General features: G+C 43.7%; 2 protein-coding genes across 2 annotated transcripts in view; one reads left to right on the top strand and one right to left on the bottom strand.

Annotated features, from left to right (window-relative positions):
• Positions 1-6,019: 6,019 nt before the first annotated feature.
• On the bottom strand, positions 6,020-116,847 carry LOC134342969 (trafficking protein particle complex subunit 3-like). Its single transcript, XM_063041720.1, has 5 exons — positions 116,776-116,847; positions 69,262-69,359; positions 37,240-37,339; positions 24,982-25,164; positions 6,020-6,145 (listed from the first exon to the last, which is right to left on the bottom strand). Exons 1-5 carry the CDS (start codon positions 116,845-116,847, stop codon positions 6,020-6,022), a joined length of 579 nt encoding a protein of 192 aa, XP_062897790.1.
• A 3,184-nt stretch (positions 116,848-120,031) lies between these two features.
• The window catches only part of LOC134342911 (calcium homeostasis modulator protein 4-like), a 14,968-nt gene continuing 13,103 nt past the window's right edge, over positions 120,032-121,896 (top strand). Inside the window, exon 1 of the mRNA XM_063041594.1 lies at positions 120,032-120,580. Coding sequence (XP_062897664.1) covers positions 120,032-120,580 — 549 coding nt within the window. The remainder of the gene's footprint in view (positions 120,581-121,896) is intronic.

The raw sequence follows: 121,896 nt of genomic DNA, 5'->3' as shown, positions 1-121,896 counted from the left end.
GATTGGAGGCAATTTACTCTCGGCTGAACCGGCAGTTTATAGTCTCCGGCTTTCAACCGTTCGGCGCGAGGGCGTTTGCAAAGTCACTGAAGGTACTGCGAGCCAATGTCATCTGGCCAGAGCAAGCCTAGTCTCCCCCCGAAGCGAGTGCCAGTAAGTTGCCTTTCCTCACCGGAGCGAGCCTGCACAGTTTCCTCGTCGAGGCGGGTCCGTCAGTTAACCCACCGGAGGGGATCAAGAGCTGCTGTCTACTGTTCCCGGGCCGAGTCCAGAGCTCGCCACTACCCGGAGGCTCCAAGTACAAAGTCCTGGCTCCGGGGGGCTCCAAGTACCAAGTCCTGGCTCCGGGGGGCTCCAAGTACCATGTTCTGGCTCCGGGGGGCTCCAGGTACCAAGTCCTGGCTCCGGGGGGCTCCAAGTACCACGTCCTGGCCCTGGCGGCATCCAAGTACCACGTCCTGGCTCTGGCAGCATCCAAGTACTAAGTCACGTCCTGGCCCTGGCGGCATCCAAGTTTCAAGTCAAGTCCTGGCCCTGGCGGTCCGTGATTCCGGGTCCTAGCCCAGACCCTTAGTCCCAGCCTAGTCGAAGGCCTGAGTCCTTGTCCAGTTTGCTATTCCTGCTTCTGCTTTGCTGTCCTTGTATTGTGCAATTAACTCAATTAAGTTAGCCTCACAAGATGTGTCTTGCATTTGGGTCCACCCCTGCTCCCCACGCCCCCCATTGTGACAACCCGATAGTAACCAAAAGGGAGTGTTGAACAGCGTTGAAGGGCTTGTTCCTGAGCTGGTCTATGTTCTCTGTCAGAATTCCAGCATCTGTTATAACCTCTGCTTTTAATTCTGATGAAAAATCCCAAAGTTCAAAGTTAATTTATTATCAAAGTATATGTCACGATATACCACCCTAGGACCCATTTTCTTGTAGTCAGTCCCAGTAGAACGAAGAAATACAATAGATTCAATAAACACACTAGTCTATTGTACTCTCCACTTGCACTGAATAACTAACCTTGGCAATACCAAATGAGAGAATCTGCTGGAAGTCTAAGCAACACACACAATATGCTGGAACTCAGCGGGCCAGGTAGCATCCATGGAAAAAAGTACAGGCAACGTTCCAGGCTCAGCCCTGCTGAAGGCCCTTGTAACTATCTTCTGCTTTTAATTTCATATTGTCAGTGTCTCCTGTTTTTCACCCTCAAGCTCTTTCGCTTAAATTCTCTGTGATGAGCACACACAACTCAGCAAAAGCAGCTTATTCCTGGACAATGGTCCATTCAGAGCTGGTGTATCAAAGAAATAGTTAATTGGCCAGAATAGATCACTATCATAATAGAGAAAATGCTTCTCCAACATACAATGAGTCACTGCAGAAGATAACACACTACTTGTTCTGAATAATAGTGTCATGCTGACCTTAAGTACTTAACAAGCCATGTGCAGTAAGTAATTAAACCAAAGTATGAGTCTGTTTCTTCTGCCTTTGATTTAAACACATGGCCTTGAAATTCAGAGCAACATGCACAAAAAGCTGGACTTGCTGAGTTCCTCCAGCATTTAGTGTGTCTTGCTCAAGATTTACAGCTTCTGCAGAATCTCCTGTGCCTTGAAATCCAGAGAGTGGTTATTCAAGTACAAAATAGGACTCTTACTGACTTATTGCCTGTTGCATCACTGGTGTTTTGGGCAGCAAAAAAGGTCGTCCATCTCTGGCGGTGTTCAGGGTTTCCTTCATCATGTCAGTAGCTTCCTCTCGGTTTTCACTACTGTCAGTCATGCAAGTCCTGTGTGGAGACTCAGGAATACCGTCACACCCAGATGTAGAAGGATTCTTCATTACTGTTTCCAGAACAATTTTGTTTTTTCCAGTCAGAGTTAGTAGCCCTGAGCTGAACTCCTGAATCTGGGGGACCGGTGGACCACTCCTAGTCTGGCCTCTACCCTTTGACCTCTGGTGACCCTACATAGAACCAAGGCATAAAGCCCTGACTCCAGCCAACATAGGTCTCCGGGTCACTGAGGAACACAAACCAACAAACCACAAAAAGCTTGTGGTCCAACAGGACTTTAAAATGACCCAAACTCTAAAATATTCAGTCCTGATGAATAAGACCTGAATACTGCCAGAGATGAAAGGCCTTCTTTGCTGCCCGAAATGCCAGTGATGAAGGGTCTCAGCCCTGCTAAAGTGTGTCAACTGTTTATTCGTTTCCGTAGATGCAGCCTGACCTGCTGATTTCCTCCAGCATTTTGTGTGGGTTGCTGTAAAATATCCCATCTTTGAATTGACGTTATTGTGGATAACAAAGACAAATCATTTTGCATTGCTCCTGCACACAATGCAGGCCATAGGTCCTCGTCCAATAAAAATAAAGGGTCTAACTCCAATGGTGCTACTGAAGATGTGCGACAGCCTACTGGTAAATCATAACGCAAGGGAATCGACTGAAAACACTACTGATAACACCTTTCATGAAGCAAATTGTGGTGAACAATTGCTGCAGACAGTGAGGAGGCAGGTGGAGATGAGGCTGGTTTGGAGAATGAGCCGTACAGGGGCATTTCCAGGCGCCACATTTTTGGACCGCCGGGTTCACAATCGGAGTTGGTGGTATCGCTCCCTGAGGTGGAGACAGTGTTTTGGAGCGGAGTAGATGCAGAAGGGTTTTGATGCCCTTCCAAGTGCCCAGTCAATTTGATGAAATCGAGAACAGCTTCGGATGGGGCGGCCCAGGTGGATCAGGGCACATGGAGTGTTGTACTACCCAGTGCTTGGACAATTTAAATGTTGGCCCACGTAGACTGGAGGCCCGAGTGTCAGATACGGAGTCGAGGGTTGGGCTGATTTCACTCGCTGTCCCGTGAATGTTCATTCCTTTCTCTGCTGCGACTAGGCTGTGAACTGATCTGGATGGTGTGCATTTCTGCCCCACTGGTGTGAAAACTAGGGACCAAGGCTTGGGCCTACTCTAGCTACTCCTGGAGCGGACCTGGGACTCACTCTGGATCTGAATATTGTTTGCTTGCTTCTACTGTTTGCACGATATGTTTTTTTCTCTCTCTTTCTTTCTCTGCACAGTGATTTCTGGTGATTTGCTTTTTTAATTGGGTTATTCAAGTTTCTTGCTTTGTGGCTGCCTGTAAGCAGACAAATCTCAAGGTGTATAATTCTTTGGTAATAAATGTGCTTTGAATCTTTGCAAAGTTAGATTCCGCCATAACACTCATTGTTTAAGAAACAATGGGCTGGATCTAAACAGGCCAGGCAGCATCTATGGAGAGGAATGAACAATCAACATTTCAGACCAAGACCCTTCATCAGTGGGAAGAAGCCACAATAAGAAGGTGAGAGTTATGGAGGGGAAGGAGTACAAGCTGGCAGGTGATTGGTGAGACCAGGCAGAGGGATGAAGAAAGAAGCTGGGAGGTGATAGGTGGAAGAGGTAAGGGGCTGAAGAAGGATGGATCTGATAGGAGAGGATAGTGGATCATGGGAGAAAGAGAAGGAGGAGGGGTACCAGTGGGAAGTGATGGGCCGATGAAAAGGGAAGTGTAAGAAGGGAGCCAGAATGGGGAATGTAAAAAAGAAGGAGGAGGAGGTGGGAGAAATCGATGTTCAGCAGATGCTGTCTGACCTGTTGGGTTCCTCCAGCATTTTGTGTCTATTGCTCTGGATCTCCTGCATCTACAGAAGCTCTTGTGTTTAAGGGATGGATCATGCTCACTTCAGCGATCCTCCACTTCCTGATCAGCATCTCACTGATTTTCCAACATGATGAAGGTCAGACACCAGAGCACTGAGCCCACTGGTGGAGTTCAACTGAACATCTTGTCACTCTACCCCACCACAGCCATGCCTGATATAAGAAATGCAACCCCATTTATTGACCAATTTTGAAAACAATGGTAGGCTTTTATTTTATAAGATTTTATTTACTTTTAATATGGCTTATTAAATTCTAGTATGTTAAGGATTTTTGCTGTAGTTAATTTTAAATTTTTGCATTTTCTCAAATAACTTATTTCTGATAAGATGCCTTTAAACACATCAAAATGTTGTTTAAAATGGAAAGAACAAATGAAATGTTTCAGCGGTCGGGGAAAGGTCGAAGGCGCTCGGCAGAGGATGGCGCTCGGGAGGCTGTATCGGAGAGGCTGCTCGGAAGCTCGGAGTTTTCGGACGGATGGACTCAGTATCGGCTGTGGTCGGCTGCTTCCAAGGTATCGGCAAGTTGACGGTGCCTGGAGGTTTATGGCAGGGAGTTTCTCCCTTTTGCTGCCGCTATCGGGGACTCGGGGACTATGAGACTATTTTTTTACTGTGCCTATGGACTGTTCTTCATCAAATTATGGTATTGCTTGCACTGCTGTAACTATATGTTATAATTATGTGGTTCTATCAGTGTTAGTCTTTGGTCTGTCCTGTTTTCTGTGATATCACGCTGGAGAAACATTGTATCATTTCTTAATGCATGTATGCATTTCTAAATGACAATAAAAGAGGACTGAGTGTTCTCATAATCTAAATAAATATATCTGATAGAATCAAATGCATGAAAGCCCACACTATTGTTTATTATTGTTGTATATACCAAGATACAGTGAAAAGCTTGTCTTGCGTACCGTTCATACAGATCAGATCATTACACAGTGCACTGAGGTAGAACAAGGTAAAACAATAACAGAATGCAGAATAAAGTGTAACAGCCACAGAGAAAGTGCAGTGCAGGTAAACAATAAAGTGAAAAAGTTAGATTGTGAGGTCAGGAGCCCATCTTATCACACTAAGGAACCATTATAGTCTTATTACAATGGGGTAGAAGCTAGCTGGTACCTGTTACCAGTCCTGGTTACGAAACCACACAATCCCTGAAGTGTTTTGATAATGGCTGGTATCGCCCGTCTTGTAAAAACACTGCCCAGAAGAAGGCAATGGCAAACCACTTCTGTAGAAAAAGTTGCCAAGAACAATCGTGGTCACAGAAGACCATGACTGCCCGCGTCATGCGACACGGCACATAACGAATGACAAGAAGCTAGCTGATAGAAGCTAGTTGCTGCTCAAAGCCTGCATTGTTTTCTAGGAAGCGTGGCGGGTCAACCCTCTGTATGTGGGGTGCCTAAGACTTTAACATAATTCTGTGCATATGACAGTAAAACACCAAAATGTGTTTCAAACTAATAATAACTTGATGGTGTTGCTTTGTCAATCACCAACTATGCTTTATTCCTGCAGCATTGATGGATCAGAGTTTCAATGTCTTATGCATAGATTTGTATATGTTATTTAGTGTACATTGTTAACCTATAAATCAGGAATCACATTAAAAGATAATAATTATGATTCTTCATTCATTGCTGCCGTAACCTTGCCTTGTCTCGGGCATCTACACTCAATAGCCACCTTATCAAGTACATCTGTATACATGCTCATTAATGCAAATATCTGATCAGCCAATCATGTGGCAGCAACTCAGTGCATAAAAGCATGTAGACATGGTCAAGAGGCTCAACTGTTGTTCAGACCGAACATCAGAATGGAGAAGAAATGTCATCAAAGTGACTTTGAATGTTGAATGATAATTTTGGTGCCAGATGGGGTGGTTTGAGTATCTCGGAAACTGTTGATCTCCTGGTATTTTCACACACAGCAGTCTCTAGAGTTTATAGAGAATGGTGCAAAAAACAAAAAAAAAATCCAGTGAGCAGCAGTTCTGTGGGTGAAAATGCCTTGCTAATGAGAGAGGCCAGAGGACAATAGCCAGACTGGTTCAAACTGACAAGAAGGTGACAGTAACTCAGTCAGCCATGCATTACAACAGTAGTGTGTAGAAGAACATCTCTGAACAAAAAAAATATCCAACCTTGAAGTGGCTGGGCTAAAAGCAGCATAAGACTATGAACGTACACTCAGTGGCCACTCTATTAATTACGCGAAGTGGCCACTAGTGTATTTCAGTTTGCAAATATAATGCTAGAGCAGTTGACTGAACGAAGTCCGGCGGTTTTCGGAAGCACTATTCTCGCTGCTTATCAGCAGTAGGAGCCACTTTGCGTCTTCTCACCAGCCTCATTCTTATTTCTGTTATGTTGTTCTCTTTGACAGAATCCTGAAGAAGTTGAACATCCACTGGCAGACGGACCTGGGGATACAAAAAACAAAGAGCCGCTGTCAGACGTCTGAGAAACGTTGCGCCTTCGCTGTGCGTGTGAATTTCCTCAGGTATTGTCCCACTTCGCTGCGGGACGTTTGGCAGACCCCTGCTTTGATCATGTACAAACGATTTCAGGAGCTCTCAGGAATTTCAACTATAACTCACTAGATCTAAGAGCAAAATTAGGGGCAACAGTCTTCAAATTTCAAACTAAATTTATTATCAAATTATGTGTATGTCCATATTCAACCATGAGATTTGTTTTTTTCAGGCATTCACATTGAAACAAAGAAGTACAATAGAATCAATGAAAAACTACATACAAAGACTGTCAAACAACCAATGTGCAAATGAAGGCAACTTGTGCATATACAGGAACTTCACTATGGACAGTCACAAGCCCGGCTGCAACCCCAACCTGTAAAAACCCAGTGCTACAGAAATGCCAACAGAAACTTCAAAGACCTCATCCCTGGGGAAGGATGGGCTAAAAGTGGGGACAACTTGAAAGACTAGCCCCGGACAGAGGTCTATCCAAGGAAGAAGGTCTTGAAAAAAGAACAAGGAGTTAGGAAGGAAGCTGAGAAGCAGGACCTCAAGGGTAGTAATCTCGGGATTACTGACTGTGTCACGCGACAGTGAGAATAGAAAAAAAATGAGGTGGCAGATAAATGCGTGGCTGAAGAACTGGACCAGGGGGCAGGAATTCAGATTTCTGGAGAATTGGGACCTCCTCTAGGGCAGGTGGGACCTGTACAAAAGGGACGGGTTGCAGTTGAATCTGTGAAGGACCACTATTCTTGCAGGCAGCTTTACTAGAGCTGCTGGGAGTGGTTTAACTTAATATGGCAGGGGGATAGGAACCAATATGACAGAGTTGAGGATGAGGGAACAGTTTATAAGTAGATGATGAATGTAATATGAACGTAAGGAAGGACAAGCCGATGATTGGGTACAAATGCAGACAGAGCAAAGAGTTAGATTGTACCACCGAGGCAAAACTCAAAAGGGTAAAAAACGCAGGACTGAAGGTGCATAGCGTTCGAAGTAAGGTGGACGAACGTGTGGCGCAATTAGAGATTGGTCGGTATGACGTTGTGCACATCACTGAATCGTGGCTGAAAGAAGGCCATAGTTGGGAGCTTAATATCAAAGGATATACTTTGCATTGAAAGATCAGGCAGGAAAGTACAGCCAGTGGTGTGGCTCTGTTGGTAAGAGATGGAATTACAGCTTTAGAAAGAGGTGACATAGGGTCAGAGAATGTCGAATTTTTGTGGGTGCAGTTATGAACTTGCAAGGGTAAAAAAAAAACATTATGGGAATCATATATAGGCCTCCAAACAGTAGCCACGATGTAGGATAAAGATTGCAAAGGGAACTGTAAAAAGCATGTAATAAGGATAATGACACAATTGTTATGGGGGACTTCAATATGTAAGGGGATTGGGAAAATCAGGTTAGTGTTGGATCGCAAGAGAGGGAATTTGTTAAGCGCCTAAGTGATGGCTTTTTAGAGTAGCTTGTGCTTGAGCCCACCAGGGGAAAGGCTGTCTTGGATTAGGTGTTGTGTAATAGCCCAGATCCTATTATGAAGCTTAATGTAAAGGAACCCTTAGAAAGCAGTGATCAGAATATGTCTGAATTCATACTGCAATTCAAGAGGGAGAAGCATAACTCACATGTATCAGTATTAGAATGGAATAAAGGGAATTACAGAGGCATGAGAGAGGAGCTTGCCCAGGTGGATTGGAAGAGAATACAGTTGGGGATGACGGCAGAACAGAAGTTTCTGAGAATAGTTCACAATGCGCAGGATAAATATGTCCCACAGAAGAAGAAGTTCTCATACGGCAGGGGTAGGCAACCATGGCTGACAAGGGAAGTTAAGGACTGTATAAAAGCCCAGGAAAGGGCATATAAGATAGCAAAAGTAAGTTGGAAGTCGGATGATAGGGAAGATTTTAAAATCCAACAAACGGCAACTAAAAAGCTATAAGAAGGAACAAGAGGAAATATGAGAGCAACTAGCTAATAAAAGGATGGGTTACACTTGAATCCTAGGGGGACCAATATCCTGGCAGGGAGATTAGCGGGGGCTACTGAGGTGACTTTAAACTAGAATGGTTGGGGGGTGGGAATCAAATTAAAGAGGCTAGGCGAGAGGAGGTTATTTCACAACAGGGGGATGGGAACCAGTGCAGAGAGACAGAGGGGTGTAAAGTGAGGGTAGAAGCAAAAAGTACTAAGGAGAAAAGTAAAAGTGGCAGGCCGACAAATCCAGGGCAAGCATTAAAAAGCGCCACTTTTCAACATAATTGTATAAGGGCTAAGAGAGTTGTAAAAGAGCGCCTGAAGGCTTTGTGTGTCAATGCAAGGAGCATTCGTAATAAGGTGGATGAATTGAAAGTGCAGATTGTTATTAATGATTATGATATAGTTGGGATCACAGAGACATGGCTCTAGGGTGACCAAGGATGGGAGCTCAACGTTCAGGGATATTCAATATTCAGGAGGGATAGACATGAAGGAAGGGGAGGTGGGGTGGCGTTGCTGGTTAAAGAAGAGATTAACGCAATAGAAAGGAAGGACATAAGCCGGGAAGATGTGGAATTGATATGGGTAGAGCTGCGTAACACTAAGGGGCAGAAGACGCTGGTGGGAGTTGTGTACAGGCCACCTAACAGTAGTAGTGAGGTCGGAGATGGTATTAAACAGGAAATTAGAAATGTGTGCAATAAAGGAACAGCAGTTATAATGGGTGACTTCAATCTACATGTAGATTGGGTGAACCAAATTGGTAAAGGTGCTGAGGAAGAGGATTTCTTGGAATGTATGCGGGATGGTTTTTTGAACCAACATGTCGAGGAACCAACTAGAGAGCAGGCTATTCTGGACTGGGTTTTGAGCAATGAGGAAGGGTTAATTAGCAATCTTGTCATGAGAGGCCCCTTGGGTAAGAGTGACCATAATATGGTGGAATTCTTCATTAAGATGGAGAGTGACATAGTTAATTCAGAAACAAAGGTTCTGAACTTAAAGAGGGGTAACTTTGAAGGTATGAGACGTGAATTAGCTAAGATAGACCGGCAAATGACACTTAAAGGATTGACGGTGGATATGCAATGGCAAGCATTTAAAGGTTGCATGGATGAACTACAACAATTGTTCATCCCAGTTTGGCAAAAGAATAAATCAAGGAAGGTAGTGCACCCGTGGCTGACAAGAGAAATTAGGGATAGTATCAATTCCAAAGAAGAAGCATACAAATTAGCCAGAGAAAGTGGCTCACCTGAGGACTGGGAGAAATTCAGAGTTCAGCAGAGGAGGACAAAGGGCTTAATTAGGAAGGGGAAAAAAGATTATGAGAGAAAACTGGCAGGGAACATAAAAACTGACAGTAAAAGCTTTTATAGATATGTAAAAAGGAAAAGACTGGTAAAGACAAATGTAGGTCCCCTACAGACAGAAACAGGTGAATTGATTATGGGGAGCAAGGACATGGCAGACCAATTGAATAATTACTTTGGTTCTGTCTTCACTAAGGAGGACATAAATAATCTTCCAGAAATAGTAGGGGACAGAGGGTCCAGTGAGATGGAGGAACTGAGCGAAACACATGTTAGTAGGGAAGTGGTGTTGGGTAAATTGAAGGGATTAAAGGCAGATAAATCCCCAGGGCCAGATGGTCTGCATCCCAGAGTGCTTAAGGAAGTAGCCCAAGAAATAGTGGATGCATTAGTGATAATTTTTCAAAACTCTTTAGATTCTGGACTAGTTCCTGAGGATTGGAGGGTGGCTAATGTAACCCCACTTTTTAAAAAAGGAGGGAGAGAGAAACCGGGGAATTATAGACCAGTTAGCCTAACGTCGGTGGTGGGGAAACTGCTGGAGTCAGTTATCAAAGATGTGATAACAGCACATTTGGAAAGCAGTGAAATGATCGGACAAAGTCAGCATGGATTTGTGAAAGGAAAGTCATGTCTGACGAATCTCATAGAATTTTTTGAGGATGTAACTAGTAGAGTGGATAGGGGAGAACCAGTGGATGTGGTATATTTGGATTTTCAAAAGGCTTTTGACAAGGTCCCACACAGGAGATTAGTGTGCAAACTTAAAGCACACGGTATTGGGGGTAAGGTATTGATGTGGATGGAGAATTGGTTAGCAGACAGGAAGCAAAGAGTGGGAATAAACGGGACCTTTTCAGAATGGCAGGCGGTGACTAGTGGGGTACCGCAAGGCTCAGTGCTGGGACCCCAGTTGTTTACAATATATATTAATGACTTGGATGAGGAAATTAAATGCAGCATCTCCAAGTTTGCGGATGACACAAAGCTGGGTGGCAGTGTTAGCTGTGAGGAGGATGCTAAGAGGATGCAGAGTGACTTAGATAGGTTGGGTGAGTGGGAAAATTCATGGCAGATGCAATTTAATGTGGATAAATGTGAAGTTATCCACTTTGGTGGCAAGAACAGGAAAACAGATTATTATCTGAATGGTGGCCGATTAGGAAAAGGGGAGGTGCAACGAGACCTGGGTGTCATTATACACCAGTCATTGAAAGTGGGCATGCAGGTACAGCAGGCGGTGAAAAAGGCGAATGGTATGCTGGCATTTATAGCGAGAGGATTCGAGTACAGGAGCAGGGAGGTACTACTGCAGTTGTACAAGGCCTTGGTGAGACCAAGCCTGGAGTATTGTGTGCAGTTTTGGTCCCCTAATCTGAGGAAAGACATCCTTGCCATAGAGGGAGTACAAAGAAGGTTCACCAGATTGATTCCTGGGATGGCAGGACTTCCATATGAAGAAAGACTGGATGAACTGGGCTTGTACTCATTGGAATTTAGAAGATTGAGGGGGGATCTGATTGAAACGTATAAAATCCTAAAGGGATTGGACAGGCTAGATGCAGGAAGATTGTTCTCGATGTTGGGGAAGTCCAGAATGAGGGGTCACAGTTTGAGGATAAAGGGGAAGCCTTTTAGGACCGAGATGAGGAAAAACTTCTTCACACAGAGAGTGGTGAATCTGTGGAATTCTCTGCCACAGGAAACAGTTGAGGCCAGTTCATTGGCTATATTTAAGAGGGAGTTAGATATGGCCCTTGTGGCTACGGGGATCAGGGGGTATGGAGGGAAGGCTGGGGCGGGGTTCTGAGTTGGATGATCAGCCATGATCATAATAAATGGCAGTGCAGGCTCGAAGGGCCGAGTGGCCTACTCCTGCACCTATTTTCTATGTTTCTATGTTTCTATAACATAAAGCAGGATACAAAATGATTTTTTAGCTATATAAAGAGTAAAAGGAAGATGAGAGATGATATTGAACCACTGGAAAATGATGCCGGCGAGGTAGTAATGGGGGACAAAGGAATGGTAGATAAACTTAATGGATACGTCAAGGAAGTAAGGCTGCAAGTGGGAATAAAACAGGCCTTTTCTGGTTGACTGCTGGTGACTAGTGGTGTTCTTCAGGGGTCAGTATTGGGACCGCTACTTTTCACATTGTTTGTCAATGATTTTGATAATGGAACTGATGGTTCTCTGGCAAAGTTTGCAGATGATATGAAGATAGGTGGAGGGATAGGTAGTGCTGAGGAAGCAATGCGATTGCAGCAGGACTTAGACAAATTGGAAGAATGGGCAAAGAAGTGGCAGTTGGAATACATTGTCGAGAAATATATGATGATGCATTTTGGTAACAGGAACTATAGTGTGGATCATTATTTAAATGGGGAGAAGGTTCAAACATCAGAGGTGCAAAGGGACTTAGGAGTGCTCGTGCAAGACTCCCAGCAGGTTAATTTACGGGTTGAGTCTGTGGTAAAAAAGGCAAATGCAATATTGGCATTTGTTTCAAGGGGAATAGAATATAATAGCAAGGAGATAACGCTGAGCCCTTATAAGACACTAGTCAGGCCGTACTTGGAGTATTGTCAATAGTTATGGGCCCCATATCTTAGAAAGGATGTGTTGTCATTGGAGAGAGTCCAGAGGAGATTCACAAGGATGATTCCAGGAATGAAGGGGTTAACATATGAGGAACATTTGATAGCCTTGGGCCTGTACTCACTGGAATTTACAAGAATGGGTGGGGATCTCATTGAAACCTGCAGAATGTTGAAACTAGATAAAGTGGATGTGGAGAAGATATTTCCTCTGGTGGGAGTATCCAGAACTCGAGAGCACATCCTCAAAATTGAGAGGTGACCTTTTAGAACAGAGGTGAGGAGGATTTTTTAGCCAGAGAGTAGTGATGGGTCTATCTATCAACTGCAAAAAGACAGACTGTATGGTGATATCCAAAAAGAAGTGAAATCCTATCTGCAGGCTGAGAATAAATGGGGAAGACATAAAACAAGCACAGAACTTTTGCTACTTAGGAAGCTGGGTGACATCAGATGGCAGGTGCGACGTGGACATCAAAAGAAGAATAGGGATGGCAAAAGACACCTTTACGAGAATGAAGAGTATACTGACCAATACTAAACTAGGCGTGACAACCCTCCTCAGAGTCCTGAAATGTTATGTTTATCCAGTTATGTTATATGGCTCAGAATGTTGGACAATATCTAGTAACATGAGGAAACGAATTGAAGCAGCAGAGATGTGGTTTTTGAGGAGGATGCAAAGAATATCATGGACGAAACGAATATCTAACGAGGATGTCATGAACAGAGCAAACACAAAAAGAGAAATAATGTATGAGATCATGAAAAGGCAACGTAACATCATTGGACATGTGATTAGGAAAGAGGAGTTAGAATGCACGGTAATTATGGGAAAGATTGAAGGGACGAAAGCAAGAGGAAGACAAAGACAAATGATGATGGAGACAACACACATCAAAGTTGTTGGCGAACACAGCAGGCCAGGCAGCATCTCTAGGAAGAGGTACAGTCGACGTTTCAGGCCGAGACCGCAGCCAGAGAACTGGAAATGAATACCAATGAATTGATCCACTTGACCCGAAACAGGAGTGTGTGGGCCATGGCAGTCAAAGCTCAAACTGGGCACGGCACCTGATGATGATGATGAAGTTCAGTGCAAGGTTGTTGCTGCGACACCACTTAACAATAAGTATACCGTTTTGGATACTGTTGGTGGGTAACCTACCAGGAACAAGTTGCAGTGGTCCTGTCTCTGGCACTGAGGTTGGACCCTCGACTCAGATGGGGAGGAGGGAGGAGAGGACAACGATAGTGATAGGGGATTCTATAGTCAGGGGGGCAGATAGGAGATTTTGTGGGGGAGATCAGGAATCTCGGATGGTATGTTGCCTCCCTGGTGCCGGGGTCCGGGACATCTCAGATCGGGTGCAGGTTATTCTCGAGAGGGAGGGCAAGAATCCAGATGTTGTGGTCCATGTAGGGACCAATGACGTGGGTAGGAAGAGTGAGGGGGTCCTGCATAGTGAGTTCAGGGAGTTAGGTGCGAAGCTGAAGGGCAGGACCTCCAGGGTAACAATCTCAGGATTGCTACCTGTGCCATGTGAGAGTGAGGCGAGGAACAGAAGGATTATACAGATCAATACGTGGCTGAGAGGATGGTGCAGGAGGGAGGGCTTCAGGTTTTTAGATAATTGGGCTTTGTTCCAGGGAAGGTGGGATCTGTTCCGATGGGATGGTTTACACCTGAACTGGAGGGGTACAAACATTCTTGAAGGAAAGTTTGCTAGTGCTGCTTGGGGGGGTTTAAACTAAATTTGCAGGGGGCAGGGATCCAGAATGTGAGAGAGGATAGCGGGATGAAGTATAAAGGACAGGTGGGGATTACACGGTTCCGGAATATTAAGTGTGAAGTAGAGAAAGGTGAGACGGAACGAGTGATAAGGAGGATACATGTGCAGAGGGATGGTCTGACGGAGCATGGAGTTAAGTGTGCAGAAAGAGTAAGTAAATTTAAGAAGGACGACAAAATTCAAGGGGCGTATAGCCCGGTGAGAGTTCGGGGAGCTGGGTTATGCACAATAGGCAGCAATTTAAACTGAGAGAGGAGAAATGGGTTAAAAATTCTATATCTGAATGCACGAAGTGTCAGAAATAAGGTGGATGAGCTTGAAGCTCAGCTGCGAATGGGTAACTATGATGTTGTTGGGATAACGGAGACATGGCTGCAGGGGGATCAGACCTGGGAATTGAATGTACAAGGGTATACGTGCTATCGAAGGGACAGAAAGGTGGGCAGAGGGGGTGGGGTGGCCCTGTTGGTGAGAAATGAGATTCAGTCCCTTGCAAGCGGGGACATAGAATCAGGAGAAGTAGAGTCAGTGTGGAGAGAACTGAGGAACAGTAAGGGCAAAAAGACCCTAATAGGTGTTATCTACAGGCCCCCAAACAGTAGCATGGATATTGGGTGCAAGTTGAATAGGGAGTTAACAATGGCATGTGGCAAAGGAAATGTCGCAGTAGTTATGGGGGATTTCAACATGCAGGTGAACTGGGAAAATTAGGTTGGTACTGGACCCCAGGATAGGGAGTTTGTAGAGTGCCTACGGGATGCATTTTTGGAGCAGCTTGTATGAGAGCCGACCAGGGATAAGGCTATTCTGGATTTAGTGTTGTGCAATGAACAGGATTTGATAAGTGATCTTGAAGTAAAGGAGCCATTAGGAGGTAGTGACCATAATATGATAAGTTTTTATCTGCAAGTTGAGAGGGATAAGGGCAGATCAGAAGTGTCAGTATTGCAGTTGAACAAAGGAGACTATGGAGCCATGAGGGAGGAGCTGGCCAAAGTTGACTGGTCGGATATCCTAGCAGAAAAGACAGTGGAACAGCAATGGCAGGTATTCTTGGGAATAATGCACAAGGTGCAAAATCAGTTCATCCCCCGGAGAAGGAAGGATTCAAAGGGGGGAAAATGGCCACAGTGGTTGACAAAGGAAGTCAGAGATAGCATAGCATTAAAAACGAAGAAGTATAACAGAGCTCAGGTGAGTGGGAAGACGGATGATTGGGAAATTTTTAAGGAGCAACAGAACTTAACTAAAACGGCAATACGGGGAGAAAAAATGAGGTATGAACACAAGCTAGCTAGGAATATAAAGGAGGATAGCAAAAGTTTTTTTAGGTATGTGAAGAGAAGGAAGATAGTTAAGAACAATGTTGGGCCCTTGAAGAATGAATTGGGAGAAATTGTTATGGGAAACGGAGAAATGGCAGACGAATTTAATAACTACCTTGGATCTGTCTTCAGTAGGGAAGACACAAGCAATCTCCCAGATGTATGGATGGGCCAAGGACATAGAGTAACAGAGGAACTGAAACAGATTGACATTAGGAAGGAAACAGTGATGAGTAGACTGATGAGACTGAAGGCTAACAAATCCCCAGGTCCAGATGGTCTGCATCCTAGGGTTCTAAAGGAGGTGGCTCTGGAAATTGCAGATGCATTGGTGATCATTTTCCAATGTTCCTTAGATTCAGGATCAGTTCCTGAGGATTGGCGAATGGCTAATGTTATCCCACTATTTAAGAAAGGAGGGAGGGAGAAAACAGAGAACTATCGCCCTGTTAGCCTAACATCAGTAGTGGGGAAGATGCTAGAGTCCATTATTAAAGATGAAATAGCGGCATATCTTGATAGCAGTGATAGGATTGGGCTGAGCCAGCATGGATTTACCAAGGGCAAATCATGCTTGACTAATCTTTTGGAGTTTTTCGAGGATGTAACCAGGAAGATAGACGCGGGAGATCCAGTGGATGTGGTGTACCTTGACTTTCAGAAGGCATTTGATAAGGTACCACATAGGAGATTGGTGGGTAAAATCAGAGCTCATGGCATTGGGGGGAGGATATTGACATGGATAGAAAACTGGTTGGCAGATAGAAAGTAAAGGGTAGCAGTGAATGGGTGTTTCTCGGAATGGCAGGTGGTGACTAGTGGGGTGCCACAGGGCTCGGTATTGGGACCACAGCTGTTTACGATTTACGTCAATGATTTAGAGGAAGGCATTGTGAATAACATCAGCAAGTTTGCTGATGATACTAAGCTGGGTGGCAGTGTGACATGTGATGAGGATGTTAGGAGAATTCAAAGTGACTTGGATAGGCTGGGTGAGTGGGCAGAAACTTGGCAGATGGCGCTTAATGTGAATAAGTGTGAGGTTATTCACTTTGGGAGCAAGAACAGGAAGGCAGATTATTATTTGAACGGTGTGGAGTTTGGTGAGGGAGAAATACAGAGAGATCTAGGAGTACTTGTTCATCAGTCTCTGAAGGTGAATGAGCAAGTGCAGCAGGCAGTGAAGAAGGCAAATGGAATGTTGGCCTTTATTACAAAGGGAATTGAGTACAAGAGCAAGGAAATCCTTTTGCATTTGTACAGGGCCCTGGTGAGACCACACCTGGAGTATTGTGTCCAGTTTTGGTCTCCAGGGTTAAGGAAGGACATCCTGGCTGTGGAGGAGGTGCTGCGTAGGTTCACTAGGTTAATTCCTGGGATGTCCAGACTGTCTTACGCAGAAAAGTTAGAGAGACTGGGCTTGTACACGCTGGAATTAAGAAGATTGAGGGGGGATCTGATTGAGACATATAAGATTATTAAGGGATTGGACAAGATAGAGGCAGGAAATATGTTCCAGATGCTGGGAGAGTCCAGTACCAGAGGGCATGGTTTAAGAATAAGGGGTAGGTCATTTAGGACAGAGTTGAGGAGGAACTTCTCCCAGAGAGTTGTGGAGGTGTGGAACGCGCTGCCTCAGAAGGCAGTGGAGGCCAATTCTCTGGATGCTTTCAAGAAGGAGCTAGATAGGTATCTTATGGATAGGGGAATCAAGGGTTATGGGGACAAGGCAGGAACTGGGTACTGATAGTAGATGATCAGCCATGATCTCAGAATGGCGGTGCAGGCTCGAAGGGCCGAATGGTCTACTTCTGCACCTATTGTCTATTGTCTATTGTCTGTTAACTAACTGATATATCTCGCACTTGCATGCCCCTTTGTCACCATCTAAAATTTGGCCAACTATGGTTGTATCATCAGCAAATTTATGGATGGAATGTGGGCTGTGCTTAGCCACACAGTCATGTGTATACAGAGAGTAGAGCAGTCCGCTAAGCACACACCCCTAAGGTGCGCCAGTGTTGATTGTCAGCAAGGTGGAGATGTTATTTCTGATCCGCACAGATTATGGTCTTCTGGTTAGGAAGTCGAGAATCCAGTTGCAGAGGGAGGTACAGAGGCTGGGTTCTGGAGCCTTTTGATCAGAACTCTAGGAATTATGGTATTAAACATTGAGCTCTAGTCCATAAACAACATCCTGACATAGGTATTTGGATTGTTCAGACGATGCAAGGCTGCATGAAAAGTCAATGAGATGATGTCCACCGTAGACCTACTGTGGTGGTAGGCAAATTGCAGTGGGTCCAGGACCTTACTGAGACAGGTTAATTCTAGCCATAACTAACCTCTCAAAGCACTTCATCACAGTAGACTCAATGCATAAGAGCACGCTGACGTGGTCAAAAGCTTCAGTTGTTGTTCAGACTAACCATCAGAATGGGGAAGAAATGTGATCTAGGTGACTTTGACTGTGGAATGATTGTTGGTGCCAGACGGGGAGCTTTGAGTATTTCAGGAACTGCGGTCCTCCTGTGATTTTCACACACAACAGTCACTGGAGTTTACAGAGAATGGTGTGAAAAACACAAAAACATTCAATGAGTAGCTGTTCTGTGGGAGAAAATGCCTTGTTAAGGTGAAAGGCCAGTGGAGAATAGCCAGACTGGTTCAAGCTGACAGGAAGGCAAAAGTAACTCAAGTAAACACACATTTCAACAGTGGTGTGTAAAAGAGCATCTCTGAATATACAATACATTGAAACTTGAAGTGGATGGGCTACAGCAACATAAGACCATGAACATAAACTCAGTGACCCCTTTATTAGATACAGGAGGCAACTCATAAAGTGGCCACTAAGTGTATATTGCTTGCGGTTTCTGCCTGAAGCTAGTGTAATGTTGATACATCTCTATTTTTGTTGAAACGCACTCGATAAACTAGGGAATTGATTCAACCAACATACATCAAAGTTGCTGGTGAACGCAGCAGGCCAAGCAGCAACTATAGGAAGAGGTGCAGTCGACGTTTCAGGCCGAGACCCTTCGTCAGGACTAACTGAAGGAAGAGTGAGTAAGGGATTTGAAAGTTGGAGGGTGAGGGGGAGATCCAAAATGATAGGAGAAGACAGGAGGGGGAGGGATAGAGCCGAGAGCTGGACAGGTGATAGACAAAAGGGGATACGAGAGGATCATGGGACAGGAGGTCCGGGAAGAAAGACAAGGAGGGGCGGGGTGACCCAGAGGATGGGCAAGAGGTATATTCAGAGGGACAGAGGGAGAAAAAGGAGAGTGAGAGAAAGAATGTGTGCATAAAAATGAGTAACAGATGGGGTATGAGGGGGAGGTGGGGCCTTAGCGGAAGTTAGAGAAGTTGATGTTCATGCCATCAGGTTGGAGGCTACCCAGACAGAATATAAGGTGTTGTTCCTCCAACCTGAGTGTGGCTTCATCTCCACAATAGAGGAGGCCGTGGACAGACATGTCAGAATGGGAATGGGATGTGGAATTAAAATGTGTGGCCACTGGGAGATCCTTCTTTCTCTGGTGGACAGAGCGTAGATGTTCAGCAAAGCGGTCTCCCAGTCTGCGTCGGGTCTCACCAATATGTAAAAGGCCACATTGGGAGCACCGGACGCAGTATATCACCCCAGTCGACTCACAGGTGAAGTGATGCCTCACCTGGAAGGACTGTTTGGGGCCCTGAATGGTGGTAAGGGAGGAAGTGTAAGGGCATGTGTAGCACTTGTTCCGCTTACACGGATAAGTGCCAGGAGGGAGATCAGTGGGGAGGGATGGGGGGGACGAATGGACAAGGGATTTGTGTAGGGAGCGATCCCTGCGGAATGCAGAGAGAGGGGGGAGGGAAAGATGTGCTTAGTGGTGGGATCCCGTTGGAGGTGGCGGAAGTTACGGAGAATAATATGTTGGACCCGGAGGCTGGTGGGGTGGTAGGTGAGGACCAGGGGAACCCTATTCCTAGTGGGGTGGTGGGAGGATTGAGTGAGAGCAGATGTACGTGAAATGGGGAAGATACGTTTAAGAGCAGAGTTTATAGTGGAGGAAGGGAAGCCCCTTTCTTTAAAAAAGGAAGACATCTCCCTCGTCCTAGAATGAAAAGCCTCATCCTGAGAGCAGATGCGGCGGAGACGGAGGAATTGCGCGAAGGGGATGGCATTTTTGCAAGAGACAGGGTGAGAAGAGGAATAGTTCAGATAGCTGTGAGAGTCAGTAGGCTTATAGTAGACATCAGTGGATAAGCTGTCTCCAGAGACAGAGACAGAAAGATCTAGAAAGGGGAGGGAGGTGTCGGAAATGGACCAGGTAAACTTGAGGGCAGGGTGAAAGTTGGAGGCAAAGTTAATAAAGTCAACGAGTTCTGCATGCATGCAGGAAGCAGCGCCAATGCAGTCGTCGATGTAGCGAAGGAAAAGTGGGGGACAGATACCAGAATAGGCACGGAACATAGATTGTTCCACAAAGCCAACAAAAAGGCAGGCACAGCTGGGACCCATACGGGTGCCCATAGCTACACCTTTAGTTTGGAGGAAATGGGAGGAGCCAAAGGAGAAATTATTGAGAGTAAGGACTAATTCCGCTAGACGGAGCAGAGTGGTGGTAGAGGGGACCTGATTAGGTCTGGAATCTATGAAGAAGCGGAGAGCTTTGAGATCTTCCCGATGGGGGATGGAAGTATATAAGGACTGGACATCCATGGTGAAAATAAAGCGGTGGGGGCCAGGGAATTGATTGTAGGCTTCAGGAAGGGAAAGTTGTGTGAACACGCACCAGTCCTGAGGGGGCAGCAGTGGAAAGGGTGAGAATTCTCAAGTTCCTGGGCGTCAACATCTCCGATGATGAACCAATGAACCCATGAACTTTTTTCCTTTCTTTTTATGGCTTTTGTGGCTTTTTCCCTTTCTTTTTGTACTATTTAGTTAACTTATTTTTTTCTATATAGTTCTTGTAATTTCTAGTTTTTAATACCATGTAACAGCGAAACAGCGGATTTCACAACGTACAGCATTATCAACTTGTCGGTGATACTAAACCGGGTTCTAACTCTGAAATGAATCCCGTCCTTTAGATTAAGGGCTGATTGTGTTCCGGGGCAAACGCAGCTCCCAAGTTCAAAGTTCAAAGTAAACTTATTATCAAAGTACATATTTGTCACCATATGCTGCCCTGAGATTTGTTTTCTTGCGGGCATTCACAGTAAATAAAAAGAAACACAACAGAACTAATGAAAAATGGCTCATGATAGGGACAAAGAACCAACGTGCAAAAGACAATGAACTGTAAATTCAAAAAGGAACAAAAAAGTAAGCAATAAATATTGAGAACGCGAGTTGTAGAGCCCTTAAACGTGAGGTTACAAGTAGTGGGATCAGTTCAGTGTTGAAGTCACTGTTAACAACTCTAGAACTCAAGCTGACAGTAACTCAAATAACCACACAATATAACAGAGGTGTGCAGAAGAACATCTCTGAATGCACAGCATATTGAACCTTGAAATGGATGGGCTACAGCAGCAGAAGACCATGAACATACACCCAGTGACCACTTTATTAGATTCAGGAGGTACCTAATAAACTGGCCACTGAAAGTACATCTGAAGGTCAATCCATTGGATTCAATACTGCATTCTACTTCCTTGAGTAAAAGGTGAGGAACTTCCCTACATCCTTTGTCCGCATTTCCCAGAAACTAAGTGCAATATGTTGCAGCAAATTGAGTGAGTCACAGCAGAAAGAAAATCTATCGAATTGATCTTATTTTAAAAACATGGCAGTTGAAAATAAATGGCTTGCTTTGTGAGATTTTTCCATCATTCTTCTGTCTAAGTGATTGAACACAGTCGAACACAAACGCAGAACAATCTCTGCTGTTGGTTGTATCCTGGGGGAGAATATTTATGCGGATTGTTAAGATTGATAGATAGTGTTTGAAGCTCAAATCCAAAAAGATTCTGTGAGCAGTGCAAGGGGCAGGAGGTCACATCTGGAAACGCTTACATTCACTTACACGCCACTCCTAACAAAGGTTGTATTGTCTGCTTTGCTGAACTGCACAAAGATCTGAAGAAAGAAGGAATAATAAAGCCCATTTTCTACAGACCCTTGGTAGGTCCATCAGCATCCAGGCCATGCTCCCTTCTTACTGCTGCCATTAAGAAGGAGGTACAGGAGTCTCAAGTCCCACACCACAAGTTTAGGAACATTATTGCCCCTCAATCATCAGGCTCTTATACCTGAGTGGAGAACTTCACTCAACAACAAACTGTGCAATACAAAAAAAAATGCAATAAACTTTTTAGTAGATGTTACTCAATAGAGGCAATAACGGACTGCTTACTGATCTCTATTTTCCTTATTAAAAGAAATATAACTCGCATTAGCTAACTTGGCACACAATCAAACAATGCTGACAACCAAGATGGGACCAGTTGGGTCTTCGAGTTTAATACTGGCAACTTGCAAGTATAACAGAACAACTTCCAGTCTCACTCATGTTTTCTTCTTTCAAGTTCTGGTTGCCTTTTTGAAATCATTATTCGGTTTATTTTCATCATGCCTAACAGTTGAAACATTTTAGATCCAAAATCCCACTGCATTAAATTAGTTTTTCCCTCATGTCATCTCTAGTTCCTCTGCCAGTTATGTTAAACTTACATCTTTTCTTCCAGGAATGGTAGCAATAAACCTTTTCTACGGTACATCACTTTCAAGGACTCTTCATCTCATGTTCTCGGTGTTTATTTCTTATTTATTTATTATTATTATTATTATTTATTGTTTTCTTTCTTTTGTATTTGCATAGTTTACTGTCTTTTGCTCACTAGTTGCTTGTCCATCCTGATGGCTGTGGTTTTTCATTGATCCCTTTATATTTCTTGGATCTACTGTGTGGGCCCACAAGAAAATGAAACTCAGGGTTGTATATAGTGATGTATATGTACTTTGATAATAAATTTACTTTGAGCTTTGATCCTCATCTTTCTTAGAGCATGGAAACCCACACTGGATGCAGTTTCACAGCTGTGGCCCAACCAGTCATAAGCCATAAGACCATAAGATATAGGAGTCTGCTCCGCCATTCAATCATGGGCTGATCTAGTTCTTCCAGTCATCCCCACACCCCTGCCTTCTTCCCATACCATTTGATGCCCTGGCTGATCAAGAACCTATCTATCTCTGCCTTAAATACACATAATGACTTGGCACCCGCAGTCGCCTGTGACAACAGATTCCAAAGATTTACCACCTCTGACTAAAGTAATTTCCCCGCATCTCAGTTCTAAATGGACGTCCTTCAATCCTGAAGTTGTGCCCTCTTGTCCTAGTCTTCCCTACCATGGGAAATAACTTTGCCATATCTAGTCAGTTCCAGCCTTTTAAAATTCAGACTGTTTCTATGAGATCCCCCCTCATTCTTCTGAACTCCAGAGAATTCAGCCCAAGAGCTGCCAGACGTTCCTCTCTGGAAACACATTTGTTATCCCTCTCAACCCTATTCTCAGGCATTCCCCCTGTAACCCTTGATGCCCTTACTAATCAAGGACCTATCAACCTCCGCTTTAGATATACCCAATGACTTGGCCTCTGCAGCCATTCATGGCAACGAGTTCCCCAGATTCACCACCCACTAGCTCAAAACATTGTTCCTTGCTTCTGTTCTTTAAGGACGTCCTTCTATTCTGACGCTGAGCTCTCTGGTCCTGGACTCTCCCACTATAGGGAACATAGACTCTATCCAGGCCTTCCAAGATTCGTTAGGTTTCGATGAGATCCCCCCCATTCTTCTAAACTCTAATGAGTCCAGGCCCAGATCCATCAAATGCTCCTCTGCCTTCTGTTACGGGCTCATCATAACTTCCTTAGCTTTCGCTGTCTTTCTTTATGAAGTCCTGGATCTCTTTTTCTCAACCTACCCTGCCACGTTTGATGATTACACGTGGATACGGCCAGGTCTCTCTGCTCCAGCAGCCTCAGCATCAGAATCAGGTTTACCATCACTGACATTTTTGTGGAACTTGCTGTTTTGTGTCAGCAATATATAAAATATAATCTTAATTACAGTAAGAAATACAGAAATATATACTATGAAATTGCAATAAGTAGTGAAAAAAGGGGGTAAAAATAGTGTTTATGTGTTCATTGTCTGTTTAGAGATCTGATGGTGGAGGGGAAGAATCTGCTCCAGAAAGTGTCTTCAGAAGCTTCCTAAAGCTTCTTCAAAACTGTACGTCCTATTTATTTATTAATTGAGACACAGTGTGGAACAGGTTCTTTTGGCTCTTTGAGCTGCACTGCCCAGCTATCCCCAGTTTAACCCCAGCCTTGTCACAGGACTATTTACAATGACCAATGAATCTACCGACCGGTATGTCTTTGGAATGTCGGCGGAAACTGGAGCACGCGGGAAGTAACCCGCACGGTCACGGGGAGAACGGACAAACTCCTTACAGACTCGGCAAGAATTGAACCCCGATCTCTGGCATTGTAAAGTGTTGTATTAACCACGTCACTACCGTGCCGCTATTATACGACGAAAGTAAATAAATAGGCAAAAAGCAAGCAAAAATAGAGAGAGTTTAGGTGTTGATTGTATTTAATATTTCAATAATTTTGAGTAATCTTGTATGTATATTGTTTGATTAAGCATTCTAATTTGTAAAAACAATTAATTATGGGATATATGTAAAAATACATTAATTGCATACGTCATCACGCTACCGTGTGATACTTACACGCCTCGTTTAAAGTTACACACGTCTTCCTTTGAATTAGTTTAATGCTTTGGAGTTACAAAACATAACAATTGTCCGTTCAAAAATCTGGTGGTGGAGGGGAAGAAGCTGTTCCTAAAACATCTTTAAAAGCTTCTTAAAGCCTCTTCAGAACTGTATCCTTTACTTTGCCTCTGCTAAGTCTTCCTACCAAAATGTATCACATTATAAGTTACTGTGTTAAGTTTCATTTGCCACATGAAGCCATCCTTCTTTAAGAACCCCCACCACTCTCTTCCCATTACTACCATCAGGGAGGAGGTACAGGAGTCTGAAGGCACACACAGAACATATCATTGGCTTTTCCTCTTCTGAACAACCGAAAAACTTGTAAAGTTGCCTCTAATTAGTCTTAACAAATTGAGGCCTGTCATTTCCCTTCCCCTTGTCCTGAGCCCACATAATCTTTTTGCTTCAGAGCAGAATTTAAACCATCTTCAAAAGGCAGTACCTCACGATGGAGGCATCCTGCATAGAGGACCCTCAATACCCAGGACATTCCCCCTTCCCTTTACTACCATCAGGAAGGAGATACAGGAGCCTGAAGACACACACTCAGTGTTTTAGGAACAGTTTCTGCCCCCTCAGCCATCAGATTTATGAATGCACAATGAACCCATGAACACGACCTCACTATTTTTGCCCTCTCTTTCCACTACTTATCTAATTTTCTTTTATATATATTTATTACAATGTGTTTTATGTATTGCGTTGTACTGCTGCCACTAAACAACAAATTTCACAACATATGTCAGTGATAAACCTGATTCTGAATTCATTTATAACTCACTGCAGCCACATAACCTACTGTTCTTCAGGTGACTCTTTGGTACAGCAATCCAAACTAATCCCTTGTTACCTCTTCCTGCTTCAAACATTTCTCCAACCCGTGTAAAAATTGGACCATGTTTCAAACGCTCCATTTTGCCAAGTAGCAATAACATACACCAATAATCTTTTTGATTCTTGTACCATTTTCAGTGCCCCTCTCAGGATGCCACAGATCATATTGGAGTAGAGCAGACAGGAATGCTTGTTGGGGATTTCCACGTAGTCCGTCAGTGGGTTTTTCTCCAAGAATAGTGAGCAGTCATCTCCAGCCAGAGTCCAAAATGTCACTCTGGCAGCCACACCAAGATACATCTTGAATGCAACCTGACATGTAAAAATACATAAAGGTTAGTCTGTTTCATATGACATTTGCTGAAATGCCTCGGCAGCAGGGGGGTTCTGAACATTTTTTATGCTGTGGAGTCCATGAAACCCAGGTTGGAAACCCTTGCTGGGGAACAACTATCAGTATCATCCTTAGCAAAACCCTTCTAGAAACATAGAAATGCAGCAAACCTACAGCACAATACAGGCCCTTAAAGTTGTGCCAAACATGTCCTTACCATAGAAATTACCTAGGGTTACCCTTAGCCCTCTATTTTTCTGAGCTCCACATACCTGTCTAGGAGTCTTTTAAAAGACCCTATCGTATCCACCTCCACCACCGTCGCCGGCAGCCCATTCCACGTAATCACCACTCTCTGCGTAAAAAACTTACCCCTGACATCCTCTCTGTAGCCACTTCCAAGCACCTTAAAATTATGCCGTCTCGTGCTAGCCACTTCCACCCTGGGAAAAAGCCTCTGACTATCCACACGATCAATGCCTCTCATCATCTTATACACCTCTGTCAGGTCACCTCTCATCCTCCGTCGCTCCAAGGAGAAAAGGCCGAGTTTACTCAACCTATTCTCATAAGGGCATGCTCCCCAAACCAGGCAACCTCCTTGTAGATCTCCTGTGCACCATTTCTATGGTTTCCACATCCTTCTTGTAGTGAGGTGACCAGAAATGAGCACAGTACTCCAAGTGGGGTCTGACCAGGGTTCTCAGATGTGGTTTCGTGGAAGCAGATTCGGCAAGTGAGATAGAACAGTTCTGTAAGTGCTCTAAGTTACAAAACTATGACACTCAACATTCAATAGCAATTCTAACTCAGACAGGTACTTCGATAAGTCCCCTCCAAGTTACAAAACTACAACACTAAACTTTCAACAAACAAGTGTGTGTGTGGGTTCTCCTTTGTGCAGCACACATTCCCAATGGTCCTTCAGCCCTAGTTGTGACCCTCTCTGAAGGCGAGCCCCTAGCAAAGAGATTGAAGATCTTACATGCACTATTCTGATACCACTGGGGTGCCTGGAACCACAAGCTGGTGCCTTGGTGTGAAAGCCAGCCAATGGGTCATCCTTTAAACAGGCCAATTGTTCCCTCAATAAATATATTTACTGTACAGTACTGTAAATATATATTTAAGACAAGGTTGGATAGATTTTGCATATTAGGGGAATTAAGAGTTATGGCAGGAAGGTAGGTGGAGATGAGTCCATGGCCAGATCAGCCATGATCTTATTGAATGGCTGGGCAGGCTCGATGGGCCAGATGCGTTAAGAATCCAGCCTGAACACTGGGTCAAAGGCCTCTGCTGGTAGCTCTGGATCACGACAGTCTTTAATTTCTGTTTTCTTTCACCTGGCCATGTGGGTTCTGGCCCAGCCCCTTTCTTTTTTTGGACTTCCTCCAATTACCTGCTTGTCTCTTCATTTGCACCCACTTGTTTCTAATTTTCACACATTACCCTGTCCATTTAAACCCTGCCTTATCTAGCATCCTCTGCTGGTTTGTCCCAGTTCTAACCTGTGTTGTTCCAGTCTGTCATTGTGACTCCTGCCAACTGATTTTGCCTGCTTCTGTGTTTTGGACTTTTTGCCTGCTCTTGGACCCAGTTTTTGCCTGTGTGCTCTGGATTGTCTGCCCTTGCTTTACTGCCTTTCCTGGTAAGACCTCTGCCTGCCATTTTGGATTTCTGCCTGCCTCCTGTTTTTGAAAGACTGTTGCCTTTGTGCTCCCTAATAATCCTGGTGAAATAGTATTCATTGGTCAGCGCTTGAGTCCTGCCCAAAGCTGACACAGATACCCTACTCCTGCTCCTATTTCTTATGTTCTTGTATTCAATAACTGCAGGCTGTCCAGGCCCTGGGGCAGCCAAACAGCCCCAAATCATGATGCTTCTTCCACAATGCTTCACAACTGGGATGAGGTTTTGATGTTGATGTACAGTGCCCATTTTACTCCAAACATTGCAATCTGCTTTTCTACCAAAAAGTTAAACTTTTGTCTTATTTGTCCACAGAACATTGTCCCAGAAGTGTTGTAGAACATCCAGGTGGCCTTTTGCAAACTTGAGATGTGCAGCAATGTTCTTTTGGAGAGCAATGGTTTTCTCTGTGGTGTCCTTCCATGAACACCATTCTTGTTCTGTGTTTTTCTTATAGTGGACACATAAACTGAGACTTTAGCAAGTTCTAGAGATTTCTACAGGTCTTTTGCTATTACTGTTGGGTTCATTTCAACTTCCTTCAGCATTGCATGTTATGCTCTAGGTGTGATCTTTACAGGACATCCACTCTTAGGGAGAGTATCAACAGTATGGAGTTTCCTCTATTTGTAGACAATTTCTCTTCCTGTGGACAGATGAACACTCAGATGTTTAGAAATACTTTTGTAGCCTTTTCCACCTTCATGCAGCTCCACAATTCTTCTTCTAAGGTCCTCTGGAAGTACTTTTGACTGAGGCATATTGCACATAAATAGATCTTTCTTGAGAAGATCAGGCTCCATCAGAACAGGAAAACATTATCTGAATGGTGGCTGATTAGGAAAAGGGGAGGTGCAATGAGACCTGGGTGTCATTATTCACCAGTCATTGAAAGTGGGCATGCAGGTACAGCAGGCGGTGAAAAAGGCGAATGGTATGCTGGCATTTATAGCGAGAGGATTCGAGTACAGGAGCAGGGAGGTACTACTGCAGTTGTAAAAGGCCTTGGTGAGACCACACCTGGAGTATTGTGTGCAGTTTTGGTCCCCTAATCTGAGGAAGGACATTCTTGCCATAGAGGGAGTACAAAGAAGGTTCACCAGATTGATTCCTGGGATGGCAGGACTTTCATATGATGAAAGACTGGATTGACTAGGCTTATACTCGTTGGAATTTAGAAGATTGAGGGGAGATCTTATTGAAATGTATAAAATCGTAAAGGGATTGGATAGGCTAGATGCAGGAAGATTGTTCCCGATGTTGGGGAAGTCCAGAACGAGGGGTCACAGTTTGAGGATAAAGGGGAAGCCTTTTAGGACCGAGATGAGGAAAAACTTCACACAGTGAGTGGTGAATCTGAAATTCTCTGCCATAGGAAACAGTTGAGGCCAGTTCATTGGCTATATTTAAGAGGGAGTTAGATATGGCCCTTGTGGCTACGGGGATCAGGGGGTATGGAGAGAAGGCAGGTACAGGGTTCTGAGTTGGATGATCAGCTATGATCATACTGAATGGCGGTGCAGGCTCGAAGGGCCGAATGGCCTACTCCTGCACCTATTTTTTATGTTTCTATGGAAAGGAATACAATTGAAAAGTCATTAGACCATAAGATATAGGAGCAGAAGCAGCCCATTTGGCCCATTGGGACTGCTCCACCATTCAATCATGGGCTGATCCAATTCTTCCAGCCATCTGCACTCGCCTGCCTTCAGCCCATACCCTTTGATGCCCTGGCTTATCAAGAATCTATCTATCTCTGCCTTAAATATACCCAATGTCTTGGCCTCCACAGCCACTTGTGGCAACAAATTCCACATATTTACCACTGTCTCACTAAAGTAATTTCTCCACACCTCAGTTCTAAATGGATATCCTTCAAACCTGAAGTCGTGCCGCCTTGTCCTAGACTCCCCTACCATGGGAACTAACTTTGCCATATCTAATCTGTTCAGGCCTTTTAACATTTGGAATATTTCTATGAGATCCCCTCTCATTCTCTTAACTCCAGGGAATACAGCCCAAGAGCTGCCAGACATTCCTCATACAGTAACCCTTTCACTCCTGGAATCATTCTCATCAATCTTCTCTGAACCCTCTCCACTCTCAGTATATCCTTTCTAAAATAAGGAGCCCAAAACTGCACACAATACTCAGTGTGGTCTCACAAGTGCCTTATAGAGCCTCAACATCACATCCCTGCTCTTATATTCTACACGTCTAGAAATGAATGCCAACATTGCATTCAACTTGAGGTTAACCTTTAGGGTATCTTGCACAAGGACTCCCAAGTCCCTTTGCACCTCTGCATTTTGAATTCTCCCCCCATCTAAATAATAGTCTGCTGTTTATTTCTTCCACCAAAGTGCATGACCATACACTTTCCAACATTGTATTTCATTTGCCAATTCTTTGCCCATTCTCCTAAACTATCTGTCTCTCTGCAGGTTCTCTGTTTCCACAACACGACCCACTCCTGCACTTATCTCCTCCATAGACGTACTTAAGTCAACTCTATTCTCCTCCATATATGTATTTAAGGCGGAGGTTGATAGATTCTTGATTCGCCAAGGCGTGGAAGATTATGGGGAGAAGGCAAGAGAAGGGGGTAGAGAGGGAAAATGCATCAGCCATGATTTATTGGCAGAGCAGACTTGGTGGACCAAATGGCTTAATTCTGCTCCTGTGTCTTATGGTCAGACAGTGTCGGGAATTGAGCCCTGATCACTGAGCATAGCACTGTGAAGTGTTATGCTACTGTGCTGCCAGAGGTAAACCCCAAGGGTGGAAACGTGCCTGATAGGAAGGCAAGTATCTGACTAGGGCTGGGAATGGGATGGAGAATAACATGTCTGCTAGTTGGAAGCTCACCAGAGTGAATGAATCAAGTGAATCAAAGGGTGGAAAAGATTTACCTGAGTAGACTGAATGGAAACATTTTCAAAATTCGTCACTGAACCCTCTTTTGATTTCTGTGGTGAGGAGAAATACTGGATACAATACACTGAATTTGGAAAAGGTGCTTGGGAGTTACTGCTTTCAAGTCAAGTCAAGTCACTTTTTATTGTCATTTCAACCATAACTGCAGGTACAGAACATAGTAAAAATGAGACACTGTTTTTCCAGGACCATGGTGCTACATGAAACAATACAAAAACTACACTGAACTATGTAAAACAGCACAAAAACTACACTAGACTACAGACCTACCCAGGACTGCATAAAGTGCACAAAACAGTGCAGGCATTACAATAAATAATAAACAAGACAATAGGCACAGTAGAGGGCAGTAGGTTGGTGTCAGTCCAGGCTGTGGGTATTGAGGAGTTTGATGGCTTGGGGGAAGAAACTGTTACACAGTCTGGTCGTGAGAGCCCAAATGCTTCGGTGCCTTTTGCCAGATGGCAGGAGGGAGAAGAGTTTGTATGAGGGGTGTGTGGGGTCCTTCATAATTCTGTTAGCTTTGCGGATGCAGCGTGTGGAGTAAATGTCTGTAGTGGCGGGAAGGAGGACCCCGATGATCTCAGCTGACCTCACTATCCCGCTGCAGGGTCTTGCAATCCGAGATGGTGCAGTTTCTGAACCAGGCAGTGATGCAGCTGCTCAGGATGCTCTCAATACAACCTCTGTAGAATGTGGTGAGGATGGGGGGTGGGAGATGGACTTTTCTCAGCCTTCGCAGAAAGTAGAGACGCTGCTGGGCTGTCTTTGCTATGGAGCTGGTGTTGAGGGACCAGGTGAGATTCTCTGCCAGGTGAACACCAAGAAATTTGGTGCTCTTAACAATCTCTACAGATGAGTTGTCGATGTTTAGCAGAGAGTGGTCGTTCCATGTCCTCCTGAAGTCAACAACCATCTCTTTTGTTTTGCTCACATTCAGGGACAGGTTGTTGGCTCTGCACCAGTCTGTTAGCCGCTGCACCTCCTCTCTGTATGCTGACTCATCGTTCTTGCTGATGAGACCCACCACGGTCGTGTCATCGGCGAACTTGATGATGTGATTCGAGCTGTGTGTTGCAGCACAGTCGTGGGTCAGCTGAGTGAACAGCAGTGGACTGAGCACACAGCCCTGGGGGGCCCCGTGCTCAGTGTGACGGTGTTGGAGATGCTGCTCCCGATCCGGACTGACTGAGGTCTCCCAGTCAGGAAGTCTAGGATCCAGTTGCAGAGGGAGGTGTTCAGGCCCAGTAGGCTCAGCTTTCCAATCAATTTCTGAGGAATGATTGTGTGGAATGCAGAACTGAAGTCTATGAACAGCATTCAAACGTGTGTCTTTTTGTCCAGGTGGATTAGGGCCAGGTGGAGGGTGATGGCAATGGTGTGGTCTGTTGAACAGGTGGGACGGTACGCGAACTGCAGGGGGGGGGCAGCAGGGTCTGGATGTGCCTCATGATGAGCCTCTCGAAACACTTCATGATGATGGATGTGAGTGCAATGGGACGGTAGTCATTGATGCAGGACATTGAAGACTTCTTCGGCACAGGGACGATGGTGGTGGCCTTGAAGCAAGTAGGAATGACGGCGCTGCTCAGGGAGATGTTGAAGATGTCAGTGAGAATCTCTTCTAGCTGGTCTGCACATTCTTTAAGCACTCTGCCAGGAATATTATTTGGTCCCTGCACAGGGTTCTCCTTACATCGGCCACGGTAAGACACAGCACCTGGTCATTGGGAGGAGAGGTGGTCTTCCTTGCCGCCACATCATTTTCCACCTCAAAATGAGCGTAGAAGTTGTTCAGCGCATCAGGGAGGGAGGCATCACCAGCACAGTCAGGTGATGTTGTCCTGAATGCCCTTCCACATGCGCTGTGTGTTGCCATTGTCCTGGAAGTGGCTGTGATTCGCTGGGCGTGTGCACGCTTTGCCTCTCTGATGGCCCGGGACAGTTTGGCCCTCGCTGTTGTTAGGGTTGCCTTGTCGCCTGCTCTGAAGGCGGAGTCACGGGTCCTCAGCAGCGCACGCACCTCCGCGGTCATCAATGGCTTCTGGTTAGCCCGTATAGTGATGGTCATGGTCACAGTGATGTCATCAATGCACTTGCTGATGTAGCCAGTCACTGATGCCATGTACTCCTCTAAGGTGGTGGAGTCGCCATCGGTTGCAGCCTCCCTGAACATGTGCCAGTCAGTGTGCTCAAAGCAGTCTTGAAGAGCAGAGATGGCTCCTGCTGGCCAGATTTTCACCTACTTCAGAACTGGTCTGGAGCGCCTGACGTGCAGTCTGTATGCTGCGATTAGCATAACAGAGATGAGGTCTGAGTAACCAGGGGGTGGGGGGGCGCTCCACCGGTATGCGTCGTTTGTGTAAACAAGGTCCAATGTGTTCTCCCCCCTCGTTGCAAAGTCCACCTGATGGAATCTGGGGAGCACTGACTTCAGGTTCGCGTGGTTAAAATCTCCAGCGACAATAAACAGTCCACCAGGGTGTACATTCTGCAGATCGCTAATAGCCCCATACAGTTCACAGAGCACCTCCTTCGCATCAGCACTGGCATTATCCCAGAGGTTCACGTACTTCTTTTGAACCTAGACTATGATTATTTAAATGATGTACTCAGTATTGATGAGAAGTACAATTGTTTGTGTAATTAGTTTAGGCAGATTGTGTTTGTCTATTGTGACTTAGATGAAGATCAGACCACATTTTGAGTAACTAATGCAGAAAACCAGGTAACTGCAAAGGGTTCATAAATTTTTCTTGCAACTTGTATATGGATTTCCAGAAGGCATTTCATAATGTGTAATACAAATGGTCATCCTCGTGAACCTCCTCTGGACCCTCTCCAATGCCAGCACACCTTTTAGATACCATCATCATTGTCATTGTGTGCTGTGTCATATGACATGGATGATCACAATCTATGACCATGATTGTTCTTGGCAAATTTTTCTACAGAAGTGGCTTGCCATTGCCCTCTGGACAGTGCCTTTACAAGATGGGTGACCCCAGCCATTATCAATACTCTTCAGATATTGTCTGCCTGGTGTTGGTGGTTACATAACCAGGACTTGTGATCTGCACAAGTTGCTCTTACAACCACCCACCACCTGCTCCCATGGCTTCACATGACCCTGATCGGGGGGGTGGGGGTGAAGTCGCTGCTACACTTTGACCAAGGGTGGCCTGCATGCTAGCAGAGGGAAGGAGTGCCTTATACCTCCTTTGGTATCTATACCCCGCCTTCCAATTTCTCAGATAAGGGGCCCAAAACTGCTCTCGATACTCCAAATGCAGTCTGGCCAATGCCTTGTGAAGCCTTAGCACTTCATCCTTGCTGTTATCTAGAACACTCAAAATGAATTGCCTTCCTTACACCAACTCAACATGCAAGTTACCCTGTAGGAAACCTTACACTAGTGCAGATTATTGCCATGTAGGATGTTAAGCTTTTTCTCTTATAGCATAGAAGTCAATGACCATTGACTGAAAGAAGAGAATTGGGATTCCTAATTTGCAAGTCCATATTGGGTTGAGTCGTTCCCTGATCTTGGCAATTTACTTACGAACATTTTGTCACCATACTAGCAGACGTCATCGGTGCACTGTTAATTGCGATGTGTCCTCTGAATGCTTGGCCTTCATATGCTTATCAATCAGCTGACTGGTTGTCATTACTGAAATTGATTTGATTTTGGGAGGAAATCTCGTTGCAGATTGGGTGTATGGCAAACTTCATGCATCATGATCTGGAATTTTGCCTGCATTGGCTCAAATAAGATCGAGGTCTACATGTCTGTTCACGGGAAACCAGACTTCTAGGGATTCTCTTGCATTCCACGTGTTTAGTTGCGTGATGGTTTTCTCCGATGCCCAGTGGAACTTGTGTCTCTTTGATCTTCATGGGCAGACACTTGGGAGAGTTGGTCATGCCACGAAACAACCAGTTGATGTTCATGGAAGTAAATTGCCAAGATCAGAGGACAACTCAACCACTCGATCTACACATCTTCCGAATTACTTCCAAGTTCATATTGCTAGTCCTGTTGCTGGCTTCACTGCTCTCTGAATGAGATGAGCACAGACCACACCTCTCATAAAACACTCACAGAAGATCCCAGGAAAGATAGAGATCAGATACAACCTCCATCAGAATTCCAAAGAAAATGGTGGCCCAGGGGTGTAAGTCTGGAATTAACAAGATATTATGAGATCATTATTGATCTCAGGAAAGGAATGAATGACATTTGCATTTCTGATTTTCCACTTGGCATGTTGTGGAATAGTTAATGCATCAGAACTGTCATATTGTTAATGCAAATGCACTTTATTGACTGTAATCATTTTAATGCTACTCAAAATTCATCAATATTTAAACTGATCTCTGCATCACATCGGGATTTATAACCATCTTGCAATTTTGGGATGTGCTTGTGTATATAAATAACAAGCTAATGCTAAAGGGGGCCAGGACTGTAAGGAGGGAGGACAGGACAGTTTTGTATGAGGGAACTTCATGGACCTCTCTGATGCAGTCAACCAAACCAAAAAGATGGTGGAACAGCAGATGCATTGTGAATGGGCTGCTAATACTGAAGAAGGTGAGGAGAGGGTCAAAAATCAAGATGACCATAAGATGTAGGAGCAGAATTAGGCCATTTGGCCTATCGAGTCTGCTCCACCATTTCATGGCTGATTTATTACCCCCCTTTCATCCACAACTCAGTGATGTCCACAACATCATCTGCTGGAATCCATGGGCAAAGAACAGTGAGGGTAAGACCATGAGACCTTAAGACATAGGAGCAGAATTGGCCTTTTCAGACCATTGAGTCTGCTTTGCATTCCATCATGTCTGATTCATTATCCATCTCAACCCCCAATCTCCTGCAACACACACAAGTTGCTGGTGAATGCAGCAGGCCAGGCAGCATCTCTAGGAAGAGGTACAGTCGACGTTTTGGGCCGAGACCCTTCGTCAGGACTAACTGAAGGAAGAGCTAGTAAGAGAATTGAGAGGGGGAGGGGGAGATCTGAAATGATAGGAGAAGACAGGAGGGGGAGGGATGGAGCCAAGATTGTTGATTGGCAAAAGGGATATGAGAGGATCATGGGACAGGAGCCCTAGGGAGAAAGAAGAGGGGAGGGGAAGCCCAGAGGATGGACAATCTCCTGCCTTCTCCCAGTAATCTTTGTCATCCTTACTGTCAAAAACTTGTCAACTTCCACTTTAAATATACCCAGATGATATACTACAGCTGTCTGTGGAAATTAATTCCACAGATTCACCACCCTCTAGCTGAAGAAATTCCTCCTCATCTGTTCTAAAGGGATATTCCTCTACTGAGTCTGTGTTCTCTGGTCCTAGACTCCCTTACGACAGGAAACATCCTCTCCACGTCCACCCAATCTAAGCCTTTCAATATTCAATAGTTTTCAATGAGAAAATCTCATTGAATTCTCCCTCATTTCTCTAAATTCCAGTGACTACAGGCCCAGAGCCATTAAGCACTCCTCATATTAACCTTTTAATTCCCAGAATATTGAGAACTGCAACTGGACCTTCTCCAATGCCAACATGTCCTTTCTTAGATGGGGGGCCCTAGATTGGAATAACGATTGGATTGAAGGCCAAAGAGTATGGATGACAGAGTTAGGAGTTGATGAGGTGTTGGGTGGCAAGGAGGTTTTGGGGTTTGCAGTTTGCACAATTTTCTTTTTGCACATGGCGAGTGTGGGTGTGGTTGATGTTCTTGTTGCTGCTTGCACTATTTTTTTGTGTGTGGAGGGGTTGATGTTTTTCTTTGAACTGACTTCCACGGTTTTCTTTGCTTTGTGGCAATGCAGAAGACAAATCTCAGAGCTGAATACTGCATACATACTTTGTTAATGCATGTACCTTGAACCTAGATAACGGTACTAATGAAGGAGTCAGAGCAGAAGGTCGATTGGGTTGGGAAAGTCATTGGTGCTTTTTGGAGATGTTGGAGCAGCCACCTGTTTAGCGAAGTTGAGAGATGTCAGTGTGAGTCTGGAAGGGCCCTGGCAGAGGAAAGGCATCAGGGATGAGAAGGAGGATGGAAGATACAAGGAAGAAGATCAGAAAGCTTGCGGGGGACTGTTAGGAGTGCTAAGGAGGGAAGAATCAAAAAGATGAGGTACAGGGCAGAACATTGAAATCAGAAGATGCGATGCCATGGTTGAGAGGGAGATCAGTTTAGTGTCCCAGGGAAATGGATGGGAGCTGGGTAAGTGTACAGAAGCTCATGGCAGCCCACAAGCAGTGCTGGACGATGGGACTTACTGCCTATACACAGCACGGACCTTCCCATTAGCTGTTCAGCCCGTAGGAAGCCCGGGCAGATGTATGAAACATATCCAGAGAGTATCTGTGTCATGCAGCTTCACCACTGCTGCCAAATATTAGTCTATAGATGGGTCAGGATGCCAATGGTGGGCTAAAAGGTCTATTTCTGTGTGTATTTCCACAAGCAACTCAATCTTTGAGAGCATGGTCATTACAGCATCTATGAAAAATGGATGGGTACATCACAATAGGATTAGCACGGACTCAATGGCCACCATATTAGGTACACCTGTACACTGGTTTGTTAATGCAAATATCTGATCAACTAATCACATGACTAACTCAATGCATAAAGGCATGTGGACATGGTGAAGAGGTTCAGCTGTTGCTCAGACTAAACATCAGAATGGGGAAGAAATGTGATCTAAGTGACCGACTGTGGAATGATTGTCAGTGCCAGAGAGGGTGGTTTGAGTATCCCAGAATGTGCTGATTTACTGAGATTTTCATGGACAACAGTCTCTAGAGTTTAGAGAATGGTGCAAAAAACCAAAAAAAAAAACATCCAGTGAGGGGCAGTTCTGTGGGTGAAAACACCTGGTTAATGAGAGAGGTCAGAGGAGAATAGCCAGACTGATTCAAACTGATAGAAAGTGACAGTAACTCAGACAACCACACGTTACAACAGTGGTGTACAGAAGAGCATCTCTGAACCATGCAACATGTCGAACCTTGAAGTGGATACACAACAAGCTTTATTTGGCACAGGAGGTACCTAATAAAGTGGCCACAACATGTAGTTACACACATCAAAGCTGCTGGTGAACGCAGCAGGACAGGCAGCATCTCTAGGAAGAGGTACAGTCGATGTTTTGGGCTGAGACCCTTTGTGTAGTCCTGACGAAGGGTCTTGGCCTGAAACGTTGACTGTACCTCTTCCTAGAGATGCTGCCTGGCCTGCTGCGTTCACCAACTTTGTGTTGCTTGAATATCAGCATCTGCAGAATTCCATGTGTTTGCGTTTTTTAAAAACATGTAGTTAACTTTGTAACATTTCGTAATGCCCAAATCCACCCATTTTGCAGGTTAAATCTCCTTTGATACATGCAATCAAATGTTACCTTAGCAATGACTTCTGCTGTTTCATGGAAATTACGGCATTGCGTAATGCTTGTTCGAGCTAGAAAATCTTCAACCAGTCTTGAACCTATATTGTACCCCCTTTAAAGGAAAGAAAGAGGAAAGGTGTAAGAAATTTCCCTGCAGGAGGAGTTGGTAAACCTGTAGGACTCACTACCACGGGAAGTGGTTGAGGTGAAGGGTTGAGATACAGAGAGAAACTAGGTAAGTGTGTGGGTGAAATGGAATAACAACAAAAACTGAGCAAAGGCAGATAGTGGCCACACATTTTACTTCCACTACCTATTCCCATTCCAGCATGGTCGTCTCTACTGTCATGATGAGTCCACACTCAGGTTGGAGGAGCAACACTTTCTACTGTCTGGGTAGCCTCCAACCTGATGACATGAACGTTGATTTCTCAAACTTCTGGTACTGACCCCCCACTCTTTCACCATTCCCCATCCCCATTTCCCTGTCACCTTATCTCCTTTCCAGCCCATCACCTCCCTCTGGTGCTCCTTCCTCTTTCTTTACAAATCTTTTTATTGTTATATTATACAGAAAAAATAACGGGTACATTGAAGTAACAACACTTACAATGTCTCAAAGACATTATCTTAAAGATTGAAAAAAAATTTGTGATAGCAAAAAAAACCTAAGCAGAAAAGTGAGGGGGTAAAAAAAACCCATTAGGTATACAACCCCGGAGTCATGCGTCATACAAAAAGCTTCTAAAAATAAACATCAAACTGCCAGCAAGAAAAGAAAATATATCCCCTTTTCTTTCTTCCATGGCTTCTGTCCTCTCCTATCAGATTCCCCCTTCTCCAGCCCCTGTATCTCTTTTACCAATCAACTTCCCAGCTACATATTTACTACACCCTCCACCCCCTCCCAGTTTCACCTATCCCTTTGTCATTCTTCCTCCCCTTTCCCCACCTTCATCTTTGATTCTCCAGTCCTGATGAAGGGTCTCGGCCAGAAACATTGACTGCATTCTTTTCCATAGATGCAGCCTGGCCTGCTGAGTTCCTCCAGCATTTTGTGTGTTGAATGTCATTCAGCAAAGCTTTGAAAGGTGGATAGATTTAGATTCAGGTTCAGAAGTATTTATCACGTACATCGAAACATGCACCGAAGGGTGTGCAGGTGTCACCACACATTCTGGTGCCAACAGAGCCCGTCCAAGATGCTGAGCAGAACAGCACAGAACACAGCAAAACGGAGCACAACAAGCAACAAAATGACAACAGCAGAGCAAGATCTGTTCCTCCTCCCACCCGCACACATACACGGACAGTCCCCCCCAGCTCCAGGGCAAGTCTCCATTCTCTGGTCCTCAACTTCCAGACTTGCGATTGACCTTTGGGTTTCGATTCTTGGTATTGACCCTGGTCTTGCTGATGAAGGGACCCCGAATTCCAGGCACAAAATCTGGGCTCACTGGCTCCCTGTGCCCCCTGCTCACATGGACATCCAATAGAATGGATAGGGCAAGTGTGTGTACCAATGGCGCCTCTTATTGCTGTAATTGTTAGTGAATTACAACACCTCTAGAACTATGAGGCTAAAGCAACTACTTACAAAGGTTTAGTTTGAGGAGAGGCCACTTCTGATCCTACCCCTCTCATATCACATCTCAAAATCCTTTCCAATCCTATCTTCCTCTGTACCTACCTCAGAAAAAAGAAATTCTCTTGGAAATCTTCTTAATCAGTTATTGTAATATTCCTGGAAATTCCATGAATGCCTTTCTCCAGGATTTCTGCCATCCTTTGCCAAAATACTGGCATTCTATTTCCGGCAAAACTCTTCAGGCAGCTTTTCAATTGCATCTGCTGCTTCAGGCATTTCCCTGTATCTGTTCCAGCAGTCCTTCTCGAGTATCTTCACCCCTCCCCAGAAATGAATAGTACTTTCCTTTTTCTTCACACTCTTTTTCTTAGAGTTCAACATCTGAAGTCCTTCAGAAAATTTTGAACTCTCCCACAGTGTTCAAGATGTGCTAAGTAAAGGGTTTTCTGTGACTGTAATGCAACATTATTCTCTTCGTTCTTCAGCCTTTGACATGGCTGATCATACCATCTGCCTTCTCCCTGACTGGATTCTTACCTGTGTGGTCACAGTCTGCTAATTTCCACCAATGCTTTGTTATTTATTTCATTCATTTAGAGTTACAGCACAGAATGTCCTTCTGAGCTGTGAGGCCCAGCAATCCACCAGTCTAACCCCAGCCTAATCACGGAACAACTTTCAGTGACTAATCAATTTACTGACTGGTACACCTTTGGACTGTGAGAGGAAACTGGAGCACCAGGAGGAAACACACGTGCACACCAGAAGGATGTACAAACTTTCTTGCAGAGGACACTGCAGTTGAACTCTGAACTCTGACAGTCCGAGCTGTAATAGCAACATGCTATCAGCTACGCTACAAGTGGTGTCTGATCCTGTCCCCAGCTTACCCACATGGACTGATGTTGCAGAGACTCACCCCTAGCTCTTTTCTCACTACACGTTGTCTCCATGGGTTACACGGTGTCTGTCTGTCACCTAATTTTGGATAATCTACAAATACTGTCAATTATTAGGTTGGGGAAACCAAGGCTTGTCCATAATGACCAATGCAAACCATGGATCTGTATCCTCCAATACCATCCTCAGCTGTCAGTGGCTGAAATTGACCATTTTCAACCTTAGCCTCCAATACAATATCAAACTCAACTATATTCTCACCATAGATATGAGACATTTTGCAGATGCTGGAAATCAAGAGCAACCCACACAAAATGCTGGAGGAACTCAGCAGGTCAGGCAGCATCTCTGGAAATGAATAAATATTTGACATTTTGGACCATGATTCTTCTTGAGGACTGTGAAGGAAGGGGGAAGACACCTGAATAAAAAGGTGGGGGTAGGAGTAGGAGGATAACTAGAAGGTGATAGGTGAAGCCAGGTGGTTGGGGAAGGTCAAGGGCTGGAGAAGAAGGAAGCTGATAAGAGGAGAGTGGACGATGGGAGAAAAGGAAGGAGGGGGGACCTGGGGGAAGTGATAGGCAGGTGAGAAGAGGTGAAAGGTCAGTATGGGTAATAGAGGAAGAAAGGAGGATGGTAGAGATTTTTTTTACTGGAAATTGATATTCATGTCATCAGGTTGGATGCTGCCCAAAATGTAACTACAACTGCAGCACATCCCCTACTGAATCAAACTTGCCATTAAATCTTCCTTTATATTTGGCAAAATTGACTTTGTTGAAAGATCTGAGGCCCAGATCCTAATCCCTGCCAAATTCTCTTCATCTATTTTTGCCTGTGTTGAGTACCAAAATTGGTTTTCAATTCTCCAGAACTTTAATATTAAAATTCCCCTCATCTTATTTCAATCTTCTCATGGGCTCTTTTCTGTTCTGTAACAATATCTGGTCTTTTTCACTGCATACCCACACACTCTGCAAACTCCCAGCCCTGAACACTGTTAATGATCATGTCATAGACCATAAAATCCTGCCCTCTGAAATTCACTTCCAAATCCCTCTGATTTTCCTGTTCCATTCCCCCATCATAGCCCTGCCTAAATTCACATCTTGGTTTAGCTCACTCTTATCTCAAGATTCCACAACTTAAGAACACACTTTCAAGACTACAATTCATCGTCTTGATATCTATCTATCTATCTATCTGTCTGTTTCTTTTATATTTGCACAGTCTGTCTATATTACACATTAGATCTTTGAGTGAAGCTTTTCATTAATTCTATTGTGTTCCTATGTATCTACTGTGTATGCCTGCAAGAAAATGAATATCAGGGTGGTATATGGTGACATGTATGTACTTTGATAATAAATTTACTTTGAATTTTGAATTTTCTGATCATCTCACAGTTCTGAAGTACTTTGGGATAATTTCCTACATTCTCTTGAGCAACACACACTCCAAATACTGGAGGAACTCAGCAAACCAGGCAGCATCTATGGAGGGGAATAAATAGTTGTCAATCTGCCTTTCTATTCCAGTCCTGATGAAGGATCTCAACCTGAAACATCGATAGTTCATTCATTTCCAAGAAAGTTGCCTGACTTGATGGGTTCTTCCAGCATTCTATGTACGTTGGTAGACATCTCCAATATCTGCAGTATCTCTTGTGTTTATGGTTCCCTGTGTACTCTTGTATTTTCCCTCTCTCAGTAAGGTTGTTACAGCTGAGGGTGGTAATGGGGATAAGCTCCCACTACCTATTAAATGCTGCCAGTGGTGTTCACCTCAAATAGCTTCTGACCACCTCATCCGGCTCCTGGCCTTTAGATGTGGTTTAGCTACTAAGGCCCACGGAGCCATTTCTACTGACAGGAGAAGGGGCAAAGGCAGGTAACCGGTGCCTTAAACCAGTTGCTTCAGGCAGATGGGGCTCATCAGCTGGGACACAACATCCATGGTCGATTCTGACCAATGGAGGCCTCAGTTAGAAAGACATGCATTGTGCATATCAGTCTCATGTTATCTCAAAACAATTCAATAAAGGACTGTTGAACTGTCAGGGTTGGAAGGTGAGAAACACATCAACCATTTTAAGACTATGCCATGAACAGTAATGTAATGAGCAATTTTATTAATGACCAGGACATTGGAAATAGCTCCCGATGCTATCACTGCTGTATCTGGTACTGAAGTGAGGCCTCCATTGGTCAGGGTCGATCATGGATATTGCGTCCTAGCTGTCTAGATAAGCAAACCAGGGCAGTACAATATGGAGAGCAACTTGTTGCCCAAGTAGCAATCCCCACCCCTCCATGCATCTGATGAACTCAAAGGAATGGCAGAGATGATACAGTTTGGCACCAGCCACATCACAGGAGTTGCCAGTCTGCATTGAACTCAACATAGTAACTCCAGCTCTGGAAATTTCTTTGAGGTTTACTCCGGAAGTCTTCCCAATGAGTGGGCACAGCTGGAAGGCAGCGGAGGTTTGAGATCGGAGTTTTCCTTCTCCTAGATGAACTGTCAACCATGGCTGATGATCCCCAACTGCCTAGACTCACTGGGTTTAAGGTGCCAGTAACTCACCTTTGCCCCTTCTCCTGTCAGTAGAAATGGTTCCACTGGGCTTAGTAGCTAAGCCACATGTGAAGGCCAGGCACTGGACTTGGTTGTCAGAGGCTATTTGAGTCACACACTATTGGGAGCATTTAAGAGGTAGTGGGAGTTTATCCCCATTAACACTCCCAAATATAACACTCCCAAATATATCATCCTTAAGGAACCATTTAGTATTGAAATGTCATTTAAAATAAACATTATTGATGGTGATACTGGAGTAGAAATATCAGCAATGTTAATGGATAAACATTTACCATAATTGAGTGATAAGACTGAATTAATAGCCCTACACATCCCTGAGGTACTATTTCCCTCACTGACCCCATGAGAAACAGAGGACTAGAAGTTGAACATTTGTCCTTTAAAATGCAGTCTATTTGCTATTTTAGTGGAGTTATTTCACAATTTAATGAGTAAACCATAAGACAAAGGAGCAGAAGTCGGCCATTCAGCCCATTGAGTCTGCTCTGCCATTTTATCTTGAGCTGATCCATTCTCCCATTTAGTCCCACTCCCCTGCCTTCTCACCATAACCTTTGATGCCCTGGCTACTCAGATGCCTATCAATCTCTGCCTTAAATACACCCAATGACTCGGCCTCCACTGCTGCCTGTGGCAACAAATTCCATAGATTCACCACCCTCTGGCTAAAAAATTTCTTCATCTGTTCTGAATGGGTGCCCTTCAATCCTTAAGTCATGCCCTCTTGTACTAGACTCCCCCATCATGGGAAACAACTTTGCCATATCCACTCTGTCCATGCTTTTGAACATTCCAAATGTTTCTGAGGTCTCCGCTCATTCTTCTAAACTCCAAGGAATACAGTCCAAGAGTGGACAAACATTCCTCATATGTTAACCCTCTCATTCCAGGAATCATTCTAGTTGTCATTAAAATGGCAGGAGGTAACTAGGCTGGTTCTAGGGTTGTGGAGTTGCAGTTCAAGTCTGCAAAGCCCCTAAAACATCCCACAGAGTCTCAAAAACACAGGAGAGTCTGTCTGTCTCTCTTGTCACAGGTAGATTGGGTCATTAAGAAAACATTTTTGGCACATTGGCCTTCATAGATCAAAGTTTTGAGTACAGGAGTTGGGATGTTAAGTTGAAGTTGAACAAGACACTGGTGAGGCCTAATTTAGAGTATTGTGTGCAGTTTTGGTCACCTACCTACAGGAATTGTCCTGGGTATGATTCTAAACTCCAACCGGTGATGAGGCTCTGATCGGGGACTTTCAGAGCTTTGGGGAAAGTGCAGTTACCCCTTAGTCATTCATTGCTCCCAGGGCCGCTCTGACCCGGAACGGTAGCACCAGCAAGAGTTCCTGTTCAGGATACGAGCGAAGGCCAATGGCAGATCCGGCAGGTTCAGTAACTGAACTTATGATGGAGAAGGCGGATGAGCTAGGGCCTCAAATGTCAACAGCTATAGCACAGGCGGATGAACATTTGGGAAGAGAAGTGGCGATTTCTTTAGTTCACTCAACAGTAGGTAATAGCAAACCACCGTTGCTATATACTAGGTTTCCTAGAATCTATTTGCTAAGAAAACCATGGTCAAACTCAGAAAATGTATCACACAATAGCGTCAAGAGGATCTTCAAGACAATTCTGAAGATGCTTCGCTCAGTAGGGTTGATTCTGGGCAGCAGGGGATCCCTGACCGTCATCAAGCTACTGCTCACAAAATTCAAGTAACACAAAAGAAAATTATTGCCACTTGGAACGTAAGAACCCTATACGAAGCAGGAAGATTGGACAATGTGATAAATGAAATGGAAAGACTGAAGATTAACATGGGAATAAATGAAGTTTGTTGGATAGGTGCTGGAACATGTCAGATTAGAAATAAAACACTAATTTATTCTTGTGGAACATCCCATACTAATGGAATAGGAATTCTTATGGATGAAAACATGGCAAAAAGTGTTTTAGGACATTGGGTAATATCAGAAAGAGTGCTCCTCGTTAGATTCAGAGGACAACCATTTGATTTGGCAATTATACAGGTATATGCACCAACAACAGATGGAACAAATGAGGATATAGATAAATTCTATGAAGAGCTTGAACAAGCAAAAAAGGGATGCAAACCTCAAGATATTGTTATTGTCATGGGAGATCTAAATGCCAAAGTAGGACAAGGTGCTGGTGGAAATACCATAGGAAAATTTGGACTAGGAGAAAGAAATGAGAGGTGAGAAATGGGTAGAATGGTGCAAGATGAATAATCTGGTCATTATGAATACCTACTTTAAAAACCATCCAAAACGCTTGTGGACCTGGAAAAGTCCAGGTGATAACACAAGAAATCAAATTGATGTTATTACTATAAACCAAAGATTTAGAAACTCAGTGACTCAATGCAAAACATATCCAGGTGCAGACTGTAATGAAAGCAAAACTTAAAAAAACTAAAACAAAAACCTGAACAATCCCTTGGTTACTTGCAATTAATTTAAAAAAAACTTAAGACAAAAATTTACAATTGAAGTAAGGAATAGATTTCAATGTCTAGAAATAGAATCTTTTGAAGATGATAGCAATCATGTAGAAATGAAATTTAACTCTCAAGGATGCCTTGGTAGAATCAGCAAAATCAGTGATTTCTTAAAAAAAAAAGAAAAAAGCACAAAGAATAAAATGGATGACAGATGAAATCAAAAATCTAATGGAAGAAAGGAGATGGAAGAAAGCAAATCCTATAGAATACAAGTCCTTAGATAAAAAAGTTAAAAGCTTATGTCAAAAAGCCAAAGAAGAATGGTTAAACCAGGAATGTGGGCAAATTGAAAGAATCCCTATTACTGATCCAAAAAGGTTACATCAACAGATCAAGAATATCACTGGTAAAAAGCTCTTCTGTTCTTCAGGTGGATGTTTGAAAGCAAAGGAAGGTACCATTATCATGGAAAAAGATGAGATTATGAACAGATGGACTGAGTATATCCAGGAATTGTTTGAAGATGACAGAGGTGAAAAACCAGAAATTTAAGAAAAACATTGAAGATCCAAGTATTTAAAAATCTGAAGTTTGTAATGCAATAAATAAGATGAAGAAAGGAAAAGCAGCAGGTCCTGATGAATTAGTAATAGAACAAATTATAGCCCTTGACGATTATGGGATTGATTAAATCAGTAAGTTTTTCAATGACATTTGAGGCTGGAATAATACCAGAAGAGATGAAAAAATCAGTATTTACCACTCTTCCTAAGAAACCTGGAGCAATAGAATGTGAATTACATAGGACCATAAGTTTAATGAGTCATATCACCAAGATACTTCTAAGAATTTTGATGACAAGAGCTAAAAGTAAGATACAAGCTTAAATAGGCAAAGAACAATGTGGTTTTGTGAAAGACAAAGGTACAAGAAATGCAATATTGATAAGGATAATGTCAGAACAAGCTATTCAAGTGCAAAAAGATTTGTTTGTTTTATCAACCACACAAAAGCATTTGATAAAGTGAAGCACAATAAGTTATTTGAAATATTACAGAAAACTCTAGATCTAGATTTGAAAGACCTCTGCCTAATTAGAAATCTGTCCTGGGAACAAACTGCTGCTATAAGAATAGATGGAGAAGTGAGTCAGTTTACGAAAATCAAGAGGTGTTAGACAAGGGTGTGTTTTCTCCCCGATTCATTTAATGTGTACAGTGAAACAATATTACAAAAAATTAGACATCTTGGGAATCAAAATTGGTGGTGAAAACATCTGCATATCTGAAATTATTGATGACACTGTTAATTGCAAGTACAGAGGAAGAGCTACAAAACTTAGATTGTTGAAGAAAGTGCAAAAATGGGTCTATCTATCAATTGCAAAAAGACAATATATGGTGATATCAAAAAAGAGGAGAATCCTATCTGCAGGCTGAGAATAAACGGGAAGATATAAAACAAGTACAGAACTTTTGCTACTTAGGAAGCTGGGTGACATCAGATGGCAGGTGCGACATGGACATCAAAAGAAGAATAGGGATGGCAAAAGACACCTTTACGAGAACCAAGAGTATACTGACCAATACTAAACTAGGCATGACAACCCACCTCAGAGTACTGAAATGTTACATTTATCCAGTTATGTTATATGGCTCAGAATGTTGGACAATATATAGTAACATGAGGAAACAAACTGAAGCAGTAGAGATGTGGTTTTTGAGGAGGATGCAAAAAATATCATGGACAAAACGAATGTCTAACGAGGATGTCATGAACAGAGCAAACACAGAGAAATAATGTATGAGATCATGAAAAGGCAACGTAACTTCATTGGACATATGATTAGGAAAGAGGAGTTAGAATGCATGGTAATTATGGGAAAGATTGAAGGGAAGAAAGCAAGAGGAAGACAAAGACAAATGATGGAGACAGCAGCCAGAGAACTGGAAATGAATACAATGAATTGATCCACTTGACCCGATACAGGAGTGTGTGGGCCATGGCAGTCAAAGCTCAAACTGGGCACAGTACATGATGATGATGATGATGATGATGACCTACAGGAAAGATGTAAATAAGATTGAAAGAGTGCAGGGAAAATTTACAAGGATGTTTCCAGGTCTGGAGGACCTGAGTTATAAGGAAAGATTGAATAGGTTAGGACTTCTTTCCTTGGAACATAGAAGATTGAGAGGAGATTTGATAGAGGTATACAAAATTGAGTGGTATAGATAGGGTTAATGCAAGCAGGCCTTTTCCACTGAGGTTGAGTGGGACTACAACCAGAGGTCATGGGTTAAGGGTGAAAGATGAGAAGGTTAAGGGGAATGAGGGGAAAATTCTTCACTCGGGATCATGAGAGTGTGGAACGAGCTTCCCAGTGCAAGTGGTACATATGAGCTCGGTCTCAATGTTTACGAGAAGTTTGGATTGGTGCATAGAAGGTAGGGGTATGGAGGGCTATGTTCCTGGAGCAAGTCGATTGGACTAAGCAGTTTAAGTGGGTGGGCATGGAATGGATGGACCAGAGGTCCTGTTTCTGTGCTGTACTTTTCCATGACTCTAAAATACTGGAGGAACTCAGTGGTCAGGCAGCCTCTATGGAGGAGAATATGACGTTGCAGGCTGAGAGCCTTCATCGGGACTGAAAAGGAAGGGGGCAGAAGGCAGAAAAAAGTGGGTCCCAGTATTGTTGCCAGGGCTGTTACATATTCATTTAGAATTCCCAGCAAATCTGAAGCCTCCTTCGAGACGCCCACAGTTGTTCAAACTTCAGTGTTCAATGTACATATATGTCACCATATACAATCCTACATTTTCTTGTAGGCAATCACAGTAAATACAAAGAAACAGAATAGAAACAATGAAAAACTGCACACAGCAAAGACAAACGACCAATGTGCAAAAGACAAAATTGTGCAAAAGACAAAGTTGTCCAAATACAAAAATATTACTGGCCTTCTCTACCTCTGATCCCCTGGTGTGAACTGGCTCACGGCCCTTTGGAGTTCCTCCTCCTGTGGTCAATAATCAGCTCTTTAGTTTGGCTGACATTGAGTGAGAGGTTGTTGTTGTGACACCACTCAGCCAGATTTTCAATCTCCCCCCATATGCTGATTCACCTTTTACTCGGCTAACAAGTGGTGTTGTCAGCAAGCTTAAATATGGCATTGAAACTGCACTTAGCCGCACAGTCATAAGTTTGTTAGATTGTTTGTCTTTCTTTGTTTGTTTATTTATTTATGGATTGCGTGAGATACAGCATAGAATAGACACATTGCCCAGCAATCCCCTGAGTTACTTCAAGCCTGATCATTAGATAATTTAGAATGACCAATTAACCTACCAACTAGTACATCTCTAGTACAGCTGTGGGAGGAAACCAGAGCACCCAGAGGAAACGCACATGGTCACGGGGAGAACGTAAAAACTCCTTACAGACAGCAGCAGAAACTGAACCCTGGTCACTGGTACTGTAAAGCTTTGTACTAACCGCTAAAGCGAGAAGAGTGGGGCCTAAGCACATAGGAACACAAGAAATAGGAGCAGGAGTAGGCCATCCGGCCCATCGAGCCTGCCCCGCCATTCAACAAGATCATGGCTGATCTGTCTGTAAACTCGGCTCCATCTACCTGCCTTTTCCCCATAGCCCTTAATTCCCCTACTATCTAAAAATCTATCTAACTGTATCTTAAATATATTTAGTGAAGAAGCCTCAACTACTTCCCTGGGCAGAGAATTCCCCAGATTCACCACTCTCTGGGGAAAACAGTTTCTCCTCGCCTCCATCCTAAATCTTCTCCCCTGAATCTTGAGGCAATGTCCCCTAGTTCTGGTCTCACCTAACAATGGAAACAACTTTCCTACTTCTATCTTATCTATCCCTTTCAAAATTTTGTATGTTTCTATATGATCCCCTCTCATTCTTCTGAATTCCAGAGAGTATAGTCCCAGGCGACTCGATCTCTCCTCATAGGTTAACCCCTTCATCTCTGTAATCAATCTGGTGAACCTCCTCTGCACTGCGTCCAAAGCCAGTATATTCTTCCTCAAGTATGGAGACCAGAACTGCACAGTACTCCAGGTGCAACCTCACCAGTACCCTGTATAGTTGCAGCATGACCTCCCTGCTCTTGAATTCAATCCCTCTAGCAATGAAGGCCAACATTCCATTTGCCTTAATAACCTGTTGTACCTGCAAGCCAACTTTTTGCAATTCATGCACAGCCACTCCCAAGTCCCTCTGCACAACAGCATGCTGCAATCTTTCACCATTTAAATAATAATCTGCTCTTCTATTCTTTCCAAAGTGAATGATCTCGCATTGTTGTATTCCATCTGCCAGACCTTGGCCCATTCACTTAACCTATCTATATTCCTCTGCAGATGCTCCACATCCTCTGTATAATTTGCTTTTCCACTCAGTTTAGTGTCAATCAGCAAATTTTGCTATGCTACACTGTCACCTCTTCCAATGTAAACGGTAAACAGCTGCGTGCCCAGCACCAGCCCCACTCACTACTGACTGCTGTTATGTACTCCGTAACTGGGTTGCCAAACAAGCAGAAATGGAACACTCGTTGAAGTCCGGATTACTAGGTACTAATAAAGTTTTATAAAGAACTAAGTAATACTGTACTCCAATCGTAAGGATATAAATGTAACCGTTTAGCAATGATAATACACCCCTATACACAGAACTAGGGTAATAGGAATCAACCAAGCTCTATTGCAGTCTAGGGATAAAATGATCAGTCTTACAGTGACACAGAGTTCTTTTCAGCTTAGTGCAGTATGCAGTAATCGCTGTTGTACCATTAGAGAGAGGGGGGATGTAATTTGGTTCAGGCGGACCTTTGACTTCTATCCCGCTGTGGTTACTGACTGTGACCCCTCCATTCTGGATACGATCATTCTTCCGTGGTGAACCCGGCACCTAGGCTGGGGCGGACACACACACTAGGTTCCCACCAATCGTACCTTTTCACCCTGTGAGCCTATGGTCAGTTCCCATGGACTGGACCTCCAAACTCCCACCACTTGTGGGGGCACACCACTCTTTCCAGGGTCTCATTGTCTCGTGGTGTGTCGTGCCTGAGCGAACCTGCTCTTTTTACCCCCCTGCTGGGGTATCACCTGTCCATCAAACTTCAAACAGTTCAGGTTCAAAGCAATCGGTCTGTCAATATTCTGAATTGTTTCTTTTCTGTTCATCCCTCTCTCCTCTCTTATTAGCATTTTGAATGTTTCTCCATTGTCTCTCATCTTTCATTAGCATCAATCGTCCGATAGCTTGGTTTGGCGTCACACCCCTACCCTTCAAAGGATTTTTACTGGGGTAAAAATCATGGGCATGAATGCACATTATTAGATATACACTAATATACAGGGTCATCAGCTATTCAGCTAATACAGAGAACTTTAAGTTTCAACACCTTGACACAGTCAGCAAGCATGTTGTCTGTTCCTTTTGTATGTTTTATTTTAATATCAAATTCCTGTAAGACCAGGCTCCAACTTAGTAACCTTTTGTTTTTATCCTTCATAGTGGCCAAAAACACTAATGGATTGTGATCAGTGTAAATTATCAGTGGTTTCCATGCTGGACAAATATAAACCTCTATGTTGTAATGCCAGTATGATGGCCAGTAACTCTTTCTCCACAGTGGAATAATTTCTCTGATGGACATTAAACTTAGAAAAATAAGCCACTGGGTGGTCAATCTCCTCTTTGTCTGTCTGCAACAGCACCACCCTGGCTGCTTCGTCACTAGCATCTGTTGCTAGGGAGAAGGGTTTTGAAAAGTCAGGCGCATTCAGCACAGGATGGTGACAAAGAATCGCCTTCAGACTCTCGAAGGCCTGTTGACAAAGGTCGTTCCACACAAACTTTGCCTCCTTTGGCAACAGCTTAGTAAGAGGGAGGGTAATATCCGCAAAATTTTTGCAAAACTTCCGATAGTACCCCACCATCCCCAAGAACCTTCTCGGGGCTCTCTTGTCTGTCGGGTTGGGGACTTCAGAGATAGCCCGCACCTTAGCCTGCACCGGTGCCAGCTGCCCCTGTCCGACCACAAATCCCAGATAAGTCACCTTCGTGCAGCCGAATTCACTTTTTGCGAGGTTCACTGCCAGGTTGGCTTCAGACAGCTGTTCAAACAGTTCGTCTACTGCCACAATATGCTCCTCCCATGTGTCACTCCAGACCACTAAATCATCAATATACGCTTCTGCGTTCCTTAGCCCTTTTATCACTGAATTAATCATCCTGCAGGGGTGTTGCTTATTAGGCTGACCTGATGTGACAACAACATTATGTACCATCCCTTTGCATTGCCTCAGGACATCTGGACATATGTCTGTGTGCTGGTTAATTAGCTTTACCAGCAGCTTGCTCTGTTCGGAGGTTAAGTGAGAGACCTTATCAGCAAAGTTGGCCAAAAAAATAGAGTTCTCCAATCTGGTCGGCATCATATTTATCTTTTCAAGATGGGTTTTCCTCTTATCAGGTGGCACCCCAGCCTCATTAATTTTTGTGATAACACTGACTAGGTCTGCTTTCTTATCGTGGTAAGCTGTTAACATATTAATAGGCTCTAACTGTGTCGGCTCATGTCTACAATACTCAATAATATTCTCCCTCATGCTCAGCCAGTAAAACTCTCTCGTAATTCTATTGACTGTCTTCCTGACCCCAAAATGTCCACCGAGGGGTATCTGGTGGGCCAGGTTAAAAATCTCATCCCCATAAATTTTTGGCACTACCACCTGGTGCACCACCCCCCATCCCTCATCTGCGAGCAAGGTACTTGGTCTCCATTTTCTCATTAGTACTCCCTCCTTCACATAATAGCCCACTGGCTCCCTTGTTAATTCTACTTCAGAGAGAGCTGCCTCCGCCAAAACCATCAGCTCCTTGTCTCGTTCCTGTGCCTGTACAAATTCCTTCCTTGCTAATGATAAGTCTAACTCAACTCCCTCACTTCCTTCCACTCCACTACGCTCCTCCTCACTTTCTAACCCCCCTTGGTACAAGGCTGGTTAAAATGGCTCAGCTAAATCTACATTCGCTTCGGCAGCCTTTCTCGACATGCGCTGGGTCACTGCGCAAACGGAATAAACCTGTGAGCCCATGGGTGGGGCCTCAATCCCGGCAGGCTTGCTTGTCAGCTTTACTGCTGAGCACACATCGCCGCCTGCAAGGTCATTACCGAGTAAGACCTCCACGTCTTCCATCGGTAATTCGGGCCTCACCCCTATCGTGACCGGTCCAGAGACCAAGTCGCTTTTTAGGTGTATCTGATGTAAAGGTACTGCTTCAGTCCCTTTCCCAATACTTTTTATCACACTGACCTCCCCAGTCTCGGTCTCTGAACTAAAGTCTAACACACTCCTTAAGATCAATGACTGACGAGCTCCAGTGTCTCTCCAGATCCGTACTGGAACTGGGTTTGACCTGTCCTTCACCGACACCAATCCAGCTGAAATAAACTTCTCGCGCCCTTCCTGAACTCTATCAGACCTCTCCTCCCCTAGCGGTTTGTTTGCCAGCTCAATACAGCCAGTTGGAGTCGTCGTTTTTCCTTTCCCCGTCTCCTTCTTTGGGGCAAAGCACCTGGACGCAAAGTGACCAGCTTTCCCACAATTATGGCATATGACCCCAGGAGACTTCCTACCAAACTGCTTCCTGTCTTTCTTATCCTTCTCACTAGTCCCCGGCTTACTTTCCGGCTTTTCTGGTGGACTCTCTCTGCCCTCTCGACTACCCTTCTGGTAGCTTTTACTCGGGATAAACTTCGTTTTGTGTGTTAATGTGTACTCATCCGCTAACTTAGCAGTTGTGGCTAAGGTTTCTGCCTCTTTCTCATCTAGATAGGGCCTCATACCTTCAGGGACACAACCTTTAAACTGCTCAATCAGTATTAGCTGTAGCAGTCTGTCATAATCCCCATTGACCCCTTTCGGGGTGCACCAACACTCAAAATACATCTGCATCTCACGGGCAAACTCTAAATACGTGCGGCCCCACTGTTTCCTCACATTCCAGAACCTCTGCCGGTATGCCTCCGGGTCCAACTCATAAACCCTGGGTATCGCCTCTTTCACCACAACATACCTCTGGGCATCTTCTGCGGACAATGCCGAGTAAGCTTGCTGGGCTTTCCCTTTAGGTACGCTCTGAAGCAAAACAGCCCACTTATCCCTCGGCCAGTCCTGACTTGCAGCGACTTTTTCAAAATGTAGGAAGTACTGATCAACATCGGCCTCCTCAAATGGGGGAACCAACCTAACCTCCTGGGTCGCCCTGAACCCTCCACCTTGGTTCGGCATGGGGCCCTGCGCTAGCCTCATCCTTAACTTCTCCAGCTCAAATTCCCTGTCCTTCTGCTTCTCTCTCTCTTCTCGTTCTAACTGCCTGTCTCTCTCTTCTCGTTCTAGCTGTTTTACCCGGAACTCGTGCTCGAGTCTCAATTTTTCCATCTGCAACTGTACTGCTTCTCTGCCAGGTTTGCCCATAGATACCACCTCCAGCTCCCCTTGGGGAAACACACCTTTAGATACATAATGCTCAATGATAGCTCTGTGCATCTCCACTCTCCTCATTGTCGACTTCCCCTTAAAAAGATTCAACCGTATGGCAACAGTCGCCAATTCTGATTTGCTGGCATCCTCTAATGCCGCCAAGGTTGGCGCCTTTAGAAATTCCTTAATCTCCATTTCTGCTGTTTGCCCTTTCTTTCAGGAATTTTAACCCAATCAATTTACCCAGTCCAAAATTTGGCGTGCAAAATCCTGGATGAGATCCCCACTTATGTTATGTACCCCATAACTGGGTTGCCAAACCAGCAAAAATGGAATGCTCGTTGGAGTCTGGATTACTAGGAACTAATAAAGTTTTATTAAAGACATAAGTAATATAGTACTCTAATTGTAAGGATATAAATGTAACAGGTTAGCAATGATAATACACACCTATACACAGAACTAGGGTAATAGGAATCAACCAAGCTCTATCGCAGTCTAGGGGTAAAATGATCAGTCTTACAGTGACGCAGAGTTCTTTTCAGCTTAGTGCAGTTCGCAGTAATCGCTGTTGTACTGTTGGAGAGAGGTGGGGGGGGGGAAGATGCAATTTGGTTCGGGCAGACCTTTGATGACTTCTATCCCGCTGTGGTCACCAACTGTGACCCCCTCCGTTCCGGATACGATCGTTCTTCCACGGTGAACCCGGCACCCAGGCTGGGGCGGACACATGCACACTAGGTTCCCACCGATCGTACCTTTTCACCCTGTGAGCCTATGGTCGATTCCCGCAAACCGGACATCCAAACTCTTTCCAGGCACACCGTTCTTTCCAGGGTCTTGTTGTCTTGTGTCGTGCCTTAGCGAACCTGCTCTTTTTATCCCCCCGCTGGGGTATCACCTGTCCATCAGACTTCAAACAGTTCAAGTTCAAAGCAATCAGTCTATCAATATTCTGAATTGTGTTTCTTTTCTGTTCATCCCTCTCTCCTCTCATTAGCATTTTGAATGTTTCTCCATTGTCTCTTATCTCTCTCATTAGCATCAATTGTCCGATAGCTTGGTTTGGCGTCACACTGCCAACCGGAGAAACACCCATTCATACCAACTCTCTGCCTTCTATTGGTTAACCAATACGCTATCATGCCAATACGCTTCCTCCGACTCCATGCATCCATATCTTATTTATAAGTCTCTTGTGTGGCACCTTATCAAACGCCTTCTGGAATTCCAAGTATACGACATCTACCTGTTCCCCTCTATCCACCACACTCATGTCCTCAAAGAACTCAGCAAGTTTGTCAAACGGGACCTGCCCTTTCTGAATCCATGCTGTGTCTGTCTAAATGGGACCACTCCTTTCTAAATATTTCGCTATTTTTTCCTTAATGACAGCTTCCCGACTACAGATGTTAAGCTAACTGGCCTATAGTTGCCTGTCTTTTGCCTAAATCCTTTTTTAAAAAGTGGCGTGACATTTGCTGTCTTCCAATCTGCCGGGACTTGCCCAGAGTCTAGAGAATTTTGGTAAATGATTACCAATGCATTTACTATAACCTCTACCAATTCCCTCAGCACCCTGGGGTGCATCCCATCAGGACCAGGGGACTTATCTACCTTCAGGCCCTCTAGTTTACTCATCACTTTCTCTTTAGTGACAGTGATTTTATCGAGGTCCTCACCTCCCATTTCGTCCATAACATCATTCTTTAGCATATTAGACGTGTCCTCCACCATGAAGGCCGACACAAAATAGTTGTTCAATGCCTCAGCCATTTCCTTATCACCCAATATCAATTTCCCCTCCTCGTCTTCCAAGGGACCTACATTGACTTTAGCCACCCTCTTCTGCTTTATATATTTATAAAAACTTTTGCTATCTGTTCTTATATTTTGTGCTAATTTACTTTCACACTCTATCTTCCCTTTCCTTATTTCTTGTTTAGTTGTTCTTTGCTGCTTTTTAAACTTTTCCTAATCCTTCAGTCTCCCACTTTGTGACTTTGTACACGATAGTAATTTGATACTATCTTTTATTTCCTTAGTTATCCAAGGCTGGCTCTCCCCATACTTACTGTCCTTACTTTTGATTGGGATATACTTTTGAGTACAGTGAAAAATCCCTTTGAAAGTATTCCACAGTTCCTCAACTGTCCTACCAAATAGCCTGTGCTCCCAATCCACATTAGCCAACTCCTCCCTCATCCCCTCATCCCATTGTAGTCCTCCTTGTTCAAGCATAATACACTAGTTTTAGATCTAACTATTTCTTCCTCAATCTGTATGCAAAATTCAATCATACTATGACCAGATTTTCCAAGAAGATCCCTGACTACAAGATTGCACAGGACAAGATCTAAGATAACATTTTTCCTTGTAGGTTCACTAACATACTCCTCAAGAAAGCAGTCATGGATGCATTCTATGAAGTCCTCCTCATGAACTCCTTGACCAACCTGATTCACCCAATCTATGTGGAAGTTAAAATCCCCCATGACAACTGCTGTTCTGTTCTTACAAGCCTCAGTTATTGGTTAGTTGCCTCTGCCACTGCAATATTTTTATTAGGTGGCCTATAGACAACTCCCATCAGTGATTTTTTTTTTCCCTTTACTATTCTTAATCTCTACCCAGATGGATTCAACATTCTGCTCTGTAGACTCACAATTGCCCTGATCTCATTCTTAATTAAGAGCACCACCCCACCTCCTTTGCTTTCCTGCCTATCTTTCCGTATTACCTGATACCCTTGGATATTTAATTCCCTGTCATCTCCACCTTGCAACCAGGTTTCTGTAATGGGCACTAAATCATATGCCTTGGTACTGATCTGTGCCACAAGTTCACTACCCTTGTTTCTAATACTATGGGCATTTAGATAAAGTGCCCTTATACTCATTGTCCTTTTAGAATCTAGTGACCTTTGCTTTTTACTTTTATGTATTCTACTCTTACTTTTTTCTTCACTAACTCTAGCTTTGGTCTCTGCATCACTTCCCTCTTTTTCTGTGTTGGTTCCCATCCCCCTGACATATTAGATTAAAACCTCCCCAACAGCACTAGCAAACAATCTCCCTAGGACATTGATCCCGGCCCTGCCCAGATGTAGACCATCTGGATGGTATTGGTCCCACCTCCCCCAGAAGTGGTTCCAATGCCCCAAGAATCTGAAACCCTCCCTCCTGCACCACTGCTCCAGCCACATATTCATCCTAACTATCCTGCTATTCCAACTCTGGTAGTACGTGGCACCAGTAATAATCCTGAGATTATTACCTTTGAGGTCCTACTCTTTAATTTATCTCCTACCTCCCTAAATTCAGCTTGTAGGACCTCATCCCACTTGCTTCCTATATCGTTAGTACCTACATGCACCACGACAGCTGGCTGCTCACTCTACCCTTTCAGAATGCCCTGCAGCCTCTCCGAGACATCTCTGACCCTTGCACCTGGGAGGCAACACACCATACAGCTCTGTGGTGCACCTGTGCTGATGGAGAAGATCCAAACTGACTGGGGTCTGCAAGTGAGGAAATTGCACAAGGAGGTACTGAGGCCGATGTCTTGAAGCTTATTGATTAGTTTGAGGGGATGATTATTTGAATGCAGAGCTGTAGTCAATGAAGAGCATCCCGAGGTATGCATCTTCACTGTCCAGATGGTGTGTGCTGTACAAATAGCAAGTTAGGGGTTCATAATATGGAGATGGTAGCAACAATGACAGAGTGGAGGGCCGTCAGGTGAATGAAGGAAAACACCAAATCACACATCCAGCACAAAGTTTGTTGCTGCTTTAGGACTAGACTGAAAGAGTTGCCTTAAAATTTACCTTCTTGAAATATTCCTGAATCTGTTAATTAAGTGTGCAATAGTCCTTATCTACACTTCTTTTAAAATGGCTTGTCTTCTCAGAGACAAACTTGAAATCTTTTCAGACAAAAAGGTTTTATTTGTGTGTTCGAACATGACTCAAGGGAGACTGTGTGGGAGAAATTACCCTTTCCGAACCTCAGTCTTATTCCACTCAGAGACACAGAGCCAACTTTCCATTCTTTCATCAAGAGTTCTGCCAGTTAGCCACTTAACTGGTCTGTCATTGCCAACAAGGGAAAATAGTTTAACTGTGAGTAAGTGGTTTTAATCCTGCCGTCTGGAAGTGCAATCTCTCACCTCAAAGGAAAATCAGCCTTGCATGTTTCCCATTTAGCTTTATCAGGCAGATATTTTATGAAAGGCTTACGGGAAATTCATTTCATCACAGTAATATAAAGTTAACAGTTTAACATGTGACTCTTATCCTCTCTGATTTACTGTAAAAAGTTATAACTAGTTTAAAATTCCTTAAATTGAGTCAATAATTATCATTAAAATACACTCAATAACCACTTTATTGGAATAGATTTATTGGACGTAGATTTCATCCTTGCTTTCATGTTATTGTGTGTTATGTATACTACAGTGCTTTACACCCTGGTTCAGAGAAACACTATCTCATTTGATAGCATAAATGTATGTAGTTAAATGACAATAAACTTGACTTGATATACTTGTACACCTGCTCGTTAATGCAAGTACAATATCTAATCAGCCAATCATGTGGCAGAAACTCAATGCATAAAGCATGCAGCCATGGTCAAGAGGTTCAGTTGTTTGGCCCAAACATCAGAATGGGGAAGGAATATGATCCAAGTGACTTTGACTGTAGAACTATCGTTGGTGTCAGACAGGGTGGTTTGAGGATCTCAGACAGTGATCTCCTGGAATTTTCACACACAACAGTCTCTAGAATTTACAGAGAATGGTGCGGAAAAACAAACAAAAAAAAATTGCATCCAGTGAGTGGCAGTTCTGTAGGTCAAAATGGGTTGTTAATGAGAGAAGTCAGAGGACAATGACCATGTTGGTTCAAGCTGACAGGAAGGTGACATTAACTCAAATAACCACACGTCACACCAGTGTTGTGTGGAAGAACTTCTCTGAATGCACGACATGTTGAAACTTGAAGTGGATGGGCTACAGCAGGAGATGACCATGAGCATACAGTCAGTGGCCACTTTATTAGGTACAGGAGATATTTAGTACCTCAGTAATAAAATATAAAGATAACAGGTTGCTGCAGCTACTGTGCTATACAAAATGTACACCAGCTGCAGACCTTCGCGCCATGCTGCCTTCATCTTATGAGAGACGGCACACCACACGATCAAGTTTATCTATACCTGCTCATGCTGTTTCTATGCCTGATGCGAGAACCTACACACTGGATAGAAGCTTCCTTCACTGCGCTATCAGAATTTGGAACAGCCTCCCAGATGCTGTGGTTGGAAACATCTGCGACGATGGGGTCCAAGCCTTCAAGAGTCGAGTGCACAAACACCTATCATCTCTGGGAGGGAAGTCACAGGCTTCTTCATAAGCTATCATGAAGGGGACCAGGATAGCAATGCTTGGTTGTTGGTAGGTAGGGTTAATACCTGACTTTCAAGAACACTTGTGAGTTATGTTCGGGCTGGACTTAGTCCTTAAACTGCTGGAGAACAGTGCGGAAAGAACAGGTGCTGTTTTCTCCCGGTAGGGATTAGTTTTGACTTCCAAGAGCTCCTGCCACGTTTTGTCACCCTGCAACCTTATCCTTCAATCACTTTGAATTATGGAGGACAGCTTGTGTATAAGTGTCTCTCTTCAGCAGACTTCATCATGATCATCATGACTCCAGTATTTCTACTATTTTTTAATGTTTCTTAATTGTACATATGATTTTTTTGTGTTCTATCGCTGAGCAGCAGTGAACAATCTGATTGGCCTATCGGCGTTCTCTTTGGGAACTAGTTGGCTTGATCAGCATTTCTGCTCTGGCTATTGTTCACGATTGCACTTAATAAAAAATAGCATAATAAACAGTAAATTTATCAAGCAGTTAAATGGTTTATTGCTGTGTAACACAAATCCTGAGTGACAAACATATTAAGGTTTTAAATCAGAATCAGGTTTAATATCACTGACATGTGATCTTTTTGTTTGGTAAATTTGTAGCTTTGTGGCAGTAGTACATTATAATACATAAAATACTATCAATTACAATAAGAGAGATGTATATACATATATAATGTTAAATTAGTGCAAAAAGAGTGGGATAATGTTCATGAGTTCATTGTCCGTTCAGAAATCTGATGGCAGAAGGGATCTGCCTAAAGCTTCAGGCTCCTGTACCTCATCCTTGATGGTACCACAAGAAAAATGAATTTCCTGGGTGATGGGGGTGCTTAATGATGGATGCTGCCTTTCTGAGACATCGCCTTTTGAAGATGTCCTTAATGTACGGGAGGCCAGTGCCCATGATGCAGTTTTTTCCGGTCCAGACCTGGAGTATTGTGTGCAGTTTTGGTCCCCTAATCTGAGGAAAGACATCCTTGCCATAGAGGGAGTACAAAGAAGGTTCACCAGATTGATTCCTGGGATGGCAGGACTTTCATATGAAGAAAGACTGGATGAACTGGGCTTGTACTCGTTGGAATTTAGAAGATTGAGGGGGGATCTGATTGAAACGTATAAAATCCTAAAGGGATTGGACAAGCTAGATGCAGGAAGGTTGTTCCCGATGTTGGGGAAGTCCAGAACGAGGGGTCACAGTTTGAGTATAAAGGGGAAGCCTTTTAGGACCGAGATTAGGAAAAACTTCTTCACACAGAGAGTGGTGAATCTGTGGAATTCTCTGCCACACGAAACAGTTGAGGCCAGTTCATTGGCTATATTTAAGAGGGAGTTAGATATGGCCCTTGTGGCTACGGGGGTTGGGGGTATGGAGGGAAGGCTGGGGCAGGGTTCTGAGTTGGATGATCAGCCATGATGATAATAAATGGCGGTGCAGGCTCGAAGGGCCGAATGGCCTACTCCTGCACCTATTTTCTATGTTTTCTATGCAGTGGCCCCTCCATACCAGATGTTGATGAAACCAGTATGAATGCTCTCCACGGCACATCTGTAGTAATCTATGAACGTCTTTGGCTCCTTTGGTGTTTCTCATCATCTCAGGAGATGCCCACAACTTTTTTTGAACTGGTAACTTCATGAAAGTCAGAACTTGTGACTAGTTAGGGTATTGTTTATAGAAATAGCCTACGCTCTTTTAGCTCTTTCTCTGATCTCCACTTCAATCTCGCAATGAAATCCTCCTTAATTTTACCCTCTTTTGCAATTCACATTATTCTGTCAAAAAGTGCCAAGAATTTAATTCCAGTGGGCGTAGATGGAATTAATCTGAAGTAGATTTAGAACACATTTCAGGAAAAATGCCTTTACTACATAAATACAGAGACTGTGAGGAAAGTACCGTTTTTGACTTAAGTTCTTGAATAATAGGCACTTTGTTTTATTCCTTGATGAAGATTAATGTGTACATCAAAATATACTGTGAAGTGTGTCATCTATGTCAAATCAGATAAGTGAGGATTGTATTGGGCAGCCCACAAGTGCCACCATGTTTCATGTGCCAATGTGACATGCCCACCGCTTACTAACCCTGACCCACATGTTTCTTGTGCTAGTGTGGCATGCCCACCGCTTACCCTGACCCACATGTTTCTTGTGCCAGTGTGGCATGCCCTGGTGAGACCACACCTGGAGTACTGTCTGCAGTTTTGGTCTCCAAATTTGAGGAGGGACATTCTTGCTATTGAGGGAGTGCAGCGTAGGTTCACAAGGTTAATTCCTGAGATGGCGGGACCGTCATATGTCGAAAGATTGGAGCGACTGGGCTTGTGTACTCTGGAACTTAGAAGGCTGAGAGAGGATCTTATTGAAACATATAAGATTATTAAGGGATTGGACACGCTGGAGGCAGGAAGCATGTTCCTGCTGATGGGTGAGTCCAGAACCAGAGGCCACAGTTTAAGAATTAGGGGTAGGTCAGTTAGAACTGAGTTGAGGAAAAACTTTTTCACCCAGAGAGTGGTGGATATGTGGAATGCTCTGCCCCAGAAGGCTGTGGAGGTCAAGTCTCTAGATTCTTTCAAAAAAGAGATGGATAGAGCTCTTAAAGATAGGGGAATCAAAGGTTATGAGGATAAGGCAGGAAATGGATACTGATAGTGGATGATCAGCCATGATCACAGTGAATGGCGGTGCTGGCTCGAAGGGCCGAATGGCCTACTCCTGCACCTATTGTCTATTGCCCACCGCTTACTAACCCTGACCCACATGATTTTGGAATGTGGGAGGAAACTGGAGCAGCTGAAGGAAACTATGTGATTTCAGGGAGAATGTACAAACTCCTCGCAGTGGCAGGAATCAAACTCCGATCTTCCAGCCAGCACATGGGAAAGTGTTGTAGTAACTACTGTGCTGTCCCTGGACTGTTGTTATAGCTGGATAGATTAGCTGCCTCAAATGTCAGAACTGATCCCACACTTAAGATCTCCACAATCATTAAACCACATTTCGCTTCTATCAGTCAGGGTTCATAACTTTGGTATTTTAACCTCCTAGCAAGATCAAAGCCTCCCACTCAACAGTCTTCTAATCTGCAGAGAGGGGATTTCCTGTGTGTGTACGTGAACCTAAAAGTTCATAACGTGCACTGAAGACAGCTTAGCCACTGAAGATATTGAAGTCTGCTAAGAGGGTCATTGGGTGGTCTCTTTTCCACTCAGCCAAGATATTTATCAGGAATGATGCATATGCAGGGCTCTTTCCATTTCGGGGATCCATCCCACAATCTCCTTGACCCCCTACCATCAGGCAGTAGGACAAGGACTGTGAGGATGGGAAACAGCACTTTCCCCCAGGCTGTGAGACGACTGAACGCCTTGGCACCACCAAGGTCTCATCACTCATGACATACCAGTAGCATTATACGTTTTACCTTGAGTTGTAAATACACTTCCTGCTGATATTGGTCTTCTGGAATATATTATATTACTTGCTAACTTAGTTGTGGTAATATTACTTCATGCGTTGTGTGTGAGTTATATGTTCTGTGTCATGTGCCTTGGTCTGGAGGAACATTGTTTGGTTTCAGGATATACATGTGTATGGTTGAATGACAATACACTTGATCTTGCTGTAAAATCAGCCTCATGATGCTACAATATGCAGTGTTGCTGCCCCATAGCTCTACCAGTTCAGGGTTGATTTGAATCTCTGGTGCTTGCTGCGTAGAGTTTACAGGTTTTCTGAGGTTGCGCAGTTTTCTACCCACACTCACTCCATCCACAACTTGGTTTCTTCCTGCACCCCAGAGATGACTGCCCAGGTTCAATTCCCACGGCTGTTTGTCCGTTCTCCCCATGACGTGTGGGTTTCCTCTGGGTGCTCCGGTTTCCCCCTCACATTCCAAAGATGGGTGGTTAGGATTAGTAAGCTCTGGACGTGCTCCATTGGTGCTGAAAACGTGACACCTGATGGGCTTCCCCCAGCACAGTCCTCGGACTATGTTGGCCATTGACGCAAACAACGCGTATCACTGTATGTTTCGATGTACATGTTACAAATAAATAAAGCTAATCTCTCAATGTTGTGGGCATGTGGCCAAGTGGTTAAGGCATTGGACTAGTGACCTGAAGGTCATGAGTTTGAGCCCCAGTGGAAGCAACGTGTTGTGTCCTTGAGTAAGGCACTTAATCACACAATGCTCTTCGACGACACTGGTGCCAAGCTTTATGGGTCCTAGTGCCCTTCCCTTGGACAACATCAGTGTGGAGAGGGGAGACTTGCAGCATGGGCAACTGCTGGTCTTCCATACAACCTTGCCCAGGCCTGCGCCCTGGAGAGTGAAGACTTTCCAGCGCAGATCCATGGTCTTGCAAGACTAACGGATGCCTTACACTCTTAATTTTAATGGGGGGGGGGGTGGTAGACAGGTAGGACCAGGAGGGTGAAGTAGAAAGAAATAGAGTAATGCAGGTTGGGGTGTAATGGGTGAAGTGTGTTGTGCAGGAGTTCTTGGTTGGATCGGAAAGGAACAATGGGTTACCCAAAAATTGGAGAATTCATTGTTCATGCCATTGCATTGTAAAGTACCCAGGTAAAGGACAAGGTGCTGGTCCTCTACTCAGTGGAGGCTGAGGGCAAATAGGTCTGTGTGGGAATGGAGAGAGGAGTTGAAATGTCTATGTATGTTCCAGTAAAGCCATCTGCTTCTCTGCACACAATGAGGCAACCCTGACATCATATTAGTTGACTGCCACTATGGAGTTCTTCAGGTGAGACTGAGTCAAGGGTCACAGCGTATGGGTGTGAGGTGAAGTCAGGGTGAGATCGAGGCATTTTTGAGCCAAAGTCAGGGTGAGCGGAGCGGAAGAGAGGCAGATTTGAGACCCGTCCACATAAACTGAGAGTGAGCTCTGATCGATCTAAGTGAAAAGGTCGGGTACCGGCTGAAATGTGGCAGTGGGGTCTAGGCCCAGAGCATATCGATGTGACAGGACCCAGGTCTTAAAGTGGGGAACAATCCAACGTTCGGACAATTTAAACACTGGGCCAGATGGATTGAAAAGGCATGGTGTCGGGTCTGGAGGTGAGGGTTGGGCTGGTTCTGCTCACTGCTCTGTGATGATTACTCGGCTCTGCACTGCACTGAGGCTGGGGTTGTGGCCTGTTCATGCTGCTCCGGGCTTCGTGGCTGAGGACTCACTTTCGTTCTAAATGCGCGCTCTCTCTCTGTCTCTCTCTCTCTCTCTCTTCTCTCCGCCCCCCCCCCCCCCCGCGTTGGATGATTGTCAATCTTCTTTCTTTATGGCTTCTTTTGGGTTTCTTTATTTTGTGGCTGCTTGTAAGGAGACGAATCTCAAGGTTGTATAATGTATACATACTTTGATAATAAACGTACTTTGAATTTTGAACTTTGGACAGTGAAGAATTGTGGTAGACCAACTTGGAATGCCTTTCACCCATACTATGACGTTAGGCAAATTAAACCTCTAGTTTGGGACATGACCGTTTAAACTTTCACTTGTTTGTGTTCTAGATCCTGATCCACCCCTCTGAGAGACAATGTCTGCAATCAGTCTGACTTTTGGGCAGGGACCAAACTAGGAAAATAGTGTAGAGTCATGGCATGTGTGAACGACATTATGTGAGCTGATATGCCACAGTTCAATGCTGTTTAATTGATGACACATTCAATAGCTCTTGTTTATGTGTTAATCTACTGTACATAATACATTATCAGGCCTGCAGCAGTTTGAATGTTTAGTTTTTATTGCTCTTGCCTTCACTATACCCACCACAGATCGACACTGGTAATATCACGGTAGCGTACTGGTTACTGCGATGGCTTTACAGCATCAGCGATGGTCGATTGGTGTTTGATTCCTGTTGCTGTCTGTGAAGAACTTGTACGCTCTCAGCATAACCATGTGGGTTTCCTCTGGGTGCTCTGGTTTCCTCCCGCGTTTCAAAGATGTACGGTCAAGGTTATCGTGCTGTGGGCATGTTACGTTGGCGCTGCTCCACGTGGACCACAACCTTGTCGTGATTTGGAGGCTTACGTGCCTCAGTGACCCGGGAAGTTGTGTTGGCCGGAGTCAGGGCTTTCGTTCTTGGTAGGGTCACCCATGCCGAACAGGTCAAGGGTAGAGGCCAGACTAAGAGCGGTCCACCGGTCTTCTAGATTTAGGGGTTCAGCTCAGAGCTAACAATCCTGACTGTTCAGGAAACAGCAATGAAAAGTCCTTCTACATCTGAGTGGACAAAGACAGAGATGGAGGACCTTCATTGTTGCCCTAAATGCCAGCAGCCATAACAGACAGTAAGTAAATATGTCAGTGCTGGAAATGTGACACCTGTGGGTTGCCTCAGCACAGTCTTCAGACTGTGTTGCTGAGCAAAATGATGTATTTCACTGTATGTTTTGATGTACATGTGACAAATAGTGGGAAGTGCAAAGCACACAGGTCCACAGATAGTTAATCACTGAATTTGAGTGGCAAGAAGAGTAAGTGTTCTTGACCAACTTTTCCTTTTCAGAATTGCAACACTGAGCTCTCAAACACTATTACTGGCTTTTCTGCATATTTTCTCCATTCATTCACTTCCCCCGATTGATGTTTTCCTCAGTGCTTTCATACCACACAAGTCACCACAGGGCTGGTTGCCAAATTCGACATAAACCCACAGCTGAAGGGAAGATTCTTGAACACTGACTTTTGAAAACCATTTTCAACTGGAGTTTATTTCCTAAAATGTTTACAGAAAATTCAAATGACAAAATATTGTCCCACAAATGCATAATGGTGATCGAAAGTCAGCTTGCAGGAACAGAATAAAGAACTCCTGGAAATTGAAAGTGATCATTTACATAATAGTAAAGGCAGAATTCATAAATCTCCATATGGAACCTTATGATCTGGAAGTGGATGTTAGGAATATGTGTACAATGAAGGATGTTCCATATTAGACTAATTTAGTGAAATGTACCATGCAACATTTCAAGATATCATAGAAACATAGAAACATAGAAAATAGGTGCAGGAGTAGGCCATTCGGCCCTTCGAGCCTGCACCGCCATTTATTATGATCATGGCTGATCATCCAACTCAGAACCCAGCCTTCCCTCCATACCCCCTGACCCCTGTAGCCACAAGGGCCATATCTAACTTCCTTTTAAACATAGCTAATGAACTGGCCTCAACACTTTGCTGTGGCAGAGAATTCCACAGATTCACCACTCTCTGTGTGAAGAAGTTTTTCCTAATCTCGGTCCTAAAAGGCTTCCCCTCTATCCTCAAACTGTGACCCCTCGTTCTGGACTTCCCCAACATCGGGAACAATCTTCCCGCATCTAGCCTGTCCAATCCCTTTAGGATCTTATACGTTTCAATCAGATCCCCCCTCAATCTTCTAAATTCCAACGAGTACAAGCCCAGTTCATCCAGTCTTTCTTCATATGAAAAACCTGCCATCCCAGGAATCAATCTGGTGAACCTTCTTTGTACTCCCTCTATGGCAAAGATGTCTTTCCTCAGATTAGGGGACCAAAACTGCACACAATACTCCAGGTGTGGTCTCACCAAGGCCTTGTACAACTGCAGTAGTACCTCCCTGCTCCTGTACTCGAATCCTCTCGCTATAAATGCCAGCATACCGTTCGCCTTTTTCACCGCCTGCTGTACCTGCATGCCCACTTTCAATGACTGGTGTATAATGACACCCAGGTCTCGTTGCACCTCCCCTTTTCCTAATCGGCCACCATTCAGATAATAATCTGTTTTCCTATTTTTGCCACCAAAGTGGATAACTTCACATTTATCCACATTAAATTGCATCTGCCATGAGTTTGCCCACTCACCCAACCTATCAAACCTAGAGAAGTGAAATTACCTTACCTTACTGTCCAATATGTCACTGGTGTTTAGAGAAGTTCCATCTCTGTCTGCCTTCACTATCAAAATCAATTTTGGTCTTGGTCTTGGTGTGTTCAGGACTTCCCTCCTCATGCCAGTTGGTTCTTCTCAGTTTTCATTGCTATCGGTCATGCAAGTCTCGGGTGGAGACTCAGGAAAACCCATCAGACTCAGATGCAGAAAGACTCTCCATTGATGTTTCCATAACAATTTTGTTTGACCAGTCAGGGTTGCTAGCTCTGAGTTGAATGCCTGATACTGGAGGACCTGTGGACCACTCTTAGCCTGGCCTCTACCCTTTGACCTGTTTGGCACGGATGATCCTAGCAAGACACTGATAAGCACAAGGCCTGCCTCCAGCCAGCAAAGTTCTCCAGGTCATTGAGGCATGCAAGCCTCTAAACCCTAAGACAGGGTTGTGGTCCTCTTGGAGGAACGATGAAATACCATGCGTTAAAAAGAAGCACACACAAAATGCTGGAGGAACTCAGCAGGTCAGGCAGTATCTGTGGAAAAGGATAGAGTGAGTTGACAGTTTGGACTGAGACCCTTCCTCAGGTCCTGAAGAAGAGAATTGGCCCGAAAAATGAACTCTATACTCTTCTCTATAGATGTTGCTTGACCTGTAGAGTTCCTCCAGTATTTTGTGTGTATTACTCTGGATTTCCAGCCTCTGCAGAATCTCTTGTGCTAAAGAGAAACATACTCAAATAGGCAGTTATATGAAAACTTGACATTTGAGCAGGTGTATTAGATGAAGAATGCAGTGTCACATGAATCTGGTAACTCGATGGCCATTCTCGGATGCATAAAATATTGTTCATGGGCTTCATACTTATCTTGGAATTATACTGGCATCACACCAAGAAATTCATCTATCTTAAAATATAGAACACACACTCAGTAGAGCACGTTGTTAGGTACTTTCGGGACCACAAGATCATAGGACATGGGAGCAGACGTAAGCCATTGGCCTGCTCTTGCATTCCATCATAGCTGATTTATTACCCTTCTCAACTCCATTCACCCGCCTTCTCCCCATAACCCGATTACCTGATTAATCAAGAGTATATTAACCTCACCCCATGACTTGGCCTGCATAACCACCTGTGGCAATGAATTCCACAGATTCACCACCCTCTGCCTAAAGAAATCTTTTTCTCATCTCTGTTCTAACTGCATGTTAAGACCTTTCAATATTTGATAGGTTACATTGAGATTACCCCATCATTCTTCTAAACTCCAGCAAGTACAGGCTCAGAGGCATGAAACGCTTCTCATACATTGACCCTTTCATCCCTGGCATCATCCCCGTGAACCAACTCTGGACCTCCAATGTCAGCATATCTTTTCTTAGATAATAGGCTCAAATTTGCTCCCTCTACTCCCATTGCTATCTGATAAAGCCTCAGCATTACATCTTTGCTTTTGTATTCTAGTTCTTTCGAAATGAATGCTAACATTGTATTTGCCACTGACTCAACCTGCAAATTAACCTTTAGGGAATCCTGCATGAGGTCTCCCAAGTCCCTTTACACCGCTGATTTTCAAACTTTCTTCCATTTAAGAAATAGTTCATGTCTCTGTTCCTTCTACCAAAATGCATGGCCATGCACTTCCCTACATTATAATCCATCTGCCACTTCTTTCCCAATTCCTCCAATCTGTCTAAATCCTAATGCAGACACCCTGCTTCCTTAACACTACCTGCCCTTCTATGTATCTTGGCCACAAAGGCATCAATTCCTTCATCCAAACCATCGACCTATAATGTGAAATTTAGCCATCCGAACACAGACCTCTGTGGAACATCACTGTGGGAGCCAACCAGAAAAGGCCTCCTTTATTCCCACTCGTTGCCTTCTGCCATTCAGCCAATCTTCCATCTGTGCTAGCACCTTTCTTGTAATATCATTGACTCTTGCTAAGCAGACTCATGTGTGACATCTTGTCAAAGGCCTTCTGAAAGTTCAAATAAACAACATCCTCTGACTCTCTGTCTATCCTCAAAGAATTCTGTACATAATAAAGTGGCCACTGAGTGTATGTTCGTGGTCTTCTGCTGTAGCCCATCCACTTCAAGGTTTGACATGTTGTGCATTCAAAAATGCTTTTCTGCACACCTCTGCTTGTAATGTATAGTTATTTGAGTTACTGTCACCTTGAACTAGTCTGGCCATTCTCTTCTGACCTCTCATGAACAAGACATTTTCACCCACAGAACTGCCACTCACTAGATTTTTCTTTCCCGCACCATTCTCTGCAAACTCTGTTGTGTGTGAAAATCTCAAGAGATCAGCAGTTTCTGAGATACTCAAGTCATCCCATCTGGCACCAACGACCATTCCACAGTCAAAGTTACAGATCACATTTCTTTCCCATTCTGATATTTAGTCTGCACAACAACTGAACCTCTTGACCATGTCTGTTTGCTTTTATGCATTGAGTTGCTGCCACGTGATTGGTTGATCAGATATTTGCTTTAGCAAGCAGGTGTACAAATAATAAAGTTGCCACTGAGAGTATGTTCTAAAATAGTCCTATCCTAGATGAATTGATCTTATAACATAAAACATATCATCTATCTTGCTTGATAATTTCTTACAATCCTGTGTTACTTACATTTTATCGAGTTCTTTATTGATATCTTCATCATTTTCAAAGTCTTTGCACAGTTGTTGTACAACAGTTCCATATGTGAGTATAATAAGCTCGATGCCCTGCAGATTAAAAACACTTTAGCAAACTAACATTTTGATAGAAGTAATTAATTTACTATTTTTGTAAATGATTTAGATTTTGCCAGTCAAATTCCTCAATGTGTTACAAAATAAGTAAGGCTCACCTATCTAGAACATAGAACATCGCTTTGATAGTGCGGAGTTTGCTGAGCTCGGCATTTAGCGTGCAGGTGTTTCATCACTAGTTGAGGTGACATTCTCAGTGCGCAGTTGTTGGAGTTTCTCTCTGTGAGTGCTCGTGTTTATATAGACCCCTGTTCACTTGGTTCGGTCCTGATTGGCTATCCCTTTAGTTGACTTTGATCTCTATTGGCTTACATTTCTTTGGTTCTTAGAGGTTCACCACCATCCTACAGAACATTACTGCCTAGAACAGGCCCTTCAGCCCACAGTATTGTGCTGACCTTTTAACCTACTCTAAGATCAATCTAACCCTTCCTTCCCACATAGTCCTCCATTTTTCTATCATCCATGTGCCTATTCATGTGTTAAATTCCCTAATGTATCTGACTCTCCCAAGACCTCTGGCAGTGCATTCCATGTACCCAAATGTCATCCCTCCTGGAATTTGTCAAGATCTGACATCCTCCCTATACTTTTCTCCAATGATATATTATACCTCCTTGTGTTAGCCATTTCTGCCATGGGAAAAAAGACTCTGACTATCTATGCTGGAAATGGCCCATTGCCAGGACTGGGCACACACACCTATACTAACTGGTTACAGATGGATGAGGCCTCCTGATCTGGGAATAGTCCAGCTCGATGTTACTTGGCCTTTGCAGTAACTCAGTTTCAGGGATATGATTCCACTCAACACCACCCCCTGATCACCCCGGTGGGATTTGTCAAAATGCAAATCCGAAGATAGAACTTTGCCTTCTGCCAAAGATATTTAGAAACTATTCATGTCGATGGTTATTATATTAAACATAGAAATATTTATTAAGCAGATGTATTAAACTGAAGAAAAACAACTAAAAAATAAATCAATTCCCTGCATTGCAGCCTGGTATGCAAATACTGATGCCCTTGAACGATGGAGAATTCCACAAAAAGTAATGGGTAAGGCCCAGTCCATCACAGGTGAAGTTTTCTCCATCATTGAGCACACTGACAAGGAGCACTGTCACAGGAAAGCAGCATCCATCACCAGGGATCCCCACTACCCAGGTCACGCTCTCTTCTCACTGCTGCCATCAGGAGGAAGTTACAGGAGCCTCAGGACTCACACCACCAGGTTCAGGAACAGTTATTACCCCTCAACCACCAGGCTCTTGAACCAGAGGGGATAACTTCACTCAACTTCAGTTACCTCATCAGTGAAATATTCCCACAGCCTATGGATTCACCTTCAAGGATTCTTCAAATCATCTTCTCAATATTTATTTAATATTATCATTTATTTCTTTTGTATTTGACCACCTTACTGTCTTTTGCATGCTGGTTGAATGCACAGTTGGTGTGGTCTTTCATTGATTTATTATGGCTATTATTCTAATGGGGGACAAAGAAATAGATGAATTTAATAACGCAAACAACAGGAATTCTGCAGATGCTGGAAATTCAAGCAACACACATCAAAGTTGCTGGTGAACGCAGCAGGCCAGGCAGAATTCCTGACGAGGGTCTCGGCCTGAAACGTCAACTGCACCTCTTCCTAGAGATGTTGCCTGGCCTGCTGTGTTCACCAGCAACTTTGATGTGTGTTAGATGAATTTAAAAAGTACTTTGTTTCACTCTTTGCTATGGAAGACACTAGCAGTGTGCCAGAGGTCCGTGAGTGTTAGGGAGCAGGAGTGAGTGCCATTGCTATTACAAAGGAAAAAGTGCTAGGCGAACTCAAAGGTCTTAAGGTGGATAAGTCACCTAGACCAGATAGACTACATTCCAGCACCCTGAGAGAGGATGCAATGGTGATGATCTTTCAAGAATCACTTGATTCTGGCATGGTCCTGGCGGACTGGAAGATTGCAAATGTCATTCCATTCTTTAAGACGGGAGGAAGGCAAAAGAAAGGAAATTATAGGCCGGTTAGCCTATCTTCAGTGGTTGGGAAAGTGTTGGAGTCCATTATTAAGGATGAGGTTTCGGGGGTTCTTGGAGACTAATGATAAAAAGTCAAAGTCAGCATGGTTTCTGTAAAGGGAAATCTTGCCTGACAAGTCTGTTAAAATTCTTGGAGGAAGTAACAAGAAGGGTGGACAAATGAGAGGTAGTGGATGTCATTTACTTGGATTTGCGGGAGGCATTTGATAAGGTGCCACACAGGAGACTACTTACATGATCAAATCCCACGGCATTACAGGAAAGATACTGGCATAGATAGAGGAATGGCTGACAGACAGGAGGCAGCAAGTGGGAATAAAAGGGGCCTTTTCTGGTTGGCTGCCAGTGACTAGTCGTGTTCCTCAGGGGTCAGGATTGGGACTGCTAATTTTCACGTTGTTTGTCAATGATTTAGATAGTGGAATTGATGGCTTTGTGGCAAAGTTTGTGGATGATATGAAGATAGGTGGAGGGGTAGGTAGTGCTGAGGGAGTAATGCAATTGCAGCAGGACTTAGACAAATTGGAAGAATGGGCAAAAAAAGTGGCAGAAGGAATGCAGTGTTGGGAAATGTATGATAAGGCATTTTGGTAAAAAGAACAATTGTCCAGACTTTTATCTAAATGGGGAGACGGTTCAAACATCTGAAGTGCAGAGGAACTTAGGAGTCCTTGTGCAAGACTCCCAGAAGTTTAATTTACAGGTTAAGAAGGCAAATGCAATGTTGGCATTTATTTCAAAGGGAATAAAATATAAAAACAAGGAGTCAATCCTGAGGCTTTATGAGATACTAGTCAGGCTGCACTTGGAGTATTGTAAACAGTTCTGGCCCCTTATCTCCGAAAGGATGTGTTGTCATTGGAGAGAGCCCAGAGGAGTTTCATGAGAATGATTCCAGGAATGAAGGGGTTAACATATGAGGACTGTTTGGCAGCTTTGGGCCTGTACTCACTGGAATTTAGAAGAATGCAGGGGGATCTCATTGAATATTACTAAATGTTGAAATGTCTAGATAAAGTGGCTGTGGAGAGGACGTTTCCTATGGTGGGGTTATCCAGAATGAGAGGGCACACCTCAAATTTGAGGGGGGCGACCTTTCAGAACAGAGGTAAGGAAGACATTTTTTGCAAATAATTGATGGATCTATGGAATGCTCTGTCACAAACTGCGATGGAGGCCAGGTCCATGGGTATATTCAAAGTGGAAGTTGATAGATTCCTGATTGGAAACTGTACAGATTGAAAAGGAGGAGGTGCTTGCTGTCTTGAGGAAAATTAAAGTGGATAAATCCCCGGGACCTGACAGAGTGTTCCCTCGGACCTTGAAGGAGACTTGTGTTGACATTGCAGGGGCCCTGGCAGAAATATTTAAAATGTCGTTGTCTACGGGTGAGGTGCCGGAGGATTGGAAAGTGGCTCATGTTGTTCCGTTGTTTAAAAAAGGATCGAAAAGTAACCCGGGAAATTATAGGCCGGTGAGTTTAACGTCGGTAGTAGGTAATTTATTGGAGGGAGTACTGAGAGACAGGATCTACAAGCATTTGGATAGACAGGGACTTATTAGGGAGAGTCAACATGGCTTTGTGCGTGGTAGGTCATGTTTGACCAATCTGTAGGAGTTTTTCGAGGAGGTTACCAGGAAAGTGGATGAAGGGAAGGCAGTGGATATTGTCTACATGGATTTCAGTAAGGCCTTTGACAAGGTCCCGCATGGGAGGTTAGTTAGGAAAATTCAGTCACTATCTATACATGGAGAGGTGGTAAATTGGATTAGACATTGGCTCATTGGTAGAAGCCAAAGAGTGGTGGTAGAGAATTGCTTCTCTGAGTGGAGGCCTGTGACTAGTGGTGTGCCACAGGGATCAGTGCTGGGTCCATTGTTATTTGTCATCTATATCAATGATCTAGATGATAATGTGGTAAATTGGATCAGCAAATTTGCTGATGTTACAAAGATTGGAGGTGCAGTAGACAGTGAGGAAGGTTTTCAGAGCCTGCAGAGGGACTTGGACCAGCTGGAAAAATGGGCTGAAAAATGGCAGATGGAGTTTAATACAGACAAGTGTGAGATATTGCACATTGGAAGGACAAACCAAGGTATAACATACAGGGTTAATGGTAAGGCACTGAGGAGTGCAGTAGAACAGAGGGATCTGGGAATACAGATACAAAATTCCCTAAAAGTGGCGTCACAAGTAGATAGGGTCGTAAAGAGAGCTTTTGGTACATTGGCCTTTATTAATCAAAGTATTGAGTATAAGAGCTGGAATGTTATGATGAGGTTGTATAAGGCATTGGTGAGGCTGAATCTGGAGTATTGTGTTCAGTTTTGGTCACCAAATTACAGGAAGGATATAAATAAGGTTGAAAGAGTGCAGAGAAGGTTTACAAGGATGTTGCCGGGACTTGAGAAACTCAGTTACAGAGAAAGGTTGAATAGGTTAGGACTTTATTCCCTGGAGCATAGAAGAATGAGGGGAGATTTGATAGAGGTATATAAAATTATGATGGGTATAGATAGAGTGAATGCAAGCAGGCTTTTTCCACTGAGGCAAGGGGAGAAAAAAACCAGAGGACATGGGTTAAGGGTGAGGGGGGAAATGTTTAAAGGGAACATTAGGGGGGGCTTCTTAACACAGAGTGGTGGGAGTATGGAATGAGCTGCCAGACGAGGTGGTAAATGCGGGTTCTTTTTTAACATTTAAGAATAAATTGGACAGATACATGGATGGGAGGTGTATGGAGGGATATGGTCTGAGTGCAGGTCAGTGGGACTAGGCAGAAAATGGTTCAGCACAGCCAAGAAGGGTCAAAAGGCCTGTTTCTGTGCTGTAGTTTCTATGGTTTCTATGATTTCTATGGTTGGGATCTCAAGGGATATTGTAGAGGGCAGTGTATGGGGCTGAATGAGAACTGGGATCAGTCATGATGAAATGATGGAGCAGACTCGATGGGCTGAATGGCCTAATTCTGCTCTTGCATCTTATCTGTGGTCCACATTCCAGCTTCTGTTGGGAGGCCTATACATAGTTGCCATCAGGGTCCTTTTACCCTTGCAGTTTCTTAAATCAGCTCACAAGGATTCAACCTCTTCCAAACAATGTCAGATCTTTCTACTGATTTGATGCCATTCTATACCAGAAGAGCCACATCACCTCCTCTACCTACCTTCCTATCCCTCTGATATAACATGGATATTCAGCTCCCATCTACAACCATCCTTTAGCCACGACTCAGTGATGTCCACAACATCATACCTGACAATCTGTAATAGTGCCGCAAGATCATCTGCCTTATTCCTTATAATCCGGGCATTGAGACCTAACACTTTGAGTACAGTATATGCTCCCCTTTTGATTCTGTATCCCTAATGCACTGATACTCACCCTGCTGGCTGCAATTATGTCCTATCATCTGCCTGCCCTTCCTGACAGTCTGACTACTTGCTGTCTTTGCTGATTGAAAGTTTTCTATGTCAGTAAGAAAAAAGATAAACAAATAAAAAATGCTGGAGGTACTCAGCAGGACAGGCAGCATCCACAGAGGGAAATGAATAATCAGCTGACGTTTAGGGCCAAGATCCTTCAGGACAGGAAAGTTACCATTACTCGAGAGAGGGTTCTTGGGAAACTGAAAACTCTGAAGGTAGACCAGATGGCATATAGACCATAGTTCTGAAAGAAGTGGTTGAAGAGATTAAGGAGGCATTAGTAATGTTCTTTCCAGAATCACTAGATTCTGGAATGGTTCTTGAAGACTGGAAAATTGCAGATGTCCCTTCAAGAAGGGAGAGAGGCAGAAGAAAGGAAATCAGAGGCCATTTATTCTGACCAGTTAGTCAGTGGTTGGGAGGATGCTAGAGTCAATTATTAAGGATGAGGTCTCAAGGTACTTGGAGGCACATGATAAAATAGGCTCTAGTCAGCATGGTTTCTTCAAGGGAAAACCTCGTCTGACAAATCTTTGAAGAAATAACAAGCACGATAGACAAATGAGAATCAGTGAGTATTGTGTGCTTAGATTTTCAGAAGGTCTTTGACGATGTGCATCACATGAGGCTGCTTAACAAGCTATGAGCCCATGGTATTACAGGAAAGTGTTGCAACAAATGAGGTGAACCCAAGTGCAGGACACAGGCACGGAGGTTGCGTTAGGATGTAGACGCGGGTGTGAGCGTTTAACAGCAAACAGGAGAGAGTGCAGGAAGGCAGGGGACAGGCAGAACTGATCTTGACATGGAGTGTAGAAAGGGAAGCAGCAGACAATACTTTTCTTGGCACGGAGAGACGGAGTTACGCAGGTAATCCTCAGCGCTGAGTTAAAACTTAAAAGACTTATCTTGACACGGAGAGACCGAGTTTCACAGGTACCTCGGAAAGAATGTGCTGAAACCGGAGAGATTTCAAAGGAGGCTAGTGAAAATGAATCCAAGATTGAATGGCTTCTCACATGAAGAACATTTGATGGCGTTGGGTCTGTATTCACTGGAATTTAGAAGAATGAGGGGTGACTTCATTGAAACACACAAAATGGTGAAAGGCCTTGAGAGAGCGGATGTGGAGAGGATGGTTTCTATGGTGGGAGAGTCTAAGACTAGAGGACACAGCCTCAGAATAGAGGAGAAATAGCTGTTGGGGAGGGTTTAAACTAATCTGGCATGGGGGGGTGGGAACTAGAGTGAAGGGACTCAGGATAGGACAGATGGTAAAAAAGTAAAGATAGCATGAGTCAGACTGTCAGGAAGGGCAGACAGGTGAAGGGACATAGTTGCAGCCAATAGGCTGAGTGTCAGATCATTAGGCATGCAGAATCAAAAAGGATAGCAAATATGGTACTCAAGGTGTTGTATCTAAATGCGCATTGTATTACTAATGATCTTGATCTTGGTGCAATATTACAGATTGCCAGATATGATGTTGTGTCCATCACTGAATCATGACTGAAGGATGGTTGTAATTGGGAGCTGAATGTCCAAGGTTACACGTTTTATTGGAGGGATAGGAAGGTAGGCAGAGGGGGTGGTGCTGCTCTACTGGTAAAGAATGGCATCAAATCAGTAGAAAGGTGACTTAGATGTCAAATCGTTGTGGGTTGAGTTAAGAAATTGGAAGAGTAAAAGGATGTTGATGGCAGTTATATACTGTACAGGCCTCTTAACAGTGTCTCTGAGGTGGACCACAGATTACAACATGAAATAGAAAAGGCATGTCAAAAGGGCAATCTTTGGTAGTCATGAAAGGTTTTAACATGCAGGTTGATTGGGAAAATCAGGTTGATAATAGATCTCAAGAGAGTGAGTTTGTTGAATGCCTAAGAGATGGCTTTTTAGAGTAGTTTGTCGTTGAGCCTACTAGGGGATCTGTACTCACTGGAATTCAGAAGGATGACGGAGGATCTCATCGAAACATTTTGAAATGTTGAAAGGCCTAGACAGGGTAGATGTGGAAAGGATGTTTTCCATGGTGGGAGTCTAGGACAAGAGGGAACAGACTCGGGATAGAGGGGCGCCCTTTCAAAACAGATGTGCGGAAATTTCTTTCACCAAAGGGTGGTGAATTTGTGGAATTTGTTCCCACATGCATCTGTGGAGGCCAGGTTGTTGGGTGTACTTAAGGCAGAGATTGGTAGGTTCTTGATTGGACATGGCATCAAAGGTTTTAGGGGAAAAGGCCGGGAACTGGGGTTGAGGAGGAGAAAAAAAAGGATCAGCCATGATTGAATGATGGACCAGATGGCCTAATTCTGCTCCTATGTCTTATGGTCAATTGTTATGGATGAAGTTATGGAGTACTTGGTGACACAGGACAAAATAGAACAAAGTCAGCATGGTTTCCTTCAGGGAAAATTTTGCCTGACAAACCTGCTGGAATTCCTTGAGAAGATTACAAATAGGATAGATAAAGGGGATACTGTGGATGTTGTATATTTGGACTTTCAGAAGGCCTTTAACAAGTTTCCTCACATAAGGCTGTTTACCAGTACCTTACCATGGTATTACAGGAAAGGTACTGGCATGATTAGAGCATTGGCTGATTGGTAGGAGGCATTGAGTAGGAATAAAAGGATCCTTTTCTAGTTGGCTGTCAGCGACTAGTGGTGTTCCACAGGTGTCGGTGTTGAGACCACTTCTTTTTATGCTGCATATAAATGATTTAGATGATGGAATAGATAGCTTTGTTGCCAAGTTTGCAGATGATATGAAGATTGGTGGAGAGGCAGGTAGTGTTGAGGAAACAGGTAGGCTGCAGAAGGACTTTGACAAATTAGGAGAATGGGCAAGAAAGTGGCAAATGAAACACAATATTGGAAAATGCATGGTCATGCACTTTGGTAGGAGAAATAAATGGGAAGAAAGTCCAAAAATCTAAGATACAAAGGGAATTAGGAGTCTTTGTGCAGAACACCCTAAAGGTTAACTGGCAGGTTGAGTCAAGGGTGAGGAAGGCAAATGCAATGTTAGTATTCCTTTCAAGAGGTCTACAATACAAGAGCAAGGATGTAATGCTGAGGCTTTATAAGGCATTGGTGAGGCCTCACCTTGAGTATTATGAACAGTTTTGCGCTCTTCATCTAAGAAAAGATGTGCTGGCATTGGAGAGGGTCCAGAAGATATCCACAAGGATGATTCCAGAAATGAAAGGGTTATCATATGAGGAATGTTTGATGGCTCTGAGTCTGTCTCACTGGAATTTAAAAGGATGAGGGGGGATCTCATTGAAACCCTTCAAATGTTGAAAGGCATAGACAGAGTAGATGTGGAAAGGATGTTTCCCATGGTGGGAGGGTCTCAGAGAAGAGGTTCACATCCTCAGGATAGAGAGGCATTCATTTAAAACAGAGGTGCAGAGAAATTTCGTCATCCAGAGGGTGGTGAATTTGTTACCACATTTAGTTGGGGAGGCCAGTTTGTTGGGTGTATTTAAGGCAGAGTTTGATAGGTTCTTGATTGGACATGGCAACAAAGATTACAGGGAGAAGGCTGGGGAGTGGGGCTGAGGAGGGAAAAAAGGGATCCAGCCATGATTGTATAGAGGAGCAGACTCGATGGGCCAAATGGCCTAATTCTGCTCCTATGTCTTATGGTCTTAGCCATGATATAGCACTGGGTGAGTATTTCTGGCCCCTCGAGACGCTCTGGCCAGCAATCCGCCAAGATTTTTAATCCTAGGCCCATCCCGACACAATTTACAATGACCACTAACCTATCCACCAGCAAGTCTTTGGACAGTGGGAGAACCCAGAGTGCTGTGAGGAAATCCAGGCAACCACAGGCAGAACATGCAAACTCCTTACAGGTTGCTGTGGAATTTTAATACCTAATCTATCCCATTCTTCAAAAGCCATATCAATCATAGAGGGTTTTAAAAAATAATTAGAAAAGGTGGGACCCGAAAGAGAAAATCTCAATAAGCCGAAGTATTTTCGGAATTGTATCCAAAATCTCACATTGTGTTTAACTACCAGATTACCAGTTAACTTACTCAGAGACAAAGGAGTGGAGGACACAAGAGAAATAATAGTGAATTTATTAACAGAGTTAACTTCTTAAAAAAAACCCACATCAGGCAATCCTCACGATTTATGTAATATAACCAGAACGTAAGGTTTCTTATATTAACTGCCCAACAATAAAATCTAAAGTTTGATAAGGCTAATCCTCCATTCTTTTTATCTTTCTGAAGATGAATTTTGTTTAATCTAGAGTGCTTATTCTTCCATATATAAGAAGATATAACAGAGTCAAGAGAATCAAAAAAGGATTTAGGAATAAAAACCGGCAACGCCTGAAAAAGATATATAAACTTAGGTAATATACTCATTTTGATAGAGTTGATTGGACCAATCAGCGATAATGAAAGAGGCGACTAATTTGATAGTATCCTTTTTACGTGATTCAATAAGATAAGAAAATTTTCTTTAAATAGACACTTACAGTTTTTAGTGATTGTTACACCTATGTAGGTAAATTGGTTTCTTACGATTTTAAAAGGAATTTTGTGTGTTCTCCTAGAATTTCAGCAGCTGCAGAATCTCTTGTGTTTATGAGCACTGGTATAGTTTTCAGCTTTCCCAAAAGAAAAACTTGGCCACAACTACAACTGGAATGTCCAGAATGACTGAAGTTTTGGAAGCCACAGTTTCTAAAAGGAGCAGACTGAATTTGAGAAGTTCTTCTCCTACATGGTGTGCATTTCTGTTTATTTGTACAAAAGATTTGGTCAGACATCGCCTACTGTTATTGAATGCAAAACCTTTGCTGAATCACATTCAACACACACACCATGCTGGAGGAACTCAGCAGGCCAGGCAGCATCTATGGAAAAAAAAAGTGCAGTCAACTTTTCGGGCCGAGATCCTTCATCAGGACTGGAAAGAAAGATGAGAAGTCAGCCGATGAAGGTGGGAAGAGAGGAGGAAGAAACACAAGGTGATAGGTGAAACTGGGAGGGGGGAGAAGTGAAGTAAAAAGCTGGGAAGTTGATTGGTGAAAGAGATAGAGGACTGGAGAAGTGGGGAATCTGATAGGAGATGATAGATGGCCATGGAGAAAGAAAAGCGGGAGGAGCACCAGAGGGAGGTGATGGGCAAGTAAGGTGAGAGGGGGAAGTGGGAATTGGGGAATGGTGAAGCGAGGGGAGGTGGGGCATTACCAGAAGTTTGAGAAGTCAATATTCATGCCATCAGGTTGGAGGCTACCCAGACAGAATATCAGGTGTTGCTCCTCCAACCAGAGTGTGGCCTCATCGTGGCAGTAGAGGAGGTCACGGACTGACATGTCAGAATGGGAAAGGGAAGTGGAATTAAAATGGATGGCCGCTGGAAGATCCAGCTTTTTCTGACGGATGGAGTGTAGGTGATTGGCGAAGCTGTCTTCCAATCTACGTTCGGTCTCACCGATATATAGGAGGCTGCACGGAGAGCAGTAGATGACCCCATCAAACTCACGGGTGAATATCATCACACCTGGAAGGACAGCTGGAAGACCTGAATGGTAGTGAGGGAGGAAGTGTAGGGGCAGGTGTAGCACTAGCTCCACTGGTATAAGCAGCTGAAGTAAATCACAAGTCCTGGTTATATGACCACCGATAATCTCTGAAGAGTATTGATAATGGCTGGGGTCACCCGACTTGTAAAGACACTGCCAAGAAGGCGATGACAAACCACTCCTGAAGAAACATTTATTCGTAACACTCTAGGTCACTGGTGGGGATGACGGCAGAGCAGATGTAGCTGAAGTTTCTAGGAATAGTTCACGATGCACAGGATAGATAAGTCCCACAGAAGAAGTTGTTCTCAAATGGCAGGGGTAGGCAACCATGGCTGACAAGGGAAGTTAAGGACTGCATAAAAGCCAAGGAAAAGGCATATAAGGTAGCAAAGTGAGTGGGAAAATGGATGATTGGGCACCTTCTGAAATCCAACAAAATGCAACTAAAAAAGCTATAAGAAGAGAAAAGATGAAATATGACTGCAAACTAGCCAATAAGTAGGACACCAAAAGTTTTTTTTCCAATTATATAAAGAGTAAAAGGGAGGTGATCTTGGAAGTTGATGCTGGTGAGGTAGTAATGGGGAACAAAGAAATGGCAGGTGAACTTAATGGATACTTGCACCTGTCTTCACTGTGGAAGATAATAGCAGTGTGCCAGAGGTTCATGAGTGTCAGGAAGCAGGAGTCAGGGAGCTATTACAAAGGCAAAAGTGCTAGGCAAACTCAAAGGTCTTAAGATGGAAAAGTCACCTGGACCAGATGGACTACATCCCAGAGCCCAGACAAGGGTTCCTGAAGAGATAACAGATGTACTGGTCATGATCTTTCAAGCATCACTTGAGTCTGGCATGGTCCTGGAGGACTGGAAGATTGCAGATGTCACTCCACTCTTTATGAAGGGAGGAAAGTAAAAGAAAGGAAATTATAGGCCAGTTGGCCTAAGCTCAGTGGTTGGGAAAGTGTTGGAGTATATTATTAAGGATGAGGTTTCGGGGTACTTGGAGACTAATAATAAAATACATCAAAGTCAGTATGGTTTCTGTGAAGGGAAATCTTGCCTGACAAATCTGTTAGAGTTCTTGGAGGAAGTAACAAGCAAGGTGGACAAAGGAGAGGCAGTGGATGTCATTTACTTGGATTTGCAGAAGGCATTTGATAAGATGTCATACATGAGGCTGCTTAACAAGATAAAATCCCATAGTGTTACAGGAAAGATATTGGCATGGATAGAGGAATGGCTGACAGGCAGGAGGTAGCAAGTGGGAATAAAGGGGGCCTTGTTGGCTGCCAGTGACTAGTGGTGATCCTCAAAGGTCAGTATTGGGACTGTTGCTTTTCATATTGTTTGTCAATGATTTGGATAATGGAATTTGATGGCTTTGTGATACAAAGATAGATGGAAAGATAGGTAGTGCTGAGGAAGCAGTGTGATTGCAGCAGGACTTAGTCAAATTGGAAGAATGGGCGAAAGAGTGGCAGATGGAATACAGTGTTGGGAAATGTTTGATAATGCATTTTGGTAAAAGGAAAAATAGTGCGGACTATTATCTAAATGGGGAGAAGGTTCAAATATCAGTGGTGCAGAGGGACTTAAGAGTCCTCATGCAAGACTCCCAGAAGGTTAATTTACAGGTTGAGTCTTTGGTAAAGAAGCCAAACACAATGAGGGCATTTATTTTCCAGTGAGTACAGGTGCAATGCTACCAAATGCTCCTCATTTAGAAGGATGAGAGGGGATCTGATTGAAACACATAAGATTATTAAGGGATTGGACACGCTAGAAGCAGGAAACATGTTCCCGATGTTGGGGGAGTCCAGAACCAGAGGCCACAGTTTAAGAATAAGGGGTAGGCCATTTAGAACGAAGTTGAGGAAAAACTTTTTCACCCAGAGAGTTGTGGATCTGTGGAATGCTCTGCCTCAGAAGGCAGTGGAGGCCAATTCTCTGGATGCTTTCAAGAAAGAGTTAGATAGAGCTCTTAATGATAGCGGATTCAAGGGATATGGGGAGAAGGCAGGAACGGGGTACTGATTGTGGATGATCAGCCATGATCACAGTGAATGGCGGTGCTGGCTTGAAGGGCCGAATGGCCTACTCCTGCACCTATTGTCTATATGTTAACCCCTTCATTCACGGAATCATCTCTGGCCTCTCTCCAATGACAATGCATCCTTTCTGAGATAGGGGGCCCACAACTGTTGACAATACTCCAAGTGTGGCCTGACTAGTGTCTTATAAAGCTTCAGCATTATCTCCTTGTTTTTATATTCTATTCCCCTTGAAATAGAAACATAGAAAATAGGTGCAGGAGAAGGCCATTTGGCCCTTCGAGCCTGCACCGCCATTCAGTATGATCATGGCTGATCATCCAACTCAGAACCCTGTACCAGCCTTCCCTCCATACCCCCTGATCCCTTTAGCCACAAGGGCCATATCTAACTCCCTCTAAAATATAGCCAATGAACTGGCCTCAACTGTTTCCTGTGGCAGAGTATTCCATAGATTCACCACTCTCTGTGTGAAGAAGTTTTTCCTAATCTCGGTCCTAAAAGGCTTCCCCTCTATCCTCAAACTGTGACCCCTCGTTCTGGACTTCCCCAACATCGGGAACAATCTTCCTGCATCGAGCCTGTCCAATCCCTTTAGGATTTTGTACGTTTCAACAGAGGTCAGAGTTCAATTCCAGCATTGTGTGTAAGGAGTTTGTATGTTCACCCCGTGAGTGCATGGGTTTCCTCACAAGTCCAGAGACATGCTGGTTAGTAGGTTACTTGGTCGTTGTCAATTGTGCTGTGATTAGGCTTGTGTTAAACAGGTGGGTTACTGGGCTTTGAGGCCTGCTGGGCTGGAAGGGTCTGCTCTGCATTTTATGTCGAAATAAATAAATGAAATAAAACTTCCTCTCTGTGTTCTGCAGGGATTGCTCCCCACTCGATTCCCTTGACCAGTCGTCCCTCCTCAATAATCTCCCTCCTGGCACTCACCCCTGCAAGCGGCCAAAGTGCTACACCTGCCCATTCCCTTTTCCTCCCTTCAGGGCCCCAAGCAGTCCTTCCAGATTAAGGCAACACTTCATCCGTGAACCTGCTGGTGTCATCCTTTGTGTCCGGTGCTCCCAATGCGGCCTCCTCTGGATTGGTGAGACCCATCATAAACTGGGGGATCACTACATCGAGCATCTCCTCACCATTTATAGCGAGAGGATTCGAGTACAGGAGCAGGGAAGTACTACTGCAGTTGTACAAGGCCTTGGTGAGACCACACCTGGAGTATTGTGTGCAGTTTTGGTCCCCTAATCTGAGGAAAGACATCCTTGCCATAGAGGGAGTACAAAGAAGGTTCACCAGATTGATTCCTGGGATGGCAGGTCTTTCATATGAAGAAAGACTGGATGAACTGGGCTTGTACTCGTTGGAATTTAGAAGATTGAGGGGGGATCTGATTGAAACGTATAAGATCCTAAAGGGATTGGACAGGCTAGATGCGGGAAGATTGTTCCCGATGTTGGGGAGGTCTAGAACGAGGGGTCACAGTTTGAGGATAGAGGGGAAGCCTTTTAGGACCGAGGTTAGGAAAAACTTCTTCACACAGAGAGTGGTGAATCTGTGGAATTCTCTGCCACAGCAAACTGTTGAGGCCAGTTCATTAGCTATGTTTAAAAGGAAGTTAGATATGGCCCTTGTGGCTACAGGGGTCAGGGGGTATGGAGGGAAGGCTGGGTTCTGAGTTGGATGATCAGCCATGATCATAATAAATGGCGGTGCAGGCTCGAAGGGCCGAATGGCCTACTCCTGCACCTATTTTCTATGTTTCTATGTTTCTATTCACAAGTGGGACTTCCCAAAGGCCAAACATTTTAATTCCCATTTCAACAGGTCGGTCTATGGCCTCCTCTTGTGGCAAGATAAGGCCACCCTCAGGGTGGAGGAGCAACACCTTATATTCTGGGCAGCCTCCAACCTGATGGCATGATTATTAATTTCTCCTTCCTGTAAACAAATTCCCTAACCCCTTCCTGTAATCCCACTCTGACCTTTTGCCTGTTCACATCTGCCTATTACTTTACCCCGGGTCCCCCCCCCCCACCCTTTATCCTATTGTCCACTCTCCTCTCCTATCAGATTTTTAAAAATTCAAAATATACTTTATTCAAAAATAAAATTATGTACAATAAGCCATTCAATGTCTGTCAATCCTTTACAGGTGTTTCCATTACGGTCTATACATTTCCACGCTTTTAGCCACCCACGTGGCACTCTGTCATTTCACCTTTCCACACCACTCCCCGCCACCTGACCCTTCCCACTCCCACGGGAGAAGAACCCTAAATTGTGGTCCTTCCTCACCGGGCCCTTGCGGTGGCTGCACCGAGTTTCAGTGCGTCCCTCAGCACGTACTCCTGCAGCTGAGAATGTGCCAGTCGGCAGCATTCTCCCACGGACATCTCCATGTGCTGGTAGATCGTCAGGTTTCGGGCCGACCAAAGAGCGTCTTTCACCGAGTTGATGATCTGCCAGCAGCACCGGATGTTGGTCTCCGTGTGCGTCCCCGGGAACAGCCCGTAGATCAGAGAGTCCTCTGTTACGCAGCTGCTGGGGATAAAACGTGACACTAGCCCGTCCATCCTCCTCCACACCTTCTCTGCGAACTGACAGTGTGCAAAGAGGTGGGTCACAGACTGCAGTCCTCCCGTGGGCAGCAGGGTGTGGAGACGACGTCCTGGGCGTACAGGAGGGATCTCTTTTTTTTTCCAAAAATACTTTATTCAGAAATATTACAAAATAAAATAATTACATACAAGAAAAGGAAACCATTCGTTGACTCTCTTTCTTCTCCAGCCCTTGGCCTCTCCCACCCACTTGGCTTCACCTATCACCTTCTAGCTAGCCTCCCTCCCCTCCAACCCACCTTTTTATTCTGGTGTTTACCCCCACCTTCCTTCTCAGTCCTGAAGAAGGGTCTCAGCCTGAAACGTCAGCTGTTTGCCCATTTCCATAGATGCTGCCTGACCTGCTGAGTTCCTCTTGTGTTTTGTGTGTGCTTAAATTATTGAAGTAAAGTTAAGAATTGTAACCAATGAAGATTTCACATACCATGTGACGCGCTGAAGCTGTAGATGGCAAAGATGATAAATGCAAATCCTGAAAGGACAGAGCACAGAAGAGAATTGATTGTGAATGACAATCCAGCTCACGTCTTTGCATCTCAAATAGTACCAGTGATCTCTTAATGTGTTCAGTCAAAACACAAGAAAAATATGCAACTAGTTCAATCAGATTGCAAGCTAGAAATTTCAAAGTTCAAAGTAATTTTACTATCAAAGTATGTATATGTTATCATATATTACCTTGAGATTCATTTTCTTGCAGGCATTCACAGAAGGAAACAAAAAAAATAGAATTAATGAAAAACTACAAATATTATCTGCTCGGTTTACTAGCATTGTGCGTTTCAATGATTTTTCTATGAAGCTGAACCTAGCTTTATGATAATGTTAATAGTTTCAATTTTTATATTAGTGTCAATTTGTAAACTAATTACTGAAGACATGTTAACAGTTATTGATGACCAGAAAATTGTTCTTCTATCTTTGAATAGCTATATAGCTGTGCCAGAAGTTCGCCTAATGCTGATTGCAAAATGCTGAAAATGATGGAGACCTTAATAGCAAAATTCACAGATCAATGTTTGACAAGGTTTCTTCTTCTGGTGAACAAATCCCTCCCCACCCCTCCTCCATAATCAACTCTGACTTTTTACTTCTTCACAGAGGCAAAGTGGTTAGTGTGATGCTATTACAGTTCGAGGCACTCCCAAGTTTGGAGTTCTGTTCTGCCGCTGTTTGTAAGGAATTTGAACGTTCTCCCCGTGAGTGTGTGAGATTCCTCCGGATGCTCTGGTTTCTTCCCACAGTCCAAAGGCGTGCCCGCTAAACAGCGGGGTTGTTGGACAGTGCAGCTTGTTGGGCTGGAAGGGCATGTTCTGCGATGTATCTCTAAATAAATCAATAAACAAACAAGTAAATAAATAAAGTGGTATGTGTTTCAGGCGCTGTGTATCCAGGTACTATCCGCAGCAAGCATTTTAAAATATTCTGCTGACAGGCACGGTGACAGGCCCTTCCAGCCCAGTGGCCCCGTGCCACCCAGTTACAACCACATGACCAACCAACCTACCAACCGGTGCATCGTGGGACTGTGGGAGGAAACCAGAGCACCCGGAGGAAACCTACCCGGTCACAGGGGGAATGTACAAACCCCTTGGATGGATTGAACCTGGGACGCTGGTGCTGTAATAGTGTTACACTAACCGCTACACCATAAGTGATTGATCTTCTGGATGTAAAATCAATGCAAGGATGGATGGAACTGAGTATAGGTATTGTATAGTCAGAGGGATTTGTCTTGCACTGTTGCACATTTGGAGTGGACTTTTGGGGAAAATTGCAGGTGAGCTCCCCAAGAACTTCCTTTTCTATGTCTCACCCTAATGAATTCTGTTTTTTGAACATTAAGGCTGAGAAGATGGGAGTTTATTGAAGTCTTTAGGCATCTTGATAAATATAATCTTCTGAAGTGATTTTCAGTAAGATAGGATTTACATTCCAGACAGATTGATGCACTGGACAGCAAATTCTTCAAATATATTGCTTCCTCAGAGATATTTTCTGTTTATGATAGACTGCTTCAAGTTGAACATAAATATAATTTCAGACTACTTGTATCACGTAGGAATTTAGAGAAACCAGAAATGAACTTTTATTGAATTATAATGTGTTTAATTGCATTACATGTGCTGACTCTCTGCAGTAGTTCAACTAAGCTAAACATGTTTGTTGATGATTTTCGTTTATACTCAGTGTCTGAGGCTTCTCGCTTAAGTGTCCAACAATAATCAGCCAGCATTGATGGATTCCAGTTGCCCTGATACTGTTTCTTCATGACCGCAATGTCCTGGTGAAACCTTTCACCATGCTCGTCACTGACAACACCAAGGTTTTCAGGGAAGAAGTCTAAATGAGAATGAGGAAGATGAATCTTCAGTGACACATTGCATTTCATGGTTTTGTATGCTCAAAGAAAGTTGTCAACCAGCTGCATGTAGTTTGGTGATCTGTAGTTGTCAGGAAAATTTTCAGCAACATCCTTTAATGCCTTCCAAGCGATTTTCTCCAATCCCACTAGAAGTTCTTTGAATTGCCTGTCATTGATGACCTGTTTGATTTATGGACCAACAAAGATGCCTTCCTTAACCTTGGTATCAGTTATTTTGGGAAATACCTGTCTCAAGTATCAAAATACTTCACAGAAATTTTTGTGCCTGGTGACGGCAGATTAAATCCTTGCAGTCTTGAACCCAGTAATTCAGTTTTTGCCTTTGACAAACCCAAGTCTCTGACTAGCTCATTTAACTCAGATTGAATTATCAGATGAGGCTCAGTCAACATAAAAGGTTCAAAATCTGTATCAGTATCAGTGTTGTTTTCCACTCCTGGCTCGTGCATTCAGGGCATCTTCACCTCCATGTCTCTGGTGGCTTCCGTACAGGAAGACTACTGTCATGCAGCAAGGGTCTCATAGCTGAAAGGAGATTGTGGTATTCGGTGGATTTCTTGTTTTTAGCAGAGAAACCAGACATGCTACGCTGGTCAGACAGAAGTAGCAGTCTGTCACATGATCTTCCTGCTCTCACCATATCATCGGGATAGCTAACAGCATTGACATCTGAGTACCTCTGAGCCAAGGTCTAAGATTGACAGTGCATGGTGTGCAACACGTGAGGAGCCCAGGCTTTGTTTTGGTCACCAGTTTTACACGCAAAGTAGAGCTGACAGGCTTTCTCAATAAGAGTAGTCATGTTCCGTCTTTGAAATTTAAGAGTGTACTTGTCACAAATATAACAAAGTATCACGGCTAATGCAACATTGGCAAGACATTTTGATATCATAGATACAGTACTCCTGAAAATACAATTTCTTAATTAGAATGAGTACACACAATATGTTCTGCACATAGAGTATGTGATCGCAAATGGATCTACACGTAAACGCAATGCACAGAACGGTGTGTGTGATGCTTTTACAGCCTCTCTGAAACCTGTCCTGTCACGCAGGATCCATCCTGCTTTCAGCATGCCTGGACAAGACAGAAAACTTTTCAGCTTACATTGAAGGCAACATTTTAATTGACTTGAATTATAAATTGAAATAGCAAATATAGGTAATTTTTAAAAAAATGGTGTACGATGGGGAAATTTCATGATGATTTTCACGATCAGCAGCCCAAAATCTGTAAGATACACCCAAAGGTATTTGGGAAGCAAAATCTTTGTTGTCCAGTGTAATGAAAGGTTAATGTATACTTAGCTGTAACCTAATCACTTTCAGTTTCACTGTTTGAAAAGTAATGTAATGGAGCAGGTCATACATCTGTTGTAAAAGCTACTCAATAGTGCTTCTAGTAAAATCAATGGAACAGAAATCTAATACATTCTGTAAAAGTGGCTTTTGCCAGGTTATAGTCACAGAGTCATGGAGCATTATAGCACAGAAACAGGCTCTTTAGCCCATCTAGTCCAAGCCAAACTATTAATCTGCCTCGTCTGATTAACCTGCACCCTGACTATCCCCCTCCACACCCCTCCCATCTGTGTACCTATCCAAACTTCTCCTAAATGCTGAAATCAAACCTGCATCTACCCCTTTCGCTAACAGCTTGTTCCACACTCTCACCGCCCTCTGAGTGACGACGTTCCCCTTAAATATTTCACCTTTCACCATTAACCCATGACCTCTAGTTCTAGTTCCGCCCAATCTCAGTGGAAAAAGTCTGCTTGCATTTAGCCCTATCTATACCCCCCATAATTTTGTATACCTCCATCGCATCTCCCCTCAATCTCCTGCGTTCTAAGGAATAAAGTCCTAACCTATTCAACCTTTCCTTATTTGGACAATTTTCTGCAGCCCACAGATGATCACTGGCGCCACCTTGTGTTCAGTGACTCAGGTTCTCCAGTCCCAGCAACATCCGAAAGTTAAGCCCAAAACAGTCAGAAAATGAATTTACACCATCAGGAGAAAGCATAAGTGTATGGTATTAGTTTTTCAAAGTAAGGTGATACTTTTTTTAGGTAATATGTGTATCTGGTGCACTGTGCCCACTTGAAGCTGTAATAACATCATATTTAGAACAGGAACTCCTGGCATCCTCAGAATCAGGAACAGGTTGATTGTCACTGGTGTATGTTGTGAAATGTGTTATGTGGCAGCGGTACAGTGAAACACATCATCATTATGTGCCGTGTTGTATGACATCATCATTCTGTGCCGTGCGGCATGGGCGATCATGGTCACGTGACCATGATTGTTCTTGGCAAATTGCAAAACACAAAAAAATTAAAAACTATAAAGTAAAATCAATGAATGAATAAACCCATGAACACTATCTTTTTGCACAACCTATTTAATATGTATACAAGAAGGCACAGCAGTGCCTCTACTTGCTAAGAATACTGAGGCAAGCAAGGTTCCTTCCCCCATTTTACAGGAGTACCATTGAGAGCATCCTGACAAGTTGCAACTCCACCTGGTATGGGAGCAAAAAAAATACATTGGAACATTGGACCTGATGTCCCTACAAAGGATTGTGAGAACAGCTGAAAGGATCATAGGGGTCTCCCTACCATCCATTGGGGGGTATTTATCAGGAGCGCTGCGTATGCAGGACCCTCAGTATTATTAAAGATCCCACCCATCCCTCCAGCATCCTCTCTGACTTTCTATCATCAGGAAGGAGACTACGATGCATAAAACAAGAACAGTCAGGATGAGAAACAGTTTCTTCCCCCCAGGCCATTAGGCTTCTGAACTCCCTGCCACATTTTATTCAAAGTGTCACTGGTTAATCTGTTCCGTACCTTACAAAATTTAATATTCATGTACTTTAGTTTGTTATTTATGTGATTCATCTGTAGATTTTATCCTTACTTGCAGAAGTTATTGTGTGGTATGTATGTTATGTGTACTACTGTGCTTTACAAAAGTAGAGCACAGAAACAGGCTACTCATCCCATCTAGTCCATGCAGAAAACTTTTAAGCTGCCTATTCTCAATGACCTGCGCTGGGACCATAACCCTTCATAGCCCTACTATCCATGTACCTAACTTCACTTAAACATTGAGATCAAGCTCACATGCACCACTTGTACCGGCAGCTCATTCCACACTCTCACAACCCTCAGAGTGAAGAAATTTCCCTTCATGTTCCCCTTAAACATTTAACCTTCCACCCTTGACCTATGACCTCTGGTTGCAGGGTGACCACGATTGTTCTTGGCAAATTTCTCGACAAAAGTGGTTCACTATTGCCTTCTTCTGGGCAGTGTCTTTACAAGTGTCTTCACGCTCCTGTATCACCTCCCTGATGGTAGAGGACATGTGCTGGGTGATGGGGGTCCTTAATGCAGGATGCCACCTTATTCTTTTGGATTCTTATTTCTGATGTGACAAAATGGAATAAAACTCTTGTGGTAATTATGTGTTTTCATCAGATCTCAGTAAAGCACTGAATTGCCTTGGCCTGTTAAGTGCAAAGCATGTTTCAAAGGAAGTCTTTAGTCTTAGCTCAAAAAAAGTGGCAATCTTTAGCTTTCATAATAAAAAAAAATGAATAACTAGATTTTGATTAATTTGAGATTCCCTGAGTCTGAACTATTAAAGTTCAAAGCAAGTCTATTCTCAAAACACGTATATGTCACCACGTACCACCCTGGGATTCGTTTTCATGCAGGCATTCACAGTAGAACAAAGAAACACAATGGAAACAATGAAAACTACGCACAAATGATCAATGTGCAAAAGGAGAAGTACTGTGCAAATACAAACATGAAACAAGTAATAATAATAAGTAAGTCAACAAATAAAAGAAGAGGTCGCATTACTGTCATTAAAAGCTGCAATATCCTTTTCCGTTTTTCAAATTAAAATAATATTTCTATATTGGACTCGGTCAGCTCTGTGGATAACAATGCCTACCGTCTGTCTAATGCAAATCTGCCAAGTATTTCTGTATTTCCTAATATCCATTCTGTGCCATTCTTTACAGTTGCTTTCAACCCTATGTGCTGTTAATATCAGAAACAAGTTCTAGAAAAATCAATACAACACTCTGCATAGAACAAAAACATTCTTAAGTATAAGGGAACACACTTCAAAGATTTAACGATATTTCTTCACGTATTTTTCATCTAAAATTAGTTGATTTATTTTAGATCTATGGCAATATAATTGTTGATTGTCTATTTTATTTATGCTAGTTGTAAGAATACTTTCTCAGTATCTACTATTTGTCTTAACGTTCATACCCGCTCGGAACAAAATACTAAGATGCTTTTAAAGCTGATTCCTGTATTGAATGCAATATTGCAAGCATTAAACTCTTAAAACAGGCAGTATTCACATGCAGTAAGATGACAGATCTTACTGTTTTCTGCTTTTCTGATCTTCTACTTGATGGTCGAGACATGGTTTGTTGAAATCTATCCTATCAAAGTCACCGTCCAGCAATTTGGTTTAAGTATATCTGTTCCTGTGACCAGTTGGGAGACAGGCAGCCTCTTCTGATTTGTTTTCGTATCGAAGGTATCAAGAGCATTGAAGACATGAAAGCACACTGGTGTCACAAATGATGCCAAAATATCAATGAAAACCAAAGAAACATCTCCCTCTATAGGCCCAAAGAACCAAAATTAGTTCAATTTTCTGATGGAATCAGTAAGAATTAAAATGAATAGAAGAATATCCACAAAATTATACAACTATTATGTTATACAAGATTTATCAGAACAAAGACCATCATCCTCGACCTCGAGGGATAGCCACGACGATGACGATGTAAGATTTATATCAAAACAACAGTGTATTGCTTTGAAAGATAGATTTCACTAAGCTGAACAAAACAAAAGCTTTTGAATATCATACCCATAATACCACGCTACTGAAGGTTTCAGGGCTTCTTCACCATGTCAGTAAATTCTCTCAGTTTCCAGTATTATCAGCCATGCAGCTTCCGGTTGGAGACTCAGGAATGCCGTTGCAGTCAGATGTAGAAAGATTCTTCATTGCTCTTTCTGTAACAATGTTGTTTTACCAGTCAGGTTGTTAGCCCTGAGGCACACCCCAGAACCTGGAGGAGCGGTGCAGCACTCTCAGTCTGGCCTCTACCCTATGACCTGTTTGGCACGGGTAACTCTACCAAGAGCCTGACTCCAGGCAACATCGCTCTCTGGGTCGTTGAGGCATGAGAGCTCCAAACCCAACAACAAGGCTGTGGTCCTCTTGGAGTTAATTAGTGTGCAGAATCATCGAATTCATGAGGATCACCAAATTAAAAGGCATTTTTAAGGTAACAACTTTGTAATTATAATCATTGAAATAAATGTCAATTTGAATGCAGTTATCCACGTTTCAAATCCAAAGTGAATTGTCTGGATGAAAATTGTATGGTTGGGTGTTTTAATTTTTTGAGGCATAAATTCAATTTGACAGATGCAAAGAACATTCAATTGTAATGATTTAACCAATTTAAAGAAGGGACTTCCGCTCTTCATCTTCTATTCTATGACATTCTACAACTAATATATTATTATTTTGGTGAGCCAATAGTGAGGCTGATCTTAAAAACACAGAACATAGAAAACATACAGCACAACACAGGCCCTTTGGCTCACAAAGCTGTGCCGAACATGTACCTACCTTAGAACTACCCAGGCTTTACCCATAGCCCTCGATTTTTCTAAGCTCCATGTAGCCATCCAGGAGTCTCTTAAAAGACCCTTTCACTGCCACCTCCACCACTGCCACCGGCAGCCCATTCCACGCACTCACCACTCTCTCTGTAAAAAACTTACCCCTGACATCTCCTCTGTACCTGCTTCCAAGCACCTTAAAACTATGCCCTCTCGTTCTAGCCATTTCAGCCCTAGGAAAAAGCTTCTGACTATCCACACAATCAATGCCTCTCATTATCTTGTACACCTCTATCAGGTCACCTCTCATCCTCCGTCGCTCCAAGGAGAAAAGGCCGAGTTCACTCAACCTATTCTCATAAGGCATACTCCCCAATCCAGGCAACATCCTTGTAAATCTCCTCTGCACCCTTTCTATGGTTTCCATGTTCTTCCTATAGCGAGGTGACCTGAATTGAGTACAGTACTCCAAGTGGGGTCTGACCAGGGTCCGATATAGCCGCAACAATCTGAAGCACTTTGCCTCGAAATGAATGCTAACAAAGCATTTACCTTCCTCACCAGGGATTCAACCTGCAAGTTAACCTTCAGGAAATCCTGTGTAATAGGATAGGTATATGGATGGGAGGGCTATGGAGGGTTATGCGAAGGAGGTGCAGGTTAATCGGACTGGGCAGGTTAAATGGTTTGGCACAGACTAGATGGGATGAAGGGCCTGTTTCTGTGCTGTAGTGTTCTATGACTCTATGACTATACTGCTGCAAGTAACTGGGAGTGATGTTGATACATGTAAGACCACAAGATCATGCGCCATAGGGCAGAATTCGGCTATTCAGCTCATCGATTCTATTCCACCATTTCATCATGGCTGATCCATTTCCTCACAACCCCATTCTCTTGCCTTCTCCCCATAACCTTTCATGCCCTGACTAATCAAGAACCTATCAACCTCTTCCTTAAATACATCCAATGACTTGGCCTCCACAGCTGCCCGTGGCAATGAATTCCACAAATTTACCACCCTCTGCCTAAAGAGATTCTTCTCAGAACGCCAAAATTGTTCTGAGGTCTGAACAGATAACTGATGTTTTTATACAGAATTGTCTTATCAGTTATGGATATATTCCATTTGGTAAATTGTATATGTTTGAATTCCTTACTTGCAAGATCAATCACCATTCACAATAGAGGTGTTAAAAGTCAATCAAACCTTCAAGCTAATGACTGTTGACATTTTGAAGTTAGTAAAGCAGTGGCCCCTAGTTGCTGGGTGTAGTCCATTATTGCTGTCCCATCTGCCTCCAGCACCCTACTGTGTCGAGGGAAGCTATGTTCTTCTTGGGTGATTATACACTGCCATAATCATTCTCATCCACCTGTCTGCAATCAGCAACACCGGCTCTGGTGGTCTCACTTCAAAAGTCTCCCTTGCCTGGGTTTGACTATACACTGCCACAGTCACCCTCTCCTGGATGTTGTCTTTAACCCTTGCCTCACCACAACTTCCACACAAGATTATACTTTGCGTTGATTTATACTGGAAGATTTGTAAATGGCAATGAATAATACTCAGAAAGGAAAAATTAACTCAAATTTAAATGAAAGCATAGACTATTTTCTAAATGGATAGAAAATTCAAAAATCTGAGGTGCAAAGGGACTTGGAAGTCCTTGTGCAGGATTCCCTAAAGGTTAATTTGCAGATTGAGCCTGTGGTGAGTAAGGCAAATGCAATGTTAGCATTCACTTCAATTGGACTAGAATATAAAAGCAGGGATGTACTGTTGAGGCTTTACAAAGAACTAGTGAGGGCCTCAATTGGAGTATTGTCAGCAGATTTGGGCCCCTTATCTAAGATAGGATGTGCTGAAACTAGGAAGGGCTCAAAGGAGGTTCACGAAAATGATTCTGGGAATGAAAAGCTTGTCATATGAAGAGTGTTTGATGGCTCTGGGCCTGCATTCACTGGAATTCAGAAGAATGGCGGGGACGGGGGGAATCTCACGCAAACCTATTGAAAGTTGAAAGGCCTTGATAGAGTGGATATGAAGAGAATGTTTCCTATGGTGAAATACACCCAGCAACTAAGGGACAATTGCTTTACCAATGTCAAAACATCACCAGGTGTCAGCTTGGTTTCCTATGGTCTAAGACCAGAGGGCACAGCCTCAGAATAGAGGAGCGTACTTTTAGAATGGAGAGGAGCAGGAATTTCTTCAGCCAGAGACTGGTGAATCTGTGGAATTCATTGCCACGGCTGGCTGTGGAGGCCAAGTCATTCGGTATATTTAGGGCAGAGATAGATTATTCAGGACATGAAGGGATACAGGGAGAAGGCAGGAGACTGGGGCTGAGAGGGAGAATGGATCAGCCATGATGAAATGGCAGAGCAGACTCGAGGGGACAAATGGCCTAATTCTGCTCCTATCTCTTATGGTCTTATTGTCTTAAAAATTTGAAGAATAACCTTAAAGACCAATTAAGTGGGATGCAATCATGAGTGAGGTCACAAGACTAATATTTAGAATTCTTTCAATGTATAAGATTTACAGTTAATGGATAGTTCCTGAGGAAAATAATTACTTAAAGCACCGTTGCTAAATGTATTTTCTCCATCATCTTTTTTTCCATTAATTCCAACAAAATACTTGGAAAAATGCAGTCATATTTCTGAATGCAAAACCTTTAGGTAATAAAACAAAAAAGACTGCAAATATTCACCACATTAGGCATCATATAACTGAGGGAGAAACAGATAATATTTCAGGTTAGTGATCTCCCATCAGGACTAAGATATGCTGGAAATGTACTTGCAGAAAAAGATAGGTGTGTTTGGGGGGGTGGGGGGTAAAATTTATGGTAAATAATCATTGAGGAAGTGAGCGGAGGCAAGGCAGCATTGAGGGTCGAAGCAAACGGAGGCAAGACAGAGTTGAGGCGAGGCCAAGGCAGAGTCGAGGCCTCAACCGAGAGTGAAGAAGGACCCAAGGTTTGAATGGTCTCAGCAGCCGGCCGATTGGGAAAGGTCAGGTAGAGGGAGAAACATAGTGGCAGGTTCCAGGCCCAGAGTATATCACAGCAACAGGGCCCAGTGGAAGGAAAGACCCGATGTGTAGATGATTTAAATGCTGGGCCAGATTGAAAGGCAGGGTGTCGTGACCAGAGGCGAGGGCTGGAACGGTTCTAACGCAGCTCTGTGACATTTACTCGGCTCTGCACTGAACTGAAGTTGTGGCCTGCTCTGGCTGCTCCTGAATGCTATTTGTTTACTTTTATTCTTTGCATGATTTGTTTTTCTCTCTCTCTCTCTCAGCACATTTCAGGTTTGATAGTCATCTTGTTTCTCATGGGTTCTTTTGGGCTTCATGTTTTGTGGCTTCCTGAGAGGAGAGAAATCGCAAGGTGGCATAAAGTATATATACTTGACTTGATATTAAATGTACCTTGAACTTTGAACTTGGTAAGAAAAAAATGTTTGGCCTAAAGCTTTGCAACTTTTTGGTGTGCATCAAATCAAGGGGAGGAGATGTATGTCAATCACAAACACGAGAGATTCTGCAGATGCCAGAAATCCAAAGCAACACACATAAAAAGTTGGAGGAACTCAGCAGGCCATAAATACGTATAAATATCGATTTCTCCTTCTGGCGAACAAAATTTCCTCCCTCCCCACCCCACACTGCATTCCTCCCTCTGACTTTTTATTCTTCTCACCTGCCTATTACTTCACCAGGTTCCCACCCCCTTCCTTTTCTATTGTCCACTCTCCTTTCCTATCAGATTCTTTCTTCTCCAGCCCTTGATCATTCTTACCCACCTGGTTCACCAACCACCTTCCAGCTAGCCTCCTTAAGCCTCCAACCACTTTGTAACTCAGGCATCTTTCCCCCGCCCCACCCCTTCCCTCTCAGTCCTGAAGAAGGGTCTCGGCCCAAAACATCGACTGTTTACTCTTTTCTAGAGATGCTGCCTGGACCTGCTGAGTTCCTCAAGGAGAGGAGTTGGAAGCTTTCAGATAGCCCATTCTAAAGTGTCTGCCAGGGGCTTCACCATAGCAACTAGAATAGGGGCTTCACAACAGCAGTAGCTGAAGACATAAAAAAACAGTTCCCACAGGTGCATGATGGGATAGGAGACAAAACAACATGGGCAATAATGGACCAAGATTTGGGGCTTATGCGAGGATCCATAACAAAATGTATTGGTTGGAATTTATGTCCAGATTCTCTGCTATAGTTCTGCGTCATTTTATTCTTTGTTGTCGGTTGTTGTTGTCTAATTCAGCATTACCACAGGAGTGCTCTAAAACATACTGTAGAGAATTGGATCAATAGGGAAGAGGAGGAGCCAAAGCTTTTAGCTGAAGGATGTACGTTCGTATCTTCGGGACGAATGATGTTAAGTAAGTGTTGGTCCCACTGGTTGAATGATATTTGCTGAAATAAATAATTCAACCACAAAGTACTGAAATTTTTTCCTTTAAAGATCAAAAAGTGTTAGCAGCTGCATTGGAACAGACAGTGATTGGCCTCATTTGATGAAGGATCCTGATTCAGAAAGATTAATTGTTTCTTTTTCCTCTGATGGTGCCTGTTTGTGTTTCCAGCATTTTGTGCCTTCAGTTCAGTTCTTATGAAGTAAATCTGACCTGAAATATTGTGGTTTCTTTTCCTGAACAGTTCATGCATTTTCTATTTATGTTTTCTCAGATCTCCTGCACTTGCATATTACTTTTGCTTTTTGCTCTGTTATTTTCTTCATAAGAACTGCATACATTACTGTTACATTCCTTGTTGAAAACACAGGTACATCAAGTAGAACAGAAATTGTAGGAGACTGATTACCCGGCACGTCATTCCAGTGGGTGGAAGAGTGGAGATAAGTCTCTATCAAAGGAGATACAAGGTGCTTCTTCCCTCCACTAGCCTGCAGGTCACCCTTGGGGAAGGTGTAGCACCTGCTTAGCCATGCTCCCCACCCCTTCAATAAGGGTCATGTGAAGCCATGGGAGTAGGAGGTGCATGGTCGTGTGAGCCGCTGGTGCAGATCACAAGTTATGTTACCGCTGATGCCAGGCAGACAATCTCTGTAGAGTATTGATAACGGCTGGCGTCACCCGTCTTGTAAAGACACTGCCCAGAAGAAAGCACATCTGTCGAGAAATTTGCCAAGAACCATCTAGGCATGGATAGAGCATGATCAACCACGTCATACAACACAGCACACAATGGTGATGATGCTGAATTATACATACATAACTGTTACATTCCTTGTGAAAACACAGGCACATCAAGCAAAAATGAAATTGTAGAGGATTGGTTATCTGTCACTTTGTTAATGGTAACCAGCGCTCAGATATCAGGACAGCACTCAGGGACACCTGGGCTGACACTGGTAGAATATGGAGGGAAGGTCCAGACAATAGAACATTTACCGACTCCTGTCGCCTGACATCCTGCCTGCAGAGGATAACAAAGCATTTACTGCATTAGACCTCGTCTTACCTTATGTAACAGTAGTGGTAGTGAGCCGAGTATGATGTTCTCCTAAGGGGAGGTTAGGCTGGATTCCCTTAATGGAGAATGGGTACTTCTATGTAAAATTGCTGCCAAGTTTCAGAATTGACTTTAACATTCACAATTATTACCAGTTTAAATAGTTGTAGTGTGATTACTTGAGCCAAGTATGATGTTTTCCGAAGGGTTTCTTAAGGAGGGTTCCCTTAATGAAAAAACCTGTGCGTGACTTTGTTTAACAAGGGAAGGCTGATGCACAGGCAGCTACCGTATGGTCTTTGACAGATCAGGTCAGGGTCCACTGGCATAGAGTGTTAGACAACTGCTGCAGCCTTCGTCTGCCCTCACTGCCGTGTGATACGTTATTCATTTCTACCAGCTCCACTGTTGAGGTCCGAGTTGCATTGCTCTTTGTCTGGAAGTGCCCTTTGACCTCACCACTATGGGTGACCCTCCAGACAGCAATGACCTCAGAGTCCCAGAAACTCACCACCCTCTCCACCACTGCGAGGTGAAGATCCTCGCAGAAGTGTAACTTATGACAATAGTGTAAAACTGGCAATTTCAGTTTAGTGAATTCCACATTTTTTCCTTCATTTAGATCCACATTGATTTGAGAAAAGTTTAGGACAGGTGGTATATTTAATATCCATTTTACACCAAAAAAATACATGAAAGTGAAGATTTCCTGAGTTAAAAGATGCCAAAAAATTACTGAGCCTTGCAGCTACGTGGCCAAGATTCTGCAATAGTAATTTCAACTTTCACAACAACCCCTTAAGTAATACTTGCACCTTATTCAGCAGGTTCTGCTAACCCGAACCGTTTTTTTCCGTTAATGATGTAATATCATTAGAACCTAAGGAAGTGGATGGTTCGGGGAATTGGGGAATGATCATGTCAGTCCATTTAAAACGGAATTTTCAAATATTTACTGAAGAGAAAGTAGAAACTTTATACTTGGACCTTAATCCGTTTCTTTCCCCAGGCAGTTGGACTTCAACTCTCTGCTGCCACCCAGCACACACGTACACCCTGTCTGAGAGCCCTGCCCTCCCCAGTCCCCACACACGTACACCCTGTCTGAGAGCCCTGCCCTCCCCAGTCCCCACACACGTACACCCTGTCTGAGAGCCCTGCCCTCCCCAGTCCCCACACACGTACACCCTGTCTGAGAGCCCTGCCCTCCCCAGTCCCCACACACTTACACCCTGTCTGAGAGCCCTGCCCTCCCCAGTCCCCACACACGTACACCCTGTCTGAGAGCCCTGCCCTCCCCAGTCCCCACACACGTACACCCTGTCTGAGAGCCCTGCCCTCCCCAGTCCCCACACATGTACACCCTGTCTGAGAGCCCTGCCCTCCCCAGTCCCCACACACGTACACCCTGTCTGAGAGCCCTGCCCTCCCCAGTCCCCACACACGTACACCCTGTCTGAGAGCCCTTCCCTCCCCAGTCCCCACACACGTACACCCTGTCTGAGAGCCCTGCCCTCCCCAGTCCCCACACACGTACACCCTGTCTGAGAGCCCTGCCCTCCCCAGTCCCCACACACGTACACCCTGTCTGAGAGCCCTGCCCTCCCCAGTCCCCACACACGTACACCCTGTCTGAGAGCCCTGCCCTCCCCAGTCCCCAACTCACAGTCACTCTCTCATCCTGCGCTGGTCACTTTTTATCTTGAATTGCTGCTGTTTCACATGTTTGTTTTATTATAATAGTGACATTTTACTGTCTGACAGAAACATGCACCTCACACTTCATGTCAACCTGCCAACCTTCTGGCCATATAGAATAGAATAGTACAGCACATTACAGGCCCTTCGGCCCACAACGTTGTGCTGACCCTCAAACCCTGCATCCCATATAACCCCCCACCTTAAATTCCTCCATATACCTGTCTAGTAGTCTCTTAAACTTCACTTGTGTATCTGCCTCCACCACTGACTCAGGCAGTGCATTCCACGCACCAACCACTCTCTGAGTAAAAAACCTTCCTCTAATATCCCCCTTGAACTTCCCACCCCTTACCTTAAAGCCATGTCCTCTTGTATTGAGCAGTGGTGCCCTGGGGAAGAGGCGCTGGCTATCCACTCTATCTATTCCTCTTATTATCTTGTATACCTCTATCACGTCTCCTCTCATCCTCCTTCTCTCCAAAGAGTAAAGCCCTAGCTCCCTTAATCTCTGATCATAATGCATACTCTCTAAATCAGGCAGCATCCTGGTAAATCTCCTCTGTACCCTTTCCAATGCTTCCACATCCTTCCTATAGTGAGGCGAGAAGTCACTCACTAATATCACTCACAAACTTATGCTAATCTGGTAAGGTGGTGGCACGACTGATCGCAGCGGTTTCTACGGGGTCAACCAAAGGCGTTATTTTTTTTAAAAATTTTTATGATCACAAGATCCTGCTGGACACCAAGAGCTTAAGGTACTGCAATTCTACCTCATTAGTGAGGTGCTCTTCGACAAAGTAACTGAGGAGCTGGACATGGCGCAGATCATGCAGATCGTGTGCAAAGGTGGTGTGTAGTTTAACAACGAGTGACCGTCTCAATTGCTTTTCTTGTGATTGCAAGACCCTGTTGGACATTGTTAATGTGGAATCACTGATTTATTATCAGACGGCTGGGGAGCTGCATGGCCCCCAGTGAAGACTAGGCCTCAGGCCTCAGTGTCGCCTGTGTGCAGCTGCCCAGGAGAAAGGCTCCACTGGAGGTGGTGTGGTGCAGTGTCCATGCTGGAGTCAGTGCTTCTCCCCATCGCAGGGCAGAAGACAAGCTTGTATTGTGTTCGACTGCAGACTGTTGCAACATTCATGGACTCAGGGTCCTGGACTGTATTTTTTGTGTGACTGTATTTTACTGATATCTGATGTGTGCTACATGAGACTTGTGCTGTGTATGACTGTTGGTGCTGTGTGTTGCACATTGGTCGTTGTTTCACTTAGCCGTTTTCATGAGTAGCATTTTGGGCATTGAGGGAGAGAGGAAGAGGAGAGCCATCCGCAGGACCACCGATGAGGCAGAGAGGGCCTCAAGATGGCTGTGGCTCAAAAGAGGGGAGCCATGGAGTCATAAGTAGCTAGCCATCTGGACACAAGCTGGGGTCTGATCAGCCCCGGCTGGCTCACCTGGAGGAGGTTGTATGTTGTTGAAAGACCCAAAACACCCGATGATTCCAGGAACATCACTGAAGATGTGTCCAGAAGCATCAGTAGATGTATGTACACAGTATTCATGTATGGTTGAATGATAATTAATAGTATTTTGTGTCAGATATAACAATAGAAAACAATAGAACAATAGAAAAAAAATAGTATTTTGTGTCAGTATGTGCCTGATTATAACTATATGTGCTGTGTGCGACTGTTTTTGCATCTTGGTCCCGGGGGAGCAATGTTTCATTTAGCCATACAGTCAAATGACAATAATCTTAAGTTTCAACTTGAACCCCACTGGAATGATTGAAGTGATGCCTTAGATTGGAATGCTGACAGATCTAATCCTGCAGGTCCAAATCCAACAAGCCTTATCCCTGCCCAGGGATTCAGTTGTGCTTTTGGGATTTATTGTGGGGCTTGAAGTTCCATGCTATTCAAGGTGGGTATTTCAATCAATTTCACAATTACCTGGAGGTAGGGGAGGACAGAAGTTTAGAGAAGTGTTGGCTGAAACATGGCTGTAAATTCTTCAGTTGCTCAGCTATTAGAAGATTTCCCTATCAAAATGTTGCTTAATTTTGCTGTAAATCGATATTAAATCCCACAGAAATGAAATCTTAATTTGGGAGAACTGAAGTAGAGAGTTGAGCCTATGAATGGTGCTGGACACAGCTCAATCGGTCACAGGGAAGGCCCACCCTCTGCTGAACACATCTAAAAGGAGTGCTGCCACAGGAAAGCAGCATCCATTGTCAAGGGCCCCCACAATCCGGCCACGTTGGTGAGACCCACCATCACAAGGAAGACCCCCACACCAGGGGCTGGGTGAAGAGAGAATTGATCATCTGGCCAGCAGAGATCCCCTGTTCTGGTGTTATAAATCGGAAAAGTGGTCTGAGCGAGTATTGGTACAAAGGGAACAGCAGAATTCATGTTTTAAGTTGTTGTCCTGGTTACATTGTTCTTTGTACAGAGACAATAAAGTGTGAGCTTTGATTAATTATGAGTTGCTAAGTGAGTTTCCTAACCTACATCCATTGACAAATAGCGGAGCTTAGGAGGGATAATGGTGCCTAAGAGCGACTCTTTTGCTTGCATCTTCAGAAACAGCTCTATTTCCACCTTTATAATCTTTATTTTATCCCTTTCAGGGTTCTTTTGAAGACCCTGACCTGGAGTTACACGCTGACTTTGGTTGTTTGTGGGAATGGGACCCATTCTCGGGGTTCCACAACTGGCCGCTATTCGAAATGCCAAGGGTTTGGCCTGACAGTCTCAATCATGTTTGGAAGCCTAAGATCTCGGGGCTCTGGAACCGGGCGGATCGAGGGTCGTTATCACGGCAGGAGACTCATGCATCATCAGGGAGGCCAGAAAATCTTTCACTGTGGGCCCGAAGACCCGAGGTCTTTGCGATCTTCGGACACAGAGCTCGAGAAAAGCAGTGAAAGAGACCTTTAACATCGTACACCAACGTGTTGTTGTTATGTCTCCCACTCGCTGTGAAAATGGGGGACACCTTCCTCTCCCTCGCCTGGGAGAGAGAAAACCTGTGGTTTGTCAAATTTCAGATGAAAAGCAAAGCCTTTGGGGTAACTTTGGTCTGAACTTTTGTACTATTGCTCAGGACGTGCTTGGGCTCGGTGATTGTACCGATGCACTTATTTTTGCTGGTGGGGGAGGATCGTTGCTTGCTGCCACCTATGCGCGGAAGGGGGGAGCGGGGGGGTTGGAGTTTGGGGTTCTCACATTTAACTGTCGTTCATTTTTTGGGGCACTTCTCTGTTTTTGAGGATGGTTGCGAAGAAAAAGCATTTCAGGAAGTATATTGTATACATTTGTCTGACATTAAATTCGACCTTTGAACATAGGGAGGTGGAGCGTCGGAGGATGATAGTGCCTAACGGTGAATCCTTTGCTTGCATCTTCAGAAACAGCTCTAATTCTATCTTTGATATCTCTTTTTTCCCTTTTCGAGATTCCTTTGAAGACCCTGGCCTGGAGTTACACGCTGACTTCGGTTCTTTGCAAGAATGAGACCCGCTCTCAGGGCATCACAACCAGCCACTTTCCGATATGCTAAGGATGCGGCCTAGAAGACTAGCGATTCTTCAGGGTGCCGGATTTTTGTGGCTCTGGAGACGGAGCCGCCTGATGCGTCGTGGGAGATGGAAGATCATAAGCAGCTGTGTGCCCAGAGATCCGAGTTCTTTGGGGACAGAGCTCGGAAGAAGCGATGCAACAGATTTTTAACGCCATAAATCAGTGAATTGATTTGTTATGTCTCCCGTCTCGCTGTGAAATGGGGACACCTCTTTTTCCATTATTAGGGGGAGAGAGAAGCCTGTTGTACGTCGAATTACTGGATGAATGAGTAGTCTTTGTGGTACTGCTAGTCTGTGTCTTCATTGCATGCTTGAGTTCTCGGGGGGGGGGTGTGCGGCCATTGCTTTGCTGTTGCTTGTGCGTGGGAGGGGGAGCTGGGGGGGCTTTGGGGTTCTAACATTTAACTGTCATTCATTCTTTGGGGCACTCCTCTGTTTTTGTGGATGTTTGCGAAGAAAAAGAATTTCAGGATGTATATTGTATACATTTCTCTGACATTAAATGTATCTATTGACATGGAATCCTTACCTTTGGATTATAGTGCCAGATATATCCAAATAATTCTCAGTTTGAGGTTTTACCTCTATTGAGTGAAAGAATTAATATCCAGCAAAAGATCTAGAAAAGATTAGAGTTGTCAGTCCTACAGCATAGAAACAGGCGGCCTATGCCCACTATGCCCAGGCCAACCTATCTACTATCCCATGGTTCATGGCCTTCTATGTGGTGGCAATACAAGTCCTATTATACACCTGCCCATTCACCTCCTCACTCATCTCCAGTCCCTCCAGGTGAGGCAACACTTCCCCTGCAAATCCGCTGGGGTCATCTATTGTGTCCAGTGCTCCCAATGAACCCTCCTCTACATTCTACATTGGTGAGCCCATCGTAAATTGGGGGACCACTTCATTGAGCGGCCAAAAGTGGAAATTCCCGGTGGCCAAACATTTTAATTCCAAATCCCATTCCTGTTCCAACATGTCAGTCCATGGACTTCTCTTCTGCTATGATGAGGTCACCCTCAGGGTGGAAGATCAACACCTTATATTCTGTCTGGGAAGCCTCCCAACTTGATGGCATGAAAATCGATTTCTTCTTCTGGTGAAAAGAAATTCCCTTCCCCTCCCCTCTTCTTCTGTTCCCCACTGTGGCTTCTTACCTCTTCTCAACTGCCTATCACGTCCCCCTGGGTCCACTCCCCTTTCTCCTATGGTCCACATTCTTCTCCTATCAGATTCCTTCCTCTCCAGCCCTCTACCTTTCCTTCCCTCTGCTAGACTTCCGGTCACTCTTGAGCAACGTGAATGTGTTGTTCCTCTCTGCGCCTTGTGATACATTGGGCAGCAAACTTGCCATTTCTTTAGTATTTGTCTGATTTTCACAAGGCTAAGTTGCTAGCTCGACGCTCAACTCAGCACAGATGGGAAGCGTGCATGGAACCGATGGGATTCGAACCCAGGACCACGCGCCTCGAAGTCCGGTGCGGATGCAACTACGCCACCGGCCAGCAATTGGGCAAGGTGCAGCGCCTGTTTCAACCCCGCTCAGGGTCACGTGAAGGCATGGGGGCAGGTGGTGGATGGTCGTATGAGCAGCCGGTGCATAGCACAAGTCCTGGTTATGTGACCACTGACACTAGTCAGACAATCTCTGCAGAGTATTGATAATGGCTGGGGTTGCCCGCCTTGCAATGACGCTACCCAGAGGAAGGGAATGGCAAGTCACTTTTGTAGAAAAATTTGCCATGATTGCTCACATTATACAACACAGCGCATAATGATGATGATGCTGATTTTAAAGTCCTATTGTAAAATTCAATAACTTTGTCAACAGAAGATGCAAGTTAAGAAGACTGCATTCAATAATACTAAGAGTCCATCGAATTGAAGTATCAAAATCATTTGGAGGACCTGCTTAAGCAGCCTGATATTTCTCATATGTTCTTAAAACATGATCGACTTCCAAAACTTTGAAATATTTTTCACATTCCCCATAATTTACATATTACTATTTAACTATTTATGGTTTTATTACTATTTATTATTTATGGTGCAATAGTAACGAAAACCAATTTCCCCCGGGATCAATAAAGTATGACTATGACTATGACTAGACAATATCAGACATCCCACCCTGCAAAAACTCATTTCAGGGAGGTAGCTCCATCAATTTGCGGGAGACTCCCGGAACTTCTGGGAGAGGTGGGATGTCTGCAATAGAGTAGTTCCTTAGCAGCTAGTCAGCTAGTTTAAATAACTTTGGCTATGCTAATGAATGAATGATACCTGTTAAACTCACCTCAACATATCTTTTACAGTCTTAACCCACCATGGGCAATAGAAAAGTCGCTGTTGCAAACAGAGCAGCGAGCAACACTGTCATTATTTTTGACCCCTATTAGGCAGGGGTACACTTTAGTGTAGTCTGGGGTGATGTACGTTTTATACTTTCTTTTCTTTGGAACACTCTGCCATGGCGCGCGCTCTCTCTCTCTCTCGCTCGCTCGCTCTAAAAAAAAAATCAATTTCTGGGATATTGTATACAATTTGCAGGCATCAGTGAACAACTATCAGTATGCGGGAGACTCCCGGAACTTCTGGGAGAGGTGGGATGTCTGCAATATAGTTATGTTATCCTACAACACAATCAACAGTGAAAAGACATTACACGAATACAGCCAACCTGATATTTGAACATTATCAAAGTAGGTATACACTCAGTGGCCACTTTATTTGGTCCAGGAGTGGAACCCAGTGAGGTCTTCTGCTGCTGTAGCCCGTCCACTTGAAGGTTCAATGTGTTGTGCGTTCTGCACACCACTGTTGTAATGTGTGGTTATCTGAGTTACCGTCACCTTCCTGTCAACTTGACTCAGACTGGCCACTCTCCTCTGACCTCTCTCATCAATGAGGCATTTCTGCCCACAGGACTGCTGTTCTCTGGAAGTTTTTTTTTGTTTATTGCTCCATTCTATGTAAAGTCTAGAGGATGTTGTATGTGAAAATCCCCGGAGATCAGCAGTTTCTGAGCATCGTGTCTGGCACCGACAGTCATTCCACGATCAATGTCACTTAGATCACATTTCTTCCCAATTCTAATGTTTGATCTGAAGAACGACTGAACCTCTTGGCCATGTCTGCATGCTTTTAAGCATTGAGTTGCTGCCACGTGATTGGCTGATGAGATATTTGCATTAACAAGCAGGTGCACTTAATGGCCACAGACTCATTTAAGATCGTTTTTCTTGCAGACATTTAGAGAAAAATAAAGAAATACAATAGGATTTATGAAACTCTATAAATAACCACTGTGCAAAAGAAGACAAATAGAGCAAATAATAAAAAAGTAAATAAATAATACAGAAAACCTAAGTTTTAGAGTTCTTGAAAGACAGTCCATAGATTGTCAGTTCAGTGCTGTAGACAGTGAAGTTATCCACACTAGTTCAGGAGTCTGATGATTGTAGATTAATAACTATCCTGAACCAGACAGTGTGCTGACTTCCCATTAAAGGAGACATTAACAAAAAGCCAAAGCATCATTTCACCAAAGGCAAGGAAATAGACTCCATCTCAAGGTCAATCTTTATCCCTCAATCGATAGCTAGATATGGCTCGATAACTGTGCTTATTAACACAGTTGTACGTTGCTGTGGGAAATAGGCAGTCAAATGTCTTGCATTACAATTGAATGTTTCAAAAGTACTTTGATGGTAAAAAAGTTTGACATATTTCTCTGAGGATCATCATCTTGTCATGATCGAGAGGCTTGAAAGTTCCTGAAATCCCATATGACCATAACACATGGGAGCAGAATTTGACAACTCTGTCCATCCACCATTCTATCATGGGTAAATTATTATGCCTCTCAACCTCTTTCTGCCTTATCCCCATAAACATTGATGCCCTTAATCAAAAACCTCATATATTAACCTTTTCATTCCTGGAATAATTCTTGCGGACCTCCTCTAGACCTTCTCTAATGCTAACGCATCTTTTTTTTAGATAAGGGGCCCAAAACTGCTCACAATTCCAAGTGTAGTCTGACCAATGTCTTATAAAGCCTCAACATTACATCCTTGCTCTTATATTTTAGTCCTCTCAAAATGAATGCGAACATTGCATTTGTCTTTCTTGCTAATTAACCTCAAAGGAATCCTGCACAAGGACTCCCAGGTCCCTTTGCACCTCCGATTTTCTTCCCATTTGGAAAATAGTCTATGCCTTTACTCTTTGTATCAAAGTGCATGACTATACAATTCCCTACACTATATTCCAGCTGCCACATCTTTGACCATTCTTCCAATCTATCTAAGTCCTTCTAAAGACTCCCTGCTTCCTCAACACTACCTTTGTACCATCTATCTTTGTACCATCTGAGAACTTGGCTGCAAGGCATCAATTTAGTCATCCAAATCATTCACATATAACTTGAAAAGAAGTGGTCCCAATACTTACCCCTGAGGAACACCACTAGTCACCGGCAGCCAACCAGAATATACCCTGTTTATTTGCACTGTTTGCCTCCTGCCATTCAGCCGACCTTTGACCCATGCTAGTATCTTTCCTCTAATACAATGAACTCTTCTCTTGTTGAGCGGCCTCACGCGTCACACTTTGTCAAAGGCCTTTTGAAAATCCAAGTAAACACCAGACTCTCCTTTGTCTACCTTGTTTGTTATTTCCTCAAAAAATTCTGACATATATAAGTCCATAATTCATTAAAAGTGGTGTCATAGGTAGATGGAGTCACAAAGAAAGCTTTTGGCACATTGGCCTTCATAACTCAAAGTGCTGAGTACAGGAGATAGGATATTACTTTGAAGTTGTATAAGACAGTGGTGAGGCCTAATTTGGAGTATTGTGCTCCGATTTGGTCACCTACCTACAGGAAAGATGTAAATAAGGTTGAAGGAGTGCAGAGAAAATTAACCAGGATGATGCCAGACTGGAGGACCTGAGTTATAAGGAAAGATTGAGTAGGTTATTTCTGTATTCTTTAGAACATAGAAGATTGACAGGAGATTTGATAGAGGTATTCAAAATTATGAGGATTATAGATAGTGTAGATGCAAGCAGGCTTTTTCCACTGAGGTTGGGTGGGACTACAAACTGAGGTCATGGGTTAAGGGTGAAAGGTGAGAAGTTTTAGGGGAACATGAGGGGAAACTTCTTCACTCAGAAGGCTGTGAGAGAGTGGAATAAGCTGCCAGCGTGAGTGGTGCATGTGAGTTTGATTTCAATGTTTAAGCGAAGTTTGGATAGGTACATGGATGGTAGGGGTATGGAGTGCTGTGGTCGAGGTGCAGGTTGATGGGAGCAGGCAGTTTAAATGGTTTGGTATGGACTAAATGGGCCAAAGGGCCTGTTTCTGTGTTGTACTCTATGACTCTATATTTGTCTGGAAGGATTTCCCCTTAAGGAAACCAGGCTGACTTTGGCCTATTTTGTCATGTACCTCCAAATACCACAAATGTTCATCCTAAATAATGGACTCCAACATCTTTCTAACCACTGAGGTCAGCCTAACAGGCCTGTAGTTTCCTTTCTTCTGCCTCCCTCCCTTCTTAAAGCGTGGCATGACATTCACAATTTTCCAGTTCTATAGAACCATTCCAAAATCTAGTGATTCTTGAAAGATCATTACCAATGCCTCCAGAATGTTGTTTCTACCCATAGGTAACTGAACTTGTGAGTAAATAAGTTGTTTTATGCTAAATTAGCTGATTTGAGGCCAGTTAGTTAAAGCTGTCCTGAAAATGGCCTCCTTACTTAGAACATAAGAAATAGGAGCAGGAGGAGGCTATCCGGTCCATCTAACCTGCTCCGCCGTTCAATAAGATCATGGCCGATCTGCCCGTGGATTCACCTCCACTACCTGCCTTTTCCCCATAATCCTTAATTTCCCCACTATGCAAAAATCTATCCAAACTTGTTAAATATATTTACTGAGGCAGCCTCCACTGCTTCATTGGGCAGAGAATTTCACAGATTCACCACTCTCTGGGAAAAGCAGTTCCTCCTCATATCCATCCTAAATACATTCCCCTGAATCTTGAGGCTATGTCCCCTAGTTCTAGTCTCACTACTAGTGGAAACAACTTTCCTGCTTCTATCTTATCTATCCCTTTCATAGTTTTATATGTTTCTATAAGATTTCCTCTCATTCTTCTGAATTCTAGTGAAGAGTAGGGTCCCAAGTGGCTCAATTTCTCTTCATAGTCTAACCCCCTCATCTCAGGAATCTCCTCTGCACTGCCTCCAAAGCCAATATATCCTTCGTCAAGTAAGGAGACCAGAACTGCATGCAGTGCTCCAGGTACAGCCTCACCAGTACAATTTCAGCATAATCTCCCTGCTCTTAAATTCAATCCCTCTAGCAATGAAGGCCAATATTCTATTTGCCTTCTTGATAACCTGCTGCACCTGCAAACCAACCTTTTGTGATTCATGCACAAGCACTCCCAAGTCCTTCTACACAGCAGCATGCTGCAATTTCTTTACCATTTAAATAATTACCTGTTTTTTTCCTTCCATTGTACTCCACCTGCCAGACCCTTGCCCACTCACTTAACCTATATATATCTCTCTGCAGACTCACTATAATTTGCTTTTCCACTCAATTTACTATCATCAGCAAACTTAGATACCCTACACTCGGTCCCCTCTTCCAGATCGTTAATGTAAAATGTGAACAGTTGCGGGCCCAGCACTAAAGCCCTGCGACACGCCGCTCACCACTGATTGTCAACCAGAAAAACACCCATGTATCCCAACTCCTGCTTTCTATTGCTTAACCAATCCTCTATCCATGCTACTACATCACCCCCAACTCCATGCACCCTTATGGATAAGTCTTTTATGTGGCACCTTATCAAACGCCTTCTGGAAATCCAAATAAATAACGTCCATCTGTTCCCCTCTATCCACTACGCTTGTTATATCCTCAAAGAACTCCAGTAAGTTTGTCAAACAGGACCTACCTTTGTTGAATCCATGCTGCGTCTGCCTGATGGATCCATTTCTTTCCAGATGCCTCGTTATTTCTTCTTTAATGATAGCTTCAAGCGTTTTCCCAACTACAGCTGTTAAGCAAACTGGCCTATAGTTACCTGCCTTTTGTCTACATCCTTTTTTGAACAGTGGCGTGACATTCATCGTCTTCCAGTCCGCCGGGACCTGCCCAGAGTCAGAGAATTTTGGTAAATCATCACGAATGCTTCTACTATAACTTCTGCTTTTTCTTTCAGTCCCCTGGGATGCATTCCATCAGGACCAGGGTCTATCTTTAGGCCCACTTGGTGGGAGAGGAAACCTGACCTCATTTTGTGTGGGTTAGCCTTCCTATGTTAAACAAAGTTATGTACAGACGTTCACCATTAAGGAAATAATAGACAACACCTTAGGAGAACATCACACTCGACTCAAGTAATCACACTAATACTAGTTTGGGATATACTGAGGCTTCCTCCATTTAGGGAGTCCAAAAGTGGGAAGGATAAGAAAGGGAGCCTGAGTGGACAGCAACCGTTTGTGCTGGTTAGTGGACAGTAGATGAATCCTTTAGGTGAACATCTTGAAAGACTAAAAGACTGCACACTCAGAAGTTGGATGCCAAATCACTTTAAGCTAGGGAAAATCACTTTTCCGGCCATGTGAGATGAGTTCTTCCAAAGTGAAGAATTCAATTAAGTACTTCTCGTAATCCATGTTATCATGTCTGACAATATTTTGGCAACAGAAGGTCTAATGATATCAGTGATCATTGAGTGCAATATTTTGGTATTATTGACATACACTGGAGCCTGCAGGTCTACCCAACTGCTGTCAACTGGCAGTCACAATTAAAGGAACTCTGTATTCCCATAGCACGTTGTTTAGAAATGGGAGACCTCAGGATTCAGCTGCAGATTTCAATATGGATTGTTTCCACGCCTTTGAAAATGTTCGGTGTTTGCTCAGAATACAATGTAGAGTCTTTTTTTGGTTGAGTTACTATGACAAATTTAATCTGTCGGAGTGGTCAGACTGCTAAGTGCTTCCTGAGTGGGAACTTCAAGCAAGGCATCACTATTGAGTAAGCCACAAGAGCAGGACTAGGGAGCACAGACATAAAAACAGGAATATGTAAAGACCTTAATTGTTTGTATTCAAAACTCAATACTCTACCTTGATCTATTCGAAGAAGAGTGGTTTGGGTTTACCAAAGCAGACGTCACCGAGATATGTGATATTTCAAGATTTCAGGGGGATTAATATTATGTACATTAATACATAGAGTGAAATGCGTCATTTGGAATCATTCACCTACAGAGCCTGAGGACTGAGCTGGGGATAACTTGCAAGTGCCGTCATGCTTCCAGTGCCAACAACTCCAACACTTATTGACCCGTATACTTCTGTTTGGGAATGTGGGAGGAAACCAGAGCACTTGGGGAGAACCCACACAGTCATGGGAAGAACTTACAGGCAGTAGCTGGAGTCGAACCTGATCACTGGTGCTGTAAAGTGATTTGCACTGACCGCTATGCGGCCGTGCCACCCCTACTGGGAATCCCGTGGGAAGTTCTCCGGCATTCTGCTAGAAGGCTCCTGCTAAGCACTCTTGACCTCATCATGAAAATCAGGGTCACAGTCAGCAAAAAATCCAAGTCTGGCTGCTCCCTGCTGATGTGTACCACAGATCTGAGGTCTGGGGCTTCCTACAACACTGGAAGTGTCACCAATATTTACTCAAGGGGTTTGATTTTACTGAGGAGGTGATGGCATTGCCTGGAAAGGAACTGCAGGCATTGCTAGCCTCCCCGAACTTCCGTAATGCTACTACAGTGCCAGAGACCCGGCCTCAATTCCATCACTCTCTGTAAGGAGTTTGCACATTCTCCCATGGGTCACCTCGCACATAGAGTCCTAGGCACAGAAACAGGCTCTTCAGCCCATCTAGTCCATGCTGGACCTTTTAGACTACTCCATCAACCTGCACCGGGACCATAGCCCTCCATAACCCTACTATCCCATGTACCTATCCAACCTTCTCTTCAACACTGAAATCGAGCTTGCACGCACCACTTGCACTAGCAGCTCGTTCCACACCCTCACTACCCTCTGAGTGAAGATGTATCCCCTCATGTTCCCCTTAAATATTTCAGCTTTCATACTTAACCTATGACCTCCATTTGTGGTCCCACACAACTCAGTGGGAAAGCCTGCTTGCATTACCCTATCTGTACTCTTGATAAAATGAGTATACCTCTATCAAATCTCCCCTCAGTCTCCAATGTTCCAAGGAATAAAATCCCAACCTATCATATAGACATAGAAACATAGAAGACATACAGCACAGTACAGGCCCTTTGGCCCACAATGCTATGCTGAACATGTACTTACTTTAGAGATTACATAGGGTTACCCATAGCCCTCTATTTTTCTAAGCTCCATTTACCTAACCAGGGGTCTCTTAAAAAACCCTATTGTTTCTGCCTCCACCACCGCCGCTGGCAGCCCATTCCACCACTCTCTGCATAAAAAACTTACCCCTGACATCTCCTCTGTACCTACTTCCAAGCATCTTAAAACCGTGCCCTCTCGAGTTAGCCATTTCAGCCCTGGGAAAAAGCCTCTGACTATCCACATGATCAATGTCTCTCATCATCTTATCTTTAGAACTCAGGATCTCTAGTCCCGGCAACACCCTTGTAAATCTTCTCTATACTCTTTAAATCCCGCTGTGTACATCCATCTATTGATGCTTCGGGACACATCTTCAGTGATGTTCCTGGAATCATCGGGTGTTTCGGGTCTTTCAACATCATACATCCTCCTCCAGGTGATCCAGCCGGGGCTGATCAGACCCCAGCTTGTGTCCAGATGGCTAGCTACTTATGACTCCATGGCTCCCCTCTTTTGAGCCACAGCCATCTTGAGGCCCTCTCTGCCGCATCAGTGGTACTGCGGATGGCTCTCCTCTTCCTCTCTCCCTCGATGCCCAAAATGCTGAAGGCTCTAACTAAAGAGTGGGCTACAAATCCCCTACAACCAACCTCCACTGGGAGACATATGGGTTAGTAGGTTAATTTGGTCACATTGGTGTAATTAGCTAGCGATTTGGTTGGAAGGGTTTGTATCTTCAAATAAAATATAAAGCTTCAAGTGCCATTGACTTTAGTCAGCGGCAACTTTTACATATTTCACTAAGGAACTCTGAGTTCATCATACACTGAAAATACTTGTCTTCACTCCAGATACTAATTTTCCAGTGATCAATGCCACATCTGGAAAAAGCACACATCTTAAGGGAACCACTCAGACATTTTAGTAGACAGAGATGGATCCTGAGAGACAAGAACTATCCACTTGTATCTGACACAGTGAATTTGTTACTTTATCCACAAGTACTGCCTGACCTATTGTCTGTTATTATCTGTCACTATTTCAGATTTCCAGCATCTGCAGTTCTTTAGACTTGGATTTACTGCCAGCTACTTACGCAGCATCTCACACACTTGAGCTCTCTGACTCGGCAGCTGCCAAGAAAGCAGCAGAGAAGGTCATTCTTCAGTAAACAAGTTAAAGAAACACAATAAGCAAAAGAACACAACAAGAAAGGACAAGAGAGGCCAGGAGTGGCACGGTGGTGTCCTGGTTAGCACAACACTTTACAGCACAATCACCCGGGGTTCAATTCCCACCACTCTCTGTAAGTTCTCCCCGTGACTGCGTAGGTTTCCTCCAGGTGCTCCGGTTTCCTCCCACAGTCCAAAGACGTACTGGTTGGTCATGGTAAATGTCCCGAGTTTAGGGTTGAAGCAGGGGGATTGCTGGGCAGTGTGGCATATAGGGCCAATAAATAAAAATTGAAAAGTAGAAAAAAAACCAATAAATAACAATGATTGAAGTCCCCTGTAATTAGGAGGAGGCTGTCCAGATGCCTGTTTTGTGAAGGGGTGATGATATGGTAAAGCTCTTCCAGCACATCCTTAGCATTCAGGAAGTGGGAATGGGGTGGGGTTAGACGTAGGCTGCGATGGTGCAAACAACAGTGAACTCACTGAGCAGGCATCGATCTTCATAAGATGATATTAGTCCATGTGCCCCACTCTGGGTTCAGAATGCTGCTGTTGTTTGCATGATCTGTTTTGTGTGTTATTTCTCTTTCTCTGCTGGCATTGGGGGTTGGTCTTATTTTTTTTAATTGAGTTCTTTTGGGTTCCATGCTCTGTGGCTACCTGTGAGCAAACAAATCTCAAGGTTGTATAATTTATACAATCTTTGATAATAAATGAACTTTGAATCTTTGATTTACAAACAGTAAAATATTCGACCAAACACGTAAGTTCCCCCAAGTTACACAAACCACAAAACTAAATATTCAATAAACAGATGCTCAGTTGAGATTGCGAGAGGAGCATAGCTTCCTGATGGTTCTGTGGAGTGTGTCTGGAGACCGCGGAAAGAGAGAGCAAGCCTTCTGTACGCTTTATTCTTTATACCCAGGGTGTTTGAAATCAGACACCAGAGCTGAGGTACACAAGGCAACCAATAGGAAGAGCTGCTACAGATTTCAAATGGACCAATCAACGGCCAACACGGCGGAAGCAGCTTTCGAATGGCAAGTAACCCACACCCCCACATGACAAGTACACTCGCAACAGATCAGGAAACCTTGTGGTGATTTCCTGTCACTTCCATAAGTTCACCTACATGAAATCAAATTTTGCTGCCTGTGTCCTAATGTCTTGTATCTCAGTCATTCATTACCCCCATGTTTGCTTGAGTATATTTTATTGTGAGACGCAACATGGTTACAGGCCCTTCAGGCCCAACGAGCCCATGCTGTCCGATTATACCCTTAAGTAACCTAACTCCCCCATGGGTAGTCCCAAGCCTGGCTGTGAGAGGAGGAGAACGGGGCATGGGGTTCACAACTCGATGCAGTAAAAACACACAGCCACAGAAAAGCTAACAGAAGCTCCAAAGACCTTATTCCTGGGAGGGGAAGGACCTTCGCCTAGAAGACGTATGAAGTCATGGTGAAAGCAGAAACCCCAGGGCCAATCAGTTTTTGGCCCAGAACTGAGGACTCTGGTGAACTGCTGTTGGCAGCCTACCCCCCTGTAATGGGCTGATGGGCTAAGGAAGAGGAAGATTAATTAATCTACCAATCCAAAAGTCTTTGGACATTGGGAGGAAACTGGAGTACCCTGAGGAAACCCACAGAGTGTTGAGGAGAACACACACACACACACACACACACACACACACACACTCCTTACAGGTAGCGCAGGAACTGAACCCAAATTGATAGCACTACACTAACCATTATGTTACCGGACATTTAATTATTACTATTTGATGGATTAATCGTTAATAATTAGTAATTGATGAACTATCCTGTGCTTGATTCAACTTAGCATCTGCAGTCTTAAAATCTGCTGTGGCCGGGTGGCAGGATTGGAGATAAGTCTCTCCCGAAGGACATGAAAGACGCTCCTTCCCTCCACTAGCCTGCAGGTTACCGTTTGGCAAGGTGTAGCACCTGCTTATCCCCACAATCAGGGTCCCGTGAAGCCCTAGGAACTGGTGGTGGATGGTCGTATGAGCAGCTGGTGCACATCACAAGTCCTGACGCCAGACAGACAATCTCTGAAGAGTACTGATCATTGCTGGGCTCACCCGTCTTGTAAAGACACTGCCCAGAAGAAGGCAATGGCAAACCACTTCTGTAGAAAAATGTCCCAAGAACAATGATGGTCATGGAAAACCATGATCGCCCACGTTTTACGACACATAATGATGGTGATATAGCCTGTCCTTACCTCACCAGCTCTACCAAATATCTGCCCTCCTCCAATTCTGGCATCTTGTGCTTCTTGAACTTGAGTTGCTTCACCATTCATGGTCATTTCTTTGTCTTCTGATGCCTAAGCCCTTTCCAAATATTTTCCGCCTTTCTCCTTCCAACTTCCTGTAACATGCTTTGAAAAACCGAAGTACATCACTAAACTTTGAGTAACACACAATGTGCTGGACGGACTCAACAGTTCAGGCAGCATCTACAGAAGGGGACAGACTTGGAGTTTCTGTCCAAGGCTCTTCATTGGACTAGAAAGTAAGGGGGAATGGGGCAGGTAAGAAGTTGGGAAGGGACTGCCTACAGGCTGGCAGGAGTTTGGTGAGACCAGGTGAGGGGAAGGGAGGAGGGTGGGGGAGGGGAGGGATGAATTAAGATCCTGGGAGTTCATTGGTGGAAGATATGTTCCTTTTCAATGTGTTTTGGGGTCTATTGAGGTGCTGATCTGCAACAACACTCAAACTGCATCTTATTTTTACAACGGATGAGTTCTTGGAGCTCAGTGGCCGGCCGTTTTGCGATATTCTCCAGGTGCTTCCAGGGTATATCCTGCGTGGCCTTGTGGAGGACCGATTCCAGGCTGGTGTTGCCAACAGAGGCATTACGGGAGAAGGATGATTGTACGGACGGAGGCCTCTGTAGTAGGGCGATCGCACTCCCGCTCTTTCTCTCGACGGTGGGGAGAATTTGCTGGCATTTCTTGAGTCAGAGAATCTCAGAATAGAAAGTGATGTGGCAGACTGTAATATTGTGGTAAACCATATATATATGTTGTAACTGGGTTACCTGTCTGGACACGCCCCTCTGCTGACTGCCCCTGTGGCTCCTCCCACAGACCCCTGAATAAAGGCCATTGGGCCATTGCTCCTCCTCTCAGTCCAGGGTCAGATACTCAGCATGGATGAGACCTATTTTACTGTTAATAAAATCCTTTCAGTATTTACTCTACTTCCAGTCTTTTGGAGTAATTGATAGTGCATCAAATGTCGTGACAATGACTGTCAGTTTCCCCCAGCTGTAAAAATGGGTGACATATCTCTGTGCCTTGTTAGTGAGAGAGAGAGAGAGAGAGAGAGAGAGAGAGAGAGAGAGAGAGAGAGAGAAAGAAAGAAAGAAAGAAAGAAAGAAAGAAAGAAAGAAAGAAAGAAAGAAAGAAAGAAAGAAAGAAAGAAACATTTCGAGCTGTCGGGTAAACCAGACCGAACATCAGAAAGGGGAAGAAATATGATTAAGGTGACTTTGACTATGGAATGATTGTTGGTACCAAACAGGGTGGTTTGAGTAGATCTCCTGGGATTTTCGCACACAACAGTCTCTCAGGTTTAGAGAATGGTGCAAAAACAAAAAAAACATCCAATGAGCAGCAACTTTGAGGGTGAAAAAGCTTTGTTAATGAGAGAGGTCAGAGGAGAACGGCCAGACTGGTTCAAGCGGACAGGAAGGCAACAGTAACTCAAATAACCGCATGTCACAACAGTGGTGGCAGAAGAGCGTCTCTGAACACACATCAGTTTGCACCCTGAAGTGGTTGGGCTACAGAGCGAAGACCATGAACCATGAGATACTGAATAAAGTGGCCACTGAATGTATAACTATTGCCAAATTTTGTCTGACAATGTTCCTGCCTTACTGTTTCAATATAATTAAAATATATTTAAAAACACAATTTCAATACAAATTGCTGCTATTAACTGTTCAGGCTGATTTATACTTGGGCGTACTAGCTTGCGCCGTAGCCTAGCAAGTGGACTACACTGTTGTGAACATTTATACTTGTGCGTTGGTGTGTCTGCGTCGCTCTGCAATTCACGCACGTCACGCATGCGCACACACCTGCCCATGCGAGGCTTCATGGTCATGGTAGTCTCCCTCGGGGTAAACAAGTTTAAAGCAAGTGTCTTTTTTCATAAAAGCGAAATGTGTCCTCCATAATTTCGGAGGTCTGTAAAGCTTTATGGAAAGCATTGCAGCCAGAGTTCCTTCCCTGCCCTTCAGTCGCCCAATGGGAAGCTATTGCAGCGTAGGAAGAAATGCGATGCTACCAAGCGGACCAATCACATTTGTTCCGGTCTGCGTTGCCGCGACGCGTGGTTACATTTTGGGAGAGGTGCACGTCAGGCTACGGTGTAGAGATCCGCGTAGGCACTGCGTAGGGTTCGCGGCTATGCCGTACCTACGGCGTCGATTTGACGCACAAGTATAAATCAGCCTTTACTCATTAATTAAGAATTGGAAAAGTGTAAGTAACACTGGACAACAAAGGTCTTGCTTCCTGAATACTTTTGGGTGTATCTTATGGATTTTGGGCTGCAGATCATGAAAACCTCCATGAAAGTTCTCTATCTCACACCATTATGTTGAACTGGCCTGTATTAGTCCACAATTCAGACAGATCATTAGTGACAGGCAATTCGAAGAACTTCTAATGGGACTGCAGAAAATCGCATGGAAGGCATTCAAGCATGTTGGTGAAAATTTTCCTGACAACTACAGATCACCAAACTACATGCAGCTGGTTAACAACATGCTTCAAGCATACAAAACCATGAAGTGCAACATGTCACTAAAGATTCATTTCCTGTGTTCCCATTTAGACTTCTTCCCTGTGAATCTTAGCGCTGTCAGTGACAAGCACGGTGAAAGGTTTCACCGGGACACTGTGACCGTGGAGAAATAGTATCAGAGCAACTGGAATCAATCAATGCCGGCTGGTTATTGTTGGACACTTAATGAAAAGCCTCAGACACTGAGTTCAAACGAAAATCAACACAACATTTTCAGCTTAGTTGAACAATTGCAAAGTGTCAGCACATATAATGCAATTAAACATATTATTTTCAATAAAAGTTAATTTCTTGTTTCTCCAAATTCCTACGTGATACAAGTAGTCTGAAATTATATTTGTGTTCAGCTTCAAGTGGTCTATCATAAACAAAAAAACTTTCTGAGGAAGCAACACTGTCGAAAAAGGTTGCTCTCCAGTGTAATTAGTAAAAAAGTAGAATGGCAAAACAGATATTAAACATAAAATACCAAAATCTAGAAGACACACTAATTTGTCCTCTGCAGATTATACAACAGTTCAAAATGGCAAAGAGATTTCAACAAAGGAAATGACATTGCACTTACTCTGGTCTACTTTAGAAACTCATCCATGAGCTGAGGACACTACAGCAGCAAGTACTTGCAGTGTCAGGTGAAGACAGTCAAATTCGTTTTCACAGAAATGGTGCTTTCTACTCTCTTGTCATTTCTTGAAAGCAAACGGACAACAATTCTAGTTACGTTGACTTCCCTGGCAACGGTGGCGGGACAGCAAGCATTTTCATTCTTTGCGTTCAAATGTCCGTGCAAACCAACGATGAATCTATATTATGGCGTGGCTTTTAGTACGGTTCCTGCCCTGGTGTTGCTGATAATCGGATTTTCCATTAACAGTCTGACCTGGAAACTAATAATGAGTTTAAGAAAAGGCTCAAGTTTATTACACAAAAATTGCAAGTTAATCTGTTACGTCCTTGTCAGCATAATTTTAACATCCCTGGTTGCCCCAGTAACCTGGATAGCTGTTACTCTTCTGAACGGCCTGTATTACAACTGTGCCATGAGTGAGTTCTTACCAGTTGACAGCTGGAATGTTTTTGAGAATATGAGTCTTCATAATCGGAAGATCATTCTTGCTCGCTTTCCCTGTCCAAAGGTGAAAATTACAGGGATAAAGAACATCAACGATCTAAGAACTGAAGGCAATAATATTCTTCTGTTTCAGTCACAGGTAGGCCAGATTTGCACAAATGTTTGCTTTACTTTGTAGTGTTAATGTTGATTCCAGGCAATAAAATTGCAATAAGTCATTCATTTCTTAAACTACATATCTTTTTTTATTTAATCTGTATTTCTAATTATTCATTAAAGTTGCATTGCCAAGCTTAGCAAGCTTATAAAAATAAATAAATATTGAACAAATGAATTAAATTAATTAAGTTATTATAAGTGACCAGAGCAGCATTTCTATACTAAGAAATATTACTGCTGAAATACTAACTCACGGTTTTATCACATAGACTAGATTACTGCGGTGGACTTTTTACTGGCCTTCCAGTTCAATTCATTCAGAACACAGTTACTAGACTTCTAGACCACGATGAGGGAACATATCACTCCGTACCAGCTACTCTGCATTTACTTCCTTACTCTTTTAGAAACGATTTTAAAGTTCTTGTTTTTAAAGTTCTCAATGGTCTGGATCAGAGTATATCATAAAATCACATTTGTTTATAATCCTATTCAAGCTTCTTCCACTGGTCTCTTAAGTTTAAGCCATCTCGCTCAAAAGAAAATTGGCAGGTCAACTTTTCTTTTTGAACTATGCTCCTAAACTGTGGAACTCAATATCAAAAACTATACGGGATACAGACTCAATTGACACTTTAAAGGCCAGCTTAAAACCTATTAATTTAACCTTGCTTTTAACTAATATAACATTGTCTTTTGTTTTTCTGTTTACATATCCTATTGTAAAGCATTTTGAACTACATTGTTTGTATGACAAGTGCCCTATAAAACAGTTATTATTATTAGCTTTTACTTTCTCAGTTGATGAGATTTTGATAACACAATAGTGGCTACAGGAAGACTTAATTAAGTAACAGACTAGGTCCTGATTACAGGATAAATGGTTATCCATGGGTCTGATAACAAATCCAATTTTCTATCACACCAATGAGTGCATGCGATGGCATGCAAGTGAAATCTCTGAAACATGGGTATGGTTGTTGCTGTATTCCTTGTCTTTCAGCATCATTACCATCATTAAATGCCATGTTGTGTGATGTAGATGATCATGGTCTTTCCATGACCATGATCGTTCGTGGCATTTTTTTCCTCATAAGTGGTTTGTTATCGCCTTCTTCTGGGCAGTGTCTTTACAAGACGGGGACTCCCAGACATTATCAATACTCTTCAAAGGTTGTCTGCCTGGCATAACCAGGACTTGTGATGTGCAGTAGCTGCTCATATGACCACCCATCACTGGCTCCCAGGCTAAGCAGGTGCTACACCTAGTCCGAGGGTGACCTGCTGACTAGCGGA

The sequence above is a fragment of the Mobula hypostoma genome, chromosome 2, assembly GCF_963921235.1.
Source record: "Mobula hypostoma chromosome 2, sMobHyp1.1, whole genome shotgun sequence".
NCBI lineage: Eukaryota > Metazoa > Chordata > Chondrichthyes > Myliobatiformes > Myliobatidae > Mobula > Mobula hypostoma.
This window is presented reverse-complemented; position numbering and strand designations above follow the sequence as displayed.

Excerpts from the sequence above, each read along its gene's own strand:
- LOC134342969 (XM_063041720.1), bottom strand. The coding sequence starts at position 116,847 with ATGGTGAAGCAACTCAAGTTCAAGAAGCACAAGATGCCAGAATTGGAG. Across the intron at positions 69,360-116,775 it reads GCAGATATTTGGTAGAGCTG|GGCATCGAGCTTATTATACT; the intron begins GTGAGGTAAGGA and ends TTTAATCTGCAG. Across the intron at positions 6,146-24,981 it reads TGAGAGGGGCACTGAAAATG|GTCCGTCTGCCAGTGGATGT; the intron begins GTACAAGAATCA and ends TTGTATCCCCAG.